Genomic DNA, 108,092 nt, shown 5'->3' with positions numbered 1-108,092 from the left:
AATGCAAAATGTTAATCCGTCCGTGATTTTTTTTTTTCTTCCAATTTTTTTTGGGTACGTTTTAGATAAACGTCCAATCCAGTTTGATCCGGTTGGAGGACGATCAAAACTGGATTGGATGTCAATGAGCTCTTTTACTTTTAGCGACTCTGCCTCAAGCCATACGCGGAAGTTGTTACATGCGCATTTCCTTTAGAGGGCGCTGTAATCACTCAGAGACAATCAGCTTGAAGCTCCGCCCACTATACCGAAAGTTTTCGCCTGTTTTAATGGTGATCTTTTCGTCATCATTTTTTTTGTGTGTAGCTTAGGTTTTTTTTTTTTTGCTGAATATTCTATAAATATCTTTTTTTTTTGTTTGAGGGATTCTTTTTTTGTCGTGTTCTGAGTAATCGTCGCACGATTTTTTTTTTTTTTTAGTGAGCGAGGATGTCACTGCTGCATGAGAGAAACGGGGGAGAAAAATGTAATATCAACACATCGTCGTCACAGAAATATATGAAAATGACAAAAATATGAAATAGCTAATATATTGTGTTGGGTTAGTCTGCTTTTTTGTTGTGAAAAGATTTTTTTTGTTGGAGAATGATATACAATTTGTGTATATTTTCATAAATAAAAGTATGCACTAATATGTTATTACAAAATCTATACTGCTTTTACAAAAAAAGTGTTTGTTATTGTACCAAAGTAACCGAAGCTCCGCCCCTCTCTTCTTGCCCAGCCCTTTTTGCGTATGTTTTACCGTATTTTATATATTAAATAGACAAGTTGACCTACAGTTCGCATTGTCGATTTTTTTTTAATCTTCATTCTTTAGACCCAAACTGGTCAGAAACATTTATATATATATTAACAGTAAATTAAAAATGAAATGTAACCTGTATTTATAAAATATAACATTTTCTTTGCAGTATATAATTAATAGAGACCTAAATTCTTGATTATTTTAAGAAAAATGTACTTTAGGATGTAATTTTTCAAAATATATTCCAGCAGGTTAACATATAATTATTAAATTTTAATATGAGCAATAATACATGACTACAGCATCTAAAAAGACAAAAATCAAAAGCATCTAAATTAGAATATAATTCATATAATCTATTGCTATTTTAATTTCCTACTATTTTAAGGAACAATTACATTTGTTACAATCATTATTTCACCTAATAGTAGCATTTACTTGAAAGTAAGAACTACTGAATACTCATTGTTTACATCGGTGCGCATTCCTAGTGCGCATGCGCACCAGAAACCACAGGTGCACTAACATGTGCATCACTCACATGTGCATCACTCCAAGACGTGCATTGTCCCAAACTAACAATGAACGCACGGAAATGTGTTGCAAAAGTTGTCGCTTACATCCACAACCAGCACATAAAACAGGTAAGTTTGATAAATGCTCAAATAATTTCAACCATCCAACGTTTATTTAACTAATATCAAAAGACGAGTGAACACAGGAATATAGCGAAAAGCTACCGTTAATCAACACGCCATCCTGGCCCAGAAAAATGGAGATACGACCTCAATGACTTATCATAGGGATGTTTTGTTTACTATGTTTCCTCTGCGTTCATCTTCCAGTACGCATGATTTCCTTTTCTGTGGAGATTCGTTTGCTGAAGTGACTTCGAGTGGAATCATTCTTGGGAATGTGGCACATGGAGAAATCGGTGCATCGTCTACTTTCACCGGGGGGTCAAGCTTCAGGCCGATCGGTGAGTACCAAACATAACTTCCTGGTACTCGTGTAAGAGTATTTGTTTTTTAAATATATGATGTGGGTTTGAATTTCATGGATGGAAAGACATGGATGCAATGTCATTTTTAACCACCAGGAGGTAGTGTTGCTTAACGATTGATACAACTGGCTTTTATGACGTCAAAACTAAACATCATATATCCAGTGTCAGAAATACACAAAACCCGCATCAATGTTTGAATGCCATTCAAACATTGATGCGGGTTTTGTGTGTGTAATTAAATTCATTCATTCAATGGAGCTATTTTAATTATCACAAAATCAAAGTACCAAATATTAGTTAATAAGTTTTCATCAATTGCAGTTGGGAAATTAAATATAATACGTATCATAAGAATAATGCTTTCAATGTTAAAAAGTAATGAAACATTATTTTTACTTGTTTGTTTTCCTTACGTATATTACGTTATTTATATGTATATAGATGTGTATATGTACTCAATGCTCAGATATTTTGTCACCCCCATTTTCTGACTACTTTTTATCAAAACGTGCATGTGTTTATGTAAATTATATTTTTGAACAAATTCTATACATGTTAAAATGATACTAGATTATATATTTTTAACATTAATTAAAACCACACATACAATGCACGGCATTCACTAACTGTGACTTGAACTGGGCTCCGAGGCTGGCCACTGGCACTGAAACATCATTCACCCCCACCCAATTTTCTTACGCTACGATTCCTCCGTGACGCAATGGGCATTACGACACGGAACGACAGTAATTACGTCCGTTAGAGCAGTCGGTGGAAAAGCGCATCAACCTTTTGTGGAAATAGCAGGCTGACATACAGGTAGCTAATTATCCCACCCCCATGGCCAACCTGCTTTCCAACTAATTCTACCAATCCTATTCATTTGCTCACAGTTTGATACTTTATTGGATACGTAATCATGCCACAATTTTCAATTTGAAGCGCTAATGTCAATATTTTTGATGACATTCCTTCCTGTATTTATTAATTGCAGTGCCTGTTGGCGTGTGTGGTTTTATTAAACTGAATTTATCATGTAGATTTTGTTAAAAGTCCATTAAAATTTACTCATTGCCTGATGATAATATTTCAAATATTAATTTCAACCCCCATTTTCTTAACAAATTTATGCCCTTATTTCTATTTTTCAGATTTTAGAAAATGCCTTACCTTGATTTAATGTCATTTTCCCTCATGCAACCATTATGTATACAATCACAATTTAAAAAAAAAATCCATTTATTATTTTTTTGTTATGTTTGCCAAGCAGTGACGCATAGCTAATATATTAAATCTTATATTAAATTCTACCTTTACTACATATTTTCAACCCTGTCACCTTCTGTTACTGCATTTATATAAAGTACACCATTTATACAAATAATATTAGTAATTTTATAATATAGGGTTTGTCCTTTTTATTAGCATTAACAGCTTAGGGTAAGGCTAATAATTAGCATGTATTTGCAACACTGTTACTTTGATTATGTCATAGAGTATAGCTACAATAAATACATAAATCATGTCATAAAAGTGTCAACATTGATCCGTAGGATGAACTTATCGACCCTTCAAAGAATTCGTGTCTATTGGCTTTTAAAAAAAAAAAAATCAGTCAATTTATTGTAAAGTCTCTTTATTATCACAACTATTGTTTTTTCGGCCAAAGTGATTTCCCCCAAACGTTCACCTCAACAAGCCATTTTATAGATTGCAAAGTAACTAAAATCAAAGAAAACCGTAGCACCAACACAGAGCAAAATTTCTAATAAAACGCTGACAAGATGACACATTAATGTGATTTTCACAGCCTTGCGATTGGCTGGCGACCAGTCCCGGGTGTACCCCGCATCTCGCCGGATGTCAACCGGGACAGTTTCCAGCTCACCCACGTCAGAAAAAAAAAAAAAAAACCAATCAACACCAAAAAACAAAATTCAAAAAAAAAATCGAAGAGAAACCTAAACGATGCTCCTAATACCCTTCACATCCAACCCATTACAGCATGCCAACCCTCCCAATCAAAATGGATTGACCAATAAGTACATTGAATACAAGTGACTAGTGTATTCACGCATTTTTTTGCACCAAGACCCCCCCAACCCCCCCTCCCCTCCCTCCTTTGGTTTCATCGCTTTCATAATTGCCACCAACATAATGACACAGTTGCCTTGGCAACCATGTCTCTATGTCTCCTCTCCCCCCTCGTCTTCTTCCTCCTCCTCCTCTTCTTGCCCCCCCCCCCCCTTTTCTCGCACATTCACCGGAGGCTGATCGCGCTCATTTAAACTTCTTTTCCGCTTCTGCCTGGCGCTTGGAGTGATGATGAGAAGAAGAAGACGCTTAATCAGCCCAAAGCAGAGTTAAGAGGGTCTCATCAGAGAGTCCAATCACGGATTGCGTCTTTCAGGCTAAAAGTTGTAGTGCAAATCCCATTGCGCTTTCCCTTTTTTTTTCTTCTTGGTCTTTCTTTGCTGAGGGGGAATGTTCCAGCTCGACGTTGACATGTGTGAGAACATCTCAGAACATCTCGTCTGGTGGTAGTGGTGCTGCTGCTACTGCTACTGACCCACCCTCCCCGTTGCTAAGACGCCCCCCACACCCCCTTCTTCCTCTATATGTCGTGCTTGCGCGTGGATTTAGCAGGAGCCAGGACGATGGAGACCTGCGACACAGCTTTAGTTTAATACAAAAAAGGGGAAGATAAAAAAATAAGAAGAAAAAAACAGGTGGTTTGGATCCACATACAAGAATCCATAATCCGGAATCTTTGATTCATTTGAAAGGAGACACAAACTAAAAAAAAACAGGTAAGATACAATCCACACAATACACACTTTAAAAGCTAATGTTTTTTATCCTTATCATCATCATTTGACTGCATTTTTTTCCTCAATTCATTGTTTTCAAGCCATATTTTTTACATCTGTTTTCCTAAATACATCATACCTGTACATATCTATATTTTCATCGTATTTTTTATGGATTAGCACAAACATCCTCTCTTTTAATGCGAATAATAGCACAAAAAAAGCTATATAGAAGCAGACAAACCGGCTCCAATCTATCTAGCCACCCAACCACCCACCCACGCACTCACAGCAGCGGCGGCGACGGCGTCCGCGCAATACGTGCAAGTCTTGTCCATTTCCCCGTTACAAGTTGCAAGTAATGAACACGCCAGATTAAAATCGATGTCGCTCACTGCGCAGCACCAAAAAAAAAACATCATCATTTCCCAAAACATGCTACCAAGCATCCTTTTTTAATTGAAACCCTCATTTATTTATTTATTTTTTTGGACCACCCCCTCACCCTCCTTGCTGCATATTCCCCGACATTTCTGACGCTTTTCCCGACTCGCACCTGTTGCCCCGAAAAGTAAGACGCGCTGGGTGCGGCTAACTCAACCAAGAATTTGCACAATTTTGGCTTATTTTCCCCAAATGTCCGCCTAGTGGTGACTTGTCAATCTACATGTTGACACTTATCAATGTATGGCATTCATTTGACTACTTTTCCATTCAATTGTATTGATTTGATGTGCTTTTCCGTCATTGGCGGGGCAATTGAACCTTCGTTCACCTCATGGGATGAAAAAAAAACAAAATCTGACGTCCGTGGTCGTCAAAAAGCCCCTGGTATCCCCCCTTCCCCCGACTCAGACGGCGCTGCAGTGCTATTCTGAGAGAGTTAGCTGCCTCAACCCACGCATGGATTCCGAGAGAAAAGGCTGAAAGAGAAAGATGGAGAGGAAAGCGACGTGCGGTAATGGTCTTTTACTTTGACGCACACCGCCACATTGACCATTATTGGGACATGTATACATGCGTCCTAATGTTGGTGATGATGTAGCGAGCGCTAAGTGCAGGGAGAAAAGGACTGGCTTGTGTAGCCACCCACCCACACGTTGCCCTCCCACTCGTGGACGTCTATATCTTCTTGCTTGCTTCTCTTTGTGCGATGTTACATCCCTTCGTTTGCCTGTTTTTTTTATTTATTTTAGAGATCATCAATTTTATGACCGTATGGAAGCCAAATTTGATAAAGTCTGACAAGATTTTGTCCATTTTTGCTGAAGAGATTTAAAATATGAAGGTATTTTGAAAGCAGTTCTGCAATTTGAATGGAAAGAATTCTCTCAAAATGGCATATGTGAAAGATTTGAATGGATGTTTTATGTTTTGATTGATTTTATTGGATTGTTGTTTAACCAATCATTGCCTCAATGCATTGTTAGACTAAAAAAAACCCATAAAAGTTAAGGTAACTATTGGTAGCTGCAGTTACCAGGTTATTAATGTAAAAAAAAAAAAACATGACAAAACATTTTAGAAAAGCCATAAAAAACTGTTTTGCTGATGAGATGTTTTGACTTAAAAATCTAATTTTGATTGCTGCTTTCATTTGGATCCTCAGCGCCATCTTGGCAGTCGAGCGTGCTGGCCATCGAGCTACAAACGACTAGTTATAGCAAGGGTGTCAGACGCGGGTTGTTTCGCAGGCCGCATTATTTTTTTATGATTTTTAATGATTTTTTAAAATTAAACGGATTAAAAGAACTGGATTAAAAGCCCTGAATATCCAGTTTTTATAGATTTAAAACAATGTTTATTTTAGCTTTTTTTAAATATATTTTTGGATTTTACAAACTGATTTTTAAACTAAAAACAGAAAAAAATGTATTAAAAATTGACAATTATTGATTTAAATGGGGGAAAATCAGGGAATATAATATACATCTATACTCTTCATTTTAATTTGATCCTAAAACAGAAAGTCAGCACTCATGATTTACTTTCCAGGGCCACAAAAAATGATGCAGCGGGCCAGATTTGTCCCCCGGGCCGCCACTTTGACACATGTGACTTATAGTACGGGCTACATGTATTACATCCACGAGCAAAGAATCAATATCATATCACCATCTAACTGGCAATTTGCTGGACCTGAATCTATACACCAATTGGTCAAGATGTCAAACATTGATCAATACCCTCATTTTGTTAAAAAAAAATGTCATTGACAGAATCACAATGTGTATACTTCATATAAGATCAGAATGTTGAATTTTGGTCAAATATCCCACCCCAGCCACAATTTCCCATCCCACTAATAAACTCTTTTTCTCTTTATTCCAGCGGACCCCCCAGCCTGAACCCAAGTGGTCCCTCAAGTCATTTTTGGCCCCCTTTCCCCCCCCTTTTCCCAACCACCCCCTCAAAAAAAACTGCAGGAGCCTCTATTCTCCACCACGCATTTTTTCCCCTAATTACATATCATTATAATTTCTCCAGCGGGTGACGGATCTGCCAGTATACAACCCCCCCCCCCCCCCCTCACATTTACATACTTCCCCTACAAAAGTACTATTCTTTAACTCCTCCCACTCACCCCCCCCCCCCCCCCCCCCAAAAAAAATCAGGGCTAATTTTTCTTCCCTTTTTAATTTAGGGGCGAATTTTCATTTCTTCCACGCGGAGACGCCATTCAACGCTGGTTTAATTAGTCGCCCCGTTTTAAATGGCGCCGGCAATTTGGAAAGCGAGCGAGAAAGAACGGCAGAAGTCGTCGCTACGAATGCGGGAAGCCATTTCCTGGCGTTGTGCTTACTCCTAATTTCCAGCATCATCATCATCATCATCATCATCACACTTAAAAGCTTCCTCATTATCACCCACCACCAGCACCCCCGTCACACTTCCAGCCGTGGCTAGATACGATAATCCGGGTACAAAAAAGTACAACGTGTATCTATAGATATGCCCCAAGATGAGCTAATACGGCGGGGGGCGTCTCTGGCGGGCTCCCCTTAAGAAGTCAGCGAACGAGATGAGATTTCCCACGAGTGCCTATTTTTTGAATGTGCCGTCACGCACAGAAAATAACCCATTATAACGTTTACGTTGAAATATACGCGGGAAAAAAAATTGATGTTCAAGTGCCGCCATAAGCGTAGGAATGTCAAGGAACGCCTCATACCTTAAATTACTCTCCAGTCTAGAGTAAAACCATTTTTTTTTTTCATAGGGCGTTTCTACAAAATCCATTTTTTTTGCCGTTAAAAAGGCATTAAAAGAAATTAAAGTTCGCTTCCGACTTCTTTTTGTACCGAATTTCATCTGGCCGGCTTAAAACAACCTCCCCAACAAAAGCGTAATCCCACCGTCATGTAAAAATGACGTCCACCGCCAAGCTCCGAATCTTCGCCTCGCTCTTCTTCCTCGCCGCCCCGCCCGCCATTGGCCAAGATATGCCCATGTCTTCCGCCCCGCCCCCTTACCACTCAATCCAGGAATTCAACCCTAAATTGTCCGCCCCTTGGAGTAGAGTCGGTGCCCCAAAAAAGATGGCGGAGACCCCCACAAGCGAAGACCTGGAGTCTCCGCCCAAACCCTCGGCTCAAAAAATGTTCCCCAAGAACGTGACGTCGTCTGACGCCCTGGCCCCGCCCCTGGGCGCCGTCCAGGCGCCGCCACGCCTCGTGGACATGTGGATAGACGCCTGTCAGGGTTATTACGACGTGATGGGTCAGTTCGACAACTCGTTTAACTGCACTTCAGACACGTACATCTACTGTTGCGGGACTTGCCACTTGAGGTTCTGCTGCCCCGATCGTAATCGTCAACTGGATCAAAACAGCTGCAAAAACTACGATTCCCCCACGCCCAAGTCCGACCCCACCATCGTCTTCATAGAGGATCCCGAGACGGAATTCGACCCGCTCAAGCAACAGAGCCATAACACGGGCTTCGTCATCGGAGGCGTGGTGGTCTTCATGGTGGCCGTGGCGGTGGGCATCAAGATTGTTTTTAACAAGGTCCAGCAAGAAGCCATCCAGAGGGACCTCAACATGCCCAGGTCAGTTTTTTAATATAGAAATTGCATTTATCCTATTGATGTTTTTGCCGGTGCTCGGACGTTTGGTCGCCGGTCTTTTAGTCCCCGGTCTTTTGGTCCCCAGTCTTTTGGTCGCTGTTCAAATGGTGACAGAGAGTTTACTGTTGAAACCAGCTCTCAAAATTATATTCATGAGAGAGAGTTTAATATCAAAGTACTGTTTATATCTAAGTACTGTTTATATCTAAGTACTGTTTAATATCTAAGTAGTGTTTAATATCTAGGTACTGTTTAATATCTAGGTACTGTTTAATATCTTAGTACTGTTTAATATCGAAGTACTGTTGAAACCAGCTTTCAAAATTTTATTCATGGGAGAGTTTAATATCTAAATATCTACTGTTGATTCATGAGAGAGAGAGTTTAATATCTAATTCCTGTTTAATATCGAATTACTGTTGAAAACAGTAGATATTTAGATATTAAACTCTCTCACGAATATAATATATTAAACAGTACTTAGATATTAAACAGTACTTAGATAGTAAACAGTACTTAGATATTAAACAGTACTTAGATATTAAAAAGTACTTCGATATTAAAAAGTACTTCGATATTAAAAAGTACTTCGATATTAAACAGGACTTCGATAATAAACAGTGCTTAGATATTAAACAGTACTTAGATATTAAACAGTACTTGGATATTAAAAAGTACTTCGATATTAAACAGTAGTTAGATATTAAACAGTACTTAGATATTATACAGTACTTAACAGACCGATGACCAAAAGGGCCCAAAAGACCGGCGACCAAAAGACGCCATTTTTGTAGTCAGGCAATTGCACTTCTCTTTTTGACCAGATTGTTATTAATATCATTTATAGTAGTTGTATATGTGATAGTGATAGTTTGTTAAATCTTTGACTGTACTTCCACCTGAGTACGGAACCCCAGTACTTTTAGCCTATGTGCTTATTCATTCCACTTATCCGTGAATGAATGATGTGAAGAAATGAGGTTTTCAGGACTCAATGAATGGCCCAGATTCCTCATTCTGGCCGCACAATAATTCTCTTAGTCATCAGCTGGAAAGTGAACGAGGCTACGGGGCTGTCGCTCACTTCTACACGCTGAACAACTCAAGTACTAATACTAATCATGGAAATACCCCTATTGTTAACATATGCAAACTACAAACTTTATTACCTGTACAATCTAATGAGATGCAGGACACATAAGACAGTAACTAATGTCAATAAGTAAGATTGTGATTCAATAACAACAACAAAAAAATAAAGTCTCATAAGTTAATTAAAAGTGATATATTCATAAATAAGGGCCTCGCAGAAAGTACATTTTTTCAATAATCTGTTTTCAGTATAAGACATGTGTAAAAATATGTATTTTTATCTTTCAAGAAATGTTTGCAAAACCTTACTTTGTGTAGTTTTGCTACGAAATTATTAGCTAATACTATAGTTTATATCCTTTGTGTATACATTATTGAGCAAAACAATTATCAACATTGAAGTGTGTTTCTTAATTTTTTATTTGAAAATCTTTGAATTTAAGATTCATTAATTTACTAATCATAAATAAATGATTTCAATCCAAAGCCTTCAATCCTTACAATTCTATTCAAATCCATGAATATAACCAGTACTTGCTTCAACAAACAAACAAACAAACATTTTTTTGTTCTATTTCTGCCCAAAATATTGAATTATTGATCATTTTTACACCTACTAAAAACCTACTGCTGCCCTGTTGGCATACTGCTGTTTGTTTTATTTCACTAAATTCCAAATAAAAGACCTAAAAGTGGCCTATAGATCTCAAAATATTTTACTTTAGAAGTATAAAAAAACAAAAAATAATCATTTTATTGTAAAACAGTCCAAAAAAATGCTGCTAATCCCTGTCAATAGGTGGCAAGTTTCTCAGGTCATCCAACTTGTTAAAGTGGATGCCAGGAGCTGCTGGGATTGGCAGCGAATTGCAATCAACGACTTAATATCACTTGTAAAGGCCTTTTTTCTTCTCTTATTTATTTTTTAGGGCATTGGTGGACATGTTGAGACACCAGTCCACTCCAGTACAGCAGGACGAGAGGAACAACAGTATGGCGTTAGTCGTGGGGGACGGTCAGGGGACGCTAGGCCGTCCTCAGAAAAACCTCTACGCCCCAGGACTACCAAGCAAAGACAACAGACGTGAGTGTGCGGAGCTATTTGCGGCACAAACCCACAACTTTATGGTTTTGTATTGTTCCGTGGATGGAATGTGTGAACGCGAGATTATTTTAACAACTTTTTCAACAACGGTAGCTTTGTAGTTTTCACAACCTTTTCTTTTTTTTTTTCACGGGAGTATTAAATTGTCGGGTCGCTACTCGGGTGTGTGGACAAGTTGCTTTGCCGTTGTTTATTGTGGTAGAATTTAAAAAAAATAATAATAATAACATGTTGTAAAGTATTGCATGTGTAGTCATTTTTTGGAACACTTGGACTAATTAAGATTTTAATTTGCCATTCATGATCCAGTCGCTAAAGAAAAACATATGAGAGGGTGTTGAGTGTCCTTGAATAAAAATAATCTCTTGATTGGATAAAGCCAAATTTTTAAAAAAGATAGCAATGTTGTGAGCTGATGATGAACTATTATGTTTTCTAATTACAGTGGGGAATCTACAACATAATTTCATAAACACCTCAGGCTCCAGCCCGAAACACACCGCGACAATTGGTAAGTACGACTAAAAACAAAAGCCCTGATTTAAGTACGTTTTTCAAGTTAAAAATATAAGTATTGGCAGGCTTGAGTCATAAAATTCACTGAAATGCAAGCTACTAAAGTACAACATTATGAGTTGTTATTGTTATTGTTTCTATGTCTATATATATGTCTATATATATATATATATATATATATATATATATATATATATATATATATATATAGATTTACATACATACACACATGTATATATGTGTGTGTGTGTATATATAATTATATGTATGTGTGTATATATATATATATATATATATATATATATATATATATACATACACATACATATATATAATGTGTACATATTCGTGAACTTTAGTATTTACTTGAGAATAAGTGACAAGTCATACTGACCTGCAAAGAGCATAACACATTATTATCATGCTAGTAAACAAAATAAAATGGTGAAGTTATCATGTAAAGGATTTTTGATAGTGTATTGGGAGTGAGCCAACACAGGTGTGTGTCGCTGTGAAAATTGGTGCGATGGAAACACTGTCTGCGTGGCACGCAGTATATCAAGAGGAGCAAATCTCATTTAACACGCTTTTCCCCCGGTGGCTTACCCCCCGGCAGAACGCACCCCTCGGATGAACAACGCGCAACTGGCGGCGGGGGGCACCTTGCTCTCCAGTAAACACAACAACACCAAGTCCCAGCCTTCCTTCCACCACTCCCTGCACAACCTGGCCCAGCTGCCTCCCTCCTATGAAAGTGCCACCAAACCCGAACTCAACAGATACTCTTCGCTTAAGCGGCTGGGTAAGTGCTGTCCATTTTCCAAAGAGGCTTTAATCGTGGCCACACCCTCCGGTATCCGGACATTTCGTCCCCCAGACATTTCGTCCCCCAGACATTTCGTCCCCCAGACATTTCGTCCCCCAGACATTTCGTCCCCCAGACATTCCGTCCCCCAGACATTTCGTCCCCCAGACATTCCGTCCCCCAGACATTCCGTCCCCCGGACATTTCGTTCCCCGGACATTTCGTCCCCCGGACATTTCGTCAAACATATGCTTCGTCCCCAGACATTACCCCTAACTATAACCTTAGCCACTATTCCCTAACCCTAATTCTAACCATTAACCTTACGAATTGTCCGGCGCCGAAATGTCCTGCGACGAAATGTCCAGTCGACGAACTGTCCGGTGACGAACTGTCTGTTGACGAAACGCCCGGTCACGCACCCTCCCACCCCCAACGCGACGTTGCGTTCGGCTAAACACTCGAGACGCATCTCGTTTGGCTTTCAGAAAAGGGTCTCGACGAGTACTCCTCCGGCTACTGCACCACCAAGCGGCGACCGCACACCGCCCAACCGGCCCTCCAGTCCTCACAGCACCACCTCCACTGGGGCGGCGACTACACATTAAGCGCCAGAGGAACGCTTCCCAGGCACGCGGCCCGACCCTGGATCCCGCCACCGCCCTCCGGCATGCCCACCTCGCCGACCCCCAACCCTTACCCACTGGATCCACCGGAGCCCCAGTACAACCCCAATTACGAGACGCTCTCCAAACCCCGAAAAGTCAAACCCAACGACCAGCACCTCAACATGGGGGACGTCCCCGGTAACACGGGCACCCTGTCGCGTCTTTCCAAGAACCAGCAGCACCAGTACTACAAAGCCATGGCCGCCTCTGGGAAGAACTCCAACACGCAGACCCTCACCCGCAAGACTCAGGACAGACAAGAGAGGCAAGACAGGCAGGAGAGGCAAGAGAGGCAAGAGAGGATGGACAGGCAAGATAGGCAGGAGAGGCAAGATAGGCAAGATAGGCAAGACAGGCATGACAGATCAGAGAGACAAGACCGGATGCTCATGTCCCCGGACCACTTGGAGGAGAGAATGGGCGGAATTGGAGTCATGGATCCATACACCCACCCAGGAGGGGGCGTCCCGACCCTCCCCCGCCAGCAAAAAGCCCAGTCCCAGCAGAACGTGTGCGCCACCCCGTCCCTGGACCGGCATCACATGATCAAGATGAACTCTCACCCGACGTCCGGAAGAGAGCAGGAGAGGAATCCGGGTATGACCGGCCACATCAGCGGGGGTATGGGCTGGGCGGGAGAGATGCCGGGGGCGGGGGTCGTCATGGGAACGGGAACCCTAGGGGGCCACAATGCCCGCAGGATGGCTTTCGCGTCCAAACGGCAGAACACCATCGAGCAGCTGCATTTCATCCCGGGAGGGGGCGGCGCCGGTAGCGCCGGGTCCGGGGGAAGCGGAGGTAGTCAGGGGATTCGAACCGGGAGCAAAAATGAGGTGACGGTGTGAAGAGGCGGCGACGCAACGCGTTTGTCGTACAGCTCGCCCCCACGCCGCGGGACCCAGTGCATTTAACTCGTAGATCCATAGCTGCCAGAAATAAGATAATAATACCACAACTTTATCTTTGGCTACTCACAAAAAAATGAGGGTTTTTTTTGGGGGGTGAAACTTCAGGAATCTCGACCTTGGCTACATTCATACCATATTTTTTACGTGTAGATGGAAAAATAATGCAAAATAACTCAACACGCATGCGCACTGTAGTTTAAGAAAGTCGAGATGGTCCCTTTTTAAGGTCTTTGTGGCAATTGTGAACATTTAAGTGATACATTTAATGTCATTTTCAATCTAGAAGAGAAAATATAGGCCACACCTTAACCTACCATTGCTTGTTTACAGCTGTTGTATGTTGTGTCAATCAATGATGACATGTTTTAGAACATACATGGACAGAATGTCTTCATTCTACAGAGGCATTGGATAGATATTTGAATTTTATCCTATTACAGATGTTGGATACAAAAATCGGAATTGAAGCGTTCACTGCATGTTATCTGTCGTACGTGGCTAAACCAATCAGAATAGACCATTTTTGTAAACGTAGCCCTAGCTTAACTGTATTGGAAATCTATCAGCGTCCATTTAATTAGTCAGAGAGCATTTTTTTGGGTTTATCCTGAAGTTTCACCCCAAACTAAATATTCTTACCACTTAGAAAATTCTAACTAGTGTTGTGGTAAACTCTATCCGCTTAAATACGACCACTTTTTAGAATAGTTAGGGCGAGCTGCAATTGTGTGAGAACATACATCAGCCATATTTTGTAAGTGAATTTGCCATCTTTGCCATATATACACAGCAGTGCCATTACTTGCACAGAACAGTAGGGTCAAAAAAAGCAGTATAGTAGACCGTTTAAAAGAAAAAAATGAAAAAATCTATTAAAAAAAGGACTCAGGAGCCATATTAGATAAGCTGTATATATAAAAAGGACTGATAAAGGGAGAAGAGAATTTATTTAAAGGAGGGAGTCAACTACCTACTTGGACAACCCTCCTCGCCTACAATGGTTTATAAACGAGACGATTCCGAGTGGAAAAACGCCGGTCTGACCTCGCCACGGGGGAGGAAACTGACTCGAAACGGCACCCCTGTTGGCGAGATCGACTTTTTTTTTTGGACTTTTGGGATGATGGAGACGCCGGGATGCCCGCACCAATTCAAACTGTGAACCGACACCCTCCCCGGGTTGCCTCGTTTGCCATGTGACCTTAGCTTATAAGGAAGTCTCACCGATTGGTCCAAAAAGTGGGGAGATGATGATGACTATGACCACCATGACAGCGACAGCATCCCCCTTTCTTTCAAATCAGGAGTTGACTGCAAAATTAAATGGGCTACCAAATAACCAAGAGCCATGATTACAGTGCGTATTAAGAAAAAGTTTGCACACCCCTTGTTAAATAGAGGAGATTTTGGGGGATATTTATTTGGGCTTTTACTATAGAATTTAACTTTACTGTGTCATTTTACTTTGTAGGGAAATAACCTAAATACTAATTAATGGGATTTTCCTCTGTAAAAGGTATGTAATTTCAAAAATATCAAAGAATCATTTAAAAATATTAGGTTGTGGCAACTATTTGCTTCCTAAATAAGTAAAATTTTACATAATATTCATTATTTTACTTTGTAGGGAAACAACCTAAATACTAATCAATGAGATTTTTTCTCTGTAAAAGGTATGTCATTTTAAAAATATCAAAGAATCATTTAAAAGTATTAGGTTGTGGCAACTATTTGCTTCCTAAACAAGTAAAATTTTCCATAATATTCATTATTTTGACATTTTTAAGCATCTGTATATGTAAAAACAAGGCAGAGGAAAGGAAATTTGTTTACATAGCATAATTTAACAAGCTAATGTAATGTAATTTACATGTAAAAACTAAGTTAAATCATTTAAACTTGTTTTATTTATTTTAAAAGCAGCATTTAACGATAATTGTATTTCACTGTAATTGGTGATCACTACCACTACAAGACAATAGAAAAATAATTTTGGCTGTCAATCATTCAACCAATCACATCCAAACTCCACAAATACGTTGAAAATTTCAAAGTGCCTCTGATGAACTCAATTCCTGCCATTGACAATGACAGATGTCCAATTTATATGAACTGAGGACAAGATAATTTACGTTCATAGAAAAAATAATAGGAAAAAAACCACATGTGGCTCTTCAGCCACAATCTAACATCTTCAATGGCACTGAAAGAGTTCAACTTAAAATAAAGGACACAGATTTTACATTGGGTTTTTTTCATTTTCCTCAAAAATCCTGCATTTAAACAGGGGTGTGTAAACTTTTCAAGTGCACTGTACTTAAGAATCGTCACCTTGCTTTAACGTAACCAAGGATTCTGTTATTTATTTTTATTTTTTTTCGATTTTAAACACAGCACAAATAGACCATGTCGCAAAGGTTGCACGTACCCCAACATGTCCTTCAAAAGCCATTTTTTTTGTGGAGACACTTAAGAAAACCACAGAGGAAGCTGGTCAGACAATCACCATTCCAAACGCGTTTTTTTGCCAATTTCCAAACAAGCGCTTTTCCGTGGAAACTCGCAAGACGCCAAACGGCCAGGAAGCCCTTTTTTCCCCCAAAAAACATCTTCCCTCGCTGTACACTATTTTAAGGCACTGCGGCTAGAATGAGGCCCCAAAATAACCCCAATAAACATCAATAACAACGCTTCTCGATATATTAAGGGCTATCCTATCCTTATACACTGTAGTATGTGATTATCTGTGGTCCATATAAGATACTATCTCTTGATTTTTGTGTTGATATTGTCACTGCGTATTGAGAATTCCATGACGACAAAAAAGAGGAGCAATTTGGGGGTTACAGTTGAAATAATCACTACAAAAAAAGACTGAAATTTGCACAAGTGAGCCCTCGTCTTGTTTTTTTTTTTTTTTTTTCTCTCCGGTTTTTAAACGACAAAAGGAAATTCAAGCGCTGGCTTTTCTTTTTTTTCTGGTGAAAAAAAAGGACACAGATTTCATCCGAACAATCTTCCTATACGCAGTGCTAAATGTAGTTGTTATGAATATGATGGAGTGTTCTTATTGATGATTATTATAATTGTTATAGTTATTATCAACAATTATCTTCTGATGTGATGTTCATTTTAACTTGGTGGGATTTCAGTGTTTGTTTTTTGGATCGATTTTGTTGGCATCTGCATTCTGTTTTTGTTATTTTTTTTACATTTTTTTTTATTCTATTATTTTATTTTATTTATTTTTTTAGGCCCTCCCTTTCCTTATGTTCCTTATTCCCGTTTCCTAGATGCATGCTTGAATCTGTCCTACAACAAAGCATTTACAGTACGTCTGGACACTTTGGTCTTTTTTATTGTTTCTAGTTGTACGTACTGTGCCTATTTGGCCTTATGGCAAATTGATATCATGAGATTTTGTGGGTTGACATCAAGTTTGGGAAGAAAAAGTATAATAGAATGTTTTGGAACAGGTTTTATACACAAATAGTAGTACTACTAAGTTTTTACACTGTAAAAAAAGTTGGTAAATCCACCAATTTCACTTGATGGTTCAAATTTTGATAGAAAAGAGGTTAAACTCCAAGATTTTAAGTAGACTGGACTTCAGTTAAGTAGTTTAAACTCAACAATTTAAGTCAATTGGTTTTAAGTTATTTGTACTTAACATTTTAAATGAACTGGACTTTAATTTAATGTATTAAATGTATAAATTGCTAAGAGTGGAATTTGAATTTGAGGTAAAGCTAGCTAGCAAGCTAGCCTCTGTTTTAGGGTTTGGAAGTGAAGCTAAGCTAACTAAGCCAAGCCAACTAAACACAATTTATCAAGTTCAATACTATGAGAAATGTAAGAATGGGCCAGAAACTTGATCATGAAAATTAATATAACTCATTTATTGAAATTACTTACAAGTCTAATTCATATTAACTTGCTCAAATGAGTTAGGATCCTCAAAACAGCAAGTTAATTAAGAAAAGTTCGACCTAAACCTGTTAGCTAGCTTGTTAGCATTTTTTCTTACAGTGTAAAGAGTTAAAACCTGTATTTCCATGATAAATTCAAGACGTTTATGGCATGTTTATGTCTAAGAGAGTCTGGTGGTTAAATCAGTGACTTCTTTTCAGGGAAATAGACCCTTGTCACATTGATGTCGTCGTACCAATTGCGCTGCGTCCTAGCGTCACTTCGGTGTCGTTTTTTTGTGAAAACAAATGGACGCCGGCCAAAGTGTACGTGTTCTGATGTCACATGTAAAAAGGGTCTATTGTTGAGAGAGTGGGTTAAGTTTAGTTTTGGCAATTTTTTGAATAGAGCCACAAAAAGGTGTGTAGCAAAGTCTGTAAAACTCTCATAAGCCATATCCATTGAAATCCACGCACTCATATTTTTCTAAATGGTTAATCTAATTTGTGCAAGTATCGTATTTTGTATAGCTAGTACAATCAGAAAACAATTTTTTGAGTGATATCTTCATTCATTTGAGAATTACAAAGCAAATTCTGTGTTAGTATATTTAATGAAGTGTACAGTGCCAAACTCATAACGTTTGCAGTCTTTGCTTCTTGTCATGGCCTTTTTGTCAGGCTACTATGATACATTAATGTATATCTTTTTTCACCGCTGAGAGCTAAATAACAATACACGGGAATGTAAGGGACTTTTTTTTAAAAAGAGAAAATGAAGTGCCGTGTGTTTTGAACTATTAGTAATTCACTTTGAGCGAAAAAAAAGCTAAATGGCCACTAGAAATGACAAAAAATACATAAAGGTAAGTGACAATTGTAAGGACTACAAAGATGGCGTCCTGTAGCTTAAAATTACAATTAATTTTCACGATTTTAAGGTTCAAAAAGCCATTTTTAAAAAAAATAGTTATTGTTTTAGTGCATCAATCCCCTTGGATACGACAATGACTTACAATTTGTATAATAAAGTTGATGGGAAACATTGTTTTTAGTCATGTTTTCATCAGTTTTTTTATTTTTAAAACAGCTTAAATCTAAGTGTCTGTAATAAAAAAAGAATGTACAGTGAGAAAACTGCAAGGCAACATGCACATAGATGAAAAAAAATGGAAAAAATATGTTGTATAATGCAGTAGCAGCAAGGTTAGCCGTACCTGTGGGAGTATAGATAGTTCTACTTTTGATATATGAAATGAAAAAGTACAAATAGCCTCCAAATAACTGTCTCAGGCACACAAAGTTATATTGCGCTTTGCACTCCTGACGAGGAAATGGAACTGCTATTCAAAAAAATAAATAAAAAGCCTCTTGCGATTGCGTTTATTGCATCGAAATGCAATGAAGGAATGCGGCAGATTGCTTTCCCGTCGACAAAAAACGGGTTTTTGCTGTGCGTAGTTCACCCCAAGGGGTTCAAAAAGGATGCTATTGAGATGTATTTTTGCAGGGGGGCTTGTATAATACAATTATACAGGGATAAGGTTACTTGTAAAGTCGTATTGTGTAAGATTTGCACTTTTATTAGTCATTAAATACCCCGATTTTAATAGATAGTGACTTGAAGGGTGAGTATGCATAGACAGTTTAAGTGAATTGGATATCTATCATTGTCAGTTGTAAGAGATGAGTTAATTTTGGGGGGCAAGATATAAAGTATTGCATAATTATATTAGGGATATTAGACCTAAAATATGGCAGAAAAATGGTAGCTATTAAAGTTAGGATGAGGTATTCATAAGTGTACAATTAGAGTTTTATTTAATGGAAAGATTTGCTGGTTGATTATTCTTCCAAATCAGATGTGATGGATACTTCTGAAATATTTATGGATACATAGATGTAGTATGATTCACATCTGGGTAATTATGACTGAATAATAACAGACAGAGATGATACAATAATTATTTCATGTAAAATGGAACAACAAACATGTAAAATGTGTTTTGCTAAAGATGAATAGCATTTACTGAAACAGACTAGATTTAATTTCTCACAAAAAAAATGGCACAGAGAATAATTACATCAGAGATTTATGTGAGAACCTCAAAATAATTTATGCACTATAATTGTAATGTCAGCACATCTGAGATTGAGGGTCGAACCCCAAATGGATTCCGGAACATTCCAATGATGATTTTGCATTTTCTTGCATTTAAAAATCATTCACTGTACCCTGGTTAACACTCTAAATTCCCCGTAAATTTGATTGGTTGTCATTTATCTCCCTTTGCTCTAATTGGCTACTCCCCATTTTAAGGTGTTCCCTGCTTCCATGCCCATAATTGACTGGACTCGGCTCTAGCACCCCCCATGCGACGGTTAACGGTATGCAATATGAATGAATGCTTACAGTAAAACTAATTTGAATATATTATATATTATTTATAATAGTATTAAATTGGAATTTGAGAAATTGACGTCATGTATATTTTTTTACTGAAGTGAGGAAGTTATGTGTGAGGAAATGGGGGATTATAGTTGAAAGTGAAAAAAGCAGTGCGTCTTTCGTAAAAGTGAGCAGCCCCCTAGTCCACCCGGAAACATTAGGAGGGCCGGAAAGGACCGATGTTTGGGGAGCACACGTCACTCACTTTTTTTTTTAACCCCAAAATAATTAGCGCCCACCACCATTCCGAATATTTTCCTCCGGTTCGGGTTGCTAAACTCTCCTTCCAGACTTGCTTCGATGTTCGAGTGGCATGCGGAAGGACGACGGTGGCGTTATCTGTCGGCGATTGTTTGCAGCGCGGAGGGAGACAGACAAGAGAGTGGCCGGACTCGCTTTAGCCTTTTGGCTCGGTGTTGGTGAAAATGGCTCCGTCTAAACACTGGAAAATAACACGCAGTAACGGAAGTCAGCGCTAGCTTCTAGCTGTTAGCTTGGAGCTAATAGCTAGCTCGGCTCGAAGAAGGCGTGACAGGCCGCATCCATCTTTTACGCTTTCGACGACCAGGTAAGCACATTTTTATGTGGAAATTCTTAACTCCGGTTGACCCAAAGCTAATGTTATCATGCTAAAGTGCAGCTAGTAATTGCTTTTGTCGACGTTTAGATAGGTGGTGGCTAATGTTGGTTTGGAAGCAGCTTCTCCCCCAAACCACAACGGGTCAATTGAAATGAGAATGCCTGGGTGAATTATGCACTTTAGAAATGTTGGCTGTTCCTCCTACTTTTTCTCCATTGCCAATTGCAGGCGCCTTCTGTGACTTCTTACGTTGTTTAGCATGCTTTAACACGCCTCCAGTGTTTACACTGTGCAGTGAGGCTGATACTAAATTCTCGTCGCTTTTTGTTGCAGGATTTATGCTTTTCACGAAAATGAGAATCGGCCCTAAATGCGAAAAAATAACTCCATCCTTCAATTGGGGGATCGTGTTCCGAAAAAGCTCATCTGGATCCATTGGAGGAAATGGTAAGAACTAAAGAGGTGAGCAAAATATTAATTATAAAAAGATTATGTATATTTTTAAATCAATGACCTACTAAGTAAGCAATTGGAGTGTAGACAAGACCCCCACCTCATACACTCACCACAGTTTAATAATTACGTAAAAAAACATTTCTATTTGTTCTAAGATATACTTTTTAATGCCTGACAACTATATTTGATAAAACCGTGCAACACTTAAGTTAAGTCAAATAACGATAAACCTTAGATGAAATAATGATGCTCTCATTGTATTTTCACAATGGAGTAATAATTTGTTATCACCGTGCCGCAATAAAAATGTAAAAGCAATGAAAGTTTGGTCATCTCCACTAAATTGCTGTTTGCACTTTATTATTGCAGTAAGAATTTGACAGATGACTGATACTAAGATGTACACTGTAGGAAAATTGTATAAACTCCAGTTTTAAAAGAAACCAAGATAAAAACAAAGCAATCATTATTCGATCGATGAGGATTACATTTTTAATTTAAGAGAAAGCTAAACATATATAACTGTAATATGTATAAATTCCAAAAAGGGTGGTGCAAACACAACACTGCTCATCAGTTAAAATACTTGTATCTAAAACTGTTAAGGGATGATGCAGGTAACATAGTAAAACTAACTATCGGTAGCTGTGGGTTAGCAGACCCGATTAATGATTTTAAATCTGATTTTTTTAAATTTTGAGACCATTTTTTGGTGTGCACCTTTGCGTAAACACTTAAGTCATTAAAAAAAACTTGGCACTTAAAAAAATTAACTGCTTATTTGTGTTGTATTAGTTACAAAATAAATTGATGAAATTAATTGTAAGAAAATTACTCTTAATTTAATTTTTTCCATGAAAAAAACAGTAATTTGTAAGTTGTGTAAAGTTTTAAGATACTGTCCCTTATCTTGCAGCATTTTATTGTGCCATGGTATTTATTCGTTCTGATATTAAAATTAATATGTTAAAATTAATTAAATGAATTTCATGCTTTAGTGTTGGTGCAGAATAAAAACCATAGACGCTGTCAATCCAAAATAATGTTTTATTATGGTTGTAAAGGCCTCATTTTAAATCACATTACATTTCATCTCAATACATTGTAGACTAGCCATACAGAAATTGCATGTTCATGGTATTTTTTCACTAATGAAAGTAAAACAGTTCATTCATTCATCATCAGTGTGCCTCAATCCAGCAGAACCACCTCCAGGGTAAGTTTTAAGATCTCAAATTTTTAGTATTACTAATTTAATGAGGTGGTGAAAGAATTAAAAAGTTAAATATATGCCTCATATGATGTTTTGGGTGGTTTGAATTGGAAAAACTAAAGTAGAATTTTTTTACTTAGAAATATTTACTCTCTAATTCATCAAAAAAACCTAAGTAAATACCTAAATGTGACCCTCTATTACACTTGGTACCTTAACATGGAGTATAAACATCTTTCCCAAATTGATATGCTCAAAATGTCAATCCCTGAGGAGGAAATGCCTTCTTTCTATGACATGTATTTTTCTTTAACTTTGTGTTTTTTTCAGCGTTAGGGTCTTCTTCTTGGCTGAGCACAGATGAGGAATCTGTAACTCTCAAAGGAAACAAGAAGGAGCCCGTTCAACTGCTTTGCAATAAGTTATTATAACCATTTTTTTTAAAATTTAAACTGAAGACACTTTGTTTTTAAGCTTTACACCTCCCCATCGCTTATGGAAGTAAATTATTAGCAATCGAGAATACGTAACCACATCAGATTTTTGTACAGTCCAAATAAGAACCTTTTTAAAAGTGACACTCAAACCCAAAGACGGGGTTTATTTTTTCATTTTTTAAATTTTTTTGCACCACTTTCCCTTTTCTGGGGACACCCGGTGGCTGCTCCTTAGCACTGGAGATTCGGGCCTTGCACCCACATGTGCATGTGAGTGGGAAATGTTCCAATTTGGAAAGTACAATTTGGACATTATAGAAATGCTAAGTGGGCATCAGGCCCACCAATTTAAAGGCCTGGGTTTAGACCGGCAACTACAACATCAGCAGCAAGTGCAACTCCATCAGCACCAACTGCAGCAGCACCAACAACAACAACAACAACAACAACAGCAGCAGCAGCAAGCTGAGTCGTCTGGAGCTCTTCTGTCTGGACTGGGCTTGGGCCCCCTACAGGGGTCAAGAGGTAACGCCTTTTCTGATTCTGCCTCCATTTTTGCCAAGATGAGTGCCCCTCCTCCCCCACCGTTACAACAGCAGCCTTCCTCGTCGTCTCAGAGCTCTCGTTCAAAATCAAGCAAGATGAGCAGCAGCAGCAGTGGCGGAGGCTCGAGTCATTCTTCCGGCTACCCACAGTTCCTGCGCTCTTTCCACCCGTCTGAGGCAGCACTAGCGCAGGAACCCTTACACCCAGGTGTAGGTCGCTTTGAGCACTTTGCCGGAGGAAGTAGCAGTAGCGTGAGTGCTGGGGGATTAGGAGGATTAGTAACATCCGCACCTCCACCCCCACCTCCTCTGCATCCCGGCCTCTCGGTCCCCCAGGCATCATCTGGCCCATCCTCGTCCTCCCCTTCCCCTTCTACCTCTGTGGCCAACTCCAACAACCCTCCTAGTAGCAGCAGTGCAGTCAGTTCATTGGGACACCAGTTGGTCGGAGCCCAGTCTGATGCACGGAGCCTCCACCAACAGTTTAGTTGCATGCTAGCCGCTAATCAGTATTTCCTTTCCGGCGTGCCTGCTAATGCTAGTTTAGAGCAATTTCTGGTACAACAGGGTAGCCATAACCACTTGGGGATTGGTTTAAGTCAGTCCACCGGGGAGTCTAGCGCTAGCTTGGCTCCGCCTCCCGCGCTACATCCTTCTCACTCGCACGGCCATTCGGCTTCTCAGTCTCAGCAGCCTAGCCAGCAGCAACAGCTTCCGCCTCACCCCCTATCTCACCCTCATTCCCATTCCCATCCTCACCACCCGCTTCACCCGGGTTCGCAGGCTCCGTCGCTAGGCGGCTTTGACTTTCAAGGCATCCCCGTCCTCTCGTCCAATCAAATCGCTTCGCTTATGCAGCAGGAGACGGGTTTGCCGCTTCCGTTGCCACTTCACTTGTCTTTGTCTAAAGAGGACGGGAAAGCGGAAAGTACAGGTGGCGCTGGCGGCGGGGGCGGTGCTAGTAGTAGTACTAATAGTAGTAGTAGCGGAACTAGTAGTAGTAGGAGGAAGAAGGCCATGGCTGGTTACTTACCCCAGAGAAAGTCTGAAAACACTAATAACGGTCACACTAATTCTAGCAGTAGTACTAACAATGGAGCACTTAGTCACAATCAACCCCCGGCTTTAATCGGAAGTGGGGTTGGCTTACCAAATATGGGCGGGGGGGACCCGTCATCCATGCTTGTTTCTTCATCTTCATCCTCATCCGTAGTCTCTTCTTCCTCCTCCTCCGTTCCCTCGTCTTCTGCTGCCTCGGTGCTGGTTACTAACGAATCTCACCTCTCGAAATCTACTAACATAAACTCAATACAAGTTAACAACACGGGCTCCGAAGGCGAATCAATTTATAGCTGTGGAGAGTGCGGTAAAAGCTTCCCTCACCTTTCCAGCCTTCGAAGGCATATGCGTATGCACGAGCCAACGGCAGCTGGCACGAGCAAATCTACCACTACTGGCCCAAATCCCGTTCACATTAAATGTCAGTCAGACCCGAGCGTCCCTCATTCGACCCAAGAAACTCCCCGACCTTTGCCCAATTGTTGTCCTAGTCCAGACAAAATATTTCATTGCCCCGATTGCGGTAAAGGCTTTAAGAAAAAGGGGCACCTCCTACAACATGGGGTCCTACACTCTTCGGCCCGCCCATATGGCTGCTCCACCTGCTCTCGGGCTTTTAATCGTAGGGAATCGCTGACCAGGCACGAGAAGATACATGAGGAAAAACCATTCCGATGCCCCGCCTGTGGTCGTGCCTTCCGCGAAAGTACCTCTCTACTCAACCACGCCGCCTCGGGCACCTGCGGCAAACCAGGTAGGGGACCAAAACAACGAGGCAGCAAGTCTGGAAGTGACGGTGAGGACAGGATAGGAGGAGGCAATGGAGGAGGGGGAACTTATCCGAGCAATAGGGGGGTCATTTATGGGAAAAGTGAGGAAAAGGAGGGCATAGTTATCATTGTTGGGGAAGGAGATCATAAATCAGGTTTAGGATGTGATCTCTTTCAGGCGGCAAGGGGAGGGAATTCAAATGACAGGGGCAGAACAGATTCTAAATACCCCACTGACTACTCTCGGAATCGTTACACAGGCTACCATGAAGACCACCGATCTCAAGGTAATCCATCTCCGTGCTACTCTGGAGCCTCCCCCTGTGGAAGCGGGATGGCCGGCCCAGCTCTGAGAAAGGCACCCCTGGCCCCGACACTGCACCCGCATTCTCAGGGCCACAACCAGCACCACCATCCACAGCAACAACAGCCTCACCTACCCCTCTCCTCTCTACTGGACGACTCGGAGGACGATGTCACTAGCTCCGTCAATAACGCCATCTCCGCCATCACGGCGGCGACCGGGAATAGAGACGACAGGGGTGACATCATAGGAGGTTTACTCGGAGGTCTCGGTCTTGGCCCGCTAGGTTCGCCGTCAACATCCGGCATGGACAAGAGTTTCCGCGGTGGTGGGAACCAAGAGGCGCTAAGCGGGAACCCGCCAAACCCAGCGGCAAAACCCAAACGTCCCCGCAAACCCAGAGCTAAGAAAGACCCAACAGCCGAGGGGCACCCCCCAAAACGTAGGCAGTACACTCCCAGAATGGGAACCAGTGGGCTACCTCGCACTCACCTCTGCAGCGTCTGCGGCAAGGGTTTCGCACGTCGCGAAACCCTACGCCGACATGACCGTATACACACTGGAGAGAAACCTCATCACTGCACTGTTTGCGGCAAGTATTTTAGAGAGGCGTTCCACCTTAGCAAGCATCAAACCGTTCACTCTGGGGCAAAGAATTACAAATGCAGCATCTGCGGGAAAGAGTTTGGCTACTCGCAAAGTCTCAGGAGACATGGCAAACTCCACCAGAAGGGGGAGATGGAAGAAGTCCCAACCACGCCAGCTCCCGAGAACCTAAATAGCTTTAATCCAAACCCTCAATGCAGCGTGAACCAAGACGGGAGCCAGAACCAAGTACCGAGCACCTCCTCCTACTACTCCTACCCTCAAGATGTCAAGCCTCAAGACACTCAACCGCATTCCCAACCCCCGCCTCGTCTTTACACCTGCGCAATATGTTGGAAGTCATTCCGCCACCACTTCCATCTGACTGCTCACCACCAGACGGTTCACGAAGGTGGCGGAGAAAAGCATTTCTGCTGCGAGGTGTGCGGCAAAGCCTTTGCATATTCCAACAGCCTCACCCGACATAGGCAGTCCCAACACGGGATTACCCGCGGCGAAACAGCCAACCCCCAGGAAGGCAATGGCGCCGGTACTGGGGACAACAGGGGAGGGAATGACGTCAACCAATCGACGTCCGAGAGCGAAGCTGCTACCAACGCGCTACTACAAATGGCCCCACCTGGCGACAACCACGGGGCACCAAGTCTAAACGTTGTTCCCCACGGCCATCAACAGGCCCAACAAACGCAACCCCAAGCCGGTTACTCTCCCCTCTTTTACGATGCAGGCACAGCCCAATCCTCAGCTTCCAGCGCCCTATCCTACTCACAGCCCCTACCGCCTAATTCGACCATCATGCCACCCCACCACCCACACTCCCCTGCCGGGGTAAAGGGAGAACACATATACCCCGCCGGATCCCGCAGCCGTACCCTACACACCACAGCCCCGTTCCAGCCACTCACTGAAATGCCCTCCACCGAACATCACCATCTACATCATCATCATCATCACCCCCACCATCATCCTCCTCCTCATCATCAACAACAACAGCCAGGCACCCAGATCCAAGCGCAACTCGACTGCAACACCCAGTTACCGCACGATGAAATCAGACGACACAAGAAGAAAAAAAAAAAGTCGGATAGGAGAGATTGGCGAGCAAATAAATACCAATCCCACCAACACTTAGTCCGATTCGAAGGGAGGCGAAAGAAGAGAAAGATAAATCGTACGGTCAGAGGGCAGCCAGGCAAAAAACATGGCGGTCTTCGCTTGACGATTAGGCGAGGCGAAGGATCTGGCGCCGGTGGGTATAAACTTGTCAACCCAGGGGGAGTGAAGGTTCAGATCCCGTCGTCTTTAAAAGTTCCCGTCAAGCCTTTCGGCTGTCCTTTGTGCCCTCATTCGGTGTTTTCTCGCAAAGCGGGATTGCTGGTCCACATGGCAATTAGACACCCACAAAGAGCCATAGCCACTCGGGAACGACTTCGTTGCTGCGTATGTGGGAAGCAATCCCAGAGTTCCATGGCAGCTTTTGTCCATCGGGCTTCTCATCGTGCTAGAGGGACTTTTTCATGCCAACGTTGCTCTGCTCGCTTCTGGAATAGCACACTTCTCCAAAGGCACAAAAATACCTGCCGCCGTGAGCAAGGCCACGACGTCGACAAACCCACGTCGCCGTCAAAAAAACCTGCAGAGAGACAAACCAGAGATGGTCAAGGTGATATGACATATCATCTACTGGGATCTTATAGATACTGAACATTTAAAAAAGGGACAACAACAACAAAAAACCCATAAAAAACGGAATAGCTGATTTTAGAACTGCTGACTTTAGGACTGAGTGCGTTAACAACTACTGTAAAGCATCTTATGAAATGCTTCCAGATTCTTTTGGAATGTTTTTTCTTAAAAAATATGTGACTGTTTTCATAGGAATCACTAACTAACCCCTTAAGTGCATTGACACTATGCTTGGCAGACACTGTGCAGTTACTTAGGCAAGTTTAGATTACATTACCTGCATATATTTCTATCTCTTCCTCATATTCTAACTAGCATCCACGCTACATACCTTTTTGCTGTATGATAAAACTGTCTCTACTGTGTACTTTGTCCAGGTAATGTAGCATCTTTTGAGGATTTTATTTCTCTACCTTTTTTTCTAAATATGTAAAAGTGCTTTTATTAGGAGTAGGGACTTTTTTGCGGATGAAGACATTTTGTTAATAGATTGTCAGTGCATGTTTGTTCTTTGGTCAAGTTTTTTGCTGAGGTGATTGATTGATATGTGATGGCTTATTCGAGTAGTGTACATTTAATTTTCGGGATCCTTCGTATAAGATCGTGGGATTATAATCACGTATAGATCAAATGTCAGTGATAATTCAATGAAAAGGGTCTCCTGCCAAAATGAAGTAACATACAAAAAAAGCCTTGCCTTTATGTTCCCTTCACCTATTTAAAAAAAATGTTTTTAGCTTTTTTTTTGTACCAAGGAATAGAACGCAAATTATTCAAATTAACCATGTTTGTCCTATGTTATTTGTATGCTCTTTTTTAGCAGTTTATTCTTTTACATTGTGTTCAATACAAGGACCTATTCTCCAAGCAAAATGACCTATTCCATGTATTTATGTATGTAAATGTCCTCACACAAAAATCTTAGACTGAACCTCAACTTTTTAGTGTGCCGAGTTGCAATCATAATTTTACTGTCTCGCATTTTTTTTTTGTTTTTCTTCAAAAGAAATATGTTCATTTTCTTCCCATATGACATGTCCATGCCTGTTTCACATCTAATTTTGTTTTTCTTCTAAAGAAAAAAAGTATAGTTTTAGTAGATTTCTATCACTTTATTTACTGAAAAGCCAGTAGTTGATTATATTTGAAACGAATAAACTTGAGTGTTATAACCGGTTTTTCCCTTCTTATTTAAAGCCTACCACTACACAATAAAAAAAATGTCAAGACATTTCCTGTTAAAAAATATTATAAATAAACATCACCTATTTTAATATTTCTATTATATTACACGAGGAACAATGATTTTGGTTAAATATCACGTTTTCCAGTAAATTGTTACTCTCAATGGAGGATTCCGATGGTTTTCAAAACATAATTTGGCCTTAATCCACTCACTGCTATTTTACCTCCCTCCACTAGGTGTCAGTAAATAACACAGGACTCTTGTTCCCAAGGTCCAGCGTGCTTTTGCCAACCAAATCAAGTCACATGGATTTACACTGTGACAAGGGAGGATAATACTTTATGGCTGTTAGTTTTTCTTTGCTATTTTCCACTTAAAATGTTTCACAGAGAGATAAAAAACGTTCATAATATGCTTCAGTAACTCTTAGGAAGTAAAACTAGTTGACCTATATCTAACAAAAGGTCAACATGAGAATAAGAATAGTAATCCTGGTGGATTCCACTCATTTGTACAGTACTAAAAATGTAGTATTTTGCTACTAGAGTATTACGAATCCAAAGTTTAAACCAGTGATTACCAAGCAATGTGCAGTAAGATTGTTAACGCTGTTTGAGATGATCTGATTTCCTTGAATTGGTTTAAAGATTACTTAGCTATTCATGCCATTGATGTACAGTGACAGGCAGAACAATCAAATGTTACTGTATTTGGCGGAAGTTGAATAACCTGTGTATCAACTTGTTTTTTTTTAGACATTTTAGTAGTATAAAATTATTTTGGTAAATTGAAGTAAATATTAAGAATTGAGGTTTTGTGGGAAGATATTTTGAATGGAATGATTGAAGCCTGATATTACTTGTTTTAACAAATAATCGCGCTTTTAAAAAATATATATACACAAATATCCATATTAATTTAAGTACTATTATTTTTCTTACCTTGTCGATGTAGTAGTTGAGCAAACTTGGACCCCCGATGTGATAAATTGCAATTGCAGTTGAAAGTTGATTCCTCCATTTCTTGTCCTCTTGAGGTTTCTATGGGGTTTAGATCAGAGAATGTCATTTTTAATTGTATTTCAAAATCCTGCAATAGTTGGACTGTGTTAAACTAGTAAATGAAAGTAATTCCTGTAACATTTCAAATGGACTTTCAATGGTGATAACATCATAACATCCTGCATTTTAATGTTTTACCTGTAGACATCCAATCCCATTCAAACTGGAATGGTTGTCATCGAATGAACATTGTTCAATCGCTGCCTGCTCTCCCATTTGGAAAGATTTGGACACTTATTGCTATCATCTTGTAAACAAATGTAACTTTTGATACTACTTGTGAAGTCAAAATGACACTACATGGTTGGTAGCTCTCCAAATGAAATTCTCCCTAGGCTAAGGGTCTCCAAAGTCTAGACTTAAGGTCAAAATAACGACTTTGGAATGGATAGGAAACTCCTGATATGACAGAAACGACAAAACAAATGACGCCTAAACATTGTGACGGTGCCTCTGCTCTTCCCATCATGGTTCATTTCGATCAGTCACGTGTGTGCTCACGCTCGCAAATGATTCACCCGTCAACGGTGTCTCGGCCCTGTCAACATCCGTCTGTGGGCCGTGCAGAGTCGGATTCCTGTGGCGCGCTGTTTTACATGTGCTCGACGGGTACGACGGAGCAAGTTGGGCCGCCCTCGTGCCTTTTTTTGTCCTCCTTCCAACTCGCTCTCACGCGGCAATAGCATGCACGGAGGGAATCCGGGTGGGCGGGACCGACCGACCTACTTCTAGCCAATAGCAGCACAAGAACACACCGAGCTCTTGGCCAATCACAGCGATAGCCGCCAGCGGATAGACTCGTCTCCGCGTGTCCGGTACACGTGAGCCATAGCGCTTTTGTACAGTACATCGGGAAGCAACGTTTTTTTAAAAAAACTGCACACTCACGTTTTCTTTGGATTACTAGCATGTAGCAAAAACGAAAAGACACTTTATAACATTCCCGTTTGGATTAAATATGAAGGTGAGTGGCGAGAGCACTGGGTGTTTTTAAGTCCCTACAAACAAGGTTGTTTGTATACATTAGCTTGTGGCGTTAGCTTATGGCGTTAGCCTTGGAGATAAACGACCCCGGTGTTACTGCCGGGGAGTAAACAAACAAGAACAAGTGACAGCAGACGTCTCCTCGAGGTGCAGCACGAGAGTGGGCGTCGCTCATAAATAATAGCACAAGCTCAGGGTGGAGGGGGGGGGGATCAGTCAAGAGTTTTGTCCAACCCACTCCGAGTTTATTCCGCGACGTTTGACGTCACGTGAGCCGCCCGTGTCCGTTCCATCTGAGCTCCAAAGAGGAGGAGAACGACGACGGCTTTCACACACAACCGTGCCCGTGACTCTAGCCGTCGGATGCAAATGAGAAGGAGTACGGACAGAGAAGGAGGAAACGACCCCCCCTCCATCTACTCCCACCACCACTCGGTCCCTCCTCCCACTTCCACGCGACGGACAAGTGAGCGCGAGCACTGAGAAGAGAAACATCAACTTGTCATTTCAACGACAACATCAACCACCCTTGTCCATTTTATATATATATTGACCAAATCTTTTTGAGGACTTTTTTTAAACTACCAACACCTTTGATCATTTCCTCGAAAAACAACAACAACAACAGCGGATACCTTTTTTTTTGTGCATTTTTTGGGGTTGCAACGACTCACTTTTGGGTTACCCCCCCTCCCTGAGCACCAAATTTTTTTGGTGATCTTTTCCACTCACTTGACAATATTTGGACCCCCCCAGAGGAGTGCAATGGAATACTTCGAGGCAAAGAGTCTTGCAACGAAATAAAAAGGGACTTGCTATCATCTTACTGCGTGAAAAAGGTAAATACCACCTGCATGTCCTGTTAATACTATACTTGCTATTATAAATCTGTACAACTGGCAATGCTATAAACAACCCCCCTTCTTCCTCTGCCCCCCTCTCTCGCCCCCGCTTCATGCACAGTCATCCCAACGCCTATTGGTAGCTTGAGTGGTCAGTTCACCTCTCCCCCCTTCAAGTACAAGACACCCCCACCCCCATTTCCACCCCACAGGTGTTTTTTTTGTGTGCCCACCACCCACCACCCCTCATCCAACTATCCCAGGATGTCAAGGCAGCTCACCCAGCTCCCCACTCCAGACCTCCCGGCAGGAGCGAGCCCCCAGTTCGGGAGTTGCACCCAGCCTGCTGGTTCCCTGACAGGGGGCCACCTCAACTCCATGGCGGGGCTGAAATCCTTGCTCCAGCACCCCATGAAGGGGGACCAACGCTTGAGAAGCAATTGTGATCTCAAAGGTGGGCTGTTGTTTACGTCGTGCACCACGTGACACTTCAATCACAGTTCTGTTCCACCTGCTACTGCTCTTCCAAGTACAAAATATACTAGAACCACCATCACCACAACACATGTTAAGCATGATCTGGGATTCTAACTAACCACTTGGCAATTAGTACTCAGATTACCATGTGTGTTTAATGTCCAGGGTCACATGTGTTCTGGTTTCCCGCCATGGTCAGATTAGCTCAGGGGGGCTTATGTACTCTGTATGTAACGGTAACTAAAAGGGTACTGGCTATGGTTTTAATACTGCAATTCTATTGCCATCTGGTCCATCTGTGAGGAGGGAGCTTGTGCAAGCGAGGTGGGCGGCAGGGGGCACGGAAGGAGTTGTTTTAGAAGCCAGTGGAAATGTTGATAGGTGGGAAGCAGAAGATGACACTTTTACACCCATTTTTGGCTGTTATACTACAATACGAAAAACACTAAGACTTGGTTTGTTGCCAGATTGAATGTGACTTTTGACCTGTTGTTAGGAACAGATTTGGATTAAACCATGTTCTATTCACATTCTATGTGGTTTAATAGAACCATGGACCAAACTTTTGGTTCTTTAGGTATAAACACCTTTAGAGCTTTGAAAAATTAAACCAAAACTCAATTTTTTTAGTGGAAAAGTGACTTAGGCCTCTATTTTAATCCAATAAACAGATAAATAGACTTCATAGGCCAAGTTTTTTGGTCCTAAAGTGATTGGCTTTACAATTTTTGGATAAAAGAACCAAAAAAGTACCAAATTGGACAACACTACATTATGGCTTGGTGGGCTTTAGTGTTTATTTCTGTAGTTGTAGTCATAATTTGGCAGTTTTTTTGTACAATTTAATCCAGCATATCCAAGGATGACAAATGCTAGGTTATGTTATGTCTTAAAATGTCAAACTTTGATCTGACAACTCTTTTATGACATTGAAGTCAACTACTTATGGGGCCTGGGAAAATTGACAGTGAATAATTAAATAAAATTACAAATTAGGGTCTGAAGTTAAGTACATTGACAATTTGAACATTTTAGTGTTCAATATTTATAACTAAAAATGTTAATTGGGTGTGGGAAATGATGACGTCTGCTAATTTCATGACTCTGAATGGAAAAGTAATGGTAGGGCTTTGAAGAAAAACAAAGAAACTAAAAAAAAATGAAAAAAATAAAATGAATAAAAGTAGGTCCACAGATGACAAAGCATATTTTACAAAAAAAACCTGTTTAAAAGATATGGCCATTCTTCAACATTTCTCTAGCATAACTTGAATATCAAAGTAGAAATTATTATTATTATTTTTTAGTTAGACAGCATCCAATTGTAATATTTCCCTTTTTGTAGTGTTTATTTTTGGCTTGGTGACAAAACAGCATCTTTACCAGGGTGTTTCCTAACTATAAAAAAGTCCTAACACACCCTAAAGGTCCAAATGTCACTTAAAAGTTCAAAGGCCTTCCTTCTCTCAAAGCATTTGACTTGTTTTCTAAAGAATCATATTCTATTATTCATTATTTGTTCATCTATTCATCATCAGATAAAGACCGATCCATGGACCTGGATGAAGACTCTTTGGGTGTGTGCTCGATGAGGAACCCATCTGGAATGGGCGGCGGCAACGGCGCCACCAATGGATGCAACGGCGCAAGCACCGGCGGAAATGGAACGGGCAATTTTAACCAATTCTTGGGCCCTCTTTTGTGGGATCGCACCCTCCCGGCGGACGGGGGGCTCTTCCAGCTACAGTACATGGACTTGGAGGAGTTTCTGACCGAAAATGGAATGGGAAGCATGCACAGCAACAACAGTTCCAGTTCGGCTCAGATTCCTTCCCAGAGCTCCCCATCTGCCGTGCCCAACCAGAGCTCCCAGTGCCTACCACCCCCATCCCCACCAGGTTCCTCCATCTCGTCACCCTCGTCTTCATCCTCACCGCCATCGCTGCTGGGTTTGGAAGTGGCGCAACCGCCGAGCTTAACCGGAGGGAACGACTGTCTTCACGGTGAGTTGACCGAAAATGTTCCCAAACCAGGGCCCCCCATTGCTGACAAATTGTCTTCTTAAATTGAGGATGCTATACGCAGTTCACTTGAAATGCGGTAGAGGCTAAGCCATGCGTGTAATGTTCCCAAAGGCTAGTAGGGAAATTTCAAACGAAGACTCCGCGGTGACAAAGCACTTTTCTGTCCCGTGGAATCAAAAGCGCAAGGCTGAGATACTGTCATGGGGCTTTACGAGAGCATAGAAATAGACTTGGGGATTGAAATGACCCCTCAGGGTTCAAATCTGGTCTCTTCAGCTCAGTGGAGAGACGAGATACGCGTCCTCGGCCGGCCAAAAGAGAGAGAGAGGGGGGAAACTCACCACGAGATTGAATTTTTTTTTAACGAGTCAGCTTGGCTCTTTTGCATGTGATCAATGTTCTTTGGCGCGAGGACACGGTCAGCGTTCGACCCCGGCCAATTATTAATAATCGCCGGCACGGGAGGGAGGGAGGGGAGGTCAAAAGCGTTTCTGGAAAAGGGAGACAGAAAGTGCCAGAGAGGGAGAGAGAACGCCGCGTGGAGTGTTTACGATTGCGTGTCTTTAAATCTCCCCTCACTTCACACGCCACGGCCATGTGCACGCGTCGCTACACGTGCCCGGGCTGCCTGAGTCCGCTGGAGTGAGAGAACTAGAGGCGGGTCGGTACACATTGGGGAGGAGCCAACGGGCGGGTAGGGGGCGTGGACTTACTCGCCTGCTGCCTCAAACACTGGACATTTGATCGCTAATGAATAATGCTAGCAAATATCTCTGTACTGGGGCACCAAGTGAATAATTCACAATATATATATCTATCTCTATATATTATCTATATATATATATAGATATATATATATATATATATATATACATATATATATATATATATATATATATATATATATATATATATATATATATATATATATATATATATATATATACATATACACATAGATATATATATATATATATATATATATATATACATATATATATATATATACACACAGATATACATATATACATATACACATAGATATACATATACACATAGGTATACATATATACATAGATATACATATACACAAAGGTATACATATATACATATTTTTGGGCCAAGAGAATACTAGTTATTTGTATTAATATTGCGTTCAGTATCACCAAATTCGAGCTGTGAGACTGGTTGGGGGAAAAAAAATAAATCACATGCCGCCTCATACAAAGGCGCCTGACGTCCATTTTGAAGCGATACCAAATATGGTTGTACATGAAAGAGACGATTGTGTTAATATCAAACAGAATGATGAAAACTCACTGAACTGCGCTCAAGGTTAACCCTTTACCATCATGGGTAAGTGGGTTTATGCCAGTAGAAATCTGAAGTGGACTTTCAGTTGGGAAAGATGTTCTCGTTTGGAGGTCCGGGGATTGAGCACCCCCGCCACATTCCAGCAAAAAAACGTCCAGCAGCAGGTGGCTGCACTGACTTCTCTCTGCCGGCACAAAAAATAAAACAAAAACAAAGAGTTAATGAAAACAATTAAGCATACCAAGATACGGAATGTGGTTTTAGGTGTCACAGAAATATCGTTTTGTACTATTTGACTTTGGAGTTTCATATAAAAGCAATCAGCTACATTTGATTTTTTTCTTTGTTAATGGGCTGGAAACTACTCAGTGTTTTTTTCAATTAACTGTGATATTTTTTGCTATCCGCAAGGGATAGAAAGCCAGATAGAGTTTACTCAAATGGTGGGCTAAAAAATATGTAAAACATATTTGGAACTTGCTCATATGCTCCTGCTTTTAAGATGTTTTCTCTCAAAATCTGGTCTTCACAAGAAAACCTGAAAATGGATCAAATCTCCTTCCTAAAACAATAACATTACTCTATTTTCACCTTCAAGATTTTGGGTTTCCAACGCTACTTTAGCCATCAAGCTAGGTTTTCAGATTTTTCACATTTCTCATTTTTACCATTTCTGCTATACAAAGTTCAAAATATATCATATTGCACACTCAATTCCTTTAACATCATGATTTGGCCCTTAACTAAAACTGCTCGATAATTCCCCTAGTCTAAGTCACAGGGTGCCGGAGCCTATCTCAGCTGACTTTGGGCAAAAAAATAGGACGACATCCAAGACTGTGTAATTGAAAAAAAAAGTCAAGCTCTAGCTTTATAGGCAGCAGTAAACCTTGTTGTTGTGTTTCTAAGAAGACATTAATGACTTGCAGTTCTTCACTATTCTCTCGCTAATAAGTCAATTTTCAAATGTCCAGGCAAGCCACACTTTGGCCCACAAGCCATAGATTTCACTTCAAGCTAAAAACGTTAGCATCATTTAAACACTTTCCCAAACAGTTCCATAGAATATTCATTGTAATTTCCATTGCTGCTTGCTATCTTCCCAGTATACCGCTTAGCACTTCGCTGTCTATCTATCAATACCACAGTAAAAGCTTAGCAAGCCTGCCTAGCAAATATCGATTGCTGGCTCTACTTGGCGCCCACATCCATAACAAATAGCCTTTTTGGTGTTTACGTGCTTTGGGGAGTTGATGTGGCCTGAAGGTGCATGTGTGGGGTTAGATAGAACCCTTCTGTGGCCCCCTACTTCACTCCAATGCTTTCTAGGGGAGGGGCTAAGGATTACATAACAGTTCCCACGTTCACAAATCTCCGTCCTGAACTTGACAAGACTTTTATTGTCGATTTGTACTAACAGTAGTAGTAGTAGTCGTCGTTGTATTCTTCTTAAAGCAGCTGGAATAACTTTTACGCCACAAAAAGTGGCTCTTTGTTTCCCCCTGGTGGTTGCTTTTATATTTCCCCCGAGCTAAGGAAGACATTTTGCATTGTCAATTTCCCAACCCCAAAAATATGATGTTATTTCATTTTGTGGGAGAAAAAACTGTATTTTTGACATCTATGTTTTTTTATCGGCAGGGAGCCAGACGAGTATGAACGACTCGTGCGAGTCGCCATCTTCGTCGTCCTCTTCGCCGTCGTCCTCGTGCCCGCCATTGCTGACGCCGACGAGTGGCGGTTCGGACGCGGTGGGGATCTTTGATATGGATTCCTCGGACATGGTTTTGTCCAATGGACCAGGCCAACAAAACTTTGACCCAAGACAAACGTTCAGTGAAGAGGAACTAAAGCCGCAGCCAATGGTGAAGAAGGCGCGCAAGATTCTGGTGCCCGATAACCTCAAGGTGAGCGTCCATTTTTCTGATTTTCATGGCCATTACAGTGTAAATAATCATGTTAAATTTGTTATAAAGAGACGCAGAATTTCATTTTCTGTTGATAAACAATTGGGATAAATAAATTAAAAAAAATGGTGGTAGCCATTTTTACCATATCTTGTTTACTATCTCAGCCAATCAAATGCAACTATCCCAAACGACCCACCTTTCCTCGTTACATCGTTAATGCCCATTATCACATTCACCTGAATCAGTTTGTGTGGGTATAAAGCGCATCACAAAATATTTTTTGTGTATTCAAATGGATATTTTGCTCAATATAATTCTTAAAAACTAAAATTAATTTGGGTGGGGTGAATTATTATTATTATTATTATTTTTTTAATTCCTAGAATTTGGACAATTTGAAGTCAAACCGAACAATTATTCACTTCTCAAAATAGTTGTCGATCATTTTGATAAACGATTATTTGTGATTTATAATTTAATTATTGCACTTCAACATATTTTTAAATTAATATTGAAATTCAGTTTCTTTGACAATCATGTTCATACAATTATAAATTTGACTTCATTTGAACTGGGAAGCCTGGCATTGAATGAATATTTCCCTGCCTACTCACCCACTTTAAATAGATTGGTAAGCAATCATTACCAAACCGAAAAATCAAATTTTCCTTCCTTTTCAATATTATTTAACCATAATTTTCTGACTACAAGGCGCATATAACTATGAACACCAAATTTGACAAAATCATTAAAAAAAAAAATCTCATTATCTTATAAAAACCCACAAATAACGACGTATTCACCTCTAACGGAACATTTTCTCTATCTTTTTTTGTCTCCATCACGCCGTCCATCTTCAGGACGAAAAATACTGGAGCCGGCGATACAAAAACAACGAGGCAGCCAAGCGTTCCCGAGACGCACGGCGCCTCAAGGAGAACCAAATATCGGTGCGCGCCGCTTACCTGGAACGCGAGAACGCCGCCCTACGACAGGAAGTGGCCGAGATGCGTAAAGAACTTGGCCGCTGTCGCAACATCTTGAGCAAATACGAAAATCGCCTCGGCGACCAATGATGGACAAACAAGCGACGGACGACCAGAAGTAAAAATAAGCTGGATTCCCTTTTTTTTTTCTCTCAAAACTCTTTGAGATAACAGATGGACAAAGTCTGGAATCATTGACGATGCTAATGATGATTAACAGGAGGGGAGGGGGTGATTATGATGTTGAATGTATTAGGAGGAAGAGGATGGTGAGGAAGGCTAGCGTTCCGCAAGCTCAGGTGTCTTGTTTTTTTTGTCGAGCTCTTCAAAAAAAGCCACCGACGGAGAGAATAATTTAACAGATGTGACTTTTAAAAGGGTTTTGCTATTGGAGAATTGTATATTTTTATAATATGTCAGAAACAAACAAAAAAAAACTTTTAGAGGGAAGAGTAGAAATACGGAGAATAATTTTGTATATTTTCTACGCGAATAGAAACGTGGGAAGAAAGGCTATCTTTTTATCGCGGAGTCAGGCATAAACGAACGTTTTTTTGTTGTTTTTTCCGGCGCGTGGAATAACATTTGTAACATAGAGAGCAAAAAATGATCTTCATGTCGTATAGTTCTACTTTTTTTGTGGATTTTACTTATGCAAGCAACGTAAGCACTTATGTTTTATTCATTTTTTTTCTTACTTTCCCCCCCGACACGTTTAATCTAGCATTTTGGAGAGATTTTTTTTGGTGAAAAAGACAATCCGCCCCCCTACTGAAATTAACCGGCTAAGCTAATTGAAGCAAACTGATGTTTCACTTAAAAAAAAAAACACTTTTTAGGATGCTGCTTTTCTTTCTACTCCATTCATTCCCTTTTTTTGCCAGTTATTATGATTACATTTCCCCCAAAAATATGATTTTTTTTGTAGTTAGCTAAGCGGTACTTGGATTTTAAACACTACATTAGCATACCGCGGCGCTAAAGCTAAGCTAAACCTCATCATCTTTTGAAAACGGCAAGTCAAAGTGAACGTAAATTGGATAGAAAAAACAGATTTTTGTTATTCTAACTATTTTTACAAAAGAAAATATTTTTAAAAATACTTTCTAAAGGTGAAATACTTTTCGTTTTTTTTCCCATGTGCTCCAATCACTTTCAAAATTGCCTTTTAAAATGTATTATGGGAAGGGCCTATGCTAATTTCTATTAGCATTTACTCTCACTTTTAAAGCCAAAATCGTTTCTACGAACCGCAAAGTTGCTTTTTTTTTGTTTTATTTTTTTTTGGATTACAAAAATTCCCCTCCTTGATTTTTTTTATTGCATCTATTATGCTGATTGTTATGATTATTATAAGGATTACCCTCTTGTTATTGTTGTTGTTCTATATTAACGACTGTTTTTATTCCTTTGGATGATCCAGTTCGATGCACCTTTGGAAAAATAAGAGACTATGAACTTGTCACTCTGGTATTCCTCAATTATTGCCCACAGACACTATAACCACACTACTGCTTTCATGGAAATCATCAATGTGGACCCCCTCGGACCCCCTCCATGTCTTTTTTTTTTCCATTTTTTAAAGGACACACCTGCTGGACTATGCACGACATTGTCGTTTCTTTCAGCCTTTTTTGACCTTCCCTCAAGTGATATTGTTCAATCCCCTTCCCCAACAGGACATAATCTCCTCACAGATGTGCTTGATCAATCGTTAGCGTGACTCTAAATGAACTGCATCATCGGACCCCCGTCCCCCCCACACACATACACACACATACACACAAACCTGTGACATCAGTGGGCCCCGCTATGTGCCGGTTCTATGGATGTAGTTGAGATTTCCCCAAGAATTACACCAATAAAAGATTATTCTCATTCACTACTGATCTGGTTTGGCTTTATTTACAGTGATGGTGGGAAAGTGGTGGCCCGGGGGCCAGATCTGGACCGCTGAATCACTTTGGGCGGTCCGCGAAGGTCAATTATGTGTGTTGATTTCATGCTAAAATTTAAATGAATATTATAGATATAGAGAGAATATACATTTCTTTGTTTTTTTTTTTACAGATTTTTTAAAAAAACTTAAACATTAAGGCTTTTTACTATTAGGTTGAATAAGAAAGCGTCTCAAAACTTTTGAGCAGGAATGTCTTATTTTACTAACTACCACAATTATGATATATTACAAAAATATTCATCTGTGTTGGCAGTGTTTGAGCGAATTACTTCATTGAATAGATATTTAGTGTATTTTCTCGCATATTAGCCTCCTCCGCGTATAAACCACACTCTTATAATAGTTTAATTTTAAAATTTAAAGCCTTACTATACTATTTCGTTTTTAAAGAAAAAAAGCCTTACTATACTATGTCGTTTTTAAAGAAAAAAAGCCTTACTATACTATGTCGTTTTTTAAAGAAAAAAAGCCTTACTATACTATGTCGTTTTTTAAAGAAAAAAAGCCTTACTATACTATGTCGTTTTTAAAGAAAAAAAGCCTTACTATACTATGTCGTTTTTAAAGAAAAAAAGCCTTACTATACTATGTGGTTTTTAGAGAAAAAAAGCCTTACTATACTATGTCGTTTTTAAAGAAAAAAAGCCTTACTATACTATGTCGTTTTTTTAAGAAAAAAAGCCTTACTATACTATGTCGTTTTTAAAAAAAAAAAAAAAAGCCTTACTATACTATGTCGTTTTTTAAAGAAAAAAAGCCTTACTATACTATGTCGTTTTTTAAAGAAAAAAAGCCTTACTATACTATGTTGTTTTTTAAAGAAAAAAGCCTTACTATACTATGTCGTTTTTAAAGAAAAAAAGCCTTACTATACTATGTCGTTTTTTAAAGAAAAAAAGCCTTACTATACTATGTCGTTTTTTAAAGAAAAAAAGCCTTACTATACTATGTCGTTTTTAAAGAAAAAAGCCTTACTATACTATGTCGTTTTTAAAGAAAAAAAGCCTTACTATACTATGTCGTTTTTTAAAGAAAAAAAGCCTTACTATACTATGTCGTTTTTTTAAGAAAAAAAAGCCTTACTATACTATGTCGTTTTTTAAAGAAAAAAGCCTTACTATACTATGTCGTTTTTGAAGAGAAAAAGCCTTACTATACTATGTCGTTTTTTAATTAAAAAAGTCTTACTATACTATGTCGTTTTTTAAAGAAAAAAAGCCTTACTATACTATGTCGTTTTTAAAGAAAAAAAGCCTTACGATACTATGTCGTTTTTTAAAGAAAAAAAGCCTTACTATACTATGTCGTTTTTTTAAGAAAAAAAAGCCTTACTATACTATGTCGTTTTTTAAAGAAAAAAGCCTTACTATACTATGTCGTTTTTGAAGAGAAAAAGCCTTACTATACTATGTCGTTTTTTAATTAAAAAAGTCTTACTATACTATGTCGTTTTTTAAAGAAAAAAAGCCTTACTATACTATGTCGTTTTTAAAGAAAAAAAGCCTTACTATACTATGTCGTTTTTTAGAGAAAAAAAGCCTTACTATACTATGTCGTTTTTAAAGAAAAAAAGCCTTACTATACTATGTCGTTTTTTAAAGAAAAAAAGCCTTACTATACTATGTCGTTTTTTAAAGAAAAAAAGCCTTACTATACTATGTCGTTTTTAAAGAAAAAAAGCCTTACTATACTATGTCGTTTTTAAAGAAAAAAAGCCTTACTATACTATGTCGTTTTTTAAAGAAAAAAAGCCTTACTATACTATGTCGTTTTTGAAAGAAAAAAAGCCTTACTATACTATGTCGTTTTTTAAAGAAAAAAAGCCTTACTATACTAGGTCGTTTTTAAAGAAAAAAAAGCCTTACTATACTATGTCGTTTTTAAAGAAAAAAAGCCTTACTATACTATGTCGTTTTTAAAGAAAAAAAGCCTTACTATACTATGTCGTTTTTTTAAGAAAAAAAAGCCTTACTATACTATGTCGTTTTTTAAAGAAAAAGGCCTTGCTATACTATGTCGTTTTTAAAGAAAAAAAGCCTTACTATACTATGTCGTTTTTTAAAGAAAAAAAGCCTTACTATACTATGTCGTTTTTAAAGAAAAAAAGCCTTACTATACTATGTCGTTTTTTAAAGAAAAAAAGCCTTACTATACTATGTCGTTTTTTTAAGAAAAAAAGCCTTACTATACTATGTCGTTTTTTAAAGAAAAAAGCCTTACTATACTATGTCGTTTTTTTAAAGAAAAAAAGCCTTACTATACTATGTCGTTTTTAAAGAAAAAAAGCCTTACTATACTATGTCGTTTTTTAAAGAAAAAAAGCCTTACTATACTGTCATTTTTTAAAGAAAAAAAGCCTTACTATACTATGTCGTTTTTTAAAGAAAAAAGCCTTACTATACTATGTTGTTTTTAAAGAAAAAAAGCCTTACTATACTATGTCGTTTTTTAAAGAAAAAAAGCCTTACTATACTATGTCGTTTTTTAAAGAAAAAAAGCCTTACTATACTATGTCGTTTTTAAAGAAAAAAAGCCTTACTATACTATGTCGTTTTTTTAAGAAAAAAAGCCTTACTATACTATGTCGTTTTTAAAGAAAAAAAGCCTTACTATACTATGTCGTTTTTTTAAGAAAAAAAGCCTTACTATACTATGTCGTTTTTTAAAGAAAAAAGCCTTACTATACTATGTCGTTTTTGAAGAGAAAAAGCCTTACTATACTATGTCGTTTTTTAATTTAAAAAGTCTTACTATACTATGTCGTTTTTTAAAGAAAAAAAGCCTTACTATACTATGTCATTTTTTAATAAAAAAAGTCTTACTATACTATGTCGTTTTTTAAAGAAAAAAAGCCTTACTATACTATGTCGTTTTTAAAGAAAAAAAGCCTCACTATACTATGTCGTTTTTTAAAGAAAAAAGCCTTACTATACTATGTCGTTTTTTTGAGATAAAAAGCCTTACTGTACTATGTCGTTTTTGAAGATAAAAAGCCTTACTATACTATGTCGTTTTTGAAGAGAAAAAGCCTTACTATACTATGTTGTTTTTTAAAGAAAAAAAGCCTTACTATACTATGTCGTTTTTAAAGAAAAAAAGCCTTACTATACTATGTCGTTTTTTAAAGAAAAAAAGCCTTACTATACTATGTCGTTTTTTAATAAAAAAAAGTCTTACTATACTATGTCGTTTTTAAAGAAAAAAAGCCTTACTATACTATGTCGTTTTTTTAAGAAAAAAAGCCTTACTATACTATGTCGTTTTTAAAGAAAAAAAGCCTTACTATACTATGTCGTTTTTTAAAGAAAAAAAGCCTTACTATACTATGTCGTTTTTTAAAGAAAAAAAGCCTTACTATACTATGTCGTTTTTTAAAGAAAAAAAGCCTTACTATACTATGTCGTTTTTAAAGAAAAAAAGCCTTACTATACTAGGTCGTTTTTTTAAGAAAAAAAGCCTTACTATACCATGTCGTTTTTTAAAGAAAAAAAGCCATACTATACTATGTCGTTTTTTAAAGAAAAAAAGCCTTAGTATACTATGTCGTTTTTTAATAAAAAAAGTCTTACTATACTATGTCGTTTTTTAAAGAAAAAAAGCCTTACTATACTATGTCGTTTTTTAAAGAAAAAAAGCCTTACTATACTATGTCGTTTTTAAAGAAAAAAAGCCTTACTATACTATGTCGTTTTTTAAAGAAAAAAAGCCTTACTATACTATGTCGTTTTTTAAGAAAAAAAGCCTTACTATACTATGTCGTTTTTTAAAGAAAAAAAAGCCTTACTATACTATGTCGTTTTTAAAGAAAAAAGCCTTACTATACTATGTCGTTTTTAAAGAAAAAAAGCTTTACTATACTATGTCAATTTTTAAAGAAAAAAAGCCTAACTATACTACTGGGATTTGAACCAACAACCACAGATGTGGGAAACTGATGACTCAACCACTGGGCCACTACCTTGTGAGAAAAAGCTGTAGTACTTATACTTTTATCTCATTCATTTACCTGAATAATATTGGGAAAATCATTGCTGGCACTGGGATTTGAACCAACAACCACAGATGTGGGAGACTGATGACTTAACCACTGGGCAACCACCCTGTGAGAGAAAGTGGTAGTACTTGTACTTTAGTCTCCTTCATTTACCTGAATAATATTAGGAAAATCTTTGCCAGCACTTGGATTTGAACCCAAGACCAAAGAAGTTGGAAACTGATGACTTAACCACTGGGCCACCACTCTACAAGATTAGTTAGTAGTATTTGTGGTTTTGCTCTTTTCACTCCCAGATCATACTTAGTACTTTATTGTACCTTTAAGTGGGAAGAGTTAGATAAGCTTATTAAGCAGAGCAAACCATTTTTACTATATCATTTCATTAAGAAAAAATACTAAACTATACTATGTCATTTTTTAAACAAAAAAAGCCTTACTATACTTTGTTGTTTTTTAAGAGAGCTTTACTATACTTTGTCGTTTTTCAGGGTAAAAAAGCCTTACTATACTATGTCGTTTTTGAAGAGAAAAAGCCTTGCTATACTATGTCGTTTTTGAAGAGAAAAAGCCGTACTATACTATGTCATTTTTGAAACCAAAAAGCCTTACTATACTACGTCGTTTTTTAAGCCAAAAAGCCTTACTATACTATGTCGTTTTTGAAGCCAAAAAGCCTTACTATACTATGTCGTTTTTTTAAGACAAAAAGCCTGACTATACTATGTCGTTTTTTGAAGCCAAAAAGGCTTACTATACTATGTCGTTTTTTTAAGCCAAAAAGCCTGATTATACTATGTCATTTTTGAAGAGAAAAAGCCTTACTATACTATGTCGTTTTTGAAGCCAAAAAGGCTTACTATACTATGTCGTTTTTTAAGCCAAAAAGCCTATCTATACTATGTCGTTTTTTTTAAGAAAAAAGCCTTACTATACTATGTCGTTTTTCTAAGAAAAAAGCCTTACTATACTATGTCGTTTTTTTAAGAAAAAAGCCTTACTATACTATGTCGTTTTTTTAAGAAAAAAGCCTTACTATACTATGTCGTTTTTTTAAGAAAAAAGCCTTACTATACTATGTCGTTTTTTTTTTAAGAAAAAGCCTTACTATACTATGTCGTTTTTCTAAGAAAAAAGCCTTACTATACTATGTCGTTTTTTTAAGAAAAAAGCCTTACTATACTATGTCGTTTTTTTAAGAAAAAAGCCTTACTATACTATGTCGTTTTTTTAAGAAAAAAGCCTTACTATACTATGTCGTTTTTTTTTTAAGAAAAAGCCTTACTATACTATGTCGTTTTTCTAAGAAAAAAGCCTTACTATACTATGTCGTTTTTTTAAGAAAAAAGCCTTACTATACTATGTCGTTTTTTTAAGAAAAAAGCCTTACTATACTATGTCGTTTTTTTAAGAAAAAAGCCTTACTATACTATGTCGTTTTTTTAAGAAAAAAGCCTTACTATACTATGTCGTTTTTTTTAAGTTGAAAGCCTTACTATACTATGTCGTTTTTTAAAGAAAAAAGCCTTACTATACTATGTCGTTTTTTAAAGAAAAAAGCCTTACTATACTATGTCATTTTTTAAAGAAAAAAGCGAGTTTGAAGAGAAAAAGCCTTGCTATACTATGTCGTTTTTGAAGAGAAAAAGCCGTACTATACTATGTCATTTTTGAAACCAAAAAGCCTTACTATACTATGTCGTTTTTGAAGCCAAAAAGCCTTACTATACTATGTCGTTTTTTAAGCCAAAAAGCCTTACTATACTATGTCGTTTTTTGAAGCCAAAAAGGCTTACTATACTATGTCGTTTTTTAAGCCAAAAAACCTTACTATACTATGTCGTTTTTTGAAGCCAAAAAGGCTTACTATACTATGTCGTTTTTTGAAGCCAAAAAGGCTTACTATACTATGTCGTTTTTTAAGCCAAAAAGCCTTACTATACTATGTCGTTTTTTGAAGCCAAAAAGGCTTACTATACTATGTCGTTTTTTAAGCCAAAAAACCTTACTATACTATGTCGTTTTTTGAAGCCAAAAAGGCTTACTATACTATGTCGTTTTTTGAAGCCAAAAAGGCTTACTATACTATGTCGTTTTTTAAGCCAAAAAGCCTTACTATACTATGTCGTTTTTTGAAGCCAAAAAGGCTTACTATACTATGTCGTTTTTTAAGCCAAAAAACCTTACTATACTATGTCGTTTTTTGAAGCCAAAAAGGCTTACTATACTATGTCGTTTTTTGAAGCCAAAAAGGCTTACTATACTATGTCGTTTTTTAAGCCAAAAAGCCTTACTATACTATGTCGTTTTTTGAAGCCAAAAAGGCTTACTATACTATGTCGTTTTTTAAGCCAAAAAACCTTACTATACTATGTCGTTTTTTGAAGCCAAAAAGGCTTACTATACTATGTCGTTTTTTGAAGCCAAAAAGGCTTACTATACTATGTCGTTTTTTAAGCCAAAAAGCCTTATTATACTATGTCATTTTTGAAGAGAAAAAGCCTTACTATACTATGTCGTTTTTGAAGCCAAAAAGGCTTACTATACTATGTCGTTTTTTAAGCCAAAAAGCCTATCTATACTATGTCGTTTTTGAAAAGAAAAAGCCTTACTATACTATGTCATTTTTTTAAGAAAAAAGCCTTACTATACTATGTCGTTTTTCTAAGAAAAAAGCCTTACTATACTATGTTGTTTTTTTAAGAAAAAAGCCTTACTATACTATGTCGTTTTTTTTAAGAAAAAAGCCTTACTATACTATGTCGTTTTTTTAAGAAAAAAGCCTTACTATACTATGTCGTTTTTTTAAAGAAAAAAGCCTTACTATACTATGTCGTTTTTTAATGAAAAAAGCCATACTATACTATGTCGTTTTTTAAAGAAAAAAGCCTTACTATACTATGTCGTTTTTTAAAGAAAAAAGCCTTACTATACTATGTCATTTTTTAAAGAAAAAAGCCTTACTATACTATGTCGAGTTTGAAGAGTAAAAGCCTTACTATACTATGTCGTTTTTTTAAGAAAAAAGCCTTACTATACTATGTCGTTTTTTTAAAGAAAAAAGCCTTACTATACTATGTCGTTTTTTAAAGAAAAAAGCCTTACTATACTATGTCGTTTTTTAAAGAAAAAAGCCTTACTATACTATGTCGTTTTTGAAGAGAAAAAGCCTTACTATACTATGTCGTTTTTTTTAAGAAAAAAGCCTTACTATACGATGTCGTTTTTTAAGAAAAAAGCCTTACTATACTATGTCGTTTTTTTAAGAAAAAAGCCTCACTATACTATGTTGTTTTTTTAAGAAAAAAGCCTTACTATACTATGTCGTTTTTTTTAGATAAAAAGCCTTACTGTACTATGTCGTTTTTGAAGATAAAAAGCCTTACTATACTATGTCGTTTTTGAAGAGAAAAAGCCTTACTATACTATGTCGTTTTTTAAAGAAAAAAAGCCTTACTATACTATGTCGTTTTTTAAAGAAAAAAAGCCTTACTATACTATGTCGTTTTTTAAAGAAAAAAAGCCTTACTATACTATGTCGTTTTTTAAGAAAAAAGCCTTACTATACTATGTCGTTTTTTAAGAAAAAAGCCTTACTATACTATGTCGTTTTTTAAGAAAAAAGCCTTACTATACTTAGCCTCTCTCTCATTCACAATCTTCACCTACATATTTTTTTAGGTTGTACAAATGTGTTACTTTGAAGGGAATATTTTAAGAAAAATCATGGCACGTGGTATTTTGAGATATACTGCATGAATCGATAACTGGATTACACATTCCTAAATGGTGTTTGGCTAATTAAAATTAGTTTTTTTAAAGTTTTAATGCAAGATACGTTGTTTTTCCTTGAATGTCGGCAAAATAATTTTTGTTTAGCGTTTTATCTGTTTATCTTTTTGCTATTTTGAAATAAATGACCGTATCAGCTGCATTATCATGCGTTATGGCGTTCTGACGCTAATCATTGAAATGACGGCGACTCAAGTTGTTGTTAATGTTGATTCAAGGCAAAAACAACTCTCCTATCTCTGTGACTCAAGCACCCAAATAATCAATCCAACCAAACAAGTCCAACCCTGACCTTAAACCTACGCTTTAAAATGACTCAACCTGTTTTCTGTCAACACAATGACGAATCAATCCAAATTCCGCTCAATTCATTCGAAATAAATTCCTGTTTATGTTCTCCCAGCTTACAAAAACACATGCAAACAATGCAGACAATATTTAACATACCGACCGTATTTTCCGCACCATAAGATGCACCTTCAGAGAACGAATCTTGAGATGTATTTCAGATAATAAAGCGCACTGGATTATAAGACGCAGTAGTTGAAGTAGTAGGGGATTGTGTCACACATCCACTAAATGGAGAGAGCCATAAACAATTCATATTTTCAAACATTATTCCTTGAGAGCCATACTTAGAATTTAAAAGTAAAAAATACATGAAAATGTGAGCATTTATTATTCATTTCAGCACTTTGAAAGTCAAAAAAGTCTGAATTCTTTTGAAAACATGATTTCACTGTTGGCAATCAATGAGTATCAATGAGAGGATGCATGCAGAAGAGTCTAATGAAAAAAAATTATGATTTTAAAAAGGCGCTAGATATTTCACACAGGTTCGCGAAGAGCCATATACACCCATCAAAAGAGCCACATATGGCTGCGGAGCCCATATACACCCATCAAAAGAGCCACATATGGCTCCCAAGACATATACACCCATCAAAAGAGCCACATATGGCTCCCAAGCCATACACACCCATCAAAAGAGCCACATATGGGTCCCGAGCCAAATACACCTATTAAAAAGAGCCACATATGGCTCCCAAGCCATACACACCCATCAAAAGAGCCACATATGGCTCCCGAGACATATACACCCATCAGAAGAGCCACATACGGCTCCCGAGCCATATACACCCATCAAAAGAGCCATATACACCCATCAAAAGAGCCACATACGGCTCCCGAGCAATATACACCCATCAAAAGAGCTATATAAACCCATCAAAAGAGCCACATATGGCTCCCGAGCCATAGTTTCCTTACCCCTGAACAAGACGAAGCTGTGCTAAAGAGAATTTCATACAAAAATGAACCAATCTTATTTTTATATAGCACACTGCCATTTTTTGAGGAAATTCAAGTTTTTTTTAGTTCACCTTATAGTGCGCAAAATACGGTACATTTGTCCTGCGATTGGCTATGAAAAAGTACAATGTGTGTCTGGTGTGACTCCACCAATTGCACTGATTTGATTTGGTCTTTCCCGAAATGGGTGAAAGGTCTTTGCGACTGGAATTTACGCTTTTCCTCCGCCTCAGCTCACACCAGATGTGTTGCAATCCCTCCTCCCTCTTCTTTTGGATGACCCCCACCACCCTTCCCACTTTTTCAGCCCCCCCTTTATGTTCCTTCCCAACTCCTTGTCGGCATGTCCAGAACTCATATCTTCACGGGTTCGCCTTCAAGGATGGACCGCACTCTACTACTCTTAACCCTCGTCTGGGCCTTGACCGGATCCGTCACCCCCCAGACAACTTCAGGTACGCTCACTTGTGTCCATTTCATCAAAACAGAATATTCTGATACTGTACTTTCTTCATTTTTGGTACAATTTGTCTTCTTTTGTTGGATCATGTTCTGGATTTCTTGTTGCCATGTGAGTCCATGTGTGTTTTGGTTGAAAAAAAGGGATTTCACGTGTCGAGTATACACACACATGTACACTTTGGTATTTACAGTACGGTACAGTAAGTCCACTTGGCCATTTCCTGCCCAGTTTTGCTTTGGCGTGTTAGTCAGAATAAGGATTTACTTTGTGATGAAAGCAGGAAAAGTTGATGGGAATGAAAAGGGATTTTTTTGCAGGAAGCGCTAAAATCCAGTAAAAGCTGTGATCTGCTTTCTTGGATATTTGCAAAAATATTAAAGTCAACACCATCTGTTCACCTAAGCTTGTATGGAGTACCCACACACACAACAATTTATTTATTTTTAATCCCTCCATGATGATTTCCATATGAATTAAGGTGTGCAAACCTTTATATTAAAAGGGATTATTATTTACATTATTTTTTTGGCCTTAGTTTAGTTCAAATCAGTTTTTTTTTAAATTAGGAATGCTAAAAGACAACGTTACTGTTTCTTTGTCTTAGCTTTATATTAAATAACTTCTTAAAAAATAACAAAGGCAAAACAAAAAAAATACTACTTATTTTTCTTTAAAAAATACTACCTATTTTTCTTCCAAAAAATACTACCTATTTTTCTTCCAAAAAAATACTACCTATTTTTCTTCCAAAAAAATACTACCTATTTTTCTTCCAAAAAATACTACCTATTTTTCTTCAAAAAAAATACTACCTATTTTTCTTTTAAAAAAATCTAAATTCAAAAAGCTACAAAACACAATTTTGAATAAAAAGCAAAAAATAAATTTAAATTTCTGAACCAATCCTCACAAAGGTCACGAGGGGTGCTGGAGCCTATCCCAACTAACGGGCAATAAAGGTGCTTATTTCATTCATACAGTAAAAATTATTCCACCAAAAACCTACCAGCTCCGCCCACTTTACCTCAAATTTCTATGAATATAGCCCACTAACCATCACAAATTCGACAATACTTACAACATTAGTTACCATACACAGTATCCCACCCAAGAAAACCATCATGTGGCCCCCAACAGACAACCATGACCCCTCTCACCACCCTAAACTAGCGCCTTAAAAAGCAATCTGGGTGGCAAAGGTCTTTCCGGCCCACCCACTCTCCCACCACAAAGGGCAAGGCATTTTTACGACGTCCTACAGGTGTTTGCTGTTTTTTTACGAGGGTATCCAATGAAAACAAAGGGCCAAATGCTCCTCCATGTGTCTTAACAGAGCCGTGTCCAAAGAGGCTGGTGGGGGAAGAGAGAAAGAGGACATGTCTCCGTCCTTGTAAACCTGACCAAACCTGCAAAGGACAACGGCAATGTCTTTGCGACGGGCAGTGTGGGCTCAGCTGTGTAACTCCAGGTATCCATTTTTATTTTTTTTTTTTTTTTTTTGGTGTCCTTATTCGCCATGGTGTTTACTCACAGCTGTGTCAACACGCTTGAGGACGCTTTGTATCCGAATGGAGGTGTGAAAAAAGACTGGCGAAGAACTATCGAGATATTGTACGAGGCGTTAAAGACGATTTCACACGTGGCATAAAAACAACTAAAAAATGTTGCTCATAATCAACGTTGTAGATACGAGACATTTACACTTGGGAGCTTCCGAAAAGATGCTATTTTGGAAGATTACTATACAGTACTATATCATTCACACTTGAAACAAATAGACTATCCCCCCTGCCCCCATGTGGTTTTTGTAGATTTTTTTGGTTGGCGTGTGAATTGGTTTTTGAGGGGGTCATTTTTAAGAAGAATAGCCTCACTATACTATGTTGTTTTTTTTGCGTGGAAAAATACTTACTACACAATGTCGTTTTTTAATGAAAAAAATGTGAATCGACATGCACGGCTAATTTTGTGATTTTTGTTTGTTTGCCGTGTGTGAATTGGTTTTTGAGGGGGTCATATTTAAGAAGAAAAGCCTTACCATGTTGTTTTTTGCGAAAAAAAAAAGACTTACCATACAATGTCGTTTTTTAATGAAAAAATTGTGAATCGACATGGACGGCTAATTTTGTGATTTTTTTGTTTGGCGTGTGTGAATTGGTTTTTGAGGGGGTGATTTTTGAGAGGAAAAGCCTTACTATACTATGTTGTCTTTTTGCGTAAAAAAATACATACTATATATATACAATGTCGTTTTTTAATGAAAAAATTGTGAATCGACACGGACGGCCAATTTTGTGAATTTTTTTTGTTTGGCGTGTGTGAATTAGTTTTTGAGGGTTGTTTTTAGTGGGTGATTGGAGTTTTTTTTTGATGTATGGGTTTTTTGGGGGGAATTTAGAGAATGTTTGAGAGAGTTGTGCGGGTGATTATTTTTGAGGGGAGGGAATGTGAGTGGGATTTGATTTTGAAGTGAAAATGAGTGGGTTTTTTGGCATGGGAGTGTTTGCGCGCTACATTTATAAGTGTAATTATTGTGATCATTAGTGTTTGTTGTGTGGGGAAAGAGGCTTGTGTGATACTTTTTTGCTGTGAATGGTCTTTTTGGGGGAGTTTTTGAGGGAACATTGCTCAGAGAGATCATTTATGTTCTCTTTGGGGGTATTTTTCATTTGTTTTCTCTGGCTTTGCCCTGCAGCTCATACATGCCCGTGGCCTTTGACCCCCAGAGAAGACGCGGTGGCTCGTCTCCTTCACCCCACCCATTCTTTTTCGGCCCTTTTGGAAGTGCGATGCAAAGCGGGTTTGACGTTACCCAGCGGCCTGGATGTGGTCATTCGCCGTTGTCAGGGCGACCGGCAGTGGAGTGGAGATGAGCCCGTATGCACAGGTGGGTCAAGAATCCATATTTGAGGTACCGTATTTTCACGACTATAAGGTGCACCGCATTATAAGGCGCACCCTCAATGAATGACATTTTTTCCATATATAAGGCGCAGTGTATTATAAGGCGCACTGTATTATAAGGTGGACTGTATTATAAGGCACACTGTCTATTTTGGAGAAAATGTAAGACTTCTAAGTGCGCCTTATAGTCGTGAAAATATGGTGATTGCTATTGACTTCCAGGTATGAAGCACTCACTACACAGTCACCTCTAGAGCCAGCCATTGTTTTGGATTTTTTTTGTATAAAATCTTGCAGTGGGGGAGGAGCTATATGATGGAAGATGTTGTAAACTAAAATGGCATCTGCATATTTAACAGTATTGTTTCAGTTCAGGCGTTTGTGTTTTTTTAATATCCGACAGTGGTGGTTTTCGGTTTTTGGTTTGCAGTATTTTTCCCATATATAAATTTAAGACTTTTAAGTGCGCCTTATAGTCGTGAAAATACGGTATATTAAACTCAAAGAACCAAATTCACAGGTTTTTTTGATAGTTTGGCTCAACTTGTGACTTATATTATGTCTTTATATTTTTTTCAATCTGACCACCAACAGCTGTTTTTTTAGGCGATACCTATCCAAAAAAACTATTTTCTCTTTTGTTTTATTTTTATTTAGTTATTTGTTTTTATTTTACCATCATATTTTAATGTATAACATTTGCTCTAGGTTTTTCATAATTAACCCGCAAAAATGCAACATATACTCTAGTACTACTCATATATTTTTTCCCATCTAGTGTGCGTTTTTTGACTAGTGCGACTTATACTCAGGTACGATTTACAATCTGAAAAAAAATAGTGTAAAATGAAATAATAATACCTGAGGTAAATTGAGTTTCTTCAAAACGACCCTGCACAACAAGTCCAAAAGGTTGAAGGCTTCTCTTTTTCAGCTGTTGAGAGACAAAATAGAGACATGATCAACTATGAAGGCCAATGTGTTTGTCTGGCCTGCTCGTTACCATAGCAACCGCCGCACAATAGTTTGCAGTCGGCCTTGCACATTTATTATAAACACAAACTTGCACAACCCCATATTGATTCCAATAGTCCAAGTCGCATTTTACAACAAAACCCCCCAAAAAATTAACCTAAAAAGTGCCCAAACCGGGATTCAAACCCAGAACACCAAACACCGAGACAGCCCTACCAACCACTTCTCAAATAAACCTTCTCCAAAAATACAAACACAAAAAACACACTTACTCACAACATAAACAGCTGGAAATAATTTACACTTATGTCTCTCGTTAGCCTGCCAGTTTCATTTACCCAAAAAAAACAACAACAAAAAAGCAAGGCTTTTAAAAAGGACCCAATGCATTAAAAACACACACATTTGGGAAATCTTTTCCAGGCACGGGAAGGCCGTGAAATGTGAAATGAGGATAGCATTGTTGGGTTGTGTGTGCTGCTGAGAGCTGGCCAGAAGGTAGGTGGGTTTTTAAAAGTGTGAGAGCACTGCTTTTGCAAAGCGCTTGTGTGTGTTTGTGTGTATATATGTGTGTATATGTGTGTGTGTCGATGTGTGTGTGTGGACTCTCCTTCATGCCTATTGAGAGGCTGTGGGCGGCCGATCACTGTCAAAATGGCACAGAGAGATGCCAGTGTGTGTATTGTATTTGTGGAGAGGGGTACATTTTTTTTCTTCCTCTCTCCGTGTGCGTGGGCAGTCCATCGCTGTACATGGAGTCAAAGGCAAGAGAGAGAGAGAGAGAGAGAGAGAGAGGGGAAGAGAGGAAGAGAGAGAGAGAGGGAAAAAGATGTGTTGGTCATGGTGCTTGAGGCCTTTTTCTTCCTCTCATCTTCTTCTTCTCTCATCCTCTTCTATGCTAGATGCCTCTGATCAGGGGGGCTGGCTCCATAACGGTAGTCAACATTGATGCTGAGGTCAAGGGTTTTTATGGTTTTTTTGGGAGAAAATATTTACTGATGGAGGAGGAATGGAGTACATATACTTTGTTAGTGAATTGGGATTTTTGGAGGGGATTTGAACATGATGTTTTCTTTATTTTATGTTCAATGGAATTAGAATTAAAAATGATGTGTAAAGACATATTTGGGATTTGCTAGATTAGCATGGGTCTTATTGGTGATATCTATTTAAAATGACCTTACGCTATTAAATAAGCCACAAGGGGGAGAAAGAATAGCATTTGTGCGAAAAAAAGCCTTACTATACTATGTTGTTTTTTTATGCGAAAAATAGCCTTACCATACTATGTCGTTTTTAAAGAAATAATGCCTTACTATACTATGTCGTTTTTGAAAGAAATAATGTCTACTTTACTATGTCGTTTTTAAAAGAAAAAGCCTTACTACACTATGTCGTTTTTGAAAGAAATAATGTCTACTTTACTATGTCGTTTTTAAAGAAATATTGCCTTACTATACTATGTAATTTTTAAAGAAATAATGCCTTACTATACTATGTCGTCATTTTTTTAAAGAAAAAGCCTTACTACACTATGTAATTTTTCAAAGAAAAAGCCTTACTACACTATGTCGATTTTTACAGAAATAATGCCTTACTATACTATGTCGTTTTTTAGCGTGAATAGTTCTTTGTGGCTGTCCACGGATTCAGAATCTCCCCTGCTTGGTATATAAACTCCAGCACCCCCCTGCTACCCTAACACGGATAAAACAGTTCAAAAAAATGACTAAATAAAAGAAAACAAATCTGTAACCATTTCCCATTGTTCTGCCGAAATACCTCCTGTCGTCGAGCAGAAATAGCAACATAGCGACGACTTTTTCCACCTTTGACTACGTATATAGCGTCCTTTGCTCCCAGTTGCTATACAGTATAATCTAGCTTGAAACATAACAGCCGATGATCCACCTGCTTTGTGCATTTGCAACGTGTGGGAGGCAAACAGCAGTCAACTGAGCTCCAGGCTCTCATCCATAGCCAACCCACCCTCACCCATAGGTGCCTTTACATTCTCACCGCGAAAAAAGACCAAAAACGAGCCCACCCTGAGGCCAGCCCGCCGTTTGATGGCGCTCCCCAGCACCCCCAGCTCTCCCAGATATTTTTACTTGCACTCTAAACTTTTCCAGGAGCCAACAACTCGAACGGTTATACAATGAAGAAGGTGCTCTAACGCGTTTAATACGAGTATGACGATGACAGGGGCTGGAATAGAACGAGACCCTCCATTAAAGTGCGACCGCTCACCTCGCTCCTTCAAGTGCTTCAATCTCGTCCATTTTGAAAGGCATGCAAGTGTTTTAGAAATAAAGACGGGACTTTTTTTTTTTTTGCGGTACAAAAGTGGTTATATTGTGAACCAATGACACAAAACAATGGCGAAAAGAACCTTTCCATGACTAAAAAATGGAGATGTTTTACACATTAAGCACTAGAAAATGGAAAAATAATATTATATATCCAACTGCTCAACTGTTATGACCATCATCAAAATATACCGTAAAAATGAGATGTGGGTTTTGGTCAAAAAATGGTATATCATTTGTAAACCCCTCGAAAAAATATGTTGTTTTAACATGAGAAATGCACTCAATGGGTACGATGGCCGGACCATTTTAGATATAATATTTAGATTATTTTTTTTTTTTTATAAATGGTTTAAAAGAACTGGATTAAAATCCCTGAATTCAGTTTTTTTATAGATCTAAAACAATGTTTAATTCAGCTTTTTTTGATATATTTTTAGATTTTACAAAATGATTTTTGAACTAAAAACTGAAAAAAATGATTAAAAAATTAGAATTATTGATTTAAAATAATGGAAAATATGGAAATTTAATATACATCTATACTCTTCATTTTAATTTGATCCTAAAACAGAAAGTCAGCACTCATGATTTACTTTCCCGGGCCACACAAAATGATGCGGCGGGCCAGATTTGGCCCCCGGGCCGCCACTTTGACACCGATGTCTTAAATAGTATCAAATTTCCAATTTATAAAAATTAGCAGATTTTTTTTACTTAGTTGTTGCGCAGGTTTGGTGAAGACAAGTAAAAATAAAAACCCTATTATTTTTTTACTCTTAACCAAACCAGCACAACCAAGTAAAAAAATTGCAATTTTTCCATTACAAGAATGGCTTTTAAAGGAGAATGAATTTTTTCTTCAGACAATAATCGAAATGCATTTTTTCTCTCAGAAACCGCACAACCCGAACCCAGCGCGTCCCCCCCGAGATGCCCCCTCCCCCAGGAGGTGACGAGCACCTTTACCATCGAGGGTTCTGCCACCGTGGGGACAGCCATCCGCTACAGTTGCTTGTCAGGGTAAGTGAAGGAGGAGGATGGATAGATGGATGGATGGATGCCTGCCTGGGGGGGCTGGGGGGATTGGGGAGGCGGGTGGGTGGGTGGGTCGTGAGCATGTGTAGGCCGCTCGCTGCATACGAACCTGAAGTGGTACGGAGGTGGATGTGGAGGAAGTGACAGAGCGTGAAGAAAGAGAAAGAGGGATGTGAGGGGGTTGACGGCTGTGTGAATGGCAGATCGGAGGCCCTGTGGCACCTGTGTCAAACTGACGGCCCGGGGGCCAGATCTGGCCCGCCGCATCAATTTGTGTGGTCCGGGAAAGTAAATCATGGGTGCCGACTTTCTGTTTTAGGATTAAATTAAAATGAAGAGTATAGATGTATATTCAATTTCCTGATTTTCACCCTTTTAAATCAATAATTGTCATTTTTTAGTCAATTTGTTTGTTTTTTTTTAGTTCAAAAATCATTTTGTAAAATCTAGAAATATATTCAAAAAATGCTAAAATAAATTTTGTTTTAAAGCTATAAAAAACTGAATATTCAGGGCTTTTAATCCAGATCTTTTAATCAATTTATTTAAAAAAATATCTAAATATTATATCTAATATAGTCTGACACCGTTGTTTAAGGATTAAATTCAAAATCATTTTCTGACACCAGCACATTTTCATAAATAAACAAGTAATCATTTAAAAAAAATCCTAGTTAGTTTGGGGTACTTACCATAAATTTGGATCATTTCTTGTTGATTTAGGGTGAATTTCCAGGGCTTTCTCCTATGTTGGTCACTTTCTGCAGTTTTTTGGTCATTTCCAAGTGACTTATTTATGGTCTTTGGGACATTTTAGGTTCCTTGTTCACTCATTGGCTCCCATAGACGACGGCTTTTTGACTGCAGAGGGAAAAACAACAAATAATTATGAATAAAAAATTGAGCAAAAGTGCAATAATCTGCATAATCCATAAAAAAAACACAAAAAAAGCATTTCATTCTGTATTTAAAGTACAAGCGACCCACTAGGGTGGTCCGATCCAGCCCCCGGGCCTTATGTTTGACACCAGTGGCCACCAGAGCCCATTGAGTAAGTCCCTTTGACGTACAAACGATTGGTCACTCGTCGTGGATAAACCCACTGACCAATTTTAGGCTTCATTGAGATAAACAGGTCACGATGACAGACTGGCGATTGAATGGACTCCCTTTCTCGCTGAATCATTGGCGGCAAAAAAAAAAAAAAGTGGAGTTGCCAGCCAGACGGAAATGGAATCGTTCACACTTTTGTGTGTGGGGGGTAAAAAAAAAATGGCGTCCGTACAGTAACATGCCACTCATGAGCCATCTGTCCGTCGGTTTTTTATTGCACAGGGCCGAGGTCGTGGGAAACGCGGAGAATTTCTGCATGGAGAATCAAAGTTGGCAGTATTCACACCCTGTTTGTAAAAGTAAGTTTGGTTGTCTTTATGTTCAAAAATTTAGGAAATTGTTGTTATTTTTTAATCATAATTGAATATGTTGGCCGTAAAATTTCCGCCTGGTCGAAAGAATGAGTTCATCTGATGGTGTTTTACTGCTCTCTAGTGGCGTGATGTCAGACTGCTCATGATTAACTGCATGACATTCCATCAAGTGGTGGCGTCCAATCATATTTGGAAATTGAAATTTGGATGATCATTCGTTGCCAACCTAGCATTGAAAATGGATTGGACGTATATTCTGCAATGATAAAAGTAATAATAGTTATAAACGAAAATGTCCCAAAAAAACATTAAATTATTTACAAACAAATATAAAAAAGTAATTATATAAAATAAAATAAAAATATGGCCTTAACTTATTTTGAATATTCTATTTCTATATTTCGTTTTTACTTTTTAATGTAATGTATTCCCCAACACTTTTAATTCATGACCTTTTATTTTATTGCAAAAAGTAATCGGCATTCAGCCAAAAATAATTTTTACTTTGACTTTTTGAACAAAAATCTGAAACCCAACCAAAAGTTTACTAAAAAAGAGCAAATTTCACCCAAAAAGACGTTTTAAGTTATTTTTGGCACTCTATTCAAAGTTCACAAATATCACGTAAAATCAAAAACGATGTTAAAAAAAAACACAATTTTTGCAAAAAATACACAATTCTACCAGCCACATATTCTTTATCCTCTTCAAAACCAACTCTTACTTCCGAACAGTTACTACAACTAACATCTGCATTCTACTGCCCCCTGTTGTCCAAATCACCCACACCAACAACCCATGATTTTTCAAAATAATTAGCAAACATCCAAATTGATTTCGCAAGAATGACAAAGTACAATATGACTCTAATATCTTGCCGCAGAAGTGTATTGCAAACCTCCTAGCGAGGTAGCACACGGCTACGTGGTGGCCGTCCAAAAGACCGAATACGAAGTTGGCTTTGACATCCACTACCTCTGCAAGAAAAACTTTCGCCTGGATGGACCTCAGAAAGTCACGTGCTTGGCTAACGGTAGCTGGAGTGCGGCACCCCCCAAGTGCAGGGGTAAGTCACATTCCCCGTCTGGTCACATGACCACCCTCACAGTCAGAAAATTTGCTACCAAAACAACAAGTATTCTTTTAGATGTCTACATAACTATCAAGCAGAATACAAGTACCCTGCTTATCCTAAGGGGTGCTGGAGCTTATCCCAGCCAACCATGGGCACCAGGGGAAGGGCTCCTTGAATGGGTGGTCAGCCAATCACAGGGCACGATGAGATGGGGGACCATTCATACTTATTTTGGGGCAATACAGAGAGTAATAAACATGAGTATTTTTTTTCTAGCTCGCTGTCTCGTCCCTGCCGCGAGGAGCCGCGTGATGATTGGCGGCGTCAAACGTTGGCCTTTTGACATCACCGACACCATGGTCCCCCACGGAGAAAACGTCACCTTCTTCTGCAAGCACCCCGGCGAGCACTGTGGCTTCGGCGTGGCACGGACGTGCTTTGACGGCGAGCTCCGGCCGCCAGCTTGCTACCTCGGTACCCCTAACCCACGCCTCTATTTTGCCCGTTTTCGTCATTTTGACCCGCTTTTGTTTCATTTTCAGAACCGACTTGGCTGCAGTTTCAACTCTTCCCGCACCGGCTGGTTTCCGAGATCGAAACATGCGCCGCTAACGGCGAGTTAGAAACCTTCTGAAACGGTCATGAAATCCACCATGGCTTGGATTTGGGTTTGATACCAATCTTGCTAGCATTCCTTTCCTCCGTTTTTATTCAAAAAGGTGATTGATCAGGCATGAATAGACAAAAAAACTACGAAATAGGGTCACATCTATTAAAAAAAAGAAAAAAAATCTTCACTGCTGAGTCCAAGTAGCAAGAGTGACTTCTGGTTACAATAATCAGCGTGAATTTTCACATTTTGATGAACTTAATAAAAAGATTTTAAAGAAAACTACAAAAAAAATTCACAGAAAAACACAATGCAGTGAAACCACGAAAGTTGAACCGCGAAATAGTGAGGGATTACTGTATATCGCAAACAGTGCTTTAAAATGCAGGTAAGCAGTGAAGTTCCTACATTTTATTGTAAATAAATATATATTTTTGTGCTACACACATTGGACACCTCATTAGAAGCACCTGTGAGATGCTAACAAAAAATTCAGAAAGGTCAAAAGATTTTTTTTCTCCCAAAAAACGGGAAAAGGAGGATTAATTTGGATCAAAGATGGATGAACTAATTAAGGGTTTATTAATCTTTTTAAATCTGACCAACAAATTGAAAAGTGATCTCTAAATTTCTAACAATGGAGCAAATCAAGAGTGATATTGAACAAAATAGCTTTTTTAAACACAAAACTGTAGTTTTTTTCGGGGAATTCAGAGCCTGGCCATTTTTGAGAAAACAATTTTATCAAGTGATTCACCATATTCAGACCTCCATTTTCAAGGAAAATCATACAACTTTGTGCTTACCTGATAAAGTGTCCACTTATCTACATTTGACATTAGCTGACCATGTGATCTGCTTTTACTTTTCTCATCCTGACGCGTCAAGTCTTAAGGCTTGTAAGTTTTATCTTTTTTTTTTTGTATTGATTGAAGTGATTTTAAATAAAGTCTACATTAAATTTCATAAATTTCAACACCAGACTCTTCTTCAGAAAGGACATGCATGCTACGCTAGCCAGTTGAACATTGTAAATTGCCTCAAGGTATGAATACAAGCGTGGATGGTTATCGGTCTCCTCGTACCCTGCAAATGGCTGACGACCAATCCAAAACGTCCACGATTGGCTGGGATTGTCTCCAAACAACCCTTGTGAAGATGAGCCCAATGTTAAAATTAATTAATATTAAATGCAATACAGTATGCTCCTTTGCAAATAAATAAAATTAAAAAAGAATAAGGACATTTAGGGGGTTGTCAAAGTGGCGGCCCGGGGGCCAAATCTGGCCCGCCGCATAATTTTGTTTGGACCGGGAAAGTAAATCATGAATGCTGACTTTCTGTTTTAGGATTAAATTAAAATGAAGAGTATAGATGCATATTAAAGTTCCTGATTTACCCCCTTTTAAATCAATAATTGTAATGTTTAAATATTTTTTTAGTGTTTTAGTTAAAAATTCATTTTGTAAAATCTAAAAATACATATAAAAAGCTAAAATAAACATTGTTTTAGATCTATAAAAAACTGAACATTCAGGGCTTTTAATCCAGTTCTTATAATCCATTTATTTTAAAAAAAAATCTAAATAATATACCTAAAACCGTCCGACCCACATAAAATCAAGTTGACGTTAAAGCGGCCCATGAACCAACCCGAAATGATGATTTATCCAAATCTAAATTCAACAATATCTACTTAACAATGAATCAACTATCAAACCACTGCCAAAGATTTCCCCGTACGATTAATCGCATCAAGAGGAATCCTCCATCCGCATGTCATCAGACTTGATTTGTACGTCTCCATCCTCTTCCAGCGGGCTGCAGGTTCCACCGCAGCCGCCATGCCTAATAGGCTGAAGTCGGCCGTTGCTCGGACCCGGTAGGCTGTTCCACCATAGCAACTCCCCCTGACCCCTCCCTTCCTTCCCTTCCTCCGTCCCTCACCGAGCCCCAGCCAGCCAGCCATCCAGCCAGCCAGCCATCCAGCATCCCCCTGCAGCCTGGACACGGCTCCGACATATTTGGTCCTCCGGAAGCGTGCACGACTCGGGTAAGCACGGTGGCTGCCTATGGGTGGAGCTCACGTTTCATTTCCATTTTCTTTTTTTTTCTTTCTCGGGGAGCATTACACCCCTTCTATACCCCCCTAAAAAATGCATCTTCCGAGCAACGTCCCGCCGTCGTCGTCGTCGACAACCGCCGGGAGGAGCTGAGCTCGGTGTGGGCGGCCGTAAAGTTTGTCTCGCTCTCGGACCCTCGGCTTCTAAAATGGCTGGCTGGAGGTTCGAGGAAGAAGCTGCTGCGGCGTTATCGGTTCCGACACACCGTTGTAAATATGACAACCCTCTTCCTTGTGCATGCTTCTCGGCTAAGACGACGTGCTGGCGACGTCGCGGGTTCGAATGCCCCCACACGTCGTGGCTCACTGACAGCTCGCACCCAGGACTCTGCATAATGGCGTCCTGCTGTTCGACTATTCGTCCCGTTTCGTCTCGCCTTCTCCTTTTTTTCCTTTTCCCCAAACGGGAAGGCTTTTATTCTAATCATATCACTAACCCTGCGTTTGTGTTTCTACATGAGGAAGTGGGAGAGACAATGTGTTGCGGATACAACCCCACGCGAGCCCTTTAAGATTTTTTTCCTTTTTAAAATTGTGTTTCATAATTTATCAGCGTGTCAGTGAACGTCACATTTGATAGGGGGCTGTGTAGGTTTGTGAGGTCACGTGACAGGCTCATTAGTATCTCGCTCCCTTAACTTGACCCACATACAAGGGTCCTCGCTTTACGACGCGACGTAACTTGAATCTGCAACTCACAATTTTACATAAATCATATACAGTTAGTATTTGTTTTAGACTGCTATTGATGGGGCTAGGCGTCCAATCCATTTGAAGTAGGAGGGTTGGCTGCCAACCTCCCACTTCAAAGGGATTGGACGCCCACTAGGGATAATCTGTAATGATAAACTGATTTTTTTTAATTTTATGGACTGCTCTAAAATGAAGTGGGAGGGTTGTCCATTCACTGCCATCCTCCCAGTTCATACAGATTGGACGCCGACGAGTGTACTGCTTTGTCACGTACTCTTACACCGCACTGTAGATTATCATAATTTAAGATTCTGCAGTTATTCTGTCATAATTGCAATAAATATTCTCATGAAATGTACTTCTCGATCATAAATATGAAGTAAAATCATTAAAAAATGTGGCTACTGAGCAAAATTTACTAGATTATGATATACTGTATTTTTACCCTGCTGTACATTACTGCAGTATTTCTTGATTAATATGTGAATAGCAGAAAAAACTATTGAAACAGTTCTAGACTAGTCAAATAATGTACTAGTTCTGTACGATGATCACAAAATATGCTTTGGTATAAACATTTGCAACTTTTGGATGAAAAATTATACAACAATTATGACAGCCATTCACTTACTCATGTTAGCATAGCACAGATTACCATAACTGATCAACAAAGCGAAACCAAAACCAATTTGTCATATTGTCCACCTCCCTGGTCAGACGTAAATATTCTTTAAGGACAGTCCAGAAAACACAAAGCTCAACACAGCAACAACGTAAACCGATTCTCTACATTTCTATCGATATTGTTACATTTCTGGATCTTTTGTGGAGTTTGACTGTTGGTTAAAATAATGTCTGTCAACATAAAACTGCAAGAAGCAAGGCTTTTTCACGCAACGGTTTACCGTTGGTCTTAACGCAGCTGTTGTTTTTACGATGTTAAGCTTTGTTTCCATGGTAATTGGTTTTCTTTTGGACCTACCAAGCGTTCTTCTTTATGGGCATAATGTGGAAAAAAAACGTCAAATATTGTATGTTGCGGACATTGTAACCTAGTGACTACCTGTATTATATAACAAATAGGACACAACAAACTAGCACATTCTATCTTAGAATCCTCTTAAACTAAGGAATTCCCTTTTTTTAAACAAAACATAAGCACCCTACCCCTAAACTCAAGTTTATTTTCATATTATTTTACACAATTGACCCACTAACATGTTATCTTCTTCAATTCAAGATGTCTAAATGGGTATGAACCAAAATGGATGTTCAGCTGGCTACAGTCCTGTCAGGAGGCAGCCCAGAGATCCAAAATGGCAGCCAATGCGACCCACTGAGCGACGAACCGAAAAGGGACCGGCAGGGAGCTGTTTCCGAAACTACCATTGCAGGTAGCCTCCGGTTACTTCCCATCAACCAGGATGCCGTTTCAATCAACAGGACAAAGCCAGAGGTGGGCGGGACTTGTGAGTTCGCCACCCAAGAAAAGAGCGAAAAAACTCACGGGTCAAGGCAGCCAATCAGAATCCAAATTATGGTTTCCCCTCTGTGCCAAACACCCAGCGCTAGCCCCACCAAAGACCCATATTTTGTTAGCGCGCAAAAAACAAACCAAATATCTATCGTTGAGACCAATGACCAGAAAATGGCGCTCACGGCAAAAACACGGGAGGATGTTTCAGACGCCGAGACCGTAGAAGCAACCCATGAATCCAACAAACTGAAATTGCCAGATCTGGAAATAAAGCAAGAACATTTAGAGAAACCAATGGAGAACTCTCTCAAGGATTTGGTCTGGACTGGAGAGCAAACCGAACCACTAGACTTGAGTCTCCCCAAGAACAGAGAAAACCGTGACCACAGACACGGCCGACTTCTCGACACATGTGACAACTTGCTAATTATGGAAGTGGACGAATACGAAGGCGAGGGTGACCGGGACGTGGTGGAGGAGGACGAAGAAACCCTGCCCTTCTTTTACCCCACTTCTGTCTTCCAGGACCTTCTCCTCATAGACGACCAAGGCATCCCTTATACACTCAGCTCTGATGGACTCAGAGTGCCGCAAGTGGACATCACCACCTCTGTGACTGAAGGTTCTTCTCCGGAATCTCCGGAACCCAGTCAAAATTTGGCTATCGTACCTTGCAGCACCCTTAATCCACCAGACTCATCCGAGTCGCCGTCCACGACTCAACAGGTTGACGAGGTCTTGAGTGGAAACCCCTCCGATGTCTCTGGATTAACCGTCCCCAATCAAACCATTCAGATCCTTACCATGCCATCTTCCAGTGCACCCATCCTTCTCCCTTCAACCCCTCTGAGTCTTTCCGTCACCCCCACCACCACCACCAGTTCTTCTGCCCCCATCTTCCTCTTCCTCTCTTCCGGTGACTCCACCTCTACCCCCTTTGCTATCTTAGACCCTTCCACTGGCCAACTTTCCCAGATCTCCCTTCCTCTGACATCCAGTACTACATTGCCTCAACCCGTCTTGGGTTTGGGCCTCAACAACTCCCCTGTGATCCTATCCGGCACCCCCGGCAGCACCCTTACCTCGAACCTTCCTACTACTTCACTCATTCCTTCTCAAGTGGACTCGCCGGTCGGAAACGAAGCCATACCTGCCGAGCAGGTCTCAATCGAGAGCGATAAGCCATCGTCTTTAAGAGCGGCCGCTGCTACTTTGACGTTAGAACCCTCAGTCGCCCCATCGCCGGATCCCCTAGTGGACCCCGAGCGCTTACCCCTGGACGACCATATGTACTTCTCCAGCTTAGCAGCTCCTCCTCCCTCGCCGCCTACATTGGAGGGCTTGGACCCGTCGGACCCGTTGCTTGACAAGGAGTCACCCGACGACCCGGAGGCCCGGCGGGTACTCTACTGCCAGCTGTGCCCGCGGATCTTTTTTTACCTCTCTGACTTGGAACGCCATGCCATCACGCACTCGCAGAAGAAGCCTCACGTTTGCTTGCAGTGCAACAAAGCCTTCAAGCGATCCAGCCATTTGCAGGTTAGTGCAGAGCAAACATTGTCTTTTTGTAATAATGTGTGGACATTGGAACTGTTCCCCTGACCCTCTTGGGTCAATTCCAGAATTGGGGGACATTTTTAGATCTCACACTTGTTTTAGATCATCTATTCTCCAAATACTAATCCATAACAAGTTGGTCATCTGCTTGCAAAACTATACTAAAACTAATTGAAACCATCAATAAGCAAGTATTGGACAGAAAGCCAAAATGCACCACTCTTGGCTATTAAAAAACACAAACCCCTGAACTGGAACAATAATGTTAAATTTCCAGATGCCACCTTAGTTTACAAAATCTTCCATCATTTAGCTCCTCCCCCACTGCAAGATTTTGTACCAAAAAATTCCAATACATCAACAAGGGCTGTCTCTAGAGGTGACTGTAGTTCCCTTCAAAAATAGTACATTCAAAAACACAAACCCCTGAACTGGAACAATACTGTTAAATATCCAGATACCACCTTAGTTTATAAAATCTTCCAACACATAGCTCCTCCTCCACTGCAAGATTTTGTACCAAAAAATTCCAACACATCAACAAGGGCTGGCCCTAGAGGTGACTGTGTAGTTCCCTTAAAAACTACATTAAGACAAAGCACCTTCTCTGTCCATGATTAAGACTAACAACTGGAAAAATCAACCATTACAATATTGCTAGCTAAAGAAGCTAACTTTTATCATACATATGTGCAACTCTTGTTACTTGTAATACTGTTGCAACCATTGTAAACAACTCCCTGACAAAAAAAATCATGTTGTGAAAATGTTACTAATTTATATCTTATTTTCTCATTCCTCATTTGGCTCCTCCCCCACAGAGGCACAAGCACATCCACACGGGTCAAAGAAACTTTGTGTGTCCCATCTGCTCCAAACGCTTCAGGGAAGCCGGCGAGCTCCAGCGCCACCAACGGGTTCACACGGGCGAAAAACCCTACCAGTGCCAACTCTGCCACACGCGCTTCGCCGAGCGCAACACACTACGGCGCCACACCAAACGCAAACACCCCTTCCACCAAGTGGCCGTGGAAATGCTTAACGAGCGAGGAGGGGGCGGAGCCGGCGGCATTCGTCAGGGAGAAGAACCCGCCGAATGGTACAGCTCCGCCGTGGCCAATCTGGGAAACTCCGATTCCGAAACGGAGACTTAAAAAAAATGGCAGACGTCTAAAAATGGGAGCACTTGCAATATTTATTTTAAGAAATTATTTATTTATACAAATGCGATATTCCCGTTACGTTTTGAATGACCACACGCTGCCCCCTTTGGCCGATTTTGAAATTGCATTCCCACACAATCAATGACGAGACCTTTAAGTGCTTAAAAATAACTTCAACGATTCTCAGCGTCTTCTTGTTTTAAACGAGGAGGGCTGCACTACTTGGTAGTGAAATCTAGATTTCTTAACAGAAACACTGTGAGTCATTTGCACTTATTTTATTTAGCACAATATTCACGTTTTTACCTAAAGAATATAAAAAAACAAGGCTTTCTATGTTTTTCATTGCCTGTTGATGTATTTAATGCATATCCTCCATGACCAAATTATTATTCCATCACATACAGTATATATATAAAGTTATATCAATTCACATATTGCTTATTTGTGGATTATATTCAATGGTTTTAATTAAATTTTGACTACTAACCACCAAGTGTTTGCTTTTTTCCTCCCACGTGTTCCACAATATTATTAACGTATCATTTCCATTGATGGCCATTAGAAAAATGGATTGGTCGCCTATCATTGTCAATTTTAGAGAGTAGGTCAAAGAACAAGTAAATCTCCTAAAATAACCATTCTTCCAAAAGACAAGCTTCCGAATAATACAAACAGCTGCATTACTTTAGCCAAAAAATGGTTAGCTTCATGCTCACTCGTAACTCCCGCATGTTCCAAAATATTAAGATTGATGGCGATTTGACAAATTGATTGGTCCCCCATCTTTGTCAATTTTAGCGAGTAGGTCAAAGAACAAGTACATCTCCTAAAAATAACCATTCTTCCCAAAAACGAGCATCCGAATATTTCAAACAGCCGCATAACTTTAGCCAAAAAAAAAATTGATAGCTTCATGCTAACTCGGAATGGGAAATGCCATACGTGGGCTAGCATCATGTGGCGGTATTATAACACTGGCAGAGAAACAGGCCACAATTAGACAAAATATTGAAAAATAAACATAGGTTTATATTCTTTATCTTCTGCCAAGAATGACTACACAGTACAGACTACATTCCAGACTAATTTACAGTAATTGAAAGTCTTTCTATGCTTCCATCTGCATAATTAGATTATAATGACCCCCATTGGCAAAATCCCACTCAGATAGGTTTTAGAAAAAGAATTCGAAGTTCTCTTGTTTTTTTTGTTCTCACGATCCATTCAATTTGGGAGGGCTCTTAAATGCAGCAGAGCTCTGAATAGTTATTAAAATATTTTATTTTTATTGCCGAATAGCTCCACTTGGTCCTCATGGCTGTCCCACTGAGAAAAAGACATTAAGCTTTGCTTTATTATACTTTGGCAGATAGACTTTATAGCGGGTCAGGAGGAAAAAGCTAATGTGTGTGTGTGTGTGGTTAGCGCAAAGATTAGCTCACATTGTGTGTTCTGAAAATTGTAGGTTTAATTGCCTCTGTTTGTGGGTTCAGTTAATCGTAGCATCATGTTTTTATTATACTTGTGAGCCATCCAACAACTTCATTCAGATAATGAATGCTAGGAATTCTACACCACTGCATAGAAGAATCCAATAACTGCAAATGATTGATTTTAAGCTCACGGTAAACACAACAATAATGAGACGAGCATTATTTTTAATAGTCCTTCCTGTGATGTCACTGGAATGATAATTAAATGATATACTGCCACACACACATACACGTAGAAAATACTGTATTGTAGTAGAGTTATTGTTTTAACAATAAAGGTAGTAAAGCACAAAATAAGGTTTTAATCATGTGTATGTATCACAGCTGAATGAATCTCATTTTGCCAATTAGAAAACAAACAAACATAATATTAGTTTTTAGGATGTGTAAAAATGTCAAAAAAACTAAAAATATAACACATTTCCATGACAACGGTAGGATAGTATTTGTAAATTTTACGAAAAATTTAAATATCAGATTCATTTAGGAAGTAAGTTTGTGATTTGAATATATAGATTTGCCATTTTTCCCTTTAATTAAGCTTTGATTATGTAAAACAAAGGTATATATAAAAGGTGTTTTTAATCGATTTTGCGATGTATCGCGATATTACACTGCACAAATCTCAACTTGATTCAAAATACCTTGGAATCGATCTTTACAAGTGTGTATATATGCTGGAAATAAACAATATGTTGCTGTAGTTCCACTTACGTCCACTAGTAGGCAGAGTTTAGCACCTGTGCACTAACAGCTAGTAATCAGACGCAAGATGACACTGTTTCCCCAGCATAGAGTCCTTAATTTCGTATTTCGTTCATATTTAGAATCCCGGATTTAAACAGATTTAGACTAAAGTTGGTTTGCATTAAAAACTGAGAAAACTATACAATGAAGGCCATATGCAAAATACACAAAATCAGTCGCATTAGTGTTACTCCAAAGCTTTTGGTGCATCACCATGTATTCAGCTATGTGCATCATTGCAAATATAACGTTTGTGTGTGTATTTTGTGTGTATTTTGTCATGTAGTGGAAGAGGGCATCAGGCCAAGCCGTTGAAGTGCAAAAGGTTGCATTGCACCACTTCAATGCGCATCAATCGAGCATTAGATTCAACCTTTCATTCAGTCTGCCCTATGACATATTAGTTATTTATCTGCTCTGGTGCAAGAAAAAAAACAGAGGCGGAATTAAATAGGTTTAAAGACACACCCACACGCCAGTTCTATGTGTAGCCACGAGAGGGCGTACCTACACCAGTAATCTACTGAGTATGTAAATTCTTTACTTGGGTACATTCAGTTCTTGCGTGTTGAGTCATATTCTACCTGGCAAAGATTAAGGAGCTATAAAAGGGCGTATTGATGATCATGTATTAGAGCCATTGACGGTGATAGATGTCCAATCTATTCTAAATGGAAGGGTTGGCAGCAATTAGTCGCAATCTTGGTAAAAAATGTTAAAGTATCACACGGTGTGGGAATCACTGAAGGCGTTAACATGTTCTCTGTGATTGGCTGACAAGCGGTGCAAGGTGTACAGTTCACTGACGACCCCATTGAGGACAAGTGCGATCGGATCAAATAGCAGCAAGTGGTCCACATTGACAAATCAAATACACTAAAGGGAAGGAAGGGGCTGACATACTCATTTTTGTTTCATTATGGCAAGGGTGTCAGATTCGGGTTGGTTCGCGGGCCGCTTTAACGTCAACTTGATTTCACGTGGGCCGGACCATTTTAGCTATAATATTTAGATTTTTTTTTTTTTTTATAAATGGATTAAAAGAACTGGAGTAAAAGCCCCGAATATTCAGTTTATTATGGATCTAAAACAATGTTTATTTTAGATTTTTTTAAATATATTTTTAGATTTTGCTAAAGGATTTTTGAACTAAAAACAGAAAAAAATGATTAAAAAAATGACAATTATTGATTTAAAAGGGGGAAATCAGGAAATTTAATATACATCTATACTCTTTATTTTAATTTGATCCTAAAACTGAAAGTAGGCACTCATGATATACTTTCCCGGGCCACACAAAATCATGCGACGGGCCAGATTTGGCCCCCGGGCCGCCACTTTGACACACGTGCATTATGGTGTTTTCCAACGAGGTAATACTTATTTTCACCTAAAAAAAACATGCAAATACCGTTAAAATTTCATTTCCTAACAAACAACAGCAAAAACCATCATCTAACAGTTCTCCATTGGATTAATGATTAAATTATATCACAGAATAGAAATTTACAAGGAAAAATTGAAGTTTCTACACGACAAATGCTGTTTTCTTATCAGCTTTCGCAGCTAACTTTCACCCAATGCAACTTCCTAACCAGCTTTCTTCTTCAAAAGCTTTGCTACTGCCCACCTTGGCGCAAGTGAAGCCCCCCGTCCCCCGCCTTCCTCACCTCCCCTCCCCCCCGCCGACTCTGGCCTGCTGAACCAGCAGCACACGCCGGCCCGTCTGTCAAAGAGGGGCAACAGGTGCTCCGGCCACGTCCTGGCTTCTTCCCCCACTTTAACACAGCACATACATAGAACATGGCACAGTATTCCACTGTTGGCAAACATCTCTTATCCAGCTTTATGGATGACTTTTGTGATTTAGTGAAGCAGCTTTCTCTAACTGGAACACTATCTACTGCACATTGTATAATACATACAATCACCCACAAAAACACACATACACATTTACTTTTACTTTAACACAAACAAAAACAGAAATTAGCTCTCTCACAAGATCACTTAACACAAAAACGTTCTCATTTTCTCTCAGTAAACGCACACCTAAAATTTAACATTCTCTCAAACATACTTTAACGCTAAAAACTAAATGACCACTCAAACTAAACACTAAACATAAACCCAATTTCATTTTCTCTCATTCAAACACACACCTACATTTTTGCAAAGATAGACTCTCCCACTTTTATTTATGTATTTATTTTTTATTATTCTTTTTAATGTGTCCATTATTATTTTTTAATGTATTTATTTATCATTCTTTTTTTATTTATGCATTAATTATTATATTATTTGTTAATTATACCTTTAATTTCTTTATTATTAACATTTATTTTATTAATTATTTTTGTAAATCCTTTTTATTTATTTATTTTTTATGATTCTTTTATTTTTTTATTTAATTTTTATTTTTTTTCTGTACCTGCATTCCCTTCTTGCTACTGTCACAATGAAATTTCCCCAAAACGGGATGAATAAAGTTATCCAATCCAATCCAATCCAATCCAAAAACATAACTCTCACACAACAACATCATTCTCTCCCAAACAACACACTTACACTTTCCCATTCTCACATAAACTCTCCCACAACTCACCATCTCTCTCAAACAAACACCTAACACAACCACAATCTCATCCTCCCTTCCCCAAACACACACCTTCACCTTTACATTATCCTCAACACACTCTCACACATACCCAAATATACATATACATTCTCTCATATCCTCAACACACTCTCACACATACCCACATATACATATACAGTCTCTCAGATTCTCTCACACACATTCTAGCACACAGCCATTCTTTCCTGGACCGACTACAACATTGAGGATTTACTTGTCTTTCTCCAAAACGTATCTGCCCCCCACACACACTCAGTAGTAAATCACTTTAAGAGGGGTGACCCAGCGGTATCCCAAAGGCAACATACGAGCCTTTGCACAGTTCAAGCAATTCAAATCGGTTCCAAAACGCTCCCCTTGCGCCCCCCCACTAATAAAACCTCTCCCTACCCAGATGTCGGCATTCTACGAATCACTTGACGCAAGGAGGGTGCCCACTCTTTACTTTACGAAAGATAGTCACAAAAAAATAAATAAAAGGGTGAAACGGCGAAGAGGGGGGGGTGGTGGGCACGGCCTTGGAAGTTAGGGTTGGGGGGGGAGGGGTCGACAGTCACTCCCGGTTGGCAGTGAGGAGCCATGATGCTTTGGGGCAGAGCGAGAGGAGGCGACTGACTGACTGACAGACGAGACGAGACGGACTGGGACCACGAAAAGCAGCAAATAAAGGCTCGGACATGAAAAGAAGATGAAAGGAGAAAACTAAAGACGGCGGCCATTAGTTGCTCTCTTGGCTTCTCCTTCTCATTCAATCCTTTTCTTCAATTTCATCCTAAATCCACTGTAGTTCATCCAAGCCCGAGGGAGTGCTCTGCTTTTTTCTTCTCTCTTCTCTTCCTGTAAGTTTTATTCTCTCGCTCGGGCGCTTCAAACTGGACACTGAAATCGCGGCTTTGTGTTCTTGTAGAAGGAAATTATGCCATCGGCCTATATATTTTCAAAATGTAAAATATGTAGAGAAAATGTTAACTGTGCTGCCAATGACGTTGATAGATGTTCAAATCCCTTTAAAATAAAGGATTTAAAGATATTATAAAAAGGCATTGAAGTATTTCAAATAACCTCATGACTTTTGACTACTAATTAGCTTCATGCTAACACATAATGGGAAAATCCATTGATGGGCTAGGAGAAAATAGCAATGACGGAAGATCATTTAAATGTGTGGAAAATTTTCGTCATGTTTTGCCGAAATCAACTCTTGCTATGTCAGTAACGTTAAATGTGAAATTCTTCTTCCCTTGTGTCAGCGTTATTAGACTTTACTGCCACCTAGTGGCAAAGTTGTACAATAGTAGGGAGTTTTTAATGCTTTATAAATGGTTTAAAATCTTATTTTTTGGTTAATTATTGTGTTTAGTTCTGAAATTTGATTTATTTTTAATCATTTATTTTTATATTTAAATATTTTCATTGGTTTGAGGGACTTTGGGGAAAAAGTAGATTACCCAGAGAAATGCCACGCAGGCATGGGTAGAAAGTGCAAAATTTTCTGCAAAAAAATAGAATTTGATTAAAACTCTTCTTTGGTTGTGTTAACAAAATTGTATTACACTGCCCCCAGTGGGAAAGAGAAATATAATCTAGTCAATTGATGACTAATTTACAAATTGTTTAATTAGTTCAATTCTTTTAAGAATCTTTTTCAATACCAAAATCAAAATATATAGTTAATTTACATTTTGGTTTTGTTGCAAAAATATGGCACTTTAAAATTTAGTTGTATTCCTGCAACCGATTTATATAATTTCCCTTTATTTTAAAGTAAAAGAAAAACGTTTTGAGTAACAAATTTAACTCATATCTCAAGGCACAGTGTTATTCTTCAAAAGTAAACTTTACAAAAAAATGCTTTGAGGTTAAAACAAAAAAAAGTCTTGTTTCGAACTATTTTGCATGATTACTTACAACATTTTTGATCAATAAGTTCAATTAAAATGGACGTCTATTCCTATTAAAGCCAATTTAGTCCACATTGAACGTTCCCCTTTATTTCCATTTTTTTCTACCACAAGGCAAATTTGTTAAAACTTGTTAAAGAGTCGCTTTCATTCCTCCTATTTTCTCGTGGTAATGGCGCGTGGCGTTATTAGCGACGACGGGCTAGCTCGGGTCACACGCTGCGATGGTGACGGGCCGTCTCCTGAGACGAGCGCCGTTCGCCAGGTTCGCCTTGTTAGTTTTTTTGCGTTTACGTGCGTGCGTTTGCCTTCCCTGCATCAATACGGCTTTGCGCCCGCCGATCAGTGGATTAGCTAGCACGCGGCGTTCTAACTCTGCCGCTTTCCCCGCAGTGACAGACGCACGAAGACGAAAGGATATTATCTCCGTCAACAGAGAAACCATGACGCTGCTGGCCTCCGAGAGGTCGCTTCTCATCCGGAACAAGTTCCGGTCAGGTGAGTAGTAAGAGAGTACAGTAATACCTCGTTTATCGCAGTTATATCGGTGCCAAGATCAACCGCAATTGGTTTACAGTGTTTTTAAATGGTGTCTTTTTTATACAACTTTAAAACTCTTAAAACTATGATTTAACTCCCGAATCTAGACACCTCCCTCTAGTGGCCAGTGAAATAATCTACATTTTTTCTCCCCGATTTCATGTTTGTATTATTGTACCCTTACTATAAACTTTTTATATATAGTTGGCGGATGTCTGAAGTGGCGATAGATTACTGTGGACAAATCTGTGTACTTCTAATTATATTCATTTTAACAATAAATGATCACTGGTACAACCCTCCCAGTCTAAAAAACTTGGACATCTATTACCATCTATTGCTGATGTCAATGAGTTAATGGAAAATCAGTTACTCCAAGCAGCAATCTAACATAACTTACAGAAAAGTTCAATGAATTGCAGCTTTCGAGATAGCATGACAAATATTTTGAAGTTTACACGGTCAAGAAACACAACATTGAGTAAACCTTAAAATACCACTCCATAAAAATCTCTAATGGCTAGCATAAGGGCTGAAAAAAATTCAAATACAACAACAACAACACATGGAAGCTGAAATCTGATTGGATGAAAAATATCAAACAAGCAAAGCAGCTGCGACAAAGGCTACTAAATAAATACAAAAAAAACTATTGGCACTATATGACAATAATAACTAGATATTGAATATGTTCGGTGATTTTGTGCATAAGACCACAACATCTAAGATAAGAATTCAGCAAGACCAAGACCCCTAAAAATCTGGGTTCAAAACCAAAAAACAACAACAACACATGTAAGCTGAAATCTGATTGGATGACAAATATCAAACCAGCAAATCTGCTGAGACAAAAGCTACTAAATAAATACAAAAAAACTATGACAAAGATAACTAGACATTGAATATGTTCAGTCATTTCATGCATAAGACCACAACATCTAAGATCAGAATTCACCAAGACCAAGACAAAGACCCCCAAAAGATCTGGGTTCAAAACCAAAACCAGCCTTAAAAAACAACAACAAACCTTCTACAACACAACACTTAACATTGAAGACTTAACCCTCCCATCAACCCAAAAATCTGGGTTCAAAACCAAAATCAGCCTTAAAAAACAACAACAACAAACCCTCTACAACACAACACCAAACATTGCCGACTTAACTCTCACATCAACCACATTCCCAGAATTCCTTGGGGTCCTCCCTGTCGCTCTTATGTTAAACGAGCAGCTGCCGCTATTCGGGCCGAAGGAAATGACATGGTCGCCCAAAGGCTGTCCCCAAGGTGTAGCCGCACCTGCTGGAAAACGTGATTCCTGGCTTGAGGGGTGGGCTTAAAGGGGGCGCGGGCTCAGCAGCTGCTCTGTCTGTGCCATCCCGTACAAAAGGGCGGCGCAATAGCGCTTTGATGGTTAAATCTATACTATTTCGTCATTCTTGAAAAATGTGACCTGAATTTGGTCAAGATAATACATTTAATGGCTACCAAATTTTTAAAAATAATAATAAAATTAAATGTTCTTAGTAATATAATTCTTGCAGTGAATCTGACATATTTAATTAACTCAATTATAACTATTCTATTCTACAATAAGTTCTAGTATACTAGTGTTAGTAAGCCAAAAACTGCTGATTCAGTTGTATTTAACTTTTTAAAATGTCATTATTTTGGTTTTAACTTGTATTTAGGCAGCATATTTTATTTTTATCTATATAATATTATATTACTTTTATCTAATCTTTTACTTTCCTCTCTTTTATTAGCAGAATAATGACATATGTATTTTTGTAGTATAATTTTAACTGTTTGGCTTGGTCAGGGGTTTTAGTTTCGTAAAACTACATAGTCATAAAACTCTATTCTGGTAATGTATGCTTAAAAATGTGTACACATTATTCTATAATGAGTTAAAAATATTGTGGTTTCATTTGGATGAACGCCATTGGTATAAATGTCGTATTCTAACTTTAGTCTTGCATACCATTTTTCTCTTTAAATAGTTTGAACTTTAAATTAGGGGGGGGGGGGGTCTTAAGGGGGGGATAGGGTACCCAAAATACCAAAAAAATCTAATTTTACTGATAAAAACAAATAAAATTTTTATATTGACATGATGTTTTTTTGAAATATTTATAACATTACAACTTCCAATATGTATACATATATTTTTAATGAATATTTAACCCACAACATCAATAGATTTAAATGTTGATTAAAACGTGGTACTTGAATGACTTCATACTATCTGGGTGTCATTTGGCATTGAAAATTTGAGAACCACAGTACCAAGTTAAATGTAGAACTCTGCAATAAATACATTGATATTTGCTATCCAATTGGCCAAATATCAGAAGCCACAGAAATCCTACCCCATTTACTAGACCCCCACCCCCCTACCCCCTCACAATTCATCGAAGAACCCTCACGTCATCAATTTACTCCTGTCCTCCATTTTTTTTTTTACCCTCCTATCATTGGCGGCCCTCCATTACATAACATGTGCCAACACTTATCTTCTCCACAGACTTGGAAACCAATAATGAAGCCTCTTATTATCATTAACCTCAATGGAAAGAGGCTTTGTCACTTTTTCCACGCTTGGCTGAAATTTTCGCATCCAGTCGATTCAAATGCGGCAGGGATGACGTGAGAAAGGCGACGCGTGAGTGGCTGTGACAGCTGAAAGGGGGGGGATGGGATAGGGGGGCTTACTGAAATAGACGGCGAGAGAAAAATAGTTACAGGCCACCGACCGACGCCCAGCCCAGCTCCGGTCGGGTATAGCACCCCTACCCTCTCAGCCTCGGTCAGGTCTCACTTAAAACGTATCATTAGCTTCACCTGTTTGTAGGCTCAACGTTAATGGACGTCTAGCAAACGTCGTGGCAAAGCTATTAGGTAACACTGATGTGTCAAAGTGGCGGCCCGGGGGCCGAATGTGGTCTGCCGCATCATTTTGTGTGGCCCGGGAAAGTAAATCATGAGTGCTGACTTTCTGTTTTAGGATCAAATTCAAATGAAGAGTGGGCAAACTTTTGGGCCCGGGGGCCATATTGACTTTAAAAATTTGACAGATGGGCCGGGTCAGGAGAAGATACGATACATATAAAAAAGTGCCTCAGTTAATAGTACATATGAAACATAAACAGATAAAAAGGACTAAAGTATTAACATACTCATTACTCATCATTAAAGTAAAAAGTACAAAGTCAAGTAAAAAGGAATGTATTAAGAAATATTCAAATGTCATTTAATAAAAGAGAGGGGCTGTAAAACAAATAAGGGTGGACAGAGCTACTGTCACTGGCTTCCGCGTGACGCCATCTTGGGGAAAAAAAGATTTGGACAATGTCGGCGGGCCGGATTAAAAAGCCCGTATGTGGCCCGCGGGCCGTAGTTTGCCCATGGCGGTATAGATGAATATTACATTTCCTGATTTTGCCCCTTTTAAATCAATAATTGTCATTTTTTAATCAATTTTTCTGTGTTTTTAGTTCAAAAATCATTTTGTAAAATCTAAAAATATATTTAAAAAAAAAGCTCAAATAAACATTGTTTTAGATTTATAAATAACTGAATATTCAGGGCATTTAATCATTTCTTTTAATCCATTTATAAAGAATAATAATCTAAATATTATATCTAAAATGGTCCGGCCCACATGAAATCGAGTTGACATTAACGTGGCCCGCGAACCTGTCAATGAAAATACATTTTTTTCAGTACTGCAGTTGAGGATTCAGAACCGAAAACAGAGTGAGATTAACGCAGAATCGGGTAAGTTTTATATAGCATTTAAAACCACACCAGAAAAATGTTTAAGCTCACATTTCACCATCTCATTTCACCAGGTGTCAAAGCATCAATTTCACCCAAAAAAGAGCAAAAACACAAAAATGAAGCAGTGGTGAGTTAACTATGGCTTTGTTATCATTGCAGTAAATTCCATGTTTGTTTTGGTTTGAATTTGTCGTCTCTTTACACAGCGTCCACTCGACGAGGGTGCCGGAAGATATCACAAGACGCCCCCTAGTGGTGTCACGGCGATAAATATACAAGGTGACGCCCGTGCAAAACAATGTCACACACATATACACATACATCATCAAGTGAGAACATGTGGTCAGCAGTTACTTGAAAACAAATGATACTCTTCCCTCAAACAGCCTGACAACACATGGAAGGTAATAAGAGAAATGGTACTCACATTACACGTGTCCAATTTCAAAACTTTAGCACAGGGGGGTCCAAAATATTCCAGAAAGATGCACAGTGGGTGCAGGTTTTTTGGTTGAAAGTGACCCTGCACAAACAATTCAGGCAATGAGTTTTTTTCTTCCTTTTTTTCCGGAACATGCTGCACCTGACTGTAATCAACTGATTAGACAGCAGATGGATGAAAATGTTTGCTTTTTCATCCTTTAACTTTTTTTATTTTACACTACAAAATAATTATTGAATATTTTTTATATAACTAGAACCACCAACCTTTAATAACTGCAGATATACATTTTATAAAAACTTGATAAACAGAAATAATACATTTAAAATTAATTAAAAAATGCAACACATGTAACTATGACTCCCATAAACAAACTTAAATATGAAGTTGAAAATGTGATGTAAACCAGGTTTAATTTATTAACTCATTGACTGCCAATGACAGCAATAGGCGTCCAATTTTTTGTGACTGGAAATACTGGCCATGATTTCTTTTCAGTACCAGTGGTAGATATACAATGCATAAACTCAAAATAGATTGGATGCCTAATACCAACAATGACAAAAAAATGAGTTCAGTGGTGTCAAAGTGGCGGCCTGGGGGCCAAATCTGGCCCGCCACATCATTTTGTGTGGCCCGGGAAAGTAAATCATATGCTGACTTTCTGTTTTAGGATCAAATTAAAATGAAGAGTATAGATGTATATTACATTTCCTAAATTTTGCCCCTTTTACATCAATAATTGTCATTTTAATCCATTTTTTTCAGTTTTAGTTCAAAAATCATTTTGTAAAATCTAAAATTATATAAAAAAAGTTTAAATAGAGAATTAGATCCATAAAAACAGAATATTCATGGCTTTTAATCCAGTTCTAAGGTATCGTATTATCCTTTGTGGGCCACTGTTTTCTGCAAAAAAAAACCCCACTTAACAATCTGTCCTCAAATCATGTTCTTCATCTCAGAAAAGAGCGATTGTGGGACCTCAAGACAGAAGAAGGCTCGTCGGGACCTCAAAGAGGTCATCCGAGATCCTCCTCTCCACGTGGAACCCAAAAACAAACCTCATCTTAACAAGTGTAAGTTCAAAACACAAAAACAATCCCTCCTTTGAAATTCAAATACATTTCACATCCACTCCCACAGGCCCCGCCCCTTTACCACCACCCACAGATGCCTTCCAAGACGACATCTCTTCGTCTCCCTCGCCGAGCGAGAGTAGAGCCCTTCCCCGACCGCCGACATCGGCATTCCCTTCAGCGCCGGGCCTCCCCAATGACCGACTACTGAGTGACATGTCGCCTTTAGTCCCGCCCCTTAACCACAGTCCACTTCATGCTCAGGTGACAAATCCCTCCAAGAATTAAGGAATACAGTGTTCCCTCGCTACTTCGCGGTTCAGCTACTGCAGACTCAGAGCTTCGCAGATTTTTTTGGAGAAAAAAAATACAAATATTACATTGAAACAACATATTTGACAGTTTTTCTTTGTTATAACATGAAATTCACTCTCTTTACCCGTATTCTATATGGTGTACTGTATACAGGGGGGTAAAAAAAGAAATGAATAAATAAAAATAATTAAAAAAACATTTTTTTTAATTTTTTTTTTGAATTAAATTCAAATTAAGCATTTTTGAAGGGGAATCCCTACTTCACAGAAATTCACTTATCCCGGGTGGTCCCGGTCCCCATTAACCGCGATAACCGAGGGAACACTGTAGTGCCATTTTTGGCGTCCAATTTTCAGTAACAAAATTAGCTATTTTTCCAATTCCTTGTCCTCATTTAGTCGGATTTGGCGTTGCTCCCGGTAACCGAGGGCACCCTCCCGCCGGCCAGCGAAAGCAACTCAACCACGAATAGACCAAATGGGATCTTTCTGATCTCCCAGACCACGCCCCTTCTGCCAAAGGTACAGTCATGTGGTTTTATCCACACTCAAATATCGACCCGAACCATAACCCCGCGGCACTGACTGACATTTACCCCTCTGAAATGCCACTAATTTATTCCCAATAGTCTGATTGCGTTATCAAAATGAGCGTACGAGAAGATCCTATTAATTCGCCAGTAAACATCGCATACGCCAATCGATGTTTGACGCGTGGAGGAATATTTGAACAGCATTTAATGAGCGCTATGCACAACAAAGTGAAACTACATGAAGATGTTCACCTTAACCAAATGCGCCACCTTCTGTTTTGTAAATCACTGTACTTGACCTTCGTCTGTTATGCATTCATTACTGTCAATTGGTATGTGCGTTGTACACTTGCCCCGGGGTTAACGCATTCCCACGCAAACGTCGTAGCCGGGGTGTCAAAGCAAACGCACGCTTGTCGTCTGGAGATTTGTTAAGAGTTTAACCTCCAAATGAGGCTAACACCGTCAAACAACAGGAAAACAGCTTGACATTTCACCCCCGTGTGGCATCTTGTATATGCCAGACTGGACAGAATTTGCTTTAAACTAAGAGTGTCAGGTTCGCGGGCCGCTTTAACGTCAACTTGATTTCAAGTGGGCCGGACCATTTTAGATGTAATATTTATATTTTTTAATTTTTATAAATGGATTAAATGAACTGGATTAAAAGCCCTGAATATTCCGTTTTTTATAGATCTAAAACAATGATTATTTTAGCTTTTTTAGATATATTTTTAGATTTTACAAAATATTTTTGAACTAAAAACAGAAAAAAAAATGGATAAAAAATTACAATTATTGATTTAAAAGTGGGAAAATCAGGAAATTTAATATACATCTGCACCAGGGGTGGGCAAACTTTTCGGCCCGGGTGCCACATTGACTTTAAAAATTTGACAGATGGGCCTGGTCAGCACAAGATACGATACATGTAAAAAACTGCATCCGTTAACAGTACATAAAGTCGGCACTCATGATTTACTATCCCGGGCCCCACAAAATGATGCAACGGACCAGATTTGGCCCCCAGGCCGCCACTTTGACACCTGCATTAAACCCTTTCAGACAGTTCGGCCCCCCAGTCCTACCTGCCCCTCATCGGTGACACCCGCCTTCAACCTCAACCACCTGGCTCGCTCCAGAAAACCACGGGATGCCAAACCCAAGATGAAGAAACTCAAGTATCACCAATACATTCCTCCTGACCAGAGAGGTTCATCTGGGCCTGGAGGTACACACCATTCCTTGAAAGTTTTGCGGTCAAAACCCGAGCCTGACCCTTCACCCATGGTCTTTGTCTTTCCCAGGAGGGGCAACTAAACAAAAGAGCCCTCTTAACTCCCCATTAGACCCAGCAGATTCTCAACTCCTCCAGCAACAGCAAGTTTATCTGCAGTTGCAAATCCTTCACCATCAACAACAGCAACAACAACAACAGCTCACTACAGTGCCAAGGTATCTACACCCATACAAACTAATCCCAAATCAATGACTCTTGCTATTGATCTCCACACATGAATAAATTGAGCTACCAGCTTTGTCAAAGTACCAATTCGCCTACTAAATCATATTACCGTATTTTCACGACTATAAGGCGCACTTAAAAGTCTTAAATTTTCTCCAAAATAGACAGTGCGCCTTATAATCCAGTGCGCCTTATGTATGGAAAAAACAGAAAACCAAAAACGAAAAACCACCACTGTCGGATATTAAAAAAACACAAACGCCCGAACTGAAACAATACTGTTAAATATGCAGATGCCATCTTAGTTTTCAAAATCTTCCATCATATAGCTCCTCCCCCACTGCAAGATTTTATACAAAAAAAATCCAAAACATCAACAATGGCTGGCTCTAGAGGTGACTTTGTAGTAGCGAGTGCTTCATACCTGGAAGTCAATAGCAATTACCGTATTTTCACGACTATAAGGCACACTTAAATTCTTACATTTTCTCCAAAATAGACAGTTCGCCTTATAATACAGTGCGCCTTATATATGGAAAAAATGTAATTCATTGAGGGTGTGCCTTATAATGCTTATAGTCGTGAAAATACGGTAAAAGAGTAATGACAAAACTAGCTGACAAGCACAATAATACAGTAGTAAACTACTTCTAGGAAATTGATGGCTCCAATTTCTCCTTCAGTAGAGAAGACAATTCATCTGGCTCGCCACCCCTGAACCATCAAGCCCTTCCTGGCCTTCCTGCTAGCACCTCTCAGACGCTAAAGGACACCGACAATGCGTGTAAACTCGAGTTGCTCCCTGCAAATTTGGTTGATCTCAAAGTAAGAGATACCGCGGCGTAAATCCGGGAATATCTAGGACCTGGTCATTTGTGTGTGCCGTTAATCCCGAAAGACAACCCCCCCAATGACCCAATCCGTCCTACCCTCCTCAGGTATCAGAGCTGAGGCAGCAGCTGCGTAAGCGAGGCCTCCCCGTCTCCGGCACCAAGCCAGCCCTGTTGCAGCGCCTTCGCCCTTTCCAGCTCCCCCCGTCTTGCGTCACTCCGGCACCCCTATGCCAACTAGGCGCCGGCACAGAGCTCTTGAGTCCTTCCCTGCTGGTCCACCGGAGCTCCAGCTCAAGCTGTAGCTCTGGAGACTCTCCAGGAAGTAGCCCAGACCAACAGACATACCACCACCAAGACCACGGAGTCCCCAACGGGATTCTAAATGTGGTCCCCAATGGTCTCGCCAATGGTCTTTCTGTCAGTCTGTCTGGAGATCGTTGTGGTCCCATAAATGCGGTGTTCCTGGCTCCCGGTTGTACCGCCTCTGGAACTCCGAGTCCTAGTTTGCCAATGTCGTCCGCCTCGCCCCTGCAGTGCGGGACCCCCTGGAGGACGGAGCCGAGTACAGAGTTTGACATAAAGGAGAGGATAAGTCCTGGAAACAGCATTCATGAAGTGAGGAGATACACTTAAACTTTAGTTTTTGGTGAAGGACTTGGTCTAGTCGAGAAAACTTTGTAGTATCGGGCTATTAGATGAAATTTCAGGATGAACCGTTGGATTGGTTTTGAAGGAACGAGACCTCTGAGCTCGTAAAAATCTCTCAAAATGAATATTCATGAAACTTGATGGTTAGAAAGTCTTTTAAGGGCTTATCCTGAAATGCCAAGTCATCTGAATATCCTTCAGTTTTTGTGAGGAGGTTATAGCTTTAATATCTTTTGACTCCATCTTCCAGTCTTGCGCCAGATCTCTTCATCCATTCCTGCAACAGGAACCAGGATGCCCAAGAGGGACCCGAGAACCAGAAATGTTGTTTACGCAGGTACAATCCTTATTTTTTCCAAGGCACCGGGCGAACCCGTGACCAGACGATTGGTCGCCGGTCAAATGTACTTAAATATCAAACAGTACTTAGATATTAAACTCTCTCTCTTAGATATGAAAACTCTCTCTCTTAGATATTAAACTATCTCTCTTAGATATTAAACTCTCTCTCTTAGATATTAAACTCTCTCTCATGAATATAATTTTGAGAGCTGGCTTCAACAGTAAACTCTCTGTCACCATTTGACCGGCGACAAAAAAGACCGACGACCAAAAGACCGGCAACCAAACGTCCGAGCACCGGGCAAACCAGTCCATCAACTGCCTCCTGATTTGCCTCCCATTTCAAGGTGTTCTGCTCTCCACCATGCCCTGCCGATCCCATTGGCCAAGACTTCGAGTTACCCGTCCAGATCACTGCAAGTCCTGTCCAAAGCTCACCTGGGGTCCGTAGTTTGGAGGAGGAGCTTCAGGAGGCCATCCAGAAAGCACAGGTGGCTCAGTCTACAGGACTAATCCACAATTGTAAAAGTTCTGACACTATTATACTTCATATCTCCTTTGTATCATTTTCCTTGTCAATAGATGGACCCTCGACAGTCCATTGACGACATTTTGGATGATCCAGTTGCTTCTGGAGGTGAGTATCTGTATCTAGTGAAAATAAAGTGGATTTCAAGGCCTTGAAAGGTTTTATGGTCTCATTTTCAGAATCTGTCGGTGGTTCTCCTCAGAAATCCCCCATCCCTTCGTCCCCATCTCCTCCTCAAGTGGATCTAAGCCAGAAATCCAATCAGCCGTCTGACAATAGCAACTTCCTGCCTCTTTGCTCCTCACTTCTCCTGGAACTCCCCCCGTCTCCCGCCGTGATCTCACCCAGGCAAGTCATCCCGGCGGCGGTGGCGGCACCTCCCCCCGTTTGCACCTCGCCGCCTCTGCAGTCGAGCAGAAAGTCTCGAAAGAGGAGAGCTCAAGCTGCCTTTGACGCTTCGGAAATCTTGGAGACTTTGACGTCTGGTTTGCGACCGCTCACTCCGCCGGTGCCTCCATTCGCGGAGAACGATTTGGGTCTGGATTCGGATCTTAATATCAATCGGGTCTTGGATCTGATGATAGAACAGTGGTGAGGATGTACGTGTTTCCATCTCTATTCTATCATCTATATTTTCATTCAGAAAAAAATGGATGAATCACTTCCACTTTCCCCCATTTCCCATTTTCCTCCCACTATTCCTTCATTCTTGCAATCCCAGTTTATCCATCCCACTTATATAGTCAATCCCTACTATCTGTCCAACATGGCCGTCCGCCACCTGCATCCAATTTCTCAATTGCTTAGCTGCTTCTCCCTCCTTGTAGCATCAATTTCCCTTCTTTCTTTTCCGTCTACTTACCTTCTTTAGCAATTTAAGCTTTCCCATCTTCCTACCTTTTACCCAAAAACCCTTTACCCTTCCTGCCTTTGTGTTTCCCTTATTTTTCTTGCTTACTAAATGAGTCCTCGACTTACGACAGAGTTCTGTTCAAAAACTGGCAACATAATTTCCCAATTACCCCGAAAGTCAGATTATATTATTGAAGTAAAACTTTATGCCAAGTAAATTAGATAAAATACAACATTAAAAAAGCCTTACAGATAGCATATTAGCGTATTTCAATGGTTTGTTTGCCACCGAAAGCATTGAACACAACTATTGAAAACGAAAGTGAAACCATGCGGTGTGTTCAGGGTCAACCCCGGAAACACCGAACTCAACACACAACAACACACCCTGAAACAGATACACCCTAATACGTTCCTTATTTCTAACTTACATTAATCGTGAGTTGTTTGACTTTGACTGTCAGTAACATAAGATCTGTTTTCAAGGCGAAAGATTGACTTCGATCTGAAAACGTCAGATTTTGCGCTTCCGTCTCTTTAATTTCATTTCGAATGACGTCAAGCTTAATTTCCATTGTAATTGCAATTCTTTTAGTTTAACCTAGAATAGATAGTCTTCTTCTATGAAGCCCATAATATAAAAAAGAGAGCAAAAAATCTACTTCCATCTCACAAACATGGACGCTTAGCATTAGCTACACTGAAACTATAGTGAAATTTTAGCCTGAGGACTTTATGAATCTTTCCCCTTCCTTTTAAATCTTTCCATGCAATTATCCTATTCCAATTTCCCTCAAATCCGTAATTTACAGTCTGCATTATTCCTTCCTTTATTCCTACTTACTCCATCTTTCTGCACTCTATCATCCAAGCATACTTTCTCCCCTTCTCTGGGTCGAACTGAAAGAAATCCATCCATCAACGCTGTCAAAATCATCGACTCCACGCAATGTCGAGAGTTTGATTCATTGCAGTGTTGAACTGAAAAAGTTATGACGGGACAAACACACAAATGCCGTCCTTCCTTACAAAATGTACTGACTCAGTGACTTGCCATTGTTAGAAAAGGACTTAAAGGACTCCGAAGCTTAAAGTTTGAGTACGTAAAGACCAGTCCCCAAAAAAGTGAGTACATTTCTTTATACACACCAAAAAAATACAGACGCCTTATTTATTCTCACAGCGCCAAAGACAGTTTTTACATTTTTGGGAGGGCTTTAGTAATGTCTAAGATTGTTCTACTGTGAATCCTAAGACTGTAGACAAGGTTAATTCATCTAACCAACAAAAAGATCATCACACATGAGTGCGTTGACACATAAGAGCCACCAATTTTCAAAAAAATACGACCAAAAAACAAACAAAAAATTAGGACTGCCCTGAGCAACAAAAACAGTGATTTTTGCGGCTTCTGTGAATCACCAAATGCACTTGTTTCTATGATTTTTAGTTACTTTTTGGCATACAAATGGCCGGAAATACAACTTGTTTTCAAAATTTAAGTCCGCTAAAGAATTATTATTATTATTTTTTAAAGAAACTCGAAGACCGGCATGAATCTTGAAGATTTGGAACTAAATTATTTTGTGAATCACATTCAATTGATGCCAAAATAACAGATGAAGGAGACTCCAGTTGACTTGATTCAAGCTTTACGGACTATTTAGGAAGCACTTTAGCGCTTTTTCATAGATTTTTATGTACGTGGGACTTGATAAACTATGAGACATATTTTTTTGGGGAGAGTAGAGGCTTATTTTTTAGAGCAAAGACTTGACCTTTCCTGAACAAAAGTTGTAATCTGATAAGAATTAAGTTGTATAATTAATATGACAAACATAAATCTTGAATCTGGTCACGTTATTGTAGCTTAATACTTTAAAGATTAAAGCAACATTCTTAAAATGATATGCTATTTCAACGCAAAAAAGTGCTATCTTTGAAACTTGAAATAGAAATATCATTAAGATATAATTTTGTTATGTAAAATCCAAAATGTTGGTGAATCAATCCATCCCCCCTTGTCCTTGAAAAAACAGAATTATACCAATACAGCTCTGATTGCAATATGACAAATATTAATAATGTTTTTGTGCTTCAATTTTGAAATCTGAATCCGAATGTGATCTCGTGGCTTATTTTTCTTGTTTTTTTTTTTTGTAGTTTTGACAGTCCTACAAGTTAATTTACACTGTAACGCTTTTTACAACAGACAATTAAGATTGCAGTCCAATTTGTATTGGTTGTTATGAAAATCGTAACTACCAACACGCATTTTGTTCTGTGTCTAAAAACCTTTTAAAAAAAAAATAGAAAAGAAACTGGCGGGAGAGTAACATGCTACCTCCTGTGACTTCCAAAGCTTTTTAAATTATTTTTTTTTTGGTCTTGTTCCATGTTGTTTTACCAGCATAATTGAAAAAAATGATGTATTTCCTTGTTTCTGAAAGACGAAACAATTTGCCAGCCTACGATATGTTTTGATATCAAGCTGGATTTCGCAAAACCATGCAGAGGCAACTTTAGCTGCTATGAACATGAATTAATTTTCTTTGATTTTATTTATTCTGTAACTTATTGATGCCAAAAATGCATTTGAAGCATTGAGAAAATTAAAGTCTTAATAGATTTTTCAAAAAGTTTCTTTCCACTTTGTCTCATTCATCTGAAAAAAAAATGCATTTATTATATCTCATATTATAAGTCAAGATAATATTTTTTTACATAGATATAAAATTGACTTACTGCACTATATTAAAATTAATTAATAACAGGTGTGCCTATATTGAATATTCAATCTATACAATGTACAAAAACGTAAATACATTATGTAGTAAATTAGTGTACGGATGTCCCAATATAAATGTTTTATTTCATAAATAATACATCTAGGCATTTATTATATTTATTATTAATTATAAAAATTGACTTACATTGCACAACATTAGCATTAATCAATAACAGGTTTACCTATATTTTATATACAATATATATATAACGTACAAAAACACAATTACATAATGTACGTAGTAAATTTTATTTCATAATAACTAATAAATCTAAGTATTTATTCAATTCTGAATAAATGATCAAGAGCAGATTAAGGAGGAAACTTGTTTAAATTGTATTAAACAGTTAATGATGTGTAATGTTTACTTGTATATGGCCCTTTTTATATACTGTATATTAGGTAATAAAGACTCCCATTTTACTAACAACAAATCTAGACTTTGAAGCAGCTTTAATAGTGCTGCAGCGAGTTTTTAAAAAAGGGAATGCGATCAATGAGTGTATTGGTTGTTTTCCTTCAGTTTGGCTTCATACCAATTTCACGATTTTTAAAAAAGGGAACTAAAATACATATGGAAAAAATAGACAAATTTTAACCACTCTTAATAACATGAACCGAAATGAGATATTTGGGTTAAAGTTTTTTTTGGACAATTTATTCAAATATAGAGCCTTCTAATCCTCCTATTGATAATTTCAAGTATTGTTCAGATTATTAAACACACCAAGAATGAACACATTTATTTCCTTTACAGTATCAGGTTAGATTAATCATATTTTTCATCATTTCTTTTAACTAGGTCTACAATGTCTTATGTGTCTTATGTCTGTCTTGATACTGACACCAAAAAAATTCCCAAACACGGGATGAAATAAATAAATAATGAAAATAATAATATAATCCAACCTAATCTAATTTAAAACTCATTTATTTAATATCTATTATTTCATGTATTTTTTACTTTTATTTAAAGATGTAATAAACACGAAACTATTTTTGAGCTTTTTACTGGATCAGCAAAAAGTACTTATATATTTTTCTGGTAAGCCCTTATCAAATATTTTTATAATTCACAGGCAATTCTATGCGTTCACTATGGAGACCCCTACGGGAATAAATCCACCAACCACCAATGTTGAAGAACCCGCTTGCAATTCAGTGTAACAACAACCACAACACATCAACTGATATAATAATACGTAAATAATTTCACACACAAGTTCCACCCCTGGCCAAACCCCCCACAAAAAAAACAGAAACTGCAACTTATAGTCCATAAAATACGGTAGTCCGTACAAAAGTAACCCTCCAACTCCCTGGTATTTGAATCCAAGAAAGAAAACAATGCCTATTCTTTGCTTTGCATACCCTTGGGCCAAAAGTATGTTTTCAGAGGGGTAATAGTGCAAAGCTGTGACCACAGTGTAATGAGGGTTTATTTTTTTATTTTTTAGGGCGGCCTTTCTCTCTCTCTAGTCACGTTCCACTTCACATCTTTCCAAACGCACACCCGCTTGGCAATAACGGCTTCCCGATTTCACGGCAGCAGTCACGGTGAGAAAGGTGCGCTTCATATGTAAAGTAGCAAGATGGCTGCAAAAGCGTTTGATGGTTACTGGAGACGACGCCCCCCCATTTGCGGGTGCCTTTTCAGAGCAAAGGGGGGGACACCAGCACCAGGCAATGCTTTGATCACCTGGAGACCGTCTCCATGGTTCAAATAACCCCCCCCCCCAACGCCCACCCCCGTGTTTTTTTGACTTTCTTGAAAGGCGTGATGTAACATTTATCTCCAATTTTCGGTGGCGCCTCAAGATGTGTGATGGATGCGCTCTGGAACTGAAAACATTCATTTGTCAATGTACTGTCTGTGTGAGATATGCCTTGGCCAGCTGGAGGCAGTATAAGACAGACAGGTGGATGTATTGTAGGGTATCTCAAGGGGGCGGTAGGGGGCTAATATTCACTGTTCTTCGCAGAGGATGAAGAATGTAGGGCTGAGTAATGTGATTGGGTTCTTTCGTCATTGAAGGGGATTGGCTGCTATATTTTTAATGATATTTTTTTTGAATAACTGCACAATTGAACGTATTATGGCCATGTAGTAATCATGCTTGGGAGCATGATGGCGCTGTTTGGTAGTAAAGATCCAATATGCTGGCCTAAGATTTTATATTTGTTTTGGCGATCGTAATGACAAAACGATGTAAGTCAAAACTGGTGGAACGTGAGGACTTACTGTATTATTTTAAAGTATTTCTTGACGGAAATGTCCAGTTTTGAATGCTAAGCTAATGGAGAGGCACTGTTTAAGGGACTGACTCAATTTAGTAAGCTGTAGATTGGACAAATTAGACGCTAGTTAGTCGTTTATTTCAGCATTTTCCATTTTGTCTTGAGAAATGGCGTTAAAAAGACTGGAATTAAATTTGTACTGATGCTTTTATTGGCTTAAAAAAGAAAAAATTTAACATAATATTTGCATAATTTAAAAAATAATGTAATTTGAAATTCGATTGATAATTTGAATCATTGAATTTCAAATTGAAGGCATTTTAACATTCAGGTTTGAATTCAATTACATATTTGTTTTAAGTACTTATATACACTGGGCAAAATGTTTTTTTCCATTTTCATGACAAATCTTGACGATAAGAATCCAGTTTAAAGGACGTATGGTTAAGAACATTTGCAAATCGGACTCTGACGCCATTACAAAATCTCCATCTTCTTTCAAATGTGAGTCTTATATTAAAAGGGTGTATTATCTTCCATAAATAAAAACGGTCTGCTTTTGCATTTACAGCATCAGAGACGAAAGAGGAGGCACGACTGAAAACCATTCCCGGTTAGCAAAATCCATCAAACGCTATCATTAGCGAGCGAGCCGGGCCGCGTGGAGTGGGGATGCTCGGCCCCCGGAGGAAAAACATGGCAGGCAATCATGACGCCATGACATTCAGCCAGGAAAACAAACAGATGAACGAGCGGGAGGGAGGTTAACTCATCAACGGTGGACAAGCGACAAATGACTGGAAATCGTACACGGTGGAGACCAAGGAATGAACTATTCCTAGCCAATTCCACCACCAAATTGCCTTCTGACTAAATGAGCGGCATTCAAAGCCAAAAAATGCTTGATTTCGTCAAAATATGACAAAATGAGCAAACACAAAAAAACATACCGTATTTTCATGACTATAAGGCACACTTAAGTCTTAAATTTTCTCCAAAATAGACTGTGCGCCTTATAATCCAGTGCGCCTTATATATGGAAAAAAACAGAAAACCAAAAACGAAAAACCACCACTGTCGGATATTAAAAAAACCCAAACGCCTGAACTGAAACAATACTGTTAAATATGCAGATGCCATCTTAGTTTACAAAATCTTCCATCATATAGCTCCTCCCCCACTGCAAGATTTTATACAAAAAAATCCAAAACACCAACAATGGCCGGCTCTAGAGGTGACTGTAAAGTAGTGAGTGCTTCATACCTGGAAGTCAATAGCAATTGCCGTATTTTCACGACTATGAGGCGCACTTAAAAGTCTTTAATTTTCTCCAAAATAGACAGTGCACCTTATAATACAGTGCGCCTTATATATGGAAAAAATGTCATTCATTTAGGGTGCGCCTTATAGTCGTGAAAATACGCTACTCTTAGTCATGGCTAATTAATATTCAAAGCGAGAGCCAGGCATACCCTTGATTGGTCGCCAGAAAACAACATAATTCAAGACGTTCCTGCTTATTATCCCGCTCAGGTGTGCCCATAAAGTGACCCGGGTCTTCCCTTGCAGTGTCAGTTGAGTGACAAATGGCTGCAAGCGCAAAACTCAATTGATTTTTATCCGTCTAATGATGATCCTGTAAGAGATCCATGTCAAGTCCCATCAACTATTACATTAAAGGAAATATTCTCCATCGATTTTCTCCCGCGGGTATCTGCAAGTGTGTGTGTGTGTGTGTGTGTGTGTGAGACGGAGTATTTATAATTTAGAGTCGACATGAATGTTTAAGTGCAAAGGCATGAACTCTTAAAATATGGAATTAAGTGCCAGGTAAAAACAACAACAACAGCCTTTTGTTGTTCCATAGAAAATGAATGTGTCCCATGTGGAGAACTCCCAATACTGCATTTCATGTTCAATGGTCAAAAGGATTGGACGTCTATTACCATCAATGTTACTGACACTTGATCATAGCAACCTGTTTACTTAATGCCCAAAATTTCAGAGCAATTGACTAAAAAATCAACAGGAAAATGAGCAAAAATTCCAACGAACCCAAACTAGAATCAACAATAAGTGACTCATGCATATGTGACTGTCACTAACAGGAGGTATAACATATATAAATGCTACAAAAGTAAAAATAATTGACTAAAATTACACAGGTGATGTGGGATTGCGACCAAAATAAAAATAAATGACTTTTAAATGCAGCCCAAACCAAGCAAATGGCCCAAAAATAGCAACAAACAACCGGGAAATTCCACCAAATGAATTGGAAATGACCAAAAATCAACTATTTGCCTCAACATGATCAGGGAGTCAACTAAATTATGGGGCTCAACAATAGGGAGTGACTCAAAAAGGACCAGTAAGTGACCAAAAAATGCTTCAAAATTAATAGTAAGGCCAAATCAACAGAAAATGAACCAAAACAAACCTGGAAATGCCTCAAAATCAACTGCAATTGACCAAATATCATTAGAAAATGACCACTATTTGCCCAAACATCATCAGGAAATGATGTAGATCAGTAATTGACCCAAAAATGCTCCAAAATGAATAGCAAGTGGCCCAAAAACAACATAAAATGTCTTGGAAATATGCTATGAGGAACACCTGCTCTGATAACAGATGAAATGTACCAACAATTTCTCTAAAAATGGTATTTTCACAGTAAAATTGATTTAAAATCCACAAACTATGTCATAGACATGCTATTATTTTCTCAAATTGTTGCCTTTCAGTGCATTTTCTTACACTCTAGGGTTTTAAATAATAAAACAATACCATGAGCTCTACAACCCAGTGTCAAAAAAAAAGTATAAACAAAAACAAACTGCTACATTTAACTCCAAAGAACTGAAGATTAGGATGCTTATTTTCTACGACTTGTTGTTTTTTTGTATTGCAATTGTGTGTTTAAAAAAGAACCAGTAAAAAAATCTACAGTTGGCAAGGATAAAAGTGCAGTTTTGGAGAGGTAGCTTCACATAAATCCGTAAAGTTAGTGCGGTTAAATTGAATCAAAAGCTCAGTTGAAGTTGATATTTAGCGCTTACGTGTCAAAGGTGACTTCAAGCGGAAGCGGCACATCAAAAAGTGGTCTCACTCACCGCCGAAAGCCGCGCCCATGGAGACTTTTTCCTTCCCCTTCATTCTTCAAACATCCAAGACCTGGCGAGGCGAGCCTTGCTTGGCAGCTAATTAGTCCAATTAGTCTTCTCCCTGGCACAAATTCGGTCCAGCGTCACTAAAAGCCCCCCAAAAAATAACACAAAAAGTAACATGTGAATATTCGGAAGATAACGTTAAAATGGCTTTGTTATAATTGGGTCAAACTGGAAAATGGAATTGAATGCTTTTAATTGTCATTACAAAAGTACTATTATGATATTTAAAGCTTCACCACAAAGTGCACAAATAATAATAACAAACAAACAAACAAATAGATAAATCTCATCTCTTTTTCTGGCCCGCTTCATCCGTATTAAGTTCACGGGGGGTGCTGGAGACTATCCCAGCTGACTCCTACATATGCGTATCTGTATGTATATGTATATATAAGTGTACAAATACAGGAAAACTACGGCCCGTGGGCCAGATGTGGCCCGTAGAGGCCTTTTAATCCTTTTAATGTTTATTTTTTATTTTTCCCCAAGATGGCGCCGTCACGCGGAAACCAGTTGCAGTAGCTCTGTCCACTCTTATTTATTTTTCGTGTTTTACAGCCCCTCTATCTTTTTTTTGAATTACATTTTAAAATTTTATTAATACATTCCTTTTTACTTTACTTTGTACTTTATACTTTTTACTTGAATGATGAGTAATGAGTATGTTAATACTTTAGTCCTTTTTTTCTATTCATGTTTCATATGTACTGTTAACGAATGCACTTTTTTATATATATCGTATCTTGTGCTGACCCGGCCCATCTGTCAAATTTTAAAGTCAATGTGGCCCCCGGGCCCAAAAAAATTACCCACCCCTGGTATAATATCTAATATAAATGCTATTTATGGATAATTTCCTTGGATATACTTTCTTACTGTTTGGTAAATTTGGGGCATTTGAGGTCAGTAAGGAGAAGATATCATGGTTTGGCATTGACCTAATCTATTATATTATATGCTCTCTTATCTAAAGTAAAACAAAGACAACAAAATAACAAAACATTCGTCGCTTGGCGAGCAAGCAAATGCAAAGTGGAGCTGTCACTGGATACGTTGAAATCCGTGGAGAGGATTTCGAGTCTTTTAAACTCTACGAGGCTGTGACACGTGGCAAATAAGACGTGAGCCTAAACACTCCAATCATCCCTGAAAGCTTCGGCAAAGCAAATGCTATCATTTCGCAGATCCGACCTCTTTCACGCCGGATCTTTTTTGTCCTCTTGCTTGTTGTCCAATCTATTGAATGTCACATGCCGCCTGCTGTTTTTTACGGCCTTGACACCCTAAACGGCGTGCGCCTGGATCTCTGACAAACTCTGTTAGATTTCTTTTTACGACCTCGTGTAAGAAGGTCTACTCAGGAGACACGGGTCAAATGTTCAAGCATATTCATGCGCTTCCTGCTGTGCATATTATGAAACAACTGCTTATGCTGTGGAATTGGATGTGAAGAGAAGGAATTTTCAGGTTTGAGGTTGCAGTTGAATCCATCTATCTGGTGCAGTTGAATCCATCATAACTGGGATTTTGCTATTCTCATAGAAGAGTTTTTGCCTCTAATTCAAGCAGGGTTCTGTTTTAACTAATCTCTGTTTAATGAATGGATGAAACCTGATTGAATATGCAATTAAACATCGTTCAAAGCTAATAAAAACAACAAAAATCCAGCTGAATCCATGTGTTATTCTCAAAAACTGGACCAAGATTGGCTCTAAACTAGAAATCACTCCAGATTAAGTCAAGCAGGAGATGAAACCAAGTCTAAAACCAAATCAGAGACCATGACTGAGACTGAGACTGAAATGGAAAACCAAAACCAAGACTGACAAGAAACCAGAACCAGGAATGTCAGTAAAAATCAAGACTTAGAGCAAGATTGAAACAGGATTCGCATATTCACATTACAGCAAGGGTGTCAAACTCATTTTAGTTTCAATTTCATCCAGAGGGCCAATATGTCTTCCAACTAGGCTGCCAAAATTAATTGAATATTAAATTCACAGCATTTTCCAATTGTGCTGATCAATAGATCATTTTTGGACATTTAAAATTGTACAAATCATCTGCAATTATTGATTTAAAATGAGCAAACAAAGGAAATATTACCTAAAGATCTATAATCTTCATTTGAATTTGATCCTAAAACAGAAAGTTGGCACTCATGATTTACTTACTTGGGCCACAAAAAAATGATGAAGCGGACCAGATTTGGCCCCCGGGCCACCACTTGGACACCTGTGCATTACAGGAAAGTCCATAAATTTCCTTCTTTGGTCCAGACCAAAATAAAATGGACACCTATTTTCTTCAGAGTCATTCCTTTTGAATACGTCCCGAAACACAGACTGAGCACGAAACCAGGACTGAAACCAAGACCAAGACCGAGTTCCTTAGATTTCAGACTAGGTTTAAGACGAGTTATGGCTGGTTTTGATTTGAAGAACCTGACTAGAGATGGCTTTTCGGCTTCTGGTACAAATTCATAGTCACCATCAAGATTCCGACAGGTTCTAATGGCCGACTTCTCCCATTTATCTTTCTTAGGTTTTCTTTATCCTGCATCAAATCAGGACAACAAAACATTACTATCATCACCTGTGAGACGAAAACCCTCGTCTCCATCCGATCGCATTGTAATAATGAAAAATAGATGGCAAACTTTTGGTGCATGCATGTCATTTGCTGCCATACTCGCGTCATTCTTCCTTCTCTATTATCTGACGGCGACCTGGGGGCCGCTAAGGTGTATCCACCCTGGTGGGCATGCTTCATCCATGTTAATGAGGATCTGGGAGCTCACGTTTCTCCAAGGTCACACAAACGCAATGTTGCGGCACTGTAGGGATTAACCGTGGCATGCATCTTTATTCCGTATGCTGGTGGTTTGAGCACGGGTACTCACAGATTACATTGACCTTGCAGTTCGCCGGGAATCACGCTGTGAAAACAAATGTGTGCGTGTCCATGTTCAGGCGGCTGCTATGCTTGCTTACACATTGCGATCAGCAAGAGTGCTTTACACAAGCAATCATTTAATAAAAGGCAAGCCATAGTGTGTCACCTCTCAAAGGTGCAAGCTGTTCTCATCTTAACCCGGATTGCTCTCAATCCATTGCAGAAGATTAAACATTTGTGTGTAATGTTACACTCCACAACAAGGTAAAAACTCCCAAAGTGTCAACAAATCCAATCTTACATCTGTATTTCAAACACTGGTTTAAAAACCATTCATTTTTTTGTACTGCTTATCCTCACAAGGGTCGCGGGGGTTGCTGGAGACTATCCCGGCCGGTTATCTACTACACAGCAGGTTGTGGACATCATGAATGGGTGAATAACCAATCACAGAGCAGAAAGAGATTGATAACCTTTCACGGTTACAATGGGGCAAGTTAGAGACTACTCGGCATGTTTTTGTGATATGGGAGGGTACCGGAGTACCTGGAGAAAAGCCATGCAAGCCTGGGAAGAACATGCTTCTACCCACTGGAAAGTTCGGACCTGCGGTCGAACCTTCGACTATAGAACTGTGGGGCTGACGCGCTAAACTATAGGGGTGGGCAAACTTTTCGGCCTGGGGGGCCACATTGACTTTAAAAATTTGAGAGACGGGCCGGGTCAGCACAAGATATGATACATATAAAAAAGTGCATCCGTTAACAGTACATATGAAACTTAAACAGAAAAAATGACTAAAGTATTAACATACTCATCACTCATCATTAATGTATAAAGTACAAAGTCAAGTAAAAAGGAATGTATTAGGAAATATTATAATGTAAATTAAAAAAAGATAGAAGGGCTGAAAAACACAAAAAACAAATAAGAGTGGACACAGCTACTGCCACTGACTTCCACGTGACGGCACCATTTTGGGATTAAAAAATAATAATTGGACAATGTCGGCGGAACGGATTAAAAAGCCTACCGGACTGTATGTGGCCCGCGGGCCGTAGTTTGCCCATATCTGCCCTAAACACTCAAAAATGGCTGCCCGGCTTCAAACTAAAGAAAAATAATTACACTCAAATGACCAACAAAATGGTCGGAATATCTCACAGCAACAAAAACAACTCTCTGATTGGCTTCGTCTCCAGCGAAAAACATCAGCAGTGACAAAACACAAGTCAACACTCTTATTCACCGAGCTCTAACTAAGACTAAAATCCATATTCAACCCCATACACAACACACACCTATTGCCGAATATATCCTCTCATAGCATTACCGTTGATTGTACAAATTCTCCCTAAGAAACTCAGCATCTGAGCACACATTGGCGCAGCCCCACCTCAGCCAGGCGCTGCCCTTTGATACCAGAGCATTTATACCATTTATTTCCCCGCGCATCCCATAATATTGGAGCGTGTGGGCTGACTTTTCCCTTGCCTGGTCATCAGTGTAAAACACCTCAACACAGGAGACAGAGACAGATGGAGAGCACAGCCGCCAGCCTCCTGCTCTGCTCCTATGATTAATGCCCACGCATACACACACACATACACACACATGTACTACACATAACTACACACAGACACACACAATACATGTGATTGTACATCACTGGCGAAAATGGCATGCATAAATAAGCGAGGATTCGCTTGATGACGCAGAGTTAAATGCCATTGCGCCAGGCTGTTTTATGCTTGTATATATACCGTATTTTCATGACTATAAGGCGCACATAAAAGTCTTAAATTTTCTCCAAAATAGACTGTGCGACTTATAGTCCAGTGCGCCTTATATACGGAAAAAACAGAAAACCAAAAACGAAAAACCACCACTGTCGGATATTAAAAAAACACAAACGCCTGAACTGAAACAATACTGTTAAATATGCAGATGCCATCTTAGTTTACAAAATCTTCCATCATATAGCTCCTCCCCCACCGCAAGATTTTATACCAAAAAAATCCAAAACATCAACAATGGCTGGCTCTAGAGGTGACTGTAAAGTAGTGAGTGCTTCATACCTGGAATTCAATAGCAATGACCGTATTTTCACCACTATAAGGCGCACTTAAATGTCTTAAATTTTCTCCAAAATATACAGTGCGACTTATAATCCAGTGCGCCTTATATATGGAAAAAACAGAAAAACAAAAACCACCACTGCCGGATATTAAAAAAACACAAACGCCTGAACTGAAACAATACTGTTAAATATGCAGATGCCATCTTAAATTAACAAAATCTTCCATCATATAGCTCCCCCCCCACTGCAAGATTTTATACAAAAAAATCCAAAACATCAACAATGGCTGGCTCTAGAGGTGACTGTAAAATAGTGAGTGCCTCATACCTGGAAGTCAATAGCAATGACCGTATTTTCACCACTATAAGGCGCACTTAAAAGTCTTACATTTTCTCCAAAATAGACAGTGCGCCTTATAATCCAATGCGCCTTATAATCCAGTGCGCCTTATATATGGGAAAACCAAAAACGAAAAACCACCACTGTCGGATATTAAAAAAACACAAACGCCTGAACTGAAATAATACTGTTAAATATGCAGATGCCATCTTAGTTTACAACATCTTCCATCATATAGCTCCTCCCCCACTGCAAGATTTTATACAAAAAAATCCAAAACATCAACAATGGCTGGCTCCAGAGGTGACTGTGTAAAGTTCATAAACGTGTGGAAAGCAATAACATATTCCCTTGTTTGATTGGCAACAGGTGTTGGAACAGGTTTATTATAAGTAAAAATTGGAGAGTTTCTCCTGGCAATCTTGATGATCTTTAACGGCACACACGGGGGTGCTACAAAATCTTGCTTGGGAATCACTAGGATTGAGAAAAGATATTAAAAAATCATTTGTAATGGTTTTAGCCTCCTTTTAATGGTGGGAAATTATTTACAAATTGGCCCAGTTATGTCTCCTTCAGTAAAAAAATACTATAATTTAGAAATATAAAGCAAAGCAAATATAAAGGAAAGTGAAATTATTCACATTCTGCACGAGACTATAAACTACAAGTGTCCACATTGTACCGTGGGTTATTTGACCCTAAAGACATGAGGCACTTTATTCTACAAAAAGCTATAAATTTGCTACACTGGACAGAGTATATATATATCACAGTTTTCAAAAGTGGGGGAAATAGTGGCAGTTAAAAATCTAAAAATTACATGTAGTACAAGTAGCAACTGAAAATTTGGACTTTAGGAAGTATGACAAAAAAATCTGTCTGATCAGTACAGTGGTACCTTGCTTGACATACGAGTGCCCTGACATACGAGCAATTTGAGATACGAGTAAAATTTTGGGCAATATTTATCTTGAGATACGAGACAAATTTTGATATACGAGCATATGAGGCTGCTCATAAGAACATCATGGGAACTATCTTTCTGGTTGCTACTTTCTAATGTAATGTCTTTACGAGCACTGGGCGGAGCATTGCATTTTTTTTCAGTGTTTTTTTTCCGTTAGTCATTGCGAATGGCGGATCGGTCGCTAATACGAGAGGAGTATATACTACTTCTTGTTGGCAAGTGGTTGTGCGTTATCCTATTGTGATGACATTTGTGTGCATCATTTTGGGAATATTTTGAAGGGAAGACAAAACCAAACGACCCTCACTCGGTTGCATTTGAAAGTCAGGGGGGAGACGGGGCAAATATATCCAACCCGCGAGAAAGAAATGTATCAAAATTTTAAAACAAAATTAAAATTAAATTTAGTGTAAGGTTAGATTAAATTTATTTTTGAGTGTGTCTGCATCGTAATCCAAGTTTATTTAAATGTATTTATGTTATGTTACGAGCACGTTGCCGTGCAATAAAACTGTATGGGTAAAGTTGCTTGCTGACACACTATATTGGTATAGTGAAAAGGTGGCCAGGTGTGCATATTATGATTAAAGCCTGACTATTAGCAGTCAAAGATTATGTTTTTTTTGTCGGCTACCAGTGACCGAGAATATCACATTAGAGTCAAAATGGGTAAAACAAGGTCGGTTTTACAAAAACAGACTTAAAAAAGTAGTTATACGGCATACACAATTGGAAATGATCAAAAAACGTATGAAATACGGGACAATCGTATAACTTGACAGGTATGTAATCTATGTGGAGAGTTATTGATGAAACTATGTGTAAGAAAAATAAGCCTCTCCGAGTCAAATTGGTTTAAGAACATTTAGGAACCACTTTGTGAGATTATCTGAAATGTTTACCCACATTGAAGTGATTCAGAAAGGGAAATGAATGCATGAATGGAATCTAAGTGTTCAATTTGGTCAGTCGTGAGCAGTAGAAAAAAACATTTCAAATATATTTGGTATTTTAAAGTGATTCACAACCACTTTTTAAGGGAAAATGGCTTGATTCAATGATTTGTGTTTGGATAATTTAAAATCTGAAGGGTAGAACATAAAGTGTTGGCCAATAGTCAATTACGAACCCCCCCTTACTATTCCTAGTTGGTGGTGTTTAGGTGGGTGAAGGTTCAAATGCTATCTCCGAGTAAGACTGACCTGTTTGTCTTGGCGAGTCTCTGATGTCGCGCTAATAAGACGGCGAGCGACTGATGCACGACTTTGTTCCTGAGTGGACGCTTTGGGGAATTTACTGGAATTTCTGCTAATGACTTAAAAAGTTGATCTGTGGTGACTTGCTGGAAACTAGGAAGACACAGAGGAATAGCAAGAGATAAAAAAAAAACGCCTACATACAATCGATATAGACTTACATTCCGACAATTTAGCGGTTGACCAATTACGGAAAAGAAACAATTTTACCAAAGTGTATAATATACTAATAAAATTCAAGTCCTGCATCTCAACAATTGTGTAAACAACCATTATGTGGTGTTTTAGGGGATTGTAAAAAAGATTAATGGCATTTCAATTACCATATTTTCCCATATATAAGGCGCACTGGATTATAAGGCGCACCCTCAATGAATGAAATTTTTCCCATATATAAGGCGCACTGGATTATAAGGTGCACCCTCAATGAATGGCACATTTTAATTTTTTCCATATATAAGGCGCACTGGATTATAAGGCGCCGTGTCTATTTTGGAGGAAACTCTAAGACTTAAGTGCGCCTTATAGCCGTGAAAATAGAGTACGATTTTTTTTTAGGATTTTTTGTTTTTATTCTGCGTATTGGTTGAAGTACTATTGTTTATTCAATATAATGTTTTGCATTTATCAGTGTCAGTAAAGATTTTGTTGTTTTCCAGCCTTATTTTATTTCAAACTTGACTGTAGAAGCTAAATACCGTATTTTCCATATATAAGGCGCACCACATTATAAGGCGCATCGCATTATAAGGCGCACCCTCAATGAATGGCACATTTTAATTTTTTTTCCATATATAAGGCACACTGGATTATAAGGCGCCCTGTCTATTATGGAGAAAATTTAAGACTTTTAAGTGCGCCTTATAGTCGTGAAAATATGGTACTTTTCAGTGTACTTTTATTATATACTAATAAAATTCAAGTCCTGCATCTCAACAATTGTGGAAACAACTATTACGTAATGTTTTGGCGGATTGTAAAAAAAAAAAATCATGGCATTTCAATTAATCATTGTCATTGGAAAGGTGAGTACTTTTCATAGTACTTTTAGACATGTATGACATTTAAACAATGATCTGATATAATGTAGAAACAATAAGGTCATGGTAGTTCAGAATAGGAAGACTAATAGTAGTATTTTTTTTTAAAGAAATTGATTTTTTTAATGCAAACGAACTAATAATGGCATCATAGTTCATTTTTTATTTAGTAGGAGAGTAAAAATATTTAATGGAAAGTTGGCCCAGTGACATTATTTCAAATTGTTTTGGCATTATTGTTTTGTTAAAGGCCATCATTGTATTAAATGTCATACTTTAAAGTGTTTTGGCTGAAAGTCGTGCAGATGTCGTGTTTTGCATCTCAATTCAGAATGGAATATTACAATACAGCCCAAAAATATTGAGTATAATGTATTATATATCGAATGAGTGATAATACTTTGTACTTGTGTATTACGTGCGTTGTGATTTACTGGCAACTGGTTTAAGGATGTATGTAAGAAAATGACGGATAGAAGGACATACTAAACAAAATGAAGTAGCTTAACATAAGAGAAGGGAAAAATCTTGAGGAATAGAATAAAACAGTAATCTAAATAATAACTTATTTCCACATCAATGTAGTATTTTACGGACTATAAGTCGCTTTTTTTCATAGTTTGGCTGGGCCAGTTATAGGCTGTTGATTTCTATTTTACTTTCATTACTTTATAATAGTATGTGTGGTCTTGGTTTCTGATAAAAAATAAATTGTAACCCCCCAAAAAGTGAAATATATATATTTTTTCTTCATTGTGTACTCTTTTGCTGGTGTGACTTATACTCAGATGCGACTTATAGTCTGGAAAATTCTACCCGATAGTAAAACCAGTTTAGAATTTGGATTACCTTAAAAAAATGGCGTTTATGTAGCACGGACAGCTGCTGCACTGTTTGCTTTTGCCCTTCAACATGTCCGGCAGGGAGCAGATTGAGTTCACCTTGGATTGGACAAGAACAATAGACAGGTGCTCCAGTCTTTCTTCTGGCTCATTTCATGCCACTATGGGGATCACCCATACATGATTTGACTCTGTGGAGAAGAACACAGTTAGTGAGTAATTAAAAGATTTTTAAAAGGCATATCTGATGTTATATATCATATAAATCCAGATAATGGGTTCTATGGCTAATATCAGCCATAAGAACTAAGCATAATCAAGTTACAGATTTTATTTTGAAAATGTGCATTCTATTTTCAAGTTAAAAAAGCTTTGATTTGGCTTAAATAAAAATATAAATAAAAATCTTAATGCACAATACACACAATTATTTGAGTTCATGGCTATATTCTTCCTTTTTTATTATTAAATACAGTTTGTTTAAATGTTTTTTTGAATTTTTGTTAATGATTTTAATGCAGTAAGAAATATTCATTTTTTTCTTTTTATTACAAAATAGAACCTTCAAAAAATTCATGAATTTAACTTAAAATTATTTATATTTTTATCTTTACTGCCTTATGCAAAATACATAAGGTCAACACTTGTAAGTCAAATGGAATTCGCAAAAAAAAATATTCCTCTGAATGTAGTATATTGTAGTTTTTTAAAATCTTAATTTGCGATTTAAAGGGTTAAAACCCAGTCAGACTAAAAACTGTGACTATCTAAAAACCACCCTTCATCTAAATCAAAATCTTAGCTTTCAAACCCTTTCCTTGTTGACAAATAAAACAAAAGACTCCAGCAATCAATGCAAATTAAACGCCAAGCAAACTTTGCCAAACCTTGTTTACAGCAAAACAAACATGCTCTTTCTATCCCATTTTTTTCTTACACTGACTCCAGTTATTTAATTAATAGTGCTTATACAGCAATTAAAATTCCTACGTTTTATAGCCTTTCCAAATGAAGGTGTTGAAAGCACCATGACATGCCCAAGGCTCTCTTCTTTTTTGGCTTGTTCCTTCTCGTTTTTCTGTTTTGTTTTGTTTAGTGCGCGCCGGGGGTGCCGAACACCACGGCCTTGTTATGCATTTGTGTGAGTGGTGAGAGCAAAGTGACAAAGACTTTTTAACACTTGACTCTTTCCATGGCTGCCGCGCAATTAATTAGCAGCCGGTAGTAGCAGCCATGGGATCAGCTGCTAAGGAAATGAAAACACATCAGTGTAAACACAAAAGCGACCTCCAATATAGGAGTCGTGCGGTGCAAAGCGCCTCCACACGGGCGTTCCAACGTACACACATCCATTTTGCGTTGACACTCATTATCGTACTAAAGCAGCAGCGCCAAATCTATTCCATTGGGGACTCGTAGTAGTGCCACGCTAATCCATATTCGCTTCCCTAATTGCCTATGAGTTTTTACACTCTGCCCAACGCCTGATAAAGTTGGGTTCAAGTAATCCTGGGCTGACGTTACAAATTGGAGACCAAACGTGCGTAGGCAAAAGGATTTCAAGTCATTTATGTGGTCGAGTGGGTTCAGAAGTGGATTGATGACACTGTAAAGAAGGGGAAGAATTGACCTGTTTTGAATTGACACTATATGTGATTTTAATAACAATCCAATGCGGTCAATGATGCTAAGGGATTTTGGACTACCGTATTTTCACGACTATAAGGCGCACCGCATTATGAGGCGCACCCTCAATGAAAGACGTTTTTTTTCCATATATAAAGCACACTGGATTATAACTGTTTATTTTGGAGAAAATTTAAGACTTTTAAGTGCGCCTTATAGTCCTGAAAATACGATAGATATTAATTTGTTTTTTTTAATAAATGGATTAAAAGAACTGGATTAAAAGCCTTGAATTTTATGGATCTAAAACAACGTTTTTTTGAGCTTTTTTAAAATATACTTTTAGATTTTACAAAATGATTTTTGAACTAAAAAACTGAAAAAAATAATTAAAAGTTACAATTATTGATTTAAAAGGGGGAAAACCAGGAAATTTACTATACATCTATACTCTTCTTTTAATTTTATCCTAAAACAGAAAGTCATCATTTACTTTCCCGGGCCTCATAAAATGATGCGGCGGGCCAGATTTGGCCCCCGGGCCGCCACTTTGACACCAGTTGTCTATCCAAACGGGAGTGAAGCATGATCGCTCAATGCCAGCCAATTGAAATTGATGGGGGGAAGGGGTGTGGCCACTTAGCTGATTGTCGCCCGTATGAAGGGTTGACAAAAAATAACTAATAAGTAACCAACCAACTAACCAATATTCATTTAAAGAGCCGGGCCTTGTTTACATTTGTTCCGCCATTGCAGATGCTAAAATGTTTAATCAAAATGTCTGTTTTACACACAATTGTTACACATAGACCAAAATATCTCGTAATTTTGCAAAGATGGCGACATTGCTTATCAATGTCAACATCAATTGTTAACACTCTTTAGCCTTTTCTCCATTTGATTGTACATATTGTGTTTGATATAATAAATAAATTCCCCCAATTTACTAATGAAGCACAGCTGGATAAGACAAGTGACTGATTACTAGACAAAGAAAACGAGGCTGACGACAACAGATGGAATCTTAACGAGCGAGACAAAACATGAATATGAAGAGACACAAGAAAACAAGACATAACTTGAAATAAAACTATCTAGTATTATCTAACTTCCCCACTTATTGGTTAAGCCAAGAAGCCACAAAATAAAACAACTATCGACATAGTATACAACTTTTTCATCCCTATTTCCACAGGGATGCTGCAAGTACAAATTGCAAGATCAATGTTAGATGCCAATTGCTACAGTATAGGACACAATAGCAGTGTAGCTAAATGGTAGACATTTTGGAAACGAGATTACATACACACACACACACCCACACCACATGCAAGCACCTACACACAATCAGACAAATGAGGTACTATTGTCCATCTTCTGAATGGAGAGCCTGTATTGATTAGGAGAAGAGGCTAATTCATCAGTGTGCTTAAGCCAAATGCAGTTAGAATGGTGGGCAAATCTCTGTACATTGTATGTAGATACTCCCCTTATATAACAGATATTCACTAAAATATTCCTAGACTATATTTGGGTTGAAAAAAATGAATGTAGGCAACTCAACACTGGACATTAAGTGATGGAGAAACATACATCTAGTTTGCAGTGTGCTATAAGAGAAAATTGGATTGTATTTGGTTTTTAAAGTCCCAAGATTTGCACATAAATGAATTAGTTTAGTTAGTGGTTAATAGATTATCAAAACAGGTACAGATATATAGCTATTGAAATTGTTTGCCTCTGCATAGTTGAAACTGATGGCATGATCTAGTCCACTTATCTTTTTTTAAATGACATTCAAATATTTCCTAATACATTCCCTTTTACTTTACGTTGTACTTTATACTTTTTACTTTAATAATGAATGATGAGTATGTTAATACTTTAGTCCTTTTTTTCTGTTTATGTTTTATATGTACTGTTAACGGATGTAGTTTTTTATGTGTATCGTATCTTGTGCTGACCTGGACCATCTGTCAAATTTTTAAAGTTAATGTGGCCCCTCTGGGCCCAAAAGTTTGCCCACTCCTGATCTAGGGTAATGATTCCTGCAAAAACAAAGAACTTTCTTGAAAAAACAAAAAAACATCAACAAAAAAAGTAAAGAAAAATCCAGGTTGCCACAGTGATGTAATTCAATGGATGAAAAATCCTACCTTCCGCTACATCACTCCTGATAACAACTCCAGATTCCTGACCAATAGCAAAATGTGTTGTGTGCTTTCTTTGGTTCATTTAACAAAGAAAAGGACTGCAGTTTGTGACTCAGTCAAGTACAAACTTTTGAATTGTGTAAAGTATCCCCTGAGGTAGTATTGGGCCTTTAAGCTTAACAAACAATTTACTAGGATTACAAATAATCAATTTCATGACATTTTCATACCGATTCTTCGGACAATGATACGATATTGGTCGAAGGTTGCCACAATTCCATTTGATTACATTCAAAGGCCTTCAATCAACTTAATATGTTTCAACCTGCATTTTCATATTGCTTGAAACACGAAGAAATAATCAGAGTGATTAGTTGTTGTCCTCAATCCAACTTTTACTGTAATGAGTAAAATCTCCCGTGTTTGTTAAGCTATGTGCTCCAAGGCATCAATAGTCAAATACCTATACTCTCTTTAACATGTAATTATTACATGTTAAAGAGAGTATAGGTATTTGACAATTGATGCCTTGATCAACATAGCAAGTTTTACATTGTAATACTTGCTATGTTGATCAAGGCATTAATAATCGAACACCGATAAACATCCAATCCAAAACCAGTTGCACAACATGCAATCGTCAATAACATAAACATTTTAGGATGTCACAAATACAATATTGAGTACACATTTAACACAATAGTTCTATATCACCTGAAACAATAAAATCAATGAAATCATTAGCAATCAACATTTGGGACAAATCTCATTTATTTTGAAGATGTACTCAATTAACATATTTAACGTTAACATGATATATTAAATATTTGCTTTAGATCGATGTAACATTACAACTATTTTTAACCAAGATTGTAAATCAAAAACGGCATTAAGATATGATATTGATTCGTTAGATGCGATTTTTGCCAAAATTGCAGTCCGAGATGATTGGCTTCAAAATAAGGGCCTTCGATTGAAGCATCCAGTTGGATGTATCGTTACGCTACGGCAATTTCTGCTGCAGCGCAATAACGGGCAGCTAAAAAGAGAGCAAACAGTCGACAATTTGTAGAATGCGGCTTCAATTTAAAATCTAGTCAACTAAGACTGTAAACCCCACTTTTTCTTCTATATCTTCCATTACAAAGTCAAACACAGT

At 38.5% G+C, this 108,092-nt stretch overlaps 8 protein-coding genes and 1 long non-coding RNA gene across 11 annotated transcripts in view; 7 read left to right on the top strand and 2 right to left on the bottom strand.

Annotated features, from left to right (window-relative positions):
- The first annotated feature begins 4,013 nt into the window (after positions 1–4,013).
- LOC144199991 (uncharacterized) lies at positions 4,014–7,155 on the top strand. Its single transcript, XR_013327019.1, has 2 exons — positions 4,014–4,564; positions 6,896–7,155. It is a non-coding gene; the product is annotated as an uncharacterized LOC144199991 (long non-coding RNA).
- Positions 7,156–7,163: 8 nt separating this feature from the next.
- On the top strand, positions 7,164–13,794 carry shisa7a (shisa family member 7a). The gene is made up of 5 exons (XM_077721910.1): positions 7,164–8,615; positions 10,655–10,809; positions 11,276–11,341; positions 11,963–12,148; positions 12,640–13,794. The coding sequence occupies exons 1-5, from the start codon at positions 7,933–7,935 to the stop codon at positions 13,662–13,664; spliced, it is 2,115 nt and encodes a 704-aa protein (XP_077578036.1). The 5' UTR covers positions 7,164–7,932; the 3' UTR covers positions 13,665–13,794.
- Positions 13,795–20,224: 6,430 nt separating this feature from the next.
- Positions 20,225–28,916, top strand: LOC144199483 (uncharacterized). Of its 2 annotated transcripts, none has more exons than XM_077721148.1 (3): positions 20,225–20,652; positions 20,998–21,111; positions 22,664–28,916. In XM_077721148.1, the coding sequence occupies exon 3, from the start codon at positions 23,052–23,054 to the stop codon at positions 27,756–27,758; it is 4,707 nt and encodes a 1,568-aa protein (XP_077577274.1). In that variant the 5' UTR covers positions 20,225–20,652; positions 20,998–21,111; positions 22,664–23,051; the 3' UTR covers positions 27,759–28,916. The 2 variants fall into 2 exon arrangements, with proteins under 2 accessions (XP_077577274.1, XP_077577275.1); XM_077721149.1 differs by having other exon boundaries at positions 20,998–21,126.
- On the bottom strand, positions 22,424–103,295 carry LOC144199488 (uncharacterized). Its single transcript, XM_077721154.1, has 10 exons — positions 103,162–103,295; positions 101,219–101,365; positions 93,676–93,812; positions 78,924–79,019; positions 57,963–58,131; positions 53,810–53,882; positions 35,635–35,812; positions 29,868–29,966; positions 24,466–27,687; positions 22,424–24,219 (listed from the first exon to the last, which is right to left on the bottom strand). Exons 5-9 carry the CDS (start codon positions 57,963–57,965, stop codon positions 27,678–27,680), a joined length of 363 nt encoding a protein of 120 aa, XP_077577280.1. The 5' UTR covers positions 57,966–58,131; positions 78,924–79,019; positions 93,676–93,812; positions 101,219–101,365; positions 103,162–103,295; the 3' UTR covers positions 22,424–24,219; positions 24,466–27,677.
- dbpb (D site albumin promoter binding protein b) lies at positions 30,804–40,406 on the top strand. Its single transcript, XM_077721153.1, has 5 exons — positions 30,804–31,810; positions 31,935–32,267; positions 33,829–34,293; positions 37,270–37,535; positions 38,399–40,406. The coding sequence occupies exons 2-5, from the start codon at positions 32,078–32,080 to the stop codon at positions 38,612–38,614; spliced, it is 1,137 nt and encodes a 378-aa protein (XP_077577279.1). The 5' UTR covers positions 30,804–31,810; positions 31,935–32,077; the 3' UTR covers positions 38,615–40,406.
- On the top strand, positions 49,853–61,358 carry ntd5 (ntl-dependent gene 5). The gene is made up of 7 exons (XM_077721152.1): positions 49,853–50,036; positions 51,378–51,512; positions 52,740–52,931; positions 57,129–57,255; positions 58,606–58,682; positions 59,581–59,763; positions 60,049–61,358. The coding sequence occupies exons 1-7, from the start codon at positions 49,925–49,927 to the stop codon at positions 60,393–60,395; spliced, it is 1,173 nt and encodes a 390-aa protein (XP_077577278.1). The 5' UTR covers positions 49,853–49,924; the 3' UTR covers positions 60,396–61,358.
- LOC144199484 (uncharacterized) lies at positions 62,218–67,883 on the top strand. 2 transcript variants are annotated; one of them, XM_077721151.1, is made up of 3 exons: positions 62,218–62,714; positions 64,438–66,213; positions 67,053–67,883. In XM_077721151.1, exons 2-3 carry the CDS (start codon positions 64,462–64,464, stop codon positions 67,383–67,385), a joined length of 2,085 nt encoding a protein of 694 aa, XP_077577277.1. In that variant the 5' UTR covers positions 62,218–62,714; positions 64,438–64,461; the 3' UTR covers positions 67,386–67,883. The 2 variants fall into 2 exon arrangements, with proteins under 2 accessions (XP_077577277.1, XP_077577276.1); XM_077721150.1 differs by having other exon boundaries at positions 62,219–62,435.
- Positions 72,872–88,055, top strand: LOC144199489 (uncharacterized). The gene is made up of 16 exons (XM_077721155.1): positions 72,872–73,111; positions 74,567–74,671; positions 78,440–78,493; positions 78,568–78,623; positions 78,703–78,775; positions 79,904–80,017; positions 80,085–80,281; positions 80,731–80,853; positions 81,930–82,095; positions 82,172–82,319; positions 83,013–83,154; positions 83,268–83,777; positions 84,061–84,147; positions 84,500–84,643; positions 84,735–84,789; positions 84,861–88,055. The coding sequence occupies exons 2-16, from the start codon at positions 74,617–74,619 to the stop codon at positions 85,274–85,276; spliced, it is 2,340 nt and encodes a 779-aa protein (XP_077577281.1). The 5' UTR covers positions 72,872–73,111; positions 74,567–74,616; the 3' UTR covers positions 85,277–88,055.
- Positions 103,296–107,307: 4,012 nt separating the features above from the next.
- pitpnc1b (phosphatidylinositol transfer protein cytoplasmic 1b) overlaps positions 107,308–108,092 on the bottom strand; it is a 21,927-nt gene continuing 21,142 nt past the window's right edge. Inside the window, exon 11 of the mRNA XM_077721355.1 lies at positions 107,308–108,092. This exon is cut by the window's right edge and continues 4,839 nt beyond it. The gene's annotated coding sequence lies outside the window, so the exon portion shown is untranslated.

This window comes from Stigmatopora nigra, chromosome 7 (assembly GCF_051989575.1).
Source record: "Stigmatopora nigra isolate UIUO_SnigA chromosome 7, RoL_Snig_1.1, whole genome shotgun sequence".
NCBI lineage: Eukaryota > Metazoa > Chordata > Actinopteri > Syngnathiformes > Syngnathidae > Stigmatopora > Stigmatopora nigra.
Note: the sequence above shows the minus strand (reverse complement) of the source record. Positions and strands in the feature narration are given on the sequence as shown.

Bases quoted from the DNA above. Each gene is read 5' to 3' on its own strand.
- LOC144199484 (XM_077721151.1), top strand. From the start codon at position 64,462: ATGGATGTTCAGCTGGCTACAGTCCTGTCAGGAGGCAGCCCAGAGATC. The intron at 66,214-67,052 runs GTTAGTGCAGAG...CCTCCCCCACAG, and splicing joins AGCGATCCAGCCATTTGCAG to AGGCACAAGCACATCCACAC.
- LOC144199489 (XM_077721155.1), top strand. From the start codon at position 74,617: ATGACGCTGCTGGCCTCCGAGAGGTCGCTTCTCATCCGGAACAAGTTC. The intron at 78,494-78,567 runs GTAAGTTTTATA...TCATTTCACCAG, and splicing joins TGAGATTAACGCAGAATCGG to GTGTCAAAGCATCAATTTCA. The intron at 80,854-81,929 runs GTACAGTCATGT...AAACCCTTTCAG, and splicing joins CCACGCCCCTTCTGCCAAAG to ACAGTTCGGCCCCCCAGTCC.
- ntd5 (XM_077721152.1), top strand. From the start codon at position 49,925: ATGTCCAGAACTCATATCTTCACGGGTTCGCCTTCAAGGATGGACCGC. The intron at 51,513-52,739 runs GTATCCATTTTT...TTTGCCCTGCAG, and splicing joins GCTCAGCTGTGTAACTCCAG to CTCATACATGCCCGTGGCCT. The intron at 57,256-58,605 runs GTAAGTGAAGGA...TTTATTGCACAG, and splicing joins CGCTACAGTTGCTTGTCAGG to GGCCGAGGTCGTGGGAAACG.
- shisa7a (XM_077721910.1), top strand. From the start codon at position 7,933: ATGACGTCCACCGCCAAGCTCCGAATCTTCGCCTCGCTCTTCTTCCTC. The intron at 8,616-10,654 runs GTCAGTTTTTTA...TTTATTTTTTAG, and splicing joins AGGGACCTCAACATGCCCAG to GGCATTGGTGGACATGTTGA. The intron at 10,810-11,275 runs GTGAGTGTGCGG...TTCTAATTACAG, and splicing joins ACCAAGCAAAGACAACAGAC to TGGGGAATCTACAACATAAT.
- dbpb (XM_077721153.1), top strand. From the start codon at position 32,078: ATGTCAAGGCAGCTCACCCAGCTCCCCACTCCAGACCTCCCGGCAGGA. The intron at 32,268-33,828 runs GTGGGCTGTTGT...ATTCATCATCAG, and splicing joins AAGCAATTGTGATCTCAAAG to ATAAAGACCGATCCATGGAC. The intron at 37,536-38,398 runs GTGAGCGTCCAT...GTCCATCTTCAG, and splicing joins TGGTGCCCGATAACCTCAAG to GACGAAAAATACTGGAGCCG.
- LOC144199483 (XM_077721148.1), top strand. From the start codon at position 23,052: ATGTTCCAATTTGGAAAGTACAATTTGGACATTATAGAAATGCTAAGT.
- LOC144199488 (XM_077721154.1), bottom strand. The intron at 35,813-53,809 runs GTATTATTATTT...TTGTGCCGGCAG, and splicing joins AGAAACTCAATTTACCTCAG to AGAGAAGTCAGTGCAGCCAC. The intron at 29,967-35,634 runs GTGAGTTTTCAT...TAAACCCCATAG, and splicing joins TTAACCTTGAGCGCAGTTCA to AAACCTCAAGAGGACAAGAA.